Source organism: Liolophura sinensis, chromosome 3 (genome assembly GCF_032854445.1).
Source record: "Liolophura sinensis isolate JHLJ2023 chromosome 3, CUHK_Ljap_v2, whole genome shotgun sequence".
NCBI classification, from domain to species: Eukaryota; Metazoa; Mollusca; class Polyplacophora; order Chitonida; family Chitonidae; genus Liolophura; species Liolophura sinensis.
The window spans coordinates 21027331-21166594 of NC_088297.1; the positions used below are offsets into that span (position 1 = coordinate 21027331).

General features: G+C 38.9%; 6 protein-coding genes across 9 annotated transcripts; 2 read left to right on the top strand and 4 right to left on the bottom strand.

The window, feature by feature from the left end:
- Positions 1 to 1149: 1149 nt before the first annotated feature.
- Positions 1150 to 7825, bottom strand: LOC135464112 (transmembrane protein 18-like). Its single transcript, XM_064741604.1, has 5 exons — positions 7703 to 7825; positions 5630 to 5747; positions 4596 to 4650; positions 3996 to 4089; positions 1150 to 1978 (listed from the first exon to the last, which is right to left on the bottom strand). The coding sequence occupies exons 1-5, from the start codon at positions 7757 to 7759 to the stop codon at positions 1871 to 1873; spliced, it is 432 nt and encodes a 143-aa protein (XP_064597674.1). The 5' UTR covers positions 7760 to 7825; the 3' UTR covers positions 1150 to 1870.
- A 3616-nt stretch (positions 7826 to 11441) lies between these two features.
- LOC135463787 (cAMP-dependent protein kinase inhibitor gamma-like) lies at positions 11442 to 39074 on the bottom strand. The gene is made up of 3 exons (XM_064741220.1): positions 38958 to 39074; positions 13617 to 13791; positions 11442 to 13124 (listed from the first exon to the last, which is right to left on the bottom strand). The coding sequence occupies exons 2-3, from the start codon at positions 13768 to 13770 to the stop codon at positions 13033 to 13035; spliced, it is 246 nt and encodes an 81-aa protein (XP_064597290.1). The 5' UTR covers positions 13771 to 13791; positions 38958 to 39074; the 3' UTR covers positions 11442 to 13032.
- Positions 39075 to 39303: 229 nt separating this feature from the next.
- LOC135463570 (serine incorporator 3-like) lies at positions 39304 to 56672 on the top strand. The gene is made up of 12 exons (XM_064740869.1): positions 39304 to 39448; positions 42351 to 42515; positions 43433 to 43611; positions 43907 to 43989; positions 45080 to 45217; positions 45682 to 45758; positions 46903 to 46999; positions 47902 to 47988; positions 50094 to 50232; positions 51689 to 51762; positions 54822 to 54972; positions 55510 to 56672. The coding sequence occupies exons 1-12, from the start codon at positions 39416 to 39418 to the stop codon at positions 55646 to 55648; spliced, it is 1362 nt and encodes a 453-aa protein (XP_064596939.1). The 5' UTR covers positions 39304 to 39415; the 3' UTR covers positions 55649 to 56672.
- A 4445-nt stretch (positions 56673 to 61117) lies between these two features.
- Positions 61118 to 73577, bottom strand: LOC135463609 (protein cereblon-like). 4 transcript variants are annotated; one of them, XM_064740944.1, is made up of 7 exons: positions 73431 to 73565; positions 70874 to 71074; positions 69234 to 69380; positions 68433 to 68488; positions 65786 to 65865; positions 64485 to 64570; positions 61118 to 62237 (listed from the first exon to the last, which is right to left on the bottom strand). In XM_064740944.1, exons 2-7 carry the CDS (start codon positions 70893 to 70895, stop codon positions 62194 to 62196), a joined length of 435 nt encoding a protein of 144 aa, XP_064597014.1. In that variant the 5' UTR covers positions 70896 to 71074; positions 73431 to 73565; the 3' UTR covers positions 61118 to 62193. The 4 variants fall into 4 exon arrangements, with proteins under 4 accessions (XP_064597014.1, XP_064597012.1, XP_064597013.1 ...); XM_064740942.1 differs by lacking the exon at positions 70874 to 71074 and having other exon boundaries at positions 73409 to 73577; XM_064740943.1 differs by having other exon boundaries at positions 70874 to 73544.
- A 1156-nt stretch (positions 73578 to 74733) lies between these two features.
- On the top strand, positions 74734 to 91106 carry LOC135463709 (zinc finger protein 704-like). The gene is made up of 7 exons (XM_064741111.1): positions 74734 to 74870; positions 77003 to 77157; positions 77605 to 77855; positions 80200 to 80300; positions 82568 to 82745; positions 84373 to 84531; positions 85915 to 91106. Exons 2-7 carry the CDS (start codon positions 77061 to 77063, stop codon positions 86143 to 86145), a joined length of 1017 nt encoding a protein of 338 aa, XP_064597181.1. The 5' UTR covers positions 74734 to 74870; positions 77003 to 77060; the 3' UTR covers positions 86146 to 91106.
- Positions 91107 to 95374: 4268 nt separating this feature from the next.
- LOC135463731 (alpha-amylase-like) lies at positions 95375 to 108257 on the bottom strand. The gene is made up of 5 exons (XM_064741142.1): positions 108114 to 108257; positions 105721 to 105860; positions 98644 to 98795; positions 96373 to 97526; positions 95375 to 95520 (listed from the first exon to the last, which is right to left on the bottom strand). The coding sequence occupies exons 1-5, from the start codon at positions 108151 to 108153 to the stop codon at positions 95507 to 95509; spliced, it is 1500 nt and encodes a 499-aa protein (XP_064597212.1). The 5' UTR covers positions 108154 to 108257; the 3' UTR covers positions 95375 to 95506.
- Between the last annotated feature and the right edge of the window lie 31007 nt (positions 108258 to 139264).

A 139264-nucleotide genomic window follows, 5' to 3' on the forward strand; every position in this document is an offset into this window, starting at 1 on the left:
AAGGTATCCCCTGCAGTAAAAACTTGCCTTTCTATTTATATGTACATGAGCACAACATGCCTCTGGAAGTTGCATGACCTCTGTATCAAGTCCGTTACCGTGACAACCATGAAAATAAGAGAATCCTGGACCCAGGTTCACAAAGGCATCTTACACTTAAGTCAGCTTTAGTCTTATTTTGAAAACAGTTTACTTCATTATTTACGCCTCATTGGAGTGATTTTTGTTCAGTACTCACAGCTCAGGCTTTCATGGTAATATTGAAAATTGGTGTTTGAGGAATATCAAATGAATATCAATGTTTCAAATCTAAGTTCAGGAATAAAATCTGACTTTATTAAGCTGAATAATACAGTATGCTAGGTGTTAACCCAGGGAACCAATCAGGGAACCCCATCTTCACTGTCAACCAATCAGTGTCCATTCTGTATTGCTAGACAGCTTCATGATCATTGGGAGTGGAGCTAAAGGGCCTAAAATACACTACCTGTAGCTGAGTGTGACCTTGTACAAAGCGATACATTGTATATGAGTTAATGTTCACACAACCAGCAGAGGAAAAACAACTGACCAGTCCACCGACATTTTTACCAACAACAACCAAATAGACCAATATACTGATTATCAAACTGTTGCTTCAACATCTTCCTGGAAAGTTAATATCCATTTTGAACACAATAACGAGCCAAGCATGTGTATGGTGTTTGTATGATAATCATTTTGTTTGCCGTCATTTCAAACTCTCGCCAGAAGAGATTTTGACAACTGACAAAGAGACACACCATATTCTTATTTCATTTCTGCAGGGATTTGGACAAAAAAAAACAACTTTTTTCACGTGACCCATTCCTGTAACACGGTGTAACAGACTGAAACAGATTGAGTGATCCTTAGGCAAACAGACCAATCAGGCTTTAACATTGTGGCCTTTCTTAGACCATTAACAGCAACCGAATTGGCTGAGATTCTGAGCACAGAACGGAAAAATTCTTCGTATTAAATTGAACAAATATTGAAAATGGTCGAGCTCATTAAACATTCAGTACTGTACCACTTTCTCGTTCTTAAGAGGTACAAACATTGAAAGTGGTCGAGCTTATTAAACATTCAGTACTGAACTACATAGTTACTCATTCTTAACTGGTACAAACATTGAAAGTGGTCGAGCTTATTAAACATTCAGTACTGTACTACATAGTTACTCATTCTTAACTGGTACAAACATTGAAAGTGGTCGAGCTTATTAAACATTCAGTACTGTACCACATAAAGTTTCTTGTTCTTAAGTGGTACAAACATTGAAAGTGGTCGAGCTTATTAAACATTCAGTACTGTACCACATAAAGTTTCTCGTTCTTAAGTGGTACAAACATTGAAAGTGGTCAAGCTTATTAAACATTCAGTATTGTACCACATAAAGTTACTCGTTTTTAAGTGGTACAGACACTGAAAGTGGTCGAGCTTATTAAACATTCAGTACTGTACCACATAAAGTTTCTCGTTCTTAAGTGGTACAAACATTGAAAGTGGTTGAGCTTATTAAACATTCAGTACTGTAACACATCAAGTTACTTGTTCTTAGGTGGTACAAACACTGAAAGTGGTCGAGCTTATTAAACATTCAGTACTGTACCACATAAAGTTACTTGTTCTTAGGTGGTACAAACATTGAAAATGATTGAGTTCTATAAACATACAGGATTATATACAGTTGTTTATTCTTAAATGGAACAAATATTGAAAGTGGTCAAGCCCATTAAACATACAGTATCATATAAAGTTACTCGACCGTTTGCACAAAAATCCTGCCTTGTCGTGTCTACGCCGATATAATACATGTATACAGTGCTATGACATCGCTCTCGCTGCTTCACTTGTCTTTTTTACTGTTTTCCTCTCTGGCCGCTCTGATATCCCGTCGGATCTGCGACTGTTTGACTTGGACTAACATAATACCAGCATTCCATAACCATAACACCTGGTGAAAAAAAAAACAACAAAATTAAACACAAACCTAATAAACACACCAGGAAATAAAACTCTGTAAGCCATTTATTCATTGTGTTCACTTAGGCTGCCATGTCAGATAAGTGAAGAGTTGCAATTTTTCACTTATACGATGGTGGCCAGCATTATGGTGGGAGGGAAACAAGGCAGAGCCCGGGGGAAACCCACGACAAACCGCATGCTGCTGACAGACCCTCCCACGTATGGCTGGAGAGGAAAGAGCAACTGAGAGAGGTATTGTATTAACTCACCTATGAGCATGATACTCAATATAAATATATATTTCACTCATTCATCTGGAGGTTCTTCATTAATGCAGTCAAGCACCACAATTAGTTTTGGAATGTTTTCGATTTTAATCATCCTCTGTAGCCAGTCAGAAACCGGCAACATTGCTGTAGCTGTCAAACAGCCATTGCACTGTTGTACGCAGTTCACGATTTGTTAGACATTAGAAGGTCACTCAATGGTCCACCGGAGAGACTGAGACACAGGTAATAGGATTATAGCAGGTATCAAAGCGACATTCATTGGAGGTCAGTACATCTTTGACACTCTCCTACTTCGGATTTGGCCTACCGATTTTTAGGTAGGCAAAATGCAAAAAGCCGTCAGAATCAATTAGGATTCAAGCCCAATACAACCCTGGGGTCAGTCACACAAGAAGCAGTTTCATATAATTCTGTCTAACTAGCACACATCAATCTAAAGGAAAAAAATTAAACAGATATGATTTTGGCATCAAATATTTTAGTTAATGCACACAAAGTAGGCTTATATTGTATGTAAAGGAAACATATTACCGTTATGTAGGGAAATGTTTTTTCTAAGAAATGCTTTTAGTGAGCATACATGCAGAAGATGTCTGGGAAAGTTCCCCTACATTTCCAAGAAAATTCAGTGTTCTTTTTTTTCCAATACACCCCGTATTTGTTGCCATTCTTCACTAACAGGTGTTTATTTCTCTGGTATGGAATGAAATGTATCTGCATAATTGCCTTTGCCATGATCTGACTCGAAATGATTAGAAACGTACCATTCGTTTTTCATATACACTCTTAGATTTTGTGAGCATAAATCAAACACTGACATTACTTGTGGAACTGATAATTATTCACTGATAAAATCATCTCAACTTAGGTGTAAAAGGATTAGCCTGCTACTGATGGTTAATCCCTCACTAATCCCCAAGGTAGATGAGTCACGAATATGCGAGTTAAAAATCCAAGAAAATTAGTTCCATGTAAAAATTAAGTACTTCACAGTATGGCCCATTTCTTAATTTAGGTGTGTCACAATCCACATGATTATCAAAGAGCGGTTTCACAATCCACATGATCATGAAAGAGCCGTTTCACAATCCATATGATCATGAAAGAGCAGTTTCACAATCCACATGATCATCAAAGAGCAGTTTCACAATCCACATGATCATGAAAGAGCAGTTTCACAATCCATATGATCATCAAAGAGCGGTTTCACAATCCACATGATCATGAAAGAGCGGTTCCACAATTCACATGATCATGAAAGAGCGGTTTCACAATCCAAATGATCATCAAAGAGCGGTTTCACAATCCACATGATCATCAAAGAGTGGTTTCACAAGCCACATGATCATCAAAGAGCAGTTTCCCAATCCACATGATCATGAAAGAGCGGTTTCACAATCCACATGATCATCAAAGAGCGTTTTCACAATCCACATGATCATCAAAGAGTGGTTTCACAAGCCACATGATCATCAAAGAGCTGTTTCACTATCCCATGATCATCAAAGAGCGGTTTCATGAGCCACTTTTGACAAGCCAGTAGTTGCTCCGTACATGGTTAATGCCACACTTGGATCACAGCGCTGATTAGTTTTACAGGTGGAAAAACCCAGAGTTCCCAGGGAACATTAATCTGGGATAATGGCCCGATAGCTGTTATTATTTGCTTATTAACTAATAAGATTAACAAACTATAAGATTTTAGTAAGAACTTACCACAATAACCAGACAGTTGATGAGGAGTGGGGTAGAAAACAGCAGAGAGATAAACAAACCATTACTATCAAAATACTGCTGATGAGCAAATAACCTGAAAACAGACGAGAGAAAAAAGTCTAGCCATGGACAAGAATTTGATAGTATCATCTTACATTCTGTCTAAAGTGACTAAAATGTCTAAATTCTTTCTTCATCCATCTAATATGGTTTTCTAGCATTAAATGGAAAGCACTGCCCAGTGAACTATTGAATACCAAAATATGACTTGAGTGTCTGATGACAGACAATTCTTTCACCTTTAAAAAAAGATCGCTATTTTTAACTGTAACTGCACTCTCTGTCTGTGGGCTGGTCACTTTTTACATCCTGTTTTTTAAGAAGGTTAATACACTTTATGATACTTAATTGACCCCTGCTTTACCACCCACGGGTTGCTGATAGCCCTTCTCTTTTCTGACTGGAGTTGGTTCATACAAAAGGCAATGCCCATAATGAAAGTCTAACTTAATTGGCTGACAGCCAGAATTGATATGAAAGTCAAATCAAATATGAAATCTGAGGTATAAAAATTACTTATTTTAAACACGTAGCACTCACTTCCAATTTTGTGCAGCCCACTCATTTATATTCTCAGACATGTAAACAAGAAGCACTGAAAAATAAAGAAGAAAAGTGAGCACATCAACTATTTACATAACAAATGTTGAAAATTTTCACTTACAGTGTTTTTTTTTAAGGGTGGTGGAAACCACAGTGCTCTGGGTAAATAACCAAGGCTATCACTAAAAATGTGTTTGTTGGTGGTAATCAAACACCCAAACAAAGGGCCACAGTCTAAAGAGTCTCTTGGGCTGTTAGTGGAATTCTTAAACATTTTTATCCCAAAGCTAATTTCTTTCACATTCCAATCTTTTGCATTAGCCCAAGTAAACAAAATTTTCCTATGTTATTTTTTCTGATACAGTGAAAATACTCTTAACAATGAACTTTTTTCAGGATAGCCTAACAAGTTATCGACAAACTTTCGCACAACTAATGTACAGATATGCACATCAGTGGAGGAACGTCAGACTGCGAGAACGTCCAAACGATCAACGTTGACTACTTGCTGTCACAAAGGCCACACAAGCAATGAGAGTGGGGGGAATCTCTAAATCTCTTAAACTTACTTAAAGCAAAGATTCTACATTAAAGCTCTGTACACTATTACGCCAAGGCAAAACAAAAACCACATTGGTTGGATTGGCCAGTTTCAAAGCTTCACAAAAAGTATCATTTTATCAGTCTACACAGAATAATGCTTTCAGAATACGCATGAATACACATCTTGCAAACATGCGAAGTGGTTGAACAATTACAGTAATTTGATTTTATGGGTTTAATGCAGAAGTCTAGAATTTTTTACACTAATATTGAAGTCAGTTTTGCAAGTGGAGGAATCGTTCGCCTAGAGCAAGTAATTTATGCAATTTCCCACATGTAAAACATCCATGCATATCTACATATACAGGTCGTATCTATGCAAAACCAATGATCCCAACCAACTGGCCTCAAACTTATTTCTGAATATCGAACTGACAACACAGGTCACATTCACCCTTCCCTATCCACCCATCGAGGCTTACACTTACAAAGGACAAGAAAGTAGGCTCCCAATGGAGTGCCACAATTCCGCAACGAGATGGTGAGAAGAGCACACACTAGATGGAACAGCCCCAAACCCAGTAACCATGGTTCCGACCAATCAATCTGAAAGTGAAAGTGAAATGCACACGAACAGTTTACATGTTACGTTTTTAGTCAAATCATGGATGATTGTCCAGTTGACACGAAAATATAGTCACAGTAGCAAAATAACTTGAGCGAAAGCAATGTTCTCCACACAATTCCTCAGTTGACTTGAAAATTAGTGAAATTATATGTTCAATTTTTTTGTTTGTTGTTTAAAGGGATACAGAATCGACGCTGATTGGCTGATAGTGAGATAACTACAGCCTTGGTCACACTTGGAATAAATGTACCATACCTAAAATTCAGCAGCAGTTTTAGAGTGTATTTAAAGGTCCACTTTGTACCACAAAGTGCCTCGTGAAAAGGACCGACTGGGTTTTTCATTTCAATGATTATAAAACTTTGAGGCAGGTAAACATCAGACATTGTAAAAAATAGACCTCAGTATTTAATTTAATTGAACTAGTGTGACTGCAAACTTGAGGTCATGGAGGTGGTGGAGACATATTTGATGAGAAATTTTTGTCATATACACTATGACAAACTGCATCAAGTTTTTAAAAGAAAGTCTCGGATTAAGTTAGAGATTGCTCTGACGTTAGATTTGGCAAAAATTTTGTTCCTCCAAAGATGGCCCTAAACCAACATTTGAGCACACTTTGATTTAAAAACCTAACACAGTTGCCGTGAAAGTTTGTCACTGTGTTTGAGACAAAAATTATCCATCAAATACATCTCCATGGCCTCGCATTCCTTATCTCTTCGTCTATTGATTTATTGTAAGCGGCTATTTCCTATGACGTGTGGGCCCGAGATTCATTAATGATGCAACCTACTGTATTGACAGCCTTAACATATTTGACAAGGGCAGGTAACTACATCAGCTTTTTTATAAGAGTGCACTCTGATCATTGGATTGGGGCCATCCTTGGCCAAACCAAATATTGCCAAACCTGACATCAGAGCAATCTCAGATTATCTCTGATTAGGGTTTCACCAAGCCCTGGATGACAATGCTCGCAGGGCCTTGCATAGTCATGGCTGGGTCCCCTTTAGCCCGCTAGGATGAATTGTAAAATTTTGGAAAACAGTCAATTACTCATGTACCTCACCTTTCCAGTCACTCCTTTACAATGCTTTGGGTCCTAGGGCACCTGACTGTTAAAATCCCGAAATTTGATCATCCCAAACGTAAATATATGCATCTGTATTTGTTTAAGTCCCCCTCTCCTTCGGCTTTTCATGAATGAAATGGCTGCTATCTACACTCATGAGTGGCCAGACAGCTTGTTATGAAAAGGCTGACCCCTACTGGCTTCATTTGTGGAGGTCAGGTACCGTATGTCAAAACAACAGCACGTGCTCTAGTTAGGTTCTAAAGTAAATGGGACTCAAACCAGCCTGCCCATAACAACAAAAGAACTTCATAACCAGCATAACTGAAGGGAGGGATAGTTTCCTATCCAGCTGACTGGAAGCGCATGCCTGGCTGCCTGGCCATTTCGTAAATGAAAAGTCAGCGCACAGGGGGACTTAAATAAACATGGATGGATATTTACGTTTGGGATGATCCACATCTGGGGATTTTAACAGTCAGGTGACTGGATGGTCGAGGTATGTTTTACAATTCATCCTACCGGGTTAAAGGGGACCAAGCTGTGACTTATGCGAGGTCCTATGAGCGTTGTCATCCACGGCTAGGCTTCACTCGCGCTCTGTCTGGTTTCCTTCCACCAAAATGATGACCGCCAGTGTAACATGTAATATTCTTGAGTACGGTGTAAAACACAATAAAATAAATACATACATACTATAACACATACTTCGCTATGTACCGTCCGTCATTTGATGTTAAACGTTGTTGTTGTTATCACCATTATTCGCTTATGAAGGTATGTTCTCATTCATTGGAACTGTCATCTATTACAAGCTAATCTGGCTGATTTTGTGCATTTCCTACATGGACAACTTACTGTGCTAAGGTAAGACCACACCCCGTCGATTTCAGTTGTGCTGATCGGACGATGCATCGTTCTGTTTTTCTTCCACAAATAAAATCTGACTATATCAAGCACCTGTTACATTTTCGCGTGTCTCTGTTTATTGATGATTTACCAGAGAGCTCTGTCAAGGGAGATAAGCAGGGTTGCCTTGAACTGTCACTTGGGGCTCAGCCTAAAAGCCGGTCTGAGCTCCGGTCTGTCGGTCTGAGATCCGGTCAGGACATTGTGGCCAAACGGCAATGTGTATCGACTCGAAAGTGATGTATTATTAATACATGAATACTATTAACATAATCGTCAGATGTCCGTTTGTTTTTGTAAATGGTCATATTTATATAAATAATATAAATATATACACATAAATATATTTAACCGTTGTATGCTATTTCAAGCGAATGTTTCTTCTTTCTTTTTCTGCCTCTGTTTGTAATTTTTGTTTTCACCAGACCAATATTCCATCATAAGGTGGAAAGGATATAATTACTGCCTTGCTGAAAAGAGAAAATACCAAGAAGTTCAAAACTGAATATTATGAACATGGATCCCAATATGTGGCTTTATATGTATATACACCATGAAACAACGGCAGTCAGTTTTCGGTTTATAAACAATTTTACATTACCCGTCGTCCGCCATCATGATACACATCGATGTGTATCATGAAAATAAGAGAACTCGGTGAATACTGTTTCAGTCTTGACATATTGTACATGGCTGAATAGAGAATATCAATAGCGTTCGGTCTATATCCTCTTCAAGTCGGTACTCATTGCTGTTTGGCCGCAATGCCCAGATTGGATTTCACACCGGCAGACCAGAGTTCAGACCGACTTTTAGGCCGACCCGTCGCTTGGCGCTATGTTCACTGACTTCGTGTGTGTACATGTGATGTTTTTTTCTTAACTTTGGGGGGATTTTCAATAACTGCTTTGATATTGACATACATTGTATATCTTCCTCTGTCATCCTCTGTCCTACTATCCCCTTCATGCTGAACGCCAAGCGAGGAAGTAACAACTTCGTCTTGTCAGGTCTTAGGTGTGCCTCGACCCAGGATTGACCCTGGACCTACCGCTCACGAAGCGGGCAGGTTACCAATTGTGCCATTGGTGCCGGTATATAAAGTATGGAAGCTGTGTTTGTCCTGAATACAAACCAATTGTGGAAACATTTAGTTGGACATCAAATGTGGAAGCTGTGTTTGTCCTCAATAGAAACCAACTGTGGAAACATTTAGTTGGACATCAAATATGGAAGCTGTGTTTGTCCTCAATAGAAACCATCTGTGGAAACATTTAGTTTGACATCAAATATGGAAGCTGTGTTTGTCCTGAATACAAACCAATTGTGGAAACATTTAGTTGGACATCAAATATGGAAGCTGTGTTTGTCCTGAATAGAAACCAACTATGGAAACATTTAGTTTGACATCAAATATGGAAGCTGTGTTTGTCCTCAATAGAAACCAACTGTGGAAACATTTAGTTGGACATCAAGTATGGAAGCTGTGTTTGTCCTGAATAAAAACCAATTGTGGAAACATTTAGTTGGACATCAAGTATGGAAGCTGTGTTTGTCCTGAACAGAAACAAGTTGTGGAAACAATTAGTTTGACATCAAATATGGAAGCTGTGTTTGTCCTTAATAAAAACCAACTATGGAAACATTTAGTTTGACATCAAATATGGAAGCTGTGTTTGTCCTGAATAAAAACCAACCCATAGAAACATTTAGTTTGACCTCAAATATGGAAGCTGTGTTTGTCCTGAATAAAAACCAACTATGGAAACATTTAGTTGGACATCAAATATGGAAGCTGTGTTTGTCCTGAATAAAAACCAATTCTGGAAACATTTAGTTGGACATCAAATATGGAAGCTGTGTTTGTCCTCAATAGAAACCAACTGTGGAAACATTTAGTTGGACATCAAATATGGAAGCTGTGTTTGTCCTGAATAAAAACCAATTCTGGAAACATTTAGTTTGACATCAAATATGGAAGCTGTGTTTGTCCTCAATAGAAACCAGCTGTGGAAACATTTAGTTTGACATCAAATATGGAAGCTGTGTTTGTCCTGAATAAAAAACAACTGTGGAAACATTTAGTTGGACATCAAATATGGACGCTGTGTTTGTCCTGAATAGAAACCAACTATGGAAACATTTAGTTTGACATCAAATATGGAAGCTGTGTTTGTCCTCAATAGAAACCAACTGTGGAAACATTTAGTTGGACATCAAATATGGAAGCTGTGTTTGTCCTCAATAGAAACCAACTGTGAAGCCCATTGTCCTTCACTAAGATTCCCCCTCCCCCTTCCTATGCCAACAAGGAGAAGAAATCAGCATACACAACACTAAAATGTTTACTTGTTTTTATTTTTTGCAGCCAGAGTACTGAAAGACAGAAGTTGCAGTATGGAAAAAGAAAAAAAAGCACACAATAAGTACAGTGCATCTATATAAAACTTTTACCCTTGTGAAAAAATTACAAAAAATGATTGAAACATCGATATCTGATATGAGCATGTTAGACCGGATTTCCATTTTGCAACATTGCACTATGGGGATAAAACATGGTGGACAGGCGTAGTCATAAAGACACTAAGGGGAAATTTAAATCACACACAATCAATTCATGTTTATAAAAATTTAGTACAATTTAACATTCAACAATGTGACCTCTTGTTAAAATCAGGTATATTAAAACATGATCACTGTCAAATCTACAGGCTGACCTAAAGAAGAAATCTGTTGAGAGTCAAATTCACCTCCGAAAAATTCAAAGCCTGCCTCAATTTTAGTACCCTGTACACATTTTGTGAATCCAAACAAAGCTGGATGGATTTCAGTGTAATACATTATTATACAAAAAGAAGTCTCAAAATCATGACTTCTGACTGAAGAATCACTTTTGAAGCCTTTTAAAATTCTTTTTGACATTAGTTAAGAAATCATCCTTGAAGCTGTTGATGTGACGTAGTTTCTGTCTCTAATGGGTACAGTCCACAATTAATGATTGCGGGTTGCCTTTTTTTGTTTTTTTTTTCTGCTTGTTAAGTGACAGTTTGTAGCACAGGCTTCAGAAGTAATTTTCCAGTTATAAATTTGTGTGTCCCTCAACAAATGGAGGTGGATGCACACTAAGTAAAAGTAGTGAAAAGTCATGCTTAACGGTCCTATGACTGGGTGGAGTTCAGAATTGAGAATGTACCCATCTGATAAATGTTACAACAGTAAAGTACATAATGTACAGAAGGGGGAGGGGTGGGATGGGCTGGGAGGGGTGGGCTGAGCGGGTGGGGGTAGTGGGGGTGGAATTCATTATTTACCCCCACTACCACCGCCCTCCAAAAAAAAAAAAAAAATCTTTAAAACATTCTAAATTCATGACTTCTTTATGCCAATTTTCATGACTGAGATATCCATATGTATTCATGACTATCCAGGTATTTTTCGTACATGTAGCTCAAGCAAAACTGTGCTTGCAATTCAATGAGATCCAGATATTATTCAAATTTTGCAATTTTTTGTTTAAACCATTCCGGTAAATTGGTGATCAAAACTTCATCATGTCCACAGGAGATAATAAAGCAAATTTTTCCTGACGAGATTCAGTCACTACTTTTCATGAAGTCTATTTTAACACACACACAAAATCAATAATAGTTTCACACTGTTACAAAACACAAATTACATGTAACACACATTGACAATTCTTTTCCCTTTAATTAAAGAAAACAAAATAACAGAAATGTACAAATTTGTACAAACATATATTAGTCATTCTTTAAAATTACTGTATTTCACCAACAATTAGGTATGTTCAAATTTCAGATGAACATAAAGTCCTTAAAATGAACCTTTGGATGACAAGATTAAATTTTTTGCCAAGAGTGAACTTCACAAAAAAAAATTCTTAATTGGATCTATATGGTGGAAAATCACTCAAGAACAGAAGAAAAAGTTAAAATTTAGGTCAAATGCTGTACATTTCATGAGGGTGGGGGATACACAAGTAACCACCTTTTACACCAGAGTGGACTAGCCCAGTGGCCTTTTCCATGGTGTAACAAAACACATCTGAATCAGTCCATTTGAGGAATAGGTTCTGCAGGTTGAAAAATATTACAGCATACAAGCAGGTGTACTGAAAATAAATTTTGTTCAAGTCTTTTTCTGCATATTTAGGAGAATGCTGCTTTTGGCTGCAAAATACACATTTTCCTTGTAAGTACTTTAAGCTGAAAACATTCACTGACATTTTAATGAACAGAAAATGTGAAAAAATGTTGTCATACATGATGGGTTTACACATTAGCATGACAACATGAGGCAAGACATCAAAGCCGAGCAATGTAAAAAAATAAACTACATGCACATTTAATGATTGACTATTCAAATGGGGAAAACCATAAATTACATGTACAACTCATCCGGTGCATAAAACAAGACCATCATGTTCCTTAGGCTGTATCTGTAGAAACAGTATCTGCCGTAAGTTACATACAAATTTACAAAAAAAAGTTTATTTCCACTTCAACTTTTTTCTTCGTAGATTCACCTTGAGATATTTTATAGTAATAAAGACAAACTCAGTTAATAATGGGAGACAATCATGAAAAAGCATGTTTAAAAACAACAGCATGTTGGCACCAATCCAAAGCACTGGATTATCTCCCTTAAGTGATAAAACTTGTGGAGATGGCGGCACTTTTCTCCACACATAACTGATCGACTTGAATAACTGACCTCTGAACACTGACCTTTGATGGTCAACATTCAGACTCAGATAACCAGTCTGTAGTTCCTGTGTTAATATATTCTCCAATCCAAGGCCCAACCTATCAAGGTAGGCTCCTACTTGTTTATCATTGTACTGTGCATTATACTTGGCTCCCACATGTTACACAGTAATCAACTAAAAGCCATGTGCAATGATGTGCCAAACCTGCAGGCTGCTCCTCTATTTCCATGGAAACGCAGTCCTATTAACTAAACAAAAAGGGGCACAATTCCACGAGGGTGCCAGCAATGTTTTTAGTTTCCACATTCTCACTTTTCACCAGTCTCCTGCCCTAGCAAGATAGCTAGAAAACAAATCTCCGCTGCAGAAGATCTCCATAACAGGGCCATTGCAATAGTTCCTCTGCTGAACAACTATATGTGCCAACAAGGGGTGGACTTCAACCTGAATTAAGTCAGAACTTAAGTACTCTAAAACACTTGGATCATCACAGCTGAGTTAGGCACAATAGGAGTTTCTCCTCAGAGACCGACACCAGTGTCTCGTGACATTGCTATGTCCCCTGAGAGTTCCCAGTGTCTGCTCCGCCCTCCGCACCCGCTGAGGGTGATGATGAATTGTTAGACGTTGACTCTGATGGGGCGTCTGAAAGTGATAGTGAAAATGAAACAATGATATATGTAATAACAAAAAGGCAAAACTCTATTTTAACAATGACATTAAAAGCATCAGCCTCTGTTACCGTGTTAATTCACCTGCTTAAGGCTACACCAAGTTTAATTATTGCAGACCTTTGCACATAAGGCCAAAGAGGAAGCCCTGAAAAAAAAAATGCTGTTGTGACCTTTGAATTTATCAATACTGGATGTATATATAAGCACCTTCTTTATAATCTAAAGTAGGCCATCATGATTTCAAGAAATATCTACATGTGCATGTAAACCATTTTTATTGATGAATGCTGATGGAACCATTAGTGATAAGGTTAAGCCTAAACATGACCCCAAGTATTTCACGGATTCCAAAGGTCAAACTTATCTAGTGATGGCAGTGATGTACGGTACTTAAATAAAGCATAGGTGGCACCACATGTGCTGTGAGAAGTATGTCATCAATCAAAACACAGTCTGTGCTTACCTGAGCATTGTAATTTTTCCATATCAAAGGCTAAATTTCCCGTCCCGACTTTGCTAAGCTTATCGTCCAGTATGTCGGGCACAGCATTCCGTCGACCTGTCCGCCCTGTGTTAATGAATTCGTTGAGATTCGCTGCACAGTCCACTTCCGTCATTTCTTCCTTCTTAGAATCTGACTGGAGGAAATAAAATAAGAACGCGGTAATTGAACACATCAATTAGAATGCTACCAGACAGAGTATTCAGGGCACTGATGCATTGTACATGTACCAAAGTTAAAGGAAAAGGCCATGCCATATTCAACAAACATCTTGAGATTTAAAGAACGCACGAAAAGGTATTGGAATCTTCAACCTTTTCAACCACTAAAGCGCTTTCTTCAGTAGAATTTATGGATTCATGTATTATGGAAATAAAACCAAAAATGATTTGCTAATGTTGATAACGATGCAAGGTTTATAAAACTCGGCAGATTATTTCTCTAAATCCCATAGCTCTCTCAAAATGTTTCAAAATATTGGCTGCAGTGGTGGTTAAAAAGGCTGAAGAATTAAAGTACAATAAAAGGAAGAGAATGGTTTTAAATATAATGAAAAAATCATTCTGGGGGAAAGCCAAAAATGACATTTTTCTACCTGATTATACCTGAAAAGTAAAGAAATGTATATGTTGTTCATTAGATGGACTGAAAATTAAAAACAGAGAAACTGTGTATTCCAGTTATAATAACGTGTATTGGCTATAAAAAAAACAAAAGCAGATCAGATGTCCCAAAAATCAGAAGAATTGGGGTACAGCTGTGATGGCACTTGCAATGCTAACAAATATGTGTATCGTTGCATGGAAAAATGTTAACAAAGCCAGTAGGGTTGAAGCTATAATCACTCAGATCACTAATATATTAAAAATGAAGAACACAATGTGTACACACATATATGTGCAAGTATAATGCAACATTTGCCGCAATAAAAAATAGTTGCTGATTGCTTTTTTTTCTTTCTTTCTTTTTTTTTTTTTTTTTTCAATAAGTATTCTGAGAAACATGTAGAAGAATGATCAGCTAAATAGTAATTACAATTTGCTAGAACTGCCCAAACAAAAATTCCGCCCATGACCAAAATCATGCTAAAATGATTTGTTTGTGTCACTAAAGATGCAAGCTTCATAAAACTGTATTATAAAATCAGCTCTCGGCACCCCATTCAGTGGTTGTTCCAAAAGGTTTTGAAATATTGGATGCGGAGGCCGTTGAAAAGGTTGAATAATTAGGGTACTATTTTTAGAAAGATTTCTTCAGGTGTTTTTTAGAGGTACACTGTTACTCCTAGTGGGAAAACCCGGTTTGATGGAGAGGTACACCGTACACTGTTACTCCTAGTGGGAAAACCTGGCTTGTTGGAGAGGTACTCTGTTATTCCTAGTGGGAAAATACAAGGTTCAACACCAAAGCTAAATTTTATGACATTTACCTATAAATAGCCTAAATGACCCTAAATTTCGTCCGTGACAAACTTGCCCATTTTCCCCCCGATTCTCAGAGTTTTAGTGAGTTTAGAAAGATGTTTTGTGGTTTGCTTGGAACATGGGATGATATTCTACTGGAAAATTGTAAGTTTCAGCATGAAACACAATATTTTGTGACATTTGTGGGTGAAATTTTAGGTCATTTAGGGTACGTACCTTTTGGGGGCAAAATATTTGGCCATTCACAGTATTTCAACAGAACTATTAGGTCATTCACAGTATTTCAACAGAACTATTAGGTCATTCACAGTATTTCAACAGAACTATTAGGTCATTCAAAGTATTTCAACTGAACTATTAGGTCATTCACAGTATTTCAACAGAACTATTAGGTCATTCAAAGTATTTCAACAGAACTATTAGGTCATTCAAAGTATTTCAACAGAACTATTAGGTCATTCACAGTATTTCAACAGAACTATTAGGTCATTCACAGTTTTTCAACAGAACTATTAGGTCATTCACAGTATTTCAACAGAACTATTAGGTCATTCACAGTATTTCAACAGAACTATTAGGTCATTCAAAGTATTTCAACAGAACTATTAGGTAATTCACAGTATTTCAACAGAACTATTAGGTAATTCACAGTTTTTCAACAGAACTATTAGGTCATTCACAGTATTTCAACAGAACTATTAGGTCATTCACAGTATTTCAACAGAACAATTATTCAGTCAGTAAACACCTTCTTTTAACGATAGTGAAGCTTTAAGATGCTTTCTCACAGGACGGGAAACACATTTTGAACAGGAAAATGAGGTTTATTTGCACATGACGCAAGCACTGGACATACTTCAGCATGAAGATCACTTCTAAACGCAAACACACCACAGCTGACAAGTACGGCCATCGATCGCCACCCACTGCAATTTCAGGGAAAACATTATTTCTTTCCTGCATAATGTTCAACTACTTCCTGTATAAAATCCAATTAACACACACAAGTAGCTGTGCACATGACTTTCCATTATAGATCTACAAGTAGATAGTATGCCAATCTGTGGGAGTAACGAGTAGACCCATTACCAAATGACAGAACTTCTGCGTCAACAATATCAGGCCGTACATAACAAAAAAATCAGATCCGAAACCAAATGAGTTCTTCGATTAGAACAACAACAACAATAGGGTTGTCTTCCGCAAACATACTGAATGATGACTGTTTTTTATTATTACACCTAATAGAGTGCTTCTTGGTTCCATTTGTCAGTACACTGTCACAGATGTTCCACAAAACATGATGTACAATGACCACGCACTCCAAAGGCAACATCACCTCTACAAAGAAACATTCTACCTTCATGAGACAATACTCAACGATCACTTGCATTTATTCTACAGTAGTTAACTTCATGTGCCTATCAGATGTCTGCTTAATTGTTTGTAAAGCATAAAAACGACCTGACGATGGCCAACTCTATCAGATATTGATTTACTCCAGTAGAATAGAATTCAACGGTTTAAAGTACCAACTGAGCAAGTACACTGTTTTTTCGGTGCGCTACAAACACACAGTGTATGCTGGGGATGGGATATCACGAATTGTCAGCTCTCGACAAGTTATATTCAATGTTATCCCTTTTCTCCGAATAGCCTAAACATTAAACTGACCTTCTGATAAGCTTATACCAGTGACCTTTTCCATGTATGGCTGTTTTTCACCTGAAGTTTTAGTATTTCTATGGTGACACATTTTGCTTGATTCTAATTGATTCACCACTTTACAGGGCCTCCTGAAAGTTTTTGTGAAGTTTGGTTTTTTTATTTATTATTGAAAGGCCTCTGAAAACGGTAAACTTCAGGTGAAATACAACAATACTGGTGCTAGATGTATGCTTTGTCTATAATATCACCATCAAAAAGGAAGTTATTGTAGTCAAGATTTCCAACGGGATGAATCCATAGGCAGAACCAGAAACATGTAGTCTCCAACGTATAAAATATAGATGTTACACATCAAACTGTCCTGTGACTTCTAACATTAAACACCAAGCTGTCCTGTGCCTACAAATGTTATACACAAAGCTGTCCTGTGACTACAAATGTTACACAACAAACTGTCCTGTGACTACAAATGTTACACAACAAACTGTCCTGTGACATCTAACATTACACACCAAGCTGTCATGTGCCTACAAATGTTATACAACAAACTGTCCTGTGACATCTAACATTACACATCAAACTGTCCTGTGACTTCTAACATTACACACCAAGCTGTCCTGTGCATACAAATGTTATACACTAAGCTGTCCTGTGATTACAAATGTTACACAACAAACTGTCCTGAGACTACAAATGTTACACAACAAACTGTCCCATGATTACAAATGTTACAAAACAAACTGTCCTGTGACTACAAATGTTACACACCAAGCTGTCCTGTGTCTACAAATGTTACACAACAAACTGTCCTGTGACTACAAATGTTACACACCAAGCTGTCCTGTGGCTATATATGTTACACACTAAACTGCCCTGTGACTACTAATGTTACACACCAAGCTGTTCTGTGACTACTAATGTTACACACCAAACTGTCCTGTGACTACAAATGTTACACACCAAAATGTCCTGTGACTACAAATGTTACACAACTGTCCTGTGGCTACAAACATTACACACCAAGCCTGTCCTGTGTCGTACAAATGTTACACACCAAAATGTCCTGTGACTACAAATGCTACCCACCAAACTGTCCTGTGACAGGGTGTAAAACTATTCTACATGTAAATAAAAATGTTTGGGGGCATGGGGGGGGGGGGTCCTTGGGGCTATTATGCATATAAAAATGAAAGTTTATACAGTAACAGGGCATGCAAGTCCTCAAGTATCCTATCTGCAATAACTGCAACTGACATATACAGGATTATTAAGGATATTTCATATCTCATGCACATATTCTAAACATCTTCCCTAATGGTATGAGAAAAATCCCCCCCCCCCCCCCCCCCCCGCAATGCAACAGTGAAATGTGAAATTTGAGTGATATTACTCTAAGGCGGGAGTGAGTGCTTGAGGTTTAACATTGTACTTAACAATTAGTGCTCTAAGGAGCCACAGATCTGATACATGTCTGTACATATACATGTATATAGGTTTTTTGTGACTATTAACTGTACCATTTTAAAAAGTGTAAAGTGACAAAACATGTTAACGGTTTAAACACAAGCATGATGTCATATGTGCCACTCTAGTTTTCATTCATCACATATCTCACAGGGGCCTCCATGGTTCAGTTGGTTAGCGCAGCGTAATGACCCAGAAGCCTCTCACCAATGCGGTCGCTGTGAGTTCAAGTCCAGCTCATGCTAGCTTCCTCTCCACCCATAATTGGGAAGGTCTGCCAGCAACCTGCGGATGGTTGTGGGTTTACCCCTGTGACTCTGCCCGGTTTCTTCCCACCATAATGCTGGCCGCCATTGTATACGTGAAATATTCTTCAGTGCTGCGTAGAACACCAATCAAATCATTTACAGAGTACATGTACATGTCAATAACGTGCATTTGGTTTGAAACCTGAATATATCAGCTACAGCCACATAGAAGCAGAGGATGAAGGTGATACCTGTACCTACACAGGTGAGACATATATCTGAGATTAACTCTGGATATACAGCCACTGATGAGCAGATATACTCACATATGTAAAGAGAATTACCTGTGGATCTCCTTCTGCCATGTTTGTCCAAAGCACAAGTGATAAACTGCCTACCGATAAAGGTACGCTACAACTCATTAACCTGTCTCCATGCACCTGAGGATCTTTATGTTAAGTAGCTCTCAGAAAGAGTCCATGTACTCGAGTTCCAAATGGAATCTGAGGAGGTATCGTGTCTGCTAGAAGAGGCTGCATGCCATGTGGACAATGACCATATGGGTATAATGACCCTCGCTGCCCCTATAGACCTATTATTACAGCTGCGTCTCTAAATTACTGTTAGTCTTTCAAAAAAGTGTGATTTGTCTGGCACCAAGGAACACTACCACATGCTGGTGCAACATAGCAGCTATGATCTCATCAGACAAATAACTCCTACCACAGCACCTCTCCAGAGTGGGAGATTTAATGGAAGGTGAAACGTTGCTGCTGGGGACTCAGTTATGTCGATTTTCGAAGGTTTAGCCCATGGGGTTTCACTTGCTCTATTCCCAAAATCTGAAAGGAGCATGGAAGAGTTTATCCAGTCATCAGACAGCAAACAACAACATTGGGAGTCAATCATATGACTGTACTAATGTGGACTGGAGTCAACCATATCACTGTATACATGTGTATGGGGAGTCAATCGTATCAATGTACCCATGTAGATTGGGAGTCAATTGTATCACTCTACCCATGTAGATTGGGAGTCAATCCTATCACTGCACCCATATAGATTGGGAGTCAATCATATCACTCTACCCAAGTAGATTGGGAGCCAATCCTATCACTCTACCCAAGCAGATTGGGAGTCAATCCTATCACTGCACCCATATAGATTGGGAGTCAATCGTATCACTCTACCCAAGTAGATTGGAAGTCAATCATATCACTCTACCCGTGTAGATTGGGAGTCAATCGTATCACTCTACCCGTGTAGATTGGGAGTCAATCGTATCACTCTACCCATGTAGATTGGGAGTCAATCGTATCACTGCACCCATGTAGATTGGGAGTCCAATCGTATGACTCTACCCAAGTAGATTGGGAGTCAATCATATCACTCTACCCATGTAGATTTGGAGTCAATCGTATCACTCTACCCATGTGGATTGGGAGTCAATCATATCACTGTACACATGTGGATTAGGAGTCAATCATATCACTCTACCCATGTAGATTGGGAGTCAATCATATCACTGCACCCAAGTAGATTGGAGTCAATCATATCACTCTACCAAGTAGATTGGAAGTCAATCATATCACTCTACCCGTGTAGATTGGGAGTCAATCGTATCACTCTACCCATGTAGATTGGGAGTCAATCGTATCACTCTACCCATGTAGATTGGGAGTCAATTGTATCACTGCACCCATGTAGATTGGGAGTCAATCGTATCACTCTACCCAAGTAGATTGGGAGTCAATCATATCACTCTACCCATGTAGATTTGGAGTCAATCATATCACTGTACCCATGTGGACTGGGAGTCAATCATATCACTCTACCCATGTGGATTGGGAGTCAATCATATCACTATACCCATGTGGACTGGGAGTCAGTCATATCACTGTACACATGTGGATTGGAGTCAATGATATCACAGCAATACCAATGTACATGTATTCTTAGAGAGCGCGTCGAAAACTGGTGACAAAAGTAATACATGAAGCCCGGATCAAGTGGGCGGGGTTATCCTGTCACTTATACAAGAAGGCCTACTCCGATCCGTACAGCCACTATTATACACAAATGGGAATGGCAACGCTGCACAAACACGCACAGAGTTAATGATGAAATGTGGCTGGACTGCAGTCTTCAGATACTCTGACATGGAACACACTTGACACTGGTATTAAAATCCTGCGATACAGACGATAATTACAGATGACCACGGCGATTACAAATGATTTCACACTACGCCATGTAAATCATAATCCTCATATCATGTCCTTGAGGGGAGCACATAGGGTGCTGTTGAATCCTGTATCAGCTGCGGGCTCAGCAGTAGAATGAGCCATGAATCGCTGTAGTAGTGTGAGAAGGTCTACTTCTATCTATATACATATATATATATAGAAACACATTCTATACTCGCACAGGTCATGCCGTTCAGAAATAAAACAGTCATATGTGTATAATGATTGCACTTTGCCAGCACAAGCCATTGTTTCAGTCTATGAAGAAACTTGGTATAACTATAAATGTATCAGGCATACAAGTGCATGTACCTTCTAATGCTTGAATCCTACATGAACAGTATAAACTCTACACCTGCATACTGAGTGTTTTCATCACGCCTGGCAAGGCCTATTTTCCAAATTATTAAAAGGGAATTTAAAAACTTGTATTACTGGAAACGTCCTATCCAAGAGCATCTGTGCATGTCATCTGGAATATGAGCATTAACCTGTAAGGTTATTTCAATATGGAGATAACATTATCAAGGATACACGTATAACTACATTCACCCTGAAATTTGTGTCAATACAAAATGCACAGGTTATTTGTATTTTTTCTTGGGGGGGGGGGGGATTTTTTTTGCTCAATCTCAGTGGGCATCAATGAAGCAATTAAAACATATATGCAAATGCTGCAACAATGCAGATACAGTATAGCCTCATGGATGCAATAGGCATTTGTACAACTTGAGTGCTTGTATGCATGCTTGGTAGTTTTACGTCATATTTTACAATTTTCAGTCATATCACGATGATCTAAGACCTCAATGTTTCAGCGGAACACCTGTTCAGTTGTTAAAAAACATTAATTCTGTTCCCTGATATTAAGAGGATGAAAAATATGCTTGTTGATACAGGCAAATAGAGATGAGGCGACGTACATATACATGCTTATATACGTATATAAAGATTGTATATGAGATTGCCGAAGTACCGTCAGATTAGCATAACTCAGTGGCTTTGTGGCCAGACATAACATGGGATCTGTCAGAGGCCAGGCCAATATATTCAGTCAAGAGTATCCAAGGCTGTGCAAACAGATGGCAGGCTGGCGCCACGTTATCTGCCAACATCTTCATCACCGTATCATTATGCAATATAGACAAAAAAATTGAAAAAAAAAAGTAAAGCAGAAGAGAGGAAGTCTAAAAGAGAACAAAAAAAAAAATGCCTGTAACGATACTGCCGTTATTGACACTCTCACAGCTGCACTCTGTAAAATTACTCTGCCCTGGGTAATTATTCCATGACCCTGGTGGAATTTTTTCGTAAATGAGGGTATAAGACAGAGGTGGTCGTGCATATGCACATCAGATGCATTCAAACAAGTAGCTCATGAGCCACATGACGTGAGCATAGTACGCTAACAGTTGCTGCAATCATTCCCTGGTCTGGCTCCCAAATTACAGCCGAGAAAATCTTTTACAGGACAGCTCGCTTCTTGCACCTTATTCGTACACTGTAACAATTTCAAATTATACGTTTTTTTTCATAGCTTTTCCAGGCTACTTTAAATAAATTTGCTACCCTTTATATACAAGGTTGAAGCTATACAAAATGACATTAATTAGCTGAATTTTCAGCCTTTCACACACACACACACACACACACACAGCTGTCCATTTAGAAATTTAACATATGCTGAAAATGACTTCAAAAAAAACTTCCCCACCCCAATGAGCAGTACATTAGTTCAGGTTGATTACCCTAAACAACCATAATTTTCGTACGTGATTAACTTGCCCATTTTTCCTAAATTCTGAGATTCTGAGTCTAAAAAAACGGTGTTCTGAGGTTTGCTTGGAACATGGGGTGATATTCTACTGGAATATACTGGATGTTTTCAGCACCAAAAATAATATTTTGTGATGTTTATTTGCCTCTACAAATGGGTTTTTGAGGGTGATATTTTAGGTCATTTAGGGTATTCAATTTAAAGGTTTTTCAGGTTTCCAAGATCTTGCATGAATCTCGAATGATCCACAACATGAGCCTAAATGTTAACTTCCGGTCTGTCACAGGTGAGACGACTTCTACACTTTGATCCTCACATAGCTGACTAATTATGTCCTGGAGAATTACCATAAAGGCTTTGTAGTCGTACCATAAATAAAGTTTTGACAGTAAACCCTGCTTCGGTAGATCTATGCTCGCAGGGTTTTAACAGCTGGGCGTAAGATGATCCAACAAGCCTTTTGTCTTCAAGGAGAATCTCAACACCACAATGCCATGAACATGTTTATGGCTTTGCGACCAGCACATGTACCTGTTAATTAACAGTGCTAAGAAAGCAACCATTTTCACTTAACACTTTGGATGACGTACATCTATGCTGAATCAACACAGCATGTGTGGAGCAATCCCAGGAGAGAGAATAATCTATGGTCAATCAGTCTTCAGGTATTAAAATACATGTAGGTTTACATGTGCTGTACAATATGGGATAGCCAAATCACTACTCCAAAAAGAATGTCCAACGGAATACTTTCTGTATGTATAACAGAGAATATTGTGAAGTTTACAATTCACTGTAGTGTACACAAAACCATTCACAGTTCAGACATACATACTCCACAATATACATCTACATGTATGTATGTACACGTATATGATCTCAGTTTGGGTATACATTTATCTTTCAGTTCAACATAGGCTGTCATAGTTCACAGTTCAGTCAGTATTGGCTCACAAGAACAGTTCCATCTTCTCAATATGGTTCATGGCTCATGTACATCTCCCATGGAATTGTGCACAGTGAAAATTCAACACTAGCTGTCAAGGTTCACAGTTCAGTTCAGTTCTGGCTCAATCATTGGAATGGTTCAACCTTCTCATTATGGTTCATGGTTCATGTACATCTCCCATGGAATTGTGCACAGTGAAAATTCAACACTAGCTGTCAAGGTTCACAGTTCAGTTCAGTTCTGGCTCAATCATTGGAATAGTTCAACCTTCTGATTCAGCACTACCTGTCAAGGTTCACAGTTCAGTGCAGTTCAGTTTTGGCTCTGTCACAAGAGCAGTTCAACAATACCATCACGGTTCACGGTTCAGCACTAATTGCTCACAGTTGTGGACGTTGCCCATACAACAGAATATGATACCCTCCTCCTCAAAGGCTTGTCTCCCTGAGCATCCGCTTATCCAGACACACAACAGTGAATGGCAGAGCATAAGTCTGATGAATCAAGCAAAGCCACAAAACCACGGCCAAATCAAGTCATGTTGGTAAATGTTTACATCCTTTGTGCGGTTCAATACAACAGTGGACGGTTCAATATGCCTCAGGCAGGCTGTGCCAGCCCCAGTTCGGCACTGGCTACCCAGTGCAAGGCAGAGAAGAGGATATAAACCTATATACACGTTGCACAAACAAGTAGCAGTGTAACAAGGCAATGTTAGAGTAGCACAAGACAACATTGTTACAAATTCTATACATCAAATGTTGGCATGGTCGATGGATTCCTCATCCGGGGAACTGGAAAAATCTATCACCTTTGTGTACTTACTGTCGCACAGAGCTTAGAATAAGCTGAAAAGTCAGCCAGACCAGCTCATTCTCACAAACACTGTTACAAATTCAGGCCTGGTTATTCTGATGATTAAGAGTAATTTTTTGATTCAAAAAAGTTATCTGCCATACTTAATATGGATAATTATAAAGCAGAGTTAATCTCAAAAATCACTATACCTAGTTTCCAGTGGGAAAAAGAGCCACACCTAAAGCTAAGTCTCGGACTTTGAATCAACACATACATGCTACAACTCTAGTTATTAAACTGTTTAAATTCGCTTGTCCATACACACATTGGTATTTTCTGTTTAATACCTGTTTAATCACACAAATCTCATATGTTAGAGAATACATGACAGTGAATACAGTTAACGCCTAGCCTTTGACCAAAGATGTTGATCTGGTGTCTGGTGGGGTGTGAATTGCTGGCTCTCACCCTCAGCATATCCAGTTTCTTTTCACTCCATAATCCAGACGACCCTTATACAGTGAGTGTATATACACTTACCCGGTCAGCAGAAAATCCTTGAGACCAGTTCAAAACACCTATGAACTTCATTCATAGTTTTGTAGTGATGTTATAGCTGCTATAAGCCAATCATTAGCAAATTCTTTGGTCACGTGACTATGGTACTAGGGGCGAAAACAAAGCCAATTTAACATAGGTGAGATAAGCAAGGAAGATGACATTAGCATAAAACATGAAAAAACATTGCTTTTAGGTTAAAAAAAGGTAATCAGAAGGTATTTAGCCTTCAGATATGATAGTTTCAATAACCTGTAGTACTTTATCAATCGGCAAAAATCAGATTCAACCATTTACATGTACCTCCACGCTATTTATCACCTCCTGTTCCTTACGAGGAATCTGAGTGCTTGAAACTATGAATACAAATCAAACCACACAGATCTGACCAAAGTTCCCATTCATATTAACTTAGCATCAGGCCACTGAACCATCACCTCACCTGTCCATCTTCCATGTAGCTCAGAATGTATTAGTCTGCTTACACATATATCTCTGCACGCGGTCCACTGAACGCCAAAAACATACTCTGCCTGCGGTCCATTGAGCACCAAGCACACGCTACGGCACATGTGCTTCTGATGGACAACACAGTTCATCGCCAATACTCCCCAAATCCAGCAGATCTAATCAAGGCATTAATTTAGCCCTGTAGCCTTCAGGAAGGAAAGGGAGGGACATGGAGCAGATCGAAGGTCGTTGGTGGGAGAAGCTTCGCCAGCTGTACACAAAGTGTCAGTTAACGAAGGTTGGAACTGAACGTCCATCCACGTCACAAGACATTTTTATAATGGAACCAAAATGTAAGACATTTTTATAATGGAACCAAAATGTAAACAGACCAATAAACACAACTGTCGCCATGTCCATGGTTATAAATTTAATATGGCTGTCAGCAAGTGAAAATCTCATTTCTTGAAAGCTTCCACACTCCAAGATCAATGCTTGTGTACTGTGCCTACACCATGGTGGGTTATCTTACCCAAAAAGCCCCACACACAACTCAATTTTTTTTTTTTTTTTTGCTTCGAGAGAAATCGACAAATTTTCTGTCAAGGCAATGCTGGCCAAAAGGGCGTCATTAAGACAGACCGATATCCAATTACTTCTGGGGGCACGGACAACCTCGCGAGAAGCTCTCCAGGCTGAGGTACTCGTATCATTTCGTGACAGGTCTAGTGTTTAGTTACCTTACCAACACATCTCTGGTGTGGCAGGCTGAAGGCATTGATTGAACGTCGAATATAAACACACAGCATCCATAACAACAGCGTGGCAAGAGTGGTTGATGGCCAATACCACGGGAAAATTGAAAACACCAATGGTCATTCGCCAAGTATTGATAATTGCTAATCTCAGGCTTTGATAGGGTAACTATATCATAGAGAACATCACACTACATGATAAGTTCAAAGTTCACATAAACAACCAGCGACCATCTCGCAGTACATGTTGCAACATCAGCAGGATTTATACAAGTAAAAATAAATGTACATGTTTTAGAATTCATTTATCTATTTATCTTATGGGGGTTGTACTTCATACTAAAGAATATTTCACTTACACAAAAGTGCCCAGCATTATGGTAGGGGGAAACCGGGCAAAGCCCAGGGGAAATTTACAAGCGTATGTGGGATGGTCAGCCAGCAACCCGTGAATGGTTGTGAGCTTCCCCTGGGCTTTGCCTGGTTTCCTCTGCAGAAGAGAAGAATCCAGCAAGAGCTAGATTTGAACTCAGAGCAACCGCATTGGTGAGAAGATCCCTTGTCATTAGTTATCAGAGAAATGAAGATTTGGAGTTGCACAGTTCACAGTCTAAATAAATATTGTGGTTATAATTTAAATGTTGACTTGGGGCTGTATTTCCAGTAATAGTCAGTGATGTGACAGGCATTAAAATAAAAAACAGGGAACCATCTCATACAGGTCATAGTTTTGTAATTTTTATACTCATCTGCGCTAAACTCAGAAGTTTTTCTAAAAAAAATGTGTATAAAAATTAGAATTGCTCAAAAAAAAAAAAAATTAGAGGGAGAGTCTCACAGCAACATTTAAAAAAAAAGCCTCTGCCTATTAATATTCAAATACATTTCATCCACTGAATTCAGTACTGTTTTAGTGAGGCAGCACTAAATATTAAATATGATGTCATTAGGACTGTCACATTAGTAACGGCAAACACAAACAAAGCCTGCTATTTAGAAAATGTACGGCAGAAGCAGCTCGTCAGACCACATATCGACTTGTTTCCACAATAACCAATATATTTTCTCTACCTCTAATTATTTCCCACGATGTCATGTGACACATCTCTTCCGACTTTACTGATGGGAGAACAAAATACAATGTACAATGGCTTATCTGCGCAAATACCCGAGATCCAAACACAGATAAAAACGTATTACTTTCAGTCCCTGATTTCCAATTGTGTGTAGTCTACTACTGTTTTTTTTTCACGCACATAATATATGATATCTATGCACACGTACAAATAGCCCGTATAGAGATGTTAAGAGGTGGGTTAAGAACTGAGCTATTGCATTTTTTTAGTTATTAGAATCATATTAATCATAATCGGTATACAGATACATGCAAATTTGTAGTGATTTTATAATAACCACTGCAAACTTATACACAAAACAAATTGCATCACACGTACACAACAAATTGCATCACATCTACACAACAAATTGTATCACATCTACACAAGTTGTAGCACATGTACACAAGTTGTAGCACATGTACACAAATTGTAGCACATGTACACAACAAATTGCATCACATGTACACAACAAATTGCATCACATCTACACAACAAATTGTATCACATGTACACACCAAATGGTAGCACATGTACACAAATGGTAGCACATGTACACAACAAATTGCAGCACATGTACACAACAAATTGTAGCACATGTACACAACAAATTGCATCACATGTACACAACAAATTATATCACATGATGGTCTCAATTCGTTACTCCTTTGCAAGCACATTTATTTGATTGCCCTTTCATTTACATCAAATTTGATTTCGCTTACAATTCTAAACCTGATTTAGATAGACTGACTTACTGACTGTCTGACTGAGTGTCTGTCTGTCTGTCTGGCTGGCAGAATGGCCAGCTGGCTGGTGGACTGGCCAGCTAAACAGTTGACACTAGTGGCAGCCTATCTGATTAACTTGCTTAAAAACCAACAGATCTATGTATAAACTGGCTGACTGACTGACAAGATGGAATGACTGACTGACAAGATGGAATGACTGACCGACTGACAAGATGGAATGACTGACTGACTGACAAGATGGAATGACTGACTGACTGACTGACAAGATGGAATGACTGACTGACAAGATGGAATGACTGACTGGCCGACTGACTGACAAGATGGAATGACTGACAAGATGGAATGACTGACAAGATGGAATGACTGACTGACTGACAAGATGGAATGACTGACTGACTGACAAGATGGAATGACTGACTGGCCGACTGACTGACAAGATGGAATGACTGACTGGCCGACTGACTGACAAGATGGAATGACTGACAAGATGGAATGACTGACTGACAAGATGGAATGATTGACTGACAAGATGGACTGACTGACTGACTGACAAGATGGAATGACTGACTGACTGACAAGATGGAATGACTGACTGACTGACCGACAAGATCAACTGACTCACTTACTGACAAGATTGACTGACTCACAAGATCGACTGACTGACAAAATCGAATGACTGACTGACTGAAAAATCGACTGACTGATTGACATGAACAACTAACTCACAATATCGACACACTGACTAAATGAACAAGTGACAGACTGACAAACTGACAAGATCGAGTGAGTGAATGAAGGACTGACAGACAAGATCAAATGACTGACTGATTGACCTGACTATTAAAACAAACAGCCTAACTGGCCTAACTAGCTGACTTGATGATACAAGACACATAATTATATTAAATAAACACTCCAAACTTGCATGAACCTTGTTAAGTTAACTCAATACAGGGAAGGCACATTATTTGTCCTGGAAGCCAAATCAATGCCCTACCCCTCGCATCACACTGTTTATGAGAGCATATGCCTGGCTTCATAGATCACTTTATAGGAGGCTGAGTTTACCATAATCAGATTCTACCAGTCAGGATGGGAAGTGTAAAAATAGACCATGCTTCATCTAAATTCAGCCTCACTGTCGCGGCTAAAACTGGCTTATACCGGAATGGCAATGGACCAGGAAATGTACGTGGGACAGAAATAGATTATTGATTCCTGACACCCTCCTAAAAACATAGTTCCTCCAGGCTTCTGTAAGAAACTGTCACAGTGGGTGCATCACGCAAATGTAAGACGTCAGGGAGAAGTGGCCCGCACTGCGTCTATTTCAAGAGTCTTGAGGGTGGGTTATCAGGGAGGACCTGAGGGTTGTAATTAGGTTTTATACCATCAAGAACTGGCTGAGAGGGACTCATTGATCAGTAATGAATGAAGTGATTGGCTCCACTGGCAGCTTCAAGCGTTTAAGCACGAAGGTTACACATTAAGGCGATGGATTAAGTGAAAAAGGTGCCGGGTATGGATGTGTACATGTACATGTAAATGAGTTGGATGAGAAAAACAGATCTCATGTAAAGACAACAGATCAGATGTAAAGACAGTAGATCAGACGTAAAGGCAGAAGATCAGATGTAAAGACAGTAGATCAGCTGCAAGGGCAGTGGATCAGATGTAAAGGCAACAGATCAGAGGTACAGGCAATAGATCAGATGTAAATTCAGAAGATCAGACCTAAAGGCAGTAGATCAGATGTAAAGGCAGTAGATCACATGTAAGGGCAGATCAGATGTAAAGGCAGTTGATTTGATGTAAAGGCAATGGATGAGATGTAATGGTAATAGGTCAGATGTAAAGGCAACAAATCAGATGCAAAGGCAGTAGATCAGATGTAAAGACAGTAGATTAGAAATAAAGGCAGAACATCAGCTGTAAAGGCAGAAAATCAGATGTAAATATATGCGTCAAAAAAGATATTCATACACTAGCTGTGTACAATTCCCAAAAATGATACCTCACAAACCACCCAAAAATTTACGGTAAATTTATAAAGTTCGAAAATAAGACGGAATCATGACAAGTGAAGCAATCAACCGTTACAACCTTTTGGATGGTATGTTGTAGGCGACTGAGTGAAATGAGTATTCACATCGTGTAAGGCAGTAGACCATATGTAAAGGGAGTAGATCAGATGTAAAGACAATAGATCAGATGTAAGTCCAATGGATCAGATGCTAAGGTGCTGGATTAGACAACAGATGTAAAGGTCATACATTAGGTGTTAAGGTCATACATTTGATGTAAAGGCAAAAGACGAGACCTAAAAACGATGGATCAGATGTAAAGGTGCCGGGTTAGATAACAGATGTAAACTGATGTAAAGGTCATAGATTAGATAGCTGATCAGATGTAAAGGTCACAGATTAGATGTAAAGACAGTAGATTAGATGTACAGGCAAGAGATGAGATGCAAAGACAGAAGATCAGATGCAAAGACAGTAGATCAGATGCAAAAATGCAAAGACAGTAGATCAGATGCAAAGATAGTAGATCAGATGCAAAGACAGTAGATCAGATGCAAAGATGCAAAGACAGTAGACCAGATGCAAAGACAAATCAGATGCAAAGATGCAAAGGCAGTAGATCAGATGCAAAGACAGGAGATCAGATGCAAAGACAGTAGATCAGATGCAAAGAGGCAAAGACAGTAGACCAGATACAAACACAGGAGATCAGATGCAAAGATGTAAAGACAGTAGATCAGATGCAAAGACAGGAGATCAGATGCAAAGATGCAAAGACAGTAGATCAGATGCAAAGACAGGAGATCAGATGCAAAGACAGTAGATCAGATGCAAAGACAGGAGATCAGATGCAAAGACAGGAGATCAGATGCAAAGATGCAAAGACAGTATATCAAATGTAAAGACAGGAGATCAGATGCAAAGACAGGAGATCAGATACAAAGATGCAAAGACAGTATATCAAATGTAAAGACAGGAGATCAGATGTAAAGACAGGAGATCAGATGTAAAGACAGGAGATCAGATACAAAGATGCCAAGACAGTAGATCAGATGTAAAAGTGGCAGAAGATCAAACATAAAGGCCATGGATCCATAGTAAAGGCAACAATTCAGGGACAATATCAGGGACAAGATGTCACGGCACTGGATCAAATGTAAAGGTACTGGATCAAATGTCAAATGTAAAGGCACTGGATCAAATGTAAAGGCACTGGATCCAATGTATAAGCACTGAATAAAATGTATAGGCAGTGGATCAAATGTAAATCTGATGTAGAGGTGCTGGGTTAGACAATAAATCAGATATCAAGGCAATAGATCGATTGCAAATGTGCTGGATTAGAAAATAGGTGCTCGATTAACTGTATTAAAGGTTGTAAAAGTCTCTAGAAGAAGGCATGATTTGAAGGCAGAGCTTAGAGTGTAAGGCTTTGTTAAAGTTTATGTTTGCCTAGGATTGTTTTCAAAAGAGGAAGTTTATGACTGTTTTCTAGAAGACAAAGCTAATGTTTAGGGTTATTTTTCCAAGCAAGGTGTCAAAGAATTCTGCACAAACAGTGTGTACAAAAGTCAGATTCACAAATAACCATATAAACTTCATCTTTCACTTTAATATAAACCAACCTTGATTTATTAAAAACATTTAAACCAAACAGGAAATTTCCCAATGCTTTATACCATTTCCATTCATTTAAATTTTAATGGTTGTTTTTCATTTTTTGTTTTCAAACTGTTGTACAGCAGAGACGCAACCGTGTACCCCAAATGATCATAAATTTTGTCCCCGACTAACTTGCCCATTTTTCCAGATCCTGAGAGTTATATTGGCTTTAGAAAAGTGTTTTGAGGTTTACTTGGAAAATGGGATGATATACTAAGGGAAAATTGTAAGATTCAGCATCAAAAAAAATATTTTGTGACATTTATTTGCCTCTAAAAGTGCACTTATGTGGACAAAATTTTAGGGGGGTTGTATTACTGTATATAGATGAATGCAGGTACTGCGCAGTAAAACCACGTCTCTTGCTGTAAACATGCTCTGCTAAAGCTCCAGACAAGCTCAAATCACACCTCAACAAGAATGCAACCACTTGTAAATTATCCTTCTAAACGGGCTGTAACCATGGTAACAACAGTCAGCTTTGCATGTTGAAGATGCCAACTGTTTCATTAAAGGTTTTCTCACCTACCCAGATTACTGTGGGATCAAATCAAAAGTGTGTACTTTCTACAAAAAACGATAAGTGCTTAGTCCAATTCTGACTACATTTCAGATTATGCCATTAACAACTCCATTTGTACTCTTATAAAAAAACGACAGCTGTTAACACCTACATATACTGTGTATATTCCAAAGCCAAGGGCACACCAATTTTAAACCTTAGTTTTGCAGTGCTTACATTGCTTTAATGTTTTTGTATGTCAAATATGTTGTCAACACAGCATTTTGAGTATTTTATTAAACCAGTGACGTCTAATAGATTGCAGGGGCCTCCGTGGCTCAGTTGGTTAGCGCGCTAGCGCAGCGTAATGACCCAGGAGCCTCTCACCAATGGGGTCGCTGTGAGTTCAAGTCCAGCACAGACTGCACAATCATGACACACAGACCCCATAATCAAATTAACACTCAGACCCCATAATCATATAAACACAGACTGCACAATCATAACACACATGCCCCTTATTCATATAAATATGAACACCCGTTTTACTCTCTATGTTGTACGTCTATCACACTGTCATCATTGCTCTGGTTTTACTCTCTATGCTGTACTTCCATCACAATGTCATCATTGCTCTGGTTTTACTCTCTCTGTTGTACGTCTATCACAATGTCATCTCTGCTCTGGTTTTACTCTCTGTGCTGTACTTCTATCACACTGTCATCATTGCTCTGGTTTTACTCTCTCTGTTGTACGTCTATCACAATGTCATCACTGCTCTGGTTTTACTCTGTATGCTGTATGTCTATCACACTGTCATCATTGCTCTGGTTTTACCCTCTCTGTTGTACGTCTATCAGACTGTCATCATTGCTCTGGTTTTACTCTGTATGCTGTATGTCTATCACACTGTCATCATTGCTCGGGTTTTACTCTCTATGCTGTACGTCTATCACACTGTCATCATTGCTCTGGTTTTACTCTCTATGTTGTACGTCTATCAGACTGTCGTCACTGCTCTGGTTTTGTTCTCTATGTTGTACGTCTATCAGACTGTCATCATTGCTCTGCTTTTACTCTCTATGTTGTACGTCTATCAGACTGTCGTCACTGCTCTGGTTTTGTTCTCTATGTTGTACGTCTATCACACTGTCATCATTGCTCTGGTTTTACTCTCTATGCTGTACGTCTATCACACTGTCATCACTGCTCTGGTTTTACTCTGTATGCTGTATGTCTATCACACTGTCATCATTGCTCCGGTTTTACTCTCTATGTTGTACGTCTATCACACTGTCATCATTGCTCTGGTTTTACTCTATGCTGTACGTCTATCACACTGTCATCATTGCTCTGGTTTTACTCTCTATGTTGTATGTCTATCAGACTGTCGTCACTGCTCTGGTTTTGTTCTCTATGCTGTACGTCTATCACACTGTCATCATTGCTCTGGTTTTACTCTGTATGTTGTATGTCTATCAGACTGTCGTCACTGCTCTGGTTTTGTTCTCTATGTTGTACGTCTATCACACTGTCATCATTGCTCTGGTTTTACTCTCTATGCTGTACGTCTATCATACTGTCATCATTGCTCTGGTTTTACTCTCTATGTTGTACGTCTATCAGGCTGTCATCATTGCTCTGGTTTTACTCTATGCTGTACGTCTATCACACTGTCATCATTGCTCTGGTTTTACTCTCTATGCTGTACGTCTATCAGACTGTCGTCACTGCTCTGGTTTTGTTCTCTATGTTGTACATCTATAACACTGTCATCATTGCTCTGGTTTTACTCTGTATGCTGTATGTCTATCACAATGTCATCATTGTTCTGGTTTTACTCTCTATGCTGTACATCTACCACACTGTCATCATTGCTCTGGTTTTACTCTCTATGTTGTACAAGTTTTAGTACATTTTACTCCATAAAGTTTAACTGGAAGTGATTCACTAAGACCCTATAATCATAATGCAAAAACAAAAACAACACATAATCATTCATAACATAACAATTACATAACAATAACACAAAGATCCCAAAATTATAACAGTAAGACCCTATAAGCATATAATGCAGACCCCATAATGACAACAGAAAGTTATATAATTACAACACTAACACAAAGACCCCATAATCATGACACAATGATGACAAGGTAATAACCTCATCCTAGCTGCCCACAGGATTAATATGTTCATTATTCCCTGTTGATTAGAGCGCCCGGCATCCAAGAAATAAACACAGCGAGCTGATAATAAAATAAACATGGTCAACCATGCGTTTCTGCCCGGAGGCTATACAAGCAAAACTGGAGAACTGAAATACCTCGTAAATAACTAATGAGTTGTCATGGCAACCTGCAGCTTGGCGTTGTCTTTCGAGAGCCTTTATTAACGTTTGCACAAATGTCTCAATCTGTCTCCGACTTGATCAAATGACCGCCTTCTGGTTTTAAGTGTTAGCTTATTAGGGCAACAAATATGTGCATTTTACATTTAAGCTTTAAAAAAAAAGAGAAAAGAATATACTGTTGTCAAATTTCTAGAGGCTTCCTGGCATATCAGACTAAAGAAATTACCTTGATTTTCTTTCATAATAACGATACTGGGTTCTTGATACGAATGTATTGAAGACAAATGACTGATATTTCCAGCATTTATTATTAAAGCTACATTCCTGAAATTAACTAAAAAAAGCCTACTGTATTTCAACTTAAGTTTGGTATGTATAAATGCACTTTCAGGAGTGCATAAATGTTTGAAAATAATTTCTTTTGTAAGCAATACTAGAGTTCTTCTTCCCAAAGATTTTGTGATGTACGTACTTCACAAAAAAATACTCTTACGTTGCTCTATGAGGTGGATTAATCAATCCGAATGAAGAAAAATGTGTCACTTTAAACATGCTAAACTTTAGGTCATTTCACAGGCAACATTTTTACTTTTATATACCTACTTCGTTCATCACCTTCAGACAAGACCATGATCATGCCACAGAAGTTACTTGCACGTACACCTAAACACCTAATATCTTATTCAAGCTCAATTCCTAATATTATTTATTTGATTGGTATTTTACATCTCTATACACAGCTATAAAATTACACATGACATATCCTGGTGCACTGTGCACGTGACCTGGGCAAAATGAAGGCACCAAAGGCAAAACAGAGAAACCGGTCTCACGATGAAACAGTTTCATTGATACAGGAGAATGTAAAATAACCTTGCATGTAAACACTCTCTCTAAAGAATACAAAGACAGGGACAAAATAAAATCTTTTTGTCTCATGCATTGGAGAGAAAGATGGAAATTTCACTCCAATTTATCAAAAGTTTGATAAAAAAAACAAAGCCAAACATACAACAACAGGACAATGTTGACCTATCTGATTGTAGTGTGGACGAGACACCTAACTTACCTCAACAGCATGCTGTTAAGTCAACAAATGTTGATCGATGTTGGATAGTCTGGACAGGGCTTAAGTGACAAATGTATTATGGCTTAATAAAATACCAATCAAATAAACACACAAACATTCACCATAGAAGACAATGGGATGTGGCAAATGGCCGAATTCAGCACCCTAGACATTTTATTGTTGTTAATCATTCCTTTCCTGTCACATCATAATGACGCCACCTTAAACCAGAATGAACAATACAGCAGGAAGTGGAACTGATACATTGTTAACATTTTGCAACAATCAATTCTGACATAACAATGACTCAAGGTTCTGCTTCACACTAGCAAACTAGGACTGAAAAAAAACATGAAAAAACAAAACAGACTTGAGCTGGCGGGGACCGCTTTGGTGAGAGGATCCTCGTATAAAGGTTTACCTACTAGACTGGTGTTTTACACCGCACTCAAGAATGTTTCACTTATATGACCGCGGCCAGCATCATGGTGGGAGGAAACCGGGTAGAGCCTGGAGGAAACACACGACCATCCACTGGCATGGTTGCTGGCAGACCTTCCCACGTATGGAAGTCAGCGTGAGCTGGACTTGAACTCACAGTGACCGCATTGGTGAGAGGCTTATGGGTCATTACGCTGTGCTAGCTCGCTAACCAACTGAGTCACAGAGGCCCCTAAAGGTAAAGACAACACCCAACCAAATGTATACCAGGTCTTCCAACTGATTAATATATAATATATATATACATACATAAATATATACCCTGATTACCCAACCCTTTTGCATGGAATCTGTGTGATTTATTCACCTTTTTAATGTGATATCGGAGACAAAACTAGGGCTTTACAAAGACTATAATTACATTAGTCTGTGCAGAATAATGCCTTCAGAATATGCTTGAATACACACCTTGCAAACATGCGAATAGGTTGAAGAATTAGTCTATGTATTATTTGATCATCCATTGTGAGTACTGGGTATACATAAAAACATTATCTGCATTCCACCCTTGGTGAGCATGTCACAGAACTCTCCTTGTGACAGAAGAATAGCATATTAAAACATTAACGATATATATAGACTATCCATTTACCTGACAAGGCTAATATATACGTGTAACTTAGGACACTACACTACAAGACAACCAATACATGTGTACTATGGCCGCCCAGAGCTTCATCAAAAATCAATAAGCTGTTTCTGGAGCTACATCCAGGTCACTTTAACACAAACACATGTTGGATGTACATATGAAGTGTGGATATAGCAAAGTTTTACTGATTATGCCAACAGTTCAATAGTTTAATGATTCCAAGGCTTTGTCTGTCAGGATTGCCCTTAATAAGACTGCCAATTCAATTACAGGAGCCTGTATAAAGTGTTTATCTGTTTACTGCCACACTTTGACAGTTATTTAACAGTGGCCAGTTTTAAGGGTGGAGGAAACCGGATGCCTGCAATAAACCACAAACCTTTGGCAAACTTATGAAACAAGTGACATTCGACATATACTGGTGGAAAGCAAACATGCAGGCAGTCAAAATACCTTCATATAAAACCACACAAGCCATTACTGTTGATCACTTTAATATAGAGGTCACTGTCGATTACTTAAATATTGAAATCACAGTCAATCACATTAATACTGAGATCACTGTCGATCACTTTAATACTTAGATCACTGTTGATCACATTATTATTGGAATCACTGTCCATCGCATTAATACTGAGATCACTGTTGATCACTTTAACATTGAGATCACTGTTGATTATTTTAATGTTGAGATCACTGTCTATCGCATTAATATTGAGATCACTCTTGATCACATCATTATTTGGATCACTGTCCATCACATTAATACTGAGATCACTGTCAATCACTTTAATGTTGAGATCACTGTCCATAACATTAATATTGAAATCACTGTTGATCACATTATTACTACAATCACTGTTGATCACACTAATAATGAGATCACTGTCCATCCCATTAATAGTGAGGTCACTGTCGATCACTTTAATATTTAGATCACTATTTACCAGTTTAATATCGAAATAAGTGTCGATCACATTAATATCGAGATCAGCATTGATCACATTAATATTAAGATCAGTGTCGATCACTTTAATATCGAGATCAATGTTGATCACTTTAATACTGACATCACTGTTGATCATATTAACATTGAGATCAGTGTCCATTAATTTAGTATTCTACAGATCAAGTTTTCATCTGGAATTCTGATGTGTTTGTGAGATCCAGAAGCATTCATCAGTCATGCTCATTCAGGCAAAAACTATATTTTTTTTATTTTATTGGTGTTTTACATACTGTCACTGATTATGCAAACTGTACAGTGTATAAACACCTTACAATTTCTTAAATAGAGGACCATGTACAAGAATTGCTGACATGTAAAAATAGGGTATGGCAGACTATACTGTACATATACAAGTCTGAGTCATCTTGGACAATCCGGTCATAACTCATAGGCCATATTCGCACGTTATCATTTTATTTAGCAGAAATGTTGTGAGATCTCATGGAGCTGGGTGTTTATTTCACTTGCTGACCCATGACTTAACCTAGCGGTGGCATATCTGCTACCATAAATATCATTTTAGTGAAAGTATACCATCAAACCAAAGCATACATACATACATTTCATTGAAACTCTACAGTACACATTGTATTCCCATTCACAGTATTTTGTAGCAAAAAAACGTGGAGAAACTGAAAATACCAAGTACAAGAAGAAAGTTTAAACTACTGTGAAATGTTGCATTTTTAAAAGTCGTAGAAAGCAACTCCAGCCTTAAAACTTCGAAGAACACTCTCTACAACTGATTGTCAATTTGTTAATTTGCTCTGTTCTGGCAAGTGTGGTAAAGCGAAGTGTAAAATGCCACTGGTGTTGCTTATTTCAATATTCAATTCTTTCTTCCCAGTAACTCGAACATTACCACTATCATGTAGACAGATAACGATGTTATGTTAAGGCATACACATTCATTTATTCTCAAACAACTGCAGTAGGTAGTAATCTGGTAATGGGAAATTTTAAAGTTGATGTTGCTGTCACATGGCAGAGTGACGTCAATTCACTGCAGAACCAGTTGTCACAAATGAATATCTGAGGGGCTCATTGACTGACCCAGGGATCAACCTAGTCTTTACAACAGCCCAGTCAAGTAAGAATCTAATTTGTAAAGTGGGCAGAGGATATGACAACAGTTTAATTAGAGACATCTAAGGAGCGGGAGCCCAGCAAACGATGAACAGCAACCTCAAATTTACTACACCCTGTCGTAAGTCTGTCCAAACAAACAGCAAACACTGTTACCACTGACACTGTCTCCAAGTAAAATATCAAATTCCTGCATTGACATTGCGGAGGGCCCATTTATCGGCACACTTACTGATAAAATTCAAGGTTTTACAGCATTTAAGCCACTGTGAAACATAACATGCTGGAAAATATACTCACGACAAGATAAAACTCTGTCGCCGAGCAAAGGCTTCCGAAAGGTGGGAAAATGTCTTCAATGATGACAGGAAATGATTATTTTCATTCGTCTGAAAGTTTGTCGTCACTTCCGTGTCAGTGCGCTGGTAAATAATCTCAAACCCAAACCATCTCTGATGCTACAAAGCAACATTTTATCGTCTACCAACATATTACGTAATAATAAACATTTTTATGCCTGCAATTTTATTATGGAGTGTATTTACGGTGAAGTTACTTAGAACACGCCTTTACCGTTTGGATAAGGGATAAAGCAATGACGTCAGGTGTCATTTTCGGTGACGCCATTTGCTTCCTGCAGTTTAGTCTGTCGCAATAAAATAATCGTGATATTTTGGGTGACTAATTGTCCCCAGACATCGTATGCTACCCACATAAACAGTGTCAAACTCACTTAGAAATCTCAGAAGAAGTCAAAGATGGGATGTATTATCGGATCCTTGGCTGGGACGGTAAGAGAAACGAGGATAAAGCTGATAAATGCAAGAACAATGTGAAATTTGCATAAACTGTTGAACAACAACATCTGATTGTAATGGTTATGTTTTATTTTTAGTAAATAAGTGCTAAAACTTTGTGATAGAGACATGGGTAAGAGGTGTCTAGTTAACTTTATCTATGTCAAGCAGACAGGGGAATCTTTTTTTGTTTTTTAGTTTTTAAGCAACTCACCAGAGCTCTTCAAAGTCTCATGTACTTGCAGTCCAAATTATCTTCCAGTTTCACCTACATCCAAGCTCTTATAGTCTTTTTCTCCATGTCATCAGTTAGTATTTTGCACGATAAGTCCATTACATGCACTGGGACTATTAAAGATTTTAAATGGAGCGACTTCTAAGTAGAACAGGGTTTCCACTAGTTTCGTTTTTGCTCATTCGCCTACCGAAAATTGTGCCTCAGGCATACAAGAAATGAAATAAAGAAAAGTCTTTTCAGTTGCCAGTGGAATATTCTGTAAGACGTTAGAAGCTAGAGACCACGTGAAGCAACAGCGTGGGTGGAGCCTATTTTTGAATTGCTGTCAGCGATCTTGTATCCGTTGGATTTGTATAATTTTCGGCTTTCCAGATAGTCTGAGTATTTCTGCAGAGCTTTCATGATGCTATTTTGTACAACTATGCCTTACTGGTCATTAGCAAAGTGGCAAAAAGTCACCATTTCCCCAATGCTTTAACATGGAGCAGCCATTTTGCTTTTAATAGGAAAAGGTGGTCACTTGACCCCTAACTTCCGTCCCGTCTTACAGAATTGTATCTTTTTACAGATAGGTTGACAGTAATAATTAGTTAAAGCACCAAACAAACCAACATACATACACACTAAACTCTTGTGTATCCGCTACATAACGTGTGTCAATAATTTGGGAAAATGCTTGTAAAAGTGACAAGAAATCAACGTTTGATGTGCCGTAGTAGGTCAGAAAGGTCTATCTCGGGTGCACAACAATTGCTCCACGTGTAAAATGTCAAAGCGAGACATCGTGGAATTGCCTAGCCTGAAAATCGGGTCAAAGGATGTCTTACATTTAGTAATACACGGAGATCACTGTCATCCTTAGTTCAGAAGATCACAAAGTTGTCGACGAATGTAATTCACCTGAGGGCCTCCGTGGCTCAGTCGGTTAGCACGCTAGCGCAGCGTAATGACCCAGGAGCCTTTCACCAATGCGGTCGCTGTGAGTTCAAGTCCAGCTCATGCTGGCTTCCTCTCCGGCCGTACGTGGGAAGGTCTGCCAGCAACCTGCGGATGGTCGTGGGTTTCCCCCGGGCTGTGCCCGGTTTCCACCCACCATAATGCTGGCCGCCGTCGTAAAAGTGAAATATTCTTGAGTACGGCGTAAAACACCAATCAAAAAAAAAAAAAAAAAAAAAAAAATTCACCTGACTTTTGCCCACAACGTGTAAGTTTTGGCAGGTATTTTCTTTGTGCCAACTTGCACGTCGGAAGGCTCTGATACCAGCGCAGGAATTTTACTACAGACATCACACCTTCTCATAAGACGCAAAACTGAAGTGGGAATACCACCCTCTCGCTCTTATCCCACCTCTCCACTACCAACCCTGGTGGAAATCCTGTGGAACTGCAGCTTGTCACCAGGCTTATCACAATATCAGCTGCAAGTAGACGGAAAATTCAGACTAGCCAGTACCTTGCAGATAGTCATAGCCCATAGGTTTGTCCTCCGCCATAATGCTCATCCTATTCATGTAAGTGAAATACACTTGAATATGGCATAAAACACCAATCAAGCAAATAAATAAAGCTGATTTTTGTGTGTAGGTAGAAATACTCGGTTCTTTCAAACTGTACAATTCCATTGGTTAACAATACATTATTTTATTCTCTTCAGCCATGGGTCAAAATTGTTGTGGGAGCTACAGTGAAAACACACATGAACTGGTCACATTTCCACCTGCGTGAAAGTGAAATTGAGTGTTGTTTTAGAAAAGGGGAGAAAAAGTTCAAAAGCCCAAATAAAAGGATTGTTTCAGAAATATACACTAGCATGTGACAGACATCATCAGCAGATGGTGTGTGAACTTTATTTGTTGTAAACTATATGATTGAGACGACGGTGTCACCAAATTCAAAATCACAGAAATTCACTTCTTGTCATCTGTTTATATAGAGAGATCTGTGTGTCAACCCATCGTTCAACAGAATGTTTAAAAATTTAGAAGATTCAGCCTGTAAAGTAGTAGAATGGCCAGAACAAAGTCCTGAATGAGTCAGCTACATATAAGTGGCTATAACAAAAGATGAATGATTCAGGGGCTGTCATGTGTTAGTGACATCAGATCATTGAAGTATCTGAATTGCGTAATAAACACCCGCGCAGCAGGTAGACGACCAACAAAGACGACCACCCAGTTCTTTACAACACCTTTGTAACAGGAAAATTATAATTCTTCTTGCGGTTATAAAGAAGGAAAGCACATTCAAACAAAGTGCATTTCAACCTATCCGGATTTGAAAATACTTCACAGCGTATTTTCAGGTGTGATTGCACTCTGGCTTACACCATCCAAAAACTGATCATTGTGAACAGTGAAAAGTTCCGGAGTTTGACCTGTTAACAATTGATAATTCTTTATGGTAGCTTGCTGTACCGTGTATTTGCATCAGTGATTTGTGCATATATTCTCCTGTTCAGAAAATTGTAGGCTTCACTGGTACAGTTTGCAGCAGTTACTTTGTGGAGAGCACATGACAAAACAACACCTAGAAGTTGACGAGAAATGCATTTTCTTAATGAAGATAAAAGCTTTAAGAGGCAGATCATGTATCAGTGCAGGGTGTGCAACAATCTGATTCACAATGCCGTTGCAAATCTTCATAAATGTTCTGTTGCAGGCTGCTTGCTGCTGTGGAAGTGCAGCATGTGGGTTGTGCTGCGCAGCATGTCCGTCGTGCAAGAACTCCACGGCAGCCAGAATTGGTTACGCTTTCATGTTGCTGATAGGATCAATTGTTGCTATGATTATGCTGGCACCAGGCCTTGTACAGCAGTTGGAAAAGGTAAGTGGTGTACTCCAAGGATTTACTGAAGTTCACAGATACATTGGCAGATTATTTCATAAAAAAAAATCAAAAGTAAGAAGATCAGAGAATCATGTAATTTTAATGGTTGTTTTTGTAAGTGAGAATAATTTACTCTTCAGAATGGCCAAGCTCACACAAACCTATTAACTTCTTGTTTATAAAGAGAGGTTGTTATCCAGGGCGTTTCCAAAAGGGTTTGTAAGTGAGAAGTTTAAAAAATTGGAGAATCATACGATTTTAATGTTTTTAATTTTTTGTTTTGAATTTTTTTTAAATGCAGTTGTAATGCACACCAACAGAATCTAAAGATTGTGTATAGGAAACTGTGAAAATACTTGTAAATGAATCGGGGGGATTTCCATTAAGAATGATTGGGTCAAACCAAAGACTTGAAAAAAGGCATTCGAGAAGGAAAGAGGACTGGTTGGCCCTGTTTCAGTAAAATTTGACTGGGTGGAGTGTCCTGTCTTGCTTCTTGGACGTGATACGTCAATGGCAGCAGCACCTTAGCGGCATGGACTCAAGAAGTATATGTACATGTACACACAAGGAATGGCTCTTCATGGGTCAGACCTACATGTCTTGGGCTGAAAAGTTGTTAAGCATGACATAAAGTACCCAAGTACACATACATATTTCCCTTTAACGATTTAAATTACTTCTGGCAAGATGACCCAGGAGATTCTCAACAAAGCGTTTACTAGGAGTTAAAAGTCCAGCACATGGTGGCATCCTCTTCGGTAATACATTGGGAGGTCTTCCAGCAACCTGGGGATGGTCATGGGTGTTTCAGTTGCCATATTGCTGGCTACCGGCATACAAGTGAAATAGCCCTGAGCATGGTGTAAAACTCCTATCAAATCAATAAATAAATTCAACCACATCTGCTGCAGATACCAGGCCTGTGTAAGGAATTCATAACAGGTGAATCGAATAAGAGATGTGAAGACTTGGTAGGGTACCTGGCAGTGTACCGTGTTTGCTTCGCTATGGCCGCCTTCTTCTTCCTCTTCATGCTGATTATGTTATGTGTTAAGAGTTCGAAGGATCCAAGAGCCAAAATTCAGAATGGGTAAGTTCTTCCAAAGCCATCCTTCTTCCTCTGCATGCTGATAATGTTGCGTGAAGATTTCAAAAGAACCAAGAATACAGAAAGTTTTCACAGAACCTTTCTTCATCCTGTTCTTGCTGATTGCACATATGGAGAATTGTAAGTAAACATGATTCAGAATATAGAAGGGGCAAGTTCTCGCAAACCTATTAATTTCTTGTTCACGTAGGAATGTGACAATTCTCATTAAAAGGATAAAAAACCAAAACCAAAACAAAAAGTCAATGTGTTGAAACTGTTTGTTTTTACCTGGCAGGTTTTGGTTTTTCAAAGTCCTCATCATGGTTGGTATTTGTGTGGGAGCCTTCTTCATCCCAGGCACTGGACAGTTTTCCACTGGTGAGTGTTTTTAATGGTCATGAGATCAGGGTTTAATCCTGAGTCTGGTCAATGGGAATGACTGGTAGGAGAGGTAAGAAACCTCTGTTAGGTCTGCTAGAGCAATGTAGTAAGTGAGAGACAACCTGTAAAATGGGCCTTTGTGCTTTATAGACAGATTGCACAGGGCCTATTCCAGCCCTTCTCAGCCGTTCCTTCGAAGTGCTGATTGCATCCAAAAAAAAAAGCAAAAAAAAAAAACAGCCTGAATTCATTAGACTCAGATTATCTTCTTAGTTGCTAGGCTTCAGATAGCCTTTCGCCACATTAGTTTTGGCAAATAGAATTTCTGTGTGGCGAAAGCAAATTGGCATTCCTTTGCCACAGTGGTAAAAGCAATGGATGCCTTTCAACTTCAGTTGTTTAGGTTTAAATTTCGTAAATTTACTCAAATTTAATGTTTGATCCAGAATCAGGAAGGAATATTTGATGACAACTTCTAAGACTGAATTTTCCAGCTAGGTACATTTTGTGGTGTGCACATGGGATGGAGGTCAACCCTAGGAACCGAGGCCCTTAAAAATGTATGAGAATCGAAATCTTCAACAGTGAGGTGCCCTTCACCGGTGGTTCCGCCCCCTGCCCTTCTGAGGCTAGATTAGGCCCTGGTGCAGCTTCTAGTTTTTCTCAATTCTTAAAATTGGAATTTTATTTGCATATTTTACTAATATCGTAATTCTTCACTTTTTTCATGTGTACAAGTTGTTTAGTCAAGCTGACATGTATTCTGAGGGTGTTATTCTGTGTAGACGGATAAAGTTATAACTTTTGTGAATCCCTGGAGGAGGTTAAACCAACCAGTGTAGTTTTGTTTTCAGAGTCAAGTTAAAAGTTACTCTTTCATGTGCAAAAGGTTTAGGATGTAGGGTCATACAGACTGTTGTGGAAGAATTCAATTTGTTTCTTAGCAGCCTATTTACTTGCATGACTTTTATCCATGTTCAAATTCACGTTTTACTTCCGTGTCTTACCTATTATTTTAGTTCCATGTTTCAAATTTGGTTTGGAAATCTGTCTACATGTACATAGTGAGGATAATGTTTTTTTTCAGCCTGGCTTTACATTGGGCTCGTTGGAGCGTTTCTCTTCATCATCATTCAGCTGATTCTAATCGTGGACTTCGCTCATGGATGGAACGAGAAGTGGGTGGATAGATATGAAGAAACAGAGTCTAAGGCGTACTGTTGTGGTAAGAGGGCTTTGTCTCACCCGTAATACTCACTGGTACTTCAGTTGAAATCTGGATGCCCGTTCATTACCATTTTGGGGGCAATAATAAGTGATAATTGGCTAATTCTATCCCAGACTTGAACAGGGTATTTGTGAATTCCCCCAATTTTCATTATTGGTGGGGGTTGGTGAGAATAAACAATTGACAACGCTCATTTGGACAGTTTTAATTTTGTATTCCTACATTAAAAGCTTTGTTTTGAAGGGAGAAAAACTTGTAGTATGTAGTGCAGTGGTGTTGTCAGAGTACCTAATCCTCAGTTTTATGACACATGAAGCTAACTTCAAAATTCAAACATTTGAAAGCATGTAACTCTTTTAACAAAAAATGAAATTTTTTTATGCTTAGGTTTTGGCTTCAGTTATAGCTTTCCTCCACTGTAAACTGTGTTGAAATATCTTTTTGTGATGTTTTGTCCTTAGGTCTGGTGTTTTTCACGGGCCTCTTCTATGTTCTCACCATCACCGCTGTTGTTCTGTTCTACGTCTACTACGCTTCAGTAAGTATGGTAGTCAGATGAACAGAGGTTACATGATAACTCACATCATTTCCCCGAGGTGTAGAATAAATAGCAGACTTACACCCTGTGACATGTACTGTTTCAAAGCACCTTGGGAACAGAATATAACAGATAAACACGTGTAACAGACTTTAATAGACTTTGTCACTTATACCTTTCTCACCACACCTAAAACAATTAGAGGAAATAGGAAAAATTAATTTTGTGCCATCTTGTGATGTAAGTCTGGTGTAGGTAAATTAATATTCTGCTCAGGTAGCCTAGGTCATTCAGGTTTTCGTAAATTAATGATGTGGTAGGTCAGATGTAAATGTACATAAATCAACGCTGGATTATAATAATAATAATTTTTATTTAACGAAGGATGCTTGACCAATTTGTAAACAAATAGTTCTTCCCTAAGTCCTCCAAGAGGCAAGTTACTAATAAGAACAACAAATTGGATAATACATGGAAACACATGTAGATGTATATGATAATGTAGGTACATGTAGTTAGACAGTAATAGTATCATAAATAAAGAAATAAATTTTAAACAAAAACATATAGAGTTCATGCAACAATGAAACGATATATGTAAGCAAGATGCAGTATTGGGTGACAAGAAGAATACAGACATCAGTCAGAAGTTAATGTTTCTGCATACAGGTAGTGTTCAAAATAACGCGATTGAAAACTGGAAAGTGTGGGAGCTTCTTTATAACTGCAGGTAGTGAATTCCACAACAGAATGCCTGAATAGACTTCACTCTTTCAGAGGTCATATTAGGTCAGATGTACATGAATTAATGCTGCGTTAGGTCATGTGAGCAAATTAATGCTGTTCTTATCCACATAGGGCTGCGAAAGAAAAAGATATTAATTTTTTACTTTATTAATAAAGTAAAATAAAAGAAAATCTACAAGACTCAACATGTTTTGTCCACCTTTTTTAAATGTGACCAAAATTGTGATTTTTTCTGGGTGTTGTAACTTGTGTACAATGTTTCAAAGCAAAACTGCCATACTCTAGGTCGTGGGTTCAAGTCTCACTTGAGCCAGTATTTTCCCTTTGCTCAAGGTACTGCTTTCAGTGTCAGAATTTCAGTGCATATTGATGTACAGTGTTTGATTTCTCGTTTCAGCATGCCGACTGCACAATCCACAAGTTCTTTATCAGTTTCAACCTGATCCTGTGTATTCTGATCTCCATCATTGCTATCCTCCCTCGAGTACAGGAAGGTGAGAACTTGTCATGGTTTCTGCTCACAGAACAACCGAACCCTGAAGCTTAACTCACAGACCTGGGGCCCACAAAGTGTTGGAATTTGACTGATTTGCTGCTCTCAATCAAAATAATCCGACTATCAGCAAATGCCAGTCGAAACACTATATCTGTCAGTTGGAAAACGTGATATTTATTTATGTATTTGCTGTTTTGTGCCATACTCACGAAAATTTCACTTATACCATGGCTAGCATAGGCTGAACCCCAGTACCGTCCACAGGTTGCTGGAAGACCTTCCCACTTACAACCAGAGAGGAAACCAGCAGAAAACTTGATATATTTTGCCCATCAAGTGAAAAGGTTGAAGTGGGAACACATTTGGCTTTTATTGTTATGTTTGTTGATGGTCAGTGTAAGTACTACTGCAACATCAGTACCATTTTTGCTGAATTCGATGCAACAATGTTGCATCACACAGCAAACTAAGTCGTCCATCCTCTGACCATATGATTCCAAATGTATGCTATTTTGAAAGTCGTGGGAATAATTTTGCCTGTTGTCAAAGCTTTATTTGTCTTGTGTAAATGTGGACCATATAAGGAAGGAGGATGTAGCTAAAGTACGAAGCACACAAGTTACGAACTCAAATTCAGATTTTTGCTCATTCTCCAGCTCTCGCTGTTTGGTGGCAACAGGTGGTATACAGTGCACATCTGGCCATTTTCATAGTCTTGTGTTTGTTGAAGACACTTCTCTTTCACCAATGAGGGGTATATTCCGGGCACTGTTTTCCTTGATCCATAAAACAGACCACCTTCATAATACTGGAGAATTTTTGGGTATGGCATTTAATCAGTTAATCAATCAGTCAATCAGTCTTCATGTGAATACTTAAGAAAGCATCTGTATGTTTCAGCCCAGCCCCGTTCAGGTCTGCTTCAGGCTGCTCTAATCAGCCTCTACGTCATGTACCTCACCTGGTCAGCCATGTCCAACAACCCAAGTAAGTTCATAAACACCTTCAGTTAAAGGAAATTCTTCCAAGAAACACCTGTACAGTTTCACAATTGAATGAAGGCCGAGAGCTTACCTGGTCTGAAGTAGCCTTGTGTCCTAATTCATCAGCCTTTCAGTGTGATTTGAAGACAATTTTGAGCAATTTCAGGACTTCACAAAAAGTATAATGTCCACACAGAATAATGCCCTCAGAATATGTTAGGAGAGGAAAATGTAAAAATGATGCCAAAATCAGATGAAAGAGCGTCAAAACTTATTTGCAAATATGATCTTTAATATTTTTTGTTGATTTGTTTTTCAAGAGAAAAGGGTATTTAAAAATATTTTTATTATTTGGGTATTTGGGACCAACTTTTGGTATTTATCTTTGTTGCATAATAATGTTCTAAATAAGGATGTGATGCTTGTCCAATAAATTTATTTGAATGTAAATTTGTTGTTCATATCGAAACATATGCATTTGACGTAAATTATGATAATATATATGAACATATTAAAAATATAAATATGATCCAAAACCTGTGTTACATCCTCAATTATGACATTATTAAACAAAGACTATAAGTACCAAAAGTTGGTCCCAAAGACCCACCATACAGAAATTATTTTCAAGTGTCTTTTTCTCCATAAGGCAAAGTCAGAAAAAATATTGAAGACCGCATTTAGAAATAACTTTTCACACTCTTTCATCTGACCTATGTTGTTTACCTTTAAGCATCTTTCAAATATTCAAAACTGGTTGAAACATCACAGTAATCCTGGCGTAATTTACTTTTCAATAAATATTTTCAAGAAATAATTTTCTTGTTTCAAAAATATAATTCCATCTTTAAACTCAAGTAAAACATATATCAAAGCAGTTATTGCAAGTTCACCAACAACCAATCGGAATCAAGGAAATTGTTGAATTCTGCATGAATTGGGCTGGTTTCAAACGTGATCTTATGTTCCACAGAGTCAATACTTTGATCAGTTATTGACGTTCCTAAACATTTCTCCAATAATAATCAGCATTGTTGCAAGTAGGTAAAGCGATTTTCTCACACATAGGTTACAAATGTTCAATTATTCTGCGATATCATGATGTCATAGTAGCTTTCATCGAGAATGGAATAAAAAAGTAATGTCCCAAGAAGAACTGTTGGACGTAAGATGTGGTGGATCCATGCATTGGCCAGGTTGTTCAGACTTGTATTAAAACTTAAAGCCTTGTATTGATTTTAGTCCATCTGTTTTTTTTATTAAGATTTTATTAAAATCTAAGTCTTTCTAAGATTTTTAGCTTGGCAAAACTTTGAAGTAAAACAAAGCTATAATGTGAGGTAAGTTTCATCATACAGACACTGAAATCCAAGTGTAAAAATACTTTCATTTATGTTTTTAGATTTTTTGAAGAGTGTGGACAGGCATTGAGATATTTGTATTCTGTGGAAGGTGTTTGCAAGGTGTTTATTCAAGCATATTCAGAAGGCATTATTCTATGTTCACTGATAAAATTATACTTTTTGTGAAGCCCTGACACTGGCCAATCCAACCAATGTAGTTTTGACTGCAAAATCAATTTAAAAATGTGCATAAATTGCACGGAAAGTTGCTCTTTCATATGCGAAAAGGTTGAGGAATTAGGGTACAGCCGGTATCTAGAAACGTCACAACACCTTTTTTGACTGACGGAAAGAATTTTTGAGAACATTATTTCAGCAATCTTTTACTCGTGGGTAAAAAAAGTTATTACAACATTCATTGTCGTGATTAGAGATGGAAATACTGACGTCAGAGTTCCTAAACTCTGATAATATGACCAATAAAGCCCACATGAGAATTCAGACAGTTGAACACCTTTAACTCTCCTCACAGAAATTTAAAAAAATAAATGAAAGTATATTTGTGCTAAGTTTTAAGTGGTTTATTTAGTGATGCCTACTTTGCTTTTTAGAGTTTTTTCTGATTAATACACTCTATAACAACTGTCTTCAGAAAACCAAGTATGACTGACCAACTGACCCAAATTAATGTCCTCCACTTTTCACGAAAGTGTGAAATTAAAAAACGAAAAAATCAATGATAACCTTTCCTCACCTTGCCTTTCAGACAGGAACTGCAACCCTACATTCCTGAACAAAACTGGTGACTCTGTGCCCAACAGTCAGGGGGATGGGGTAAAGGCTGGGTTTGACGGGGAGAGCATCATTGCTGCCCTCATCTGGCTCTTTGCTGTCCTCTACTCCAGGTTTGTGTCCTCAGCGAGAAGGAGTAAATGAATGAATGAATGATTATGTCCTAACACCATGTCAGCAATATCTCAGTCATATTTTGGCACGAATGAATAAATGAACAATTGAATGAGTGATTGACTGGGGTTTAACGCCGCATTGGCAGTATTTCAACCATATCAAGGCAAGAATGGGTAAATGAGTGAGTGAATGAATGATTGATTGATTGGGGTTTAACGCCGCATAGGCAGTATTTCAACCATATCAAGGCAAGAATGGGTGAATGAATGGATGAATGAATGATTGATTGATTGGGGTTTAATGCTGCATTGGCGGTATTTCAACCATATCAAGGCGAGAACCTGTTAGAACACAGGTATTAACCTGTATATGGTTGTGAGTTCCCCCCGGGTTCTGCTCGCCCTCCTCCCATCATAATGCTGGTTGTTGTCATGTGATTGAAATATTAGCTGCATACAGAATAAAACACCAATCAAGTACGTGAATATTGTACATAATAGAACCAGGAAACGGGTGTGACTTTCAACATGAAAATAAAATCCTCCAAAATCAGAGCGAAAGGGAAAAATTCAAACACCATATTAAGTGTAGTTTTTAAGTAATATCTTGAAAGAAAATGTGGAAAAATATCTGTAAATATTCAACTACAGCATCAACATCAAAGCCATGAAACCATGGAATTAACTTAGGGATCATGGTCTCCATTTGTGAAACAGTGATATTTAAATGTAAATGTCTTTTATAAATGGCCTTTTCAGTTCAGTGGGATAGTTTCAGGCTTTTCACCTTTTTCAGCTCGTGAGAGCTTACGTCTTGTTCTTTTCATCATGAAGACCCGAGGGAGATTTTATTAGACTCTTACAGTCACTATTTCTCTGAAATTTGCATCCTACGTTTTTTTTACGTTGCATAATTATTGAAATTCATGAAACATGATTTCTGATATTCTAAGCTTGCAAGGTCATGAGATAAGATATTCTAGACATGGGAAATCGTGGAATTTGATTTTTGATATTTCTAAAAGTTTTCTGCATTGAATAGTTTTACTTGCACATAATAGTAAATATATTCTGAGTAGCATTATGTCTGTCATGGAGCAGAATCTTAAAAACTGCAGAATATAGAACTGATTTGATCACTGAAGGAAGGCTGAGGAGAGGAGATCCCTTGGTGGCTACTAGGCTGTGGGAAATCCTCATTGAAGAAATAAAAAAATTCAATTAAATTAAGCAACTAAAGATTTTTACACCCATGCAATTTGCCAGTTAGTTACATCTTTTGAAATGTCATCAGTTTAACCAGGAGTGGTCAGTTGAAGATGTGGAAGAAAAATTTTTTGTTGAAGGTATGTCAGTTTGTATATAATAAAACATGAATCAAATCAGCTGATTACTTTCATATGTTAATTAACAATTATAAACTAGTTAAACCAACTCCTGCTTTTTGTTACAGTATTCGCACTTCTAGTAACAGTCAAGTGGGCAAACTGACACTGTCAGAGAAAACCATTCTCCAGACTGATACAGGTGAGCCCCTCCCCCCCCCCCCCCCCCCGGTCAGGGTTTACCTTTTTTTGAACTTGTGCTTTTATGTTTACGGAGTAGTTCTCCACTACATGATGTTTAACATCCTTTTGGAAACTAGTGTGTGGCTTAGATGGCAGCAAATTTTTTTGTCACAAGTGTTTTCTTTTATAAGTTTTTTCCACCATAAATTCCTAAAACCACAGATAAAGAACAAGGGTCTATTTCTAAATCGCTTTTTCACCGACCAAGAAATTCTGTAAGATTTTCGTAAGTGACACCATTGCTTGAGCATTTCTTGTACTTATGCAGAAAGTGTTAAAATATTGAACAAGTTTTTATTTGCCATTTGTTAAAGAGAAAGATTCATCAACATTTCATGTTTTGGAAAGAGGGAATGATTTTTGTCTGGGTATTTAAATCAGCCATCATTTTTTATGTTCTGCTTAAACGGAATGGTTTATACCTGGATATTAAACCTGCACTTTGGAAGAATAAAATGTTGTCAAGCGGTTAAAATTGCATTTGGTTGGAAGCTTTTTTGGACTTGAGGTATTTGTGTTATATGTGGCCAGGTTACCCTCACTGCTCTTAACTCTCTGTCTATGGCTTTCTCTTTTCATCCGGCCCCATGTGTGTCCTTCATCTGCACAGATGATGGTATGTTATTTGCTTCTTTGTTCATTTATCCACACATATTATTGATACAAAGTAATAGCTTTATATTATCCTTGGGTGCCTACCTTGTGGGTTGATGTATAAGCATTGCTCTTGCCCAACTCTACGGCTGCTACCATGGTCTGATCCAAGTCGGTTTTGAACCCCTGTATAGAGGATTAGGCCATCGCTAGTGTGGGTGCATAAACTAGTGCATAATAACGTGTGCTGAATATGTATGTTTGATGGGTTAGTTTTGTGTGCAATCGTTCTTGAAGACTTCATGAATTTCTTTATGTAACAACATTGTCATCTATTCATGTCTAGCAGGGATAAGAAACTCGTCTACTGTTTAAACCTACTGATAATTAGAACATCTTGTATTGGTGCCCAAACTGTTATCATGGATCAGGCCTTCTCTGTGATAATGCTATGGTTTTTATATGAATGCCAGTGTTGTCCCTCTTCTGGTGTGGGGTGTCTTGTGCTCTGTGTTTTTACTGTCACTCTTCTACCTGTTTAACCCTCTTTAACCATTAAGTTGTGCTTTGTGTTTGGAATTTTTTTCCCACCCTTATGTCTTTTTCTTGATGGGAGTCAGAAAAATTAAGTGCTGAGGAAATTTTCACACACCCCTATACTTATAAAATGGTTCGTTCTGCAAAACAGAAATTTTGAGAAAACTACATGTACCTCTTTAAAGCATCATTGTGCTGATAAATCTATTGATTGCCTGAGGGGTGACAGGTGCTCAGCCATATTTCTGACTTTTTATATGTTTGTGAGTAGCCTGCCACTGTAACCTATATCATATCAACCTTTCTAATTCTCAATCTTTCGTTGTGTAAAATTCTTAAGCCTGATTCAAATGACAATGCTCTACTTTCATCAGAAGGTGGACGAGGGAAGAGCTTGTAAGTCAGCTTAAAAAAGTATACGAACCTGAATAAATCTTACTGTTGCCAGAATCCAAACATAGTCTCGCAGTATCTTCTCACAGGAATCCGTCAGCATCCAGTTCTGGCAACCTGGGAACCATCTGCAGGTTGCTGGAAAACCCCTGTACATTCAATATATTCAATCCATTTTTGGAGTGCAAATAAGTGATAAAATGTAATTTGTGTCAGTAAATACTTAATTTTACTTTACTGTTTTATTTTGTTTTAAATCCTATAACTGTGATTTAAGAGAAAGTTCTGGAAATTGGATTCCTTAATTTGCATCGTAAAATGAGCCCTGACCTCTTTAACACTTTCTCCGGCCGTACATGGGAAGGTCAGCCAGCAACCTGCAGATGGTCGTAGGTTTCTCTTGGGCTCTACCTGGTTTCCTCTCACCATAGTTCTGGCCGCCATCGTATATGTGAAATATTCTTGAGTATGACGTAAAACCCCAATCATAAAAAAATAAATCTTTTAAAAACATTTGTGTCTCCTGTTTCATCTGGAAAAATCAGATGTTAAAGGATTCTTATTCAGAGTTATTTTGAGAAAAAAAAAAAACAGATCTCTTTCTAAGAACGGAACTGGTAGTTTGCACACTGACTTCCCAGAAGTTGACTTGTTGTCTCAGAATCAGGCATGCGCATATCTGCGCTGATTCACTTGAGAATCCCGAGTATCTACTCTCCAAATGATGGTTGAAATTGTGGTTTGGTGTTGTGTTTGAAAAAGCAGTTGTTTTTGCATTATATTCAGTGATCTAATCAATGTATAAAGCCCAGTCAGAAATAGCTGTTCTATAACCCTCTGCTATAACCATATCCCAAATGCGTTTCGCTGTTTGTTTTAATTTTTAGCCCAGCACTTTCTTTATTTTAAAAACAATTTATTGTGAATCTTCAACCTTTTCAACCAAGCACGTTTTTCAGTGGAATTTAAGTGGGCAATTGTTATCAAAATTATGCTAAAATGATTTGTTTGTGAAGATGCCAGCTTCATAAAACTGTGCAAATTGCCTCTCTACACCCCATAGTTCTCTCAAACATTTCAAAGTGTTTGTTGCAGAGGAGGTTGAAAGGGTTGAAGAATTAGGGTTCTCGCATACATGCATGTACTCTCTTTTTCCTTTAATTTTTAGGCCAGCACTTGCCTAATTTTAAAATCAATTTAGGCTCAGATGATGTTAATGGGGTCTGGATTTACTCTCTGGTAAATTGCATGCTGTAGGATAGGAATATTAAACAAATTAGCAAAATTTTGACAAAATTTACGCTAGAAACGTTACTGTTTGCAAAATGAGTAATTTGGCCGTAAACATAATTTTATGTTGAATGGTTTTAATGGGTTTAGGGAAATGACAAAAAATCTGCATGTAAAATATCTCTAATATTATTATATATAATTCATAATGGAATTTTGAGGTAGCTGTGTTAATGGTTATATTTTTTGTTTGTGTGTTGCTAGGAACTGGAAGCAGCAGCTCAGAGGACAAAGAGAAAGGACAAAACGTGTACGACAATGAAGAGGAGGGCGTGGCTTACAGCTATTCATTCTTCCACTTCATGCTCGCGTTGGGCTCCCTGTATATTATGATGACTCTGACCAACTGGTACAAGTAAGTAACCCATGGACATTTCTGACTTGTGTTTGTTTTACACTGGTGAAACTTTGAGACAGGTACAGCTGCAGTGATAATTATCCTTGTTTTATCAACAGAAATATTGATGCTGCATGATTGATATTGATCTGGATCAGCCGAGTAGTCTCTCAGAGCATGACTAGTCGTTGACCAAGGATGGATTAAACCCTCTTTTGCTCATTTGTCTTCAGTAACCTGCGGATGGTCGTGGGGTTACTCCGGGCTCTACCCGGTTTCCTCCCACCATAATGCTGGCCGCCGTTGTTAAATCAAATACTCTTGAGTACGGTGTAAAACACCAATCAAATAAATAAATAAATCCTTTCTATGCCAGGAGATTTGTCAAGCACTTAGCAAGAAACCATACTCAGTTTTGTCATTAGACTAATCGCCATCGTATAGCTAAATATCCTTGAGAATTATATGCAGCGTATATGTGTAAGACACATACTGGTAATATAAATACGTTTGCTACCAGTATAGTCAAATGAATGTGTTGTTGTTGTTGTGCAGGCCAACATCTGACTTCAAGACCCTGAACTCTAACTACCCGTCTATGTGGGTGAAGATTGCTTCAAGCTGGGTGTGCATCCTCCTGTACGTCTGGACCTTAGTTGCCCCGATCATTCTTCGCAATAGAGAGTTTGCCTAAAGGGGTACAACTCTGGCTTCTCAAGGAAATCGATTGAGATAAGATTTGTCTTGGGACTCAAATGTACTGGTGAAATTGTTTTGTTCCTTGTCTTATTTTTGGTCCAGAATGAATTAAATCTGGGTTTCATATTGATTATTCCCACCTGTAATGATTAAAGTAAAAATCTTCCTCATCTGATTTTTTTTTTTTTTGAATGACCTCTGATTAAAAAAAACAAAAAAAGTTGCCAGCAGTGTTGGGTCTGGAAAGCCAACTGGTGGTGTTTTTATTTATTCATTTGTGTTTTTTCATTTTCTGCGAGAAAAAAAGTGATGTTTAAGTATACTGAACAATGTATCAGATTCTTTTGCAAATAACTTTCTTTTCTCTGTATAAAATAACATAAACTGTAAAGCGTAAGTAGGAAGGTCTGCCAGCAACCTGTGGATGGTCGTGGGTTTCCCCCGGGCTCTGTCCGGTTTCCTCCTACCATAATGCTGGCCACTGTCGTATAATTGAAATATTCTTGAGTACAAATCAAATAAATAAATAAATAGATTGTCAAGTGCTTTTTAAAAGCACTTTTAGGTCTTAAGATTTAGCAGGAAAGGACCCAGGCTGCAGCACTTGTTAGAGATTTTATACATAAACTACTCTATAAATACAACAATATGAGATATCCCCTGTAAAATGCCGTGTTTTTAGTGCTTGTGGTTGCCCCAGTGTGATTCCAATGCTTTGTGTACAGCTGGGCAAAATGTGTTGGTCAGCTGATGCAAAGCCTGTGACTTTCAAATTTTAATGAACACTGTTGGCTTACATTTTATGTGACAAACATTGTAAATAATGCTAGATGATGCATGTGTTTCTGTACAATATTGGGAGTTAAGTGGGAGTGGAGTGTATGGTAATGGTTGGTTTTTTAAAAGCAAAGGTAATGTTAGAACCGGAATGAAAGTTAAGAGGTGTAATGTATTTCGTCCAAAGTTTAGCATTTTTCAGGTGATACATTAATTCTGATTGATTCATGCAACTTACAGGGCTGCTTTTGAAGGTTGATTAATTCCTTGTCAGAAAAACTTAGGTGTTGGGTGTCAAAAGTATCTTTTTAAGGGCTTTATGTGCTTCTGAAGTGAATTTTTATGCGCCAAGCTTTGGGTGAAATACTATAAGTGGAGGCTTGTTGCTGCTTTGGTCTCGAGAAGTCAAATGCCAATGGACAAACTCTGTGTTGACATTATAAGTAAGTTCAGCTCGTGTGTTTCCTAGAAAGCCAGTCCGATCATCACAAAAAACTCTGTATTGACACAAAAAGAACTGGTTTGCAGGTCAGATATTCTTCCGTAATGTAACACACATTGGACACATTGGTGCGATGTCACAATCTTGTGAGTTAAACACCGCCTGAAGTTCTACGAAATTATGCGGAAATTGTCATTAATGTCGGGCTCTGAAGCAAATGATCCTGTAACTTGTGATATGACTGGATGGTTTGAGACTCGTGATTTCATTTGTGCAGCCCCATTTATATAGTTTATTACTGGTATAGATCAGTTTTGACTAAGTGTGACCTTGCTGTCCTGTGCAAGTGAAGCTAACAAATGTTCAGAGAAGTTTGTCCATTGGTGGTACACTTGGGTTATCCATTGCTAAGCTATCTTGTTGGATTTGAGGCTTTCAAGCAAACAGTGAATTCAAACTGATTCCCTGAGTTGTCAGAATGGGTGAATGACTTGAGAATTGAATGCTTATACAGAACGTACTAGATTTGAAAGAAAAAAAAATGTTTCCATATCAAACTGGTATATGTACATATATTAAATAAACTGATATATACTCCTCTACATGCATATTATAGTTGTTGTGTTGTCAAATTTATATGTGAAACAAAATGTTCTGCTGTTTGTCCTATATATGCTTGTGTATTTATATTGTAGACATTGGTAAACAAACTTCTGAAATTTTTCAGTTCTTTAATCCGTGTATACCAAAATCAGATTAATAATCCATAATCAGACATAACTTTTTGGCTGTACACTATATGTATATTGTTTTGGTAATATACTAGTATGACTTAGGTGGCTACAATGGAAACTTGATTTTACTGTCAGGTCATTTCATTATATCTACTGTTTAGCAGTGAAGCAGTCTTAACAATTTTTTTTTCTACAATTTCATGTATGGTTTTCTGGTAATAAATTGGTTGAAAGTTTGCATGTGGAAGTTTTGGTCCTTGTTATTAAAGCAGACAGGAATTTGTTTCTGAAAGGTTAATTCATCTTAGAGAGGTGTTTTGACTTTTGAAAGGCAGATTGATGTCCTTGAAAACAAATTCCAACATCATTGGTATTATTTTGTTACCTTCATTTGCCTCCAAAAGCAGACTTTTGGAATCAATTTTCTGTATGAATGCTGTAGACATTATGAAATACTTGAAAGGCATTTAGGGTATATCATTGTGTTGACAAGCCTTGTTTTCACTTGGCTTTACATTTATGTATGTATTATAACAGAAGTGTGCTGGTTAAGGAAATATCTTAGAACATTGAACATGATCCTGTTGGTATAGGAAAGTTTGACGTGTATCTGTAAAAGCTCACACGAAAACGACTACTTTAAATAACAATATATCACGTGTATTGCTTTTAGGTTTGCATTGCTGGGAAAAGTTGCCAGAGCAGCAGTTGATGGAAATGTATAAAAATGGACAATGAAGATTACAAGAGCTAACATGTATATTGTTTTTGGTTTAAATTTCCAAGAATACTGTATAACTTTGAGTGATATGTGTAAAGAAAATAAAAAAAGCCCCCACCCCACACACACTTTCCAACAAAACTCACAGCACATGTCTGTGACATTTTTGTGTACAAGTCATTTTTGGAAAGTTTTGGGATTAAGACTTGTTAGCTCTTGTACAAGTTGGCTGAATGGTAGCTTAAGCAACACGAGTGTCCAGACCCAGATGTACATGTATGGCTTTTCACTATCGTGTATGTACACAATATGTTTTATATTTTTCTGTTTCTTGGAAGAAAATAAATTCATAAAAACTGATTAATGTTGTTTGTAAAGTGTATTGCTTGGGATGCCTTTATACCATAGAATGGCCCTTAGTGGGTGGTTTAAATCCCTTCTGTCCTCACCATTAGCCTGACAAATGAGGGCAAACATTACATGCCCAACTTTAGGTTTGGGTGTTCCCTATTGCCAGGTAACCGAGGTCCATTAGCTTTCTCCACACTCTGCTTGGATTCTTCACTGCTACCATATACATGTGTGTGAAATTTCCCTGACTATGGGGTAAAACACCAATCAAACAGATGGAAAACTGCAAAGCCGCAAATGAAGCAAGCTATATTGGATGAAAGAAATTGAAATATTTGATTGGTGTTTTATGCCATACTCAAGAATATTTCAAGAAAGTGAAGATGGCTAGCATTATTGTGGGAGGTAACCCATGGCCTGGCAGACCTTCCCACGTACAACCAGAAAGGAAGCCAGCATGAGCTGGACTTGAAATCACAGCAATCGCATTGGTGAGAGGCTCCTGGGTCACTTCAAGTATGGTGGCCAAGTTATTGGGTGGATAGGTCTGCCAGCAACCTGCGCATGGGCATGGGTTTCACCTGGGTTCTGCCAGATTTCCTCCCTCCATAATGCTGGCCGTCCTGGTACAAGTGAATTGTTCTTGAGTACAGTGTGAAACACCAGTCAAATAAAAAAAATTAAGTAATGAGTAGATAAAACTGAGCACGGTCTCATGCACCAAGCAGGGGAACAAAGAGGAGTAAGGATCCTTTCCCGTCCCTGTGAAGTCCATTGTTCAATCCTGTCTTTGAGATGGCATTTTACGCCCTAAATGATAACATAGTGCAAACCCATTACAACTATCATCCATCAGGCCACGAGTTGGCACTGCGCAGGAAAAGGCACCCCATGGATGGATCCCACACATCCGATGTCCCACTACCCATTCTCGTGACACTACTTTTCATTCCATTCCCACTGAAAGGAACTGTGACGTCACTACTGCTGCACTAATGATTGGTCAATTGCGTGTGACATCACAACGTCACAGAAAGTATGAACATTTGTAACCAATGTGTGGGACATCAGATTGACCTATCTGCAACACTACTGCTTATGATTGGTCAATTGCGTGTGACATCATGACATCACAGAAAGTATGAACATTTGTAACCAATGTGTGGAACATCAGATTGACCTATCTGCAACACTACTGCTGCACTAATGATTGGTCATTTGCATGTGACATCACAACGTCACAGAAAGTATGAACATTTGTAACCAATGTGTGGTGACATCCTGTTGACCTATTTGCAACAATACCGCATATGATTGGTCAGAGGCATATTCGTGCTTATTAGTGCTCTTTGTTCAGATAATCATGGACTGTATGTTAGCAGCATCTTCAATCTTGTGACAAAGTGAAATACTGGCTTCTTTCAGAGACACATTACAGGGGCTCTGGAGAATGGAGACATGACATATCAATGACAACTCCTTGATTTTTTTTTTTTTGTTTTTTAAGTGTAAACTTTCAGTTCTACACCATTTTTTAACTACAGCAATCAACTATCATATCTGAGTACACTGGTCAATACATCATCCAAAAGAACAAAGAAAGGTGTTTCTCTACTCTAAGATTTTTTCTTTATTCCGGGCATTTTTTTCTTATCATATAATGTCTGTCTTTGTGACATATCATATAATACAATAACAGCTTCAAAGATGGCACCTGGGACCAATCTAGGGTCAGGCCATACCAAATACATTAAAAATGAAACTTGTTGCTGCCTCGTTTGGTGCTCAGCACTGAGAGGTCAGAACAAGGAAACAAGACTGGTTGGCCCAGTGTTAGTGTAATGCAACTAGGTGGGGTGTCATGTTTGGTGTCTTTGGCATGATACTTCAGTGGCTGCAGCAGTTTGGTGGCATAGACACAGTATATACTTACTCTGAATGAATCCTCATCATACAAGTGAAATATTGATGCTTGGACTGGCTCTGGCACAAGAAGACACAGTAAGTATACACGCACCCAGTAAATCATCACTGTCATACCACTGAAAAGTCGCTAAGTATGATGTAAAACCCCAAGCTGATTATGCTGGTAGTTGCCAACATGCCTACTGTATGCCACACATTTGTTATAATAATAATAATAATAATTTATTTTCTGAGGGAGATCAGTTAATTACCAAACCAAAGTTATTTAAGTCCCTCAAGCATATAACACACATTCACACAAAAGGTTATTTACGGTATATAAGCCTATACACTATATACTGTCCTGAGGTGACTGATTATAGCTCTAGACTGGAATAGACCCTTTCACCGAGTTTGTGCTAACCTATTCTATGTCGATTTTGGACCAACAACATAAAAACGAGTGTGATCACATCCAGGTGGTGCAGACAGTTCTGGGAGTCTCGGAGGTAACTGAGGCGCTACCATGGATCAAAAAGACACGGGGATGAGACAGACACTGGGATGAGACAGACACGGGGATGAAACAGACACTGGGATGACAAAGATGAAACTATTTATCGTACTCATAATTTGGACATTTTTAGCATTTCTGAATTGAACTCTGAACCTTTTTCTGATGCATTTTTTGTATAAATAAAGAGGAATTCCTCCAAAGAGAAGACAAATCTCATGCCTGGAGACAGCATCAGCCGACTGAGTTTTACACTCCCAGTATACTTACAGTTAATATGTAATCAAAAAAGTAATCAAAAAAGTGGGCAATCTCCCATAAGACTGAATAATCCCAAGAAAACAGCTGGTGCTTTGTATAAAAGACTGTATTAAAACTGATTTGTAAATTGAATTAAAAATATGATGGTTTACCAATAAAAAAACATTCAGTTTTCATACAAATTTCTTTTATTCGCAGACTTAGAAGCTCTCAGAAAGCATCAATTTGAGCTACATTTTGTAGTATGTCTTTATGCACGACCACAATGTCACCTTCAAAGTTTGGGGACAAAACCTTCAAGTTGTTTTTAGATATGGCCCTGAGTACCAACACTCACAGTGCTGCCTCACTGGAACACCATGCCAAGAACACCATGTATGACACTGGGCTGACCACATAAAAAATTGCATGAAATTATATTCGATATACTGCAATTCATGTCACAAAATGCATTGCAGAATTTGGCTTTCATGTCATCATGGCTCAGGGTTATATACTTCTAAATCTCCTCTTGCCAACGGTAAAACTATATTTCAATATTTTGGTTTTATTTAAACCATTTTCAAGAATCTTGTACATCCTTGCAACTTTTGATGGAGTTGCCACAGTACTCTACTTTAGCTTGTGAAGCTTATGAGAGGAAATGGGAATAAACACATTTGCCAACATGGACTTTTATCTACTGTACCACTCTCCACCATGGACAATGCACAATGAGATTCCTTACCAGCGACATTACAACAATGTTCATGAAATAAGCACTTTGTCAACATGACAGTAAGTTACAAAAAATAAACTTTAACAAATGGTGCATTCTTTCTCCAAACTTCTCATATCAGCTTTTGTAGGACTTGGGGATGATGAGCAATGACTCAGCATCTGGGAAAAAAACAAGAAGGAGAAAACAAGAAACATTTTTAATTTTAAAGCATTTATGCAATCAGGTGTTAAACCGATGCACTGTAATTCTTCAACCTTTTCGCATGTTTGTGAGGTGTTTATTCAAGCACATTCTGAAGGTATTATTCTGTGTAGACTGATAAAATTATACTTTTCTCTTAAGCCCTGAAACTGGCCAATCCAGCCAATGCAGTTTTGTCTCCAAAATCAAATTTAAAAAATGCATAAATTGCACTGAAAGTTGCTCTTTCATATGAGAAAAGGTTGAGGAATTGGGGTAATTAGAATATCCAGCTAAAAGGTGTTCTACAGCCAGTGCACATTAACAGCTCGAACATTTGACATGTTTGACGAAAAAAAATACAAAAAAAGTAATATGAAATATTCCCATTCCAAAGCAATAATTGTATAAAAGCTAGAGCACTTGATGGAAAACAACCAAAGTATTAAATTAAACCACAACTGGGCATGATCTTGCAAGATTTTTTCCATGTCCACTAAGTATGAAGACCGACATCATAAATTAATCAAAAACTCTCCATTAACCAGAGATGAAGTAGAACATCACACTAACCCTAAATATTCAACATTTTCAACTGTCTTTATTTACAACCAGTATTTTGAAACATTCTGAGAGAGCTAAGAGAGTGGAGAAAGAATTTGCACAGTTTCATGAAGGTTACATCTTTAATGATGCGAACAAATCATTTTAGCGTCATTGTCATATTAACTGTATGGAAATATTCGGCTGAAAACAGTGCTTTGGTGGTTTAGAAAGGATGAAGATTTAGTAATACTGTGATTAGTATTACTAACAAATGAAAAATTTGAAATAGGGTTATAGTCTAGTCAGTTAATTGTTACAGATAGCCTGAGTGATGCTAGAAAGTATTCTGTTATTTCAGTAGATTATTCTGTTATTTCTGTAGATTATTCTGTCCCTGTAGCAGATTATTCTGTCACTGCAGAAGATTATTCTGTCCCTGCAACAGATTATTCTGTCACTGCAGAAGATTATTCTGTCCCTGCAGCAGATTATTCTGTTACTGCAGCAGATTATTCTGTTACTGCAGAAGATTATTCTGTCCCTGCAACAGATTATTCTGTCACTGCAGAAGATTATTCTGTCCCTGCAACAGATTATTGTCTCTGCAGCAGATTATTCTGTCCCTGGAGCAGATTATTCTGTCACTGCAGAAGATTATTCTGTCCCTGCAGCAGATTATTCTGTTACTGCAGCAGATTATTCTGTTAAATACAGAACACATATTCTATTAATTCAACATAGAAGAAAACATAGAATTGCATTGGACAAACTGAATATTAAGTTGGATATGACAAAAAAATGTTATATTAATAGAATACCATCTAGCATCACTCAGACAACAGATTTTCTATTAGAACTGATAGATCATTTTTTTTAGTGTATTATAGGTAACACTGAATAGATATCATTTGCCTTTATGACTTTTAGCCTACAGACTGGATTTATCAACTGATCAAGGCATAACATACAGAGTATACCCTAGCATCATAGAATCTCAATCAAAATTGATAGATTTTTTTGTTTTTTGAGTGTACTTTTGCCTAAATGACTTTTTTCCCTACACAATGGATTTATCTATTGATCAAGGCATAAAATGTAGTGTAAGAAGCATGCTGTGAATCAGTGAAGAAGACAAAACCATTAGCCTTTCGATGTTATGATGTTAAACAAGTGAAAAGTATGTATGGATGTACAGTATCCATGGAGTTTTATGTCACATTTGACAATATTTCAGTCACACCTAGTGACGAAGCATCAATAGATGTGCGACCTTATAATGTGTCTTCTTGTGGCAGGGCAAGTCCATGCTACCAAGGTGCTGCTGCCACTGAAATATCATGCTGAAAACACCAGAAATGACACCCCATTCCAGTGATATTATACTGACACCGGGCCAACCAGTCCTGTTTCCTTGCTCTATGCTTTATCAATGCTGAGTGCCAAGCTAAACAGCAACAAGTACCATTTTTATAGTCCTTGTTATGATAGACTGGGGTTTGATCTAAAGTCTCGCGAATCTGATCAAATGAAAACAGGTTGACAGCAAATAATAGCTTTTTCTCCGTTTTAAATCTTCTTTGCTTAATTAGTACAAAGTCTTTGTGTTATCTTTTCATTATTTTACTTTATCAATGCTAAGAGTGACCAAACAGTGAATAAAAACACAGAGAAATACTCACAGTTTTGATGTAGTAACTTGTCCAAGATCAAGCCCACAAAACTTTTCTTATCACTTTGTACATAATTTTCCACTGCTTCAAACACCCTGTCATGAACAGATTTATGCATTTATTTACATAAATTTATCTATTTACTTAATAATAATTTTTCTTGATCTGCAAGAATTAAACATAATATGGGTGAGTAGGTTGGCATTCCCATACAATGCACAACCTAACTGACAAATCTTAAAATACTGTGAGAGTTGGATATAAGCATGCAAATGGTGACTAGACCTCTTTCAAGAAAATGAATTGGGCAGCCCAGTCAGACTGCAATTTATCTAGAAAAACAGCTCAATGCTGCTTCTATTCACTATTCAGAGTTTTATAACCTGAAATCATTTCTTTGAAGGCAGAGTGATGTTATTTATTTACTTGATTGATGTTTTACGCCATTGTGAACAATATTTCACTTATACCACAGCAGCCAGCATTAGGGTGGGAAGAAACCACACCCATAAATAAGGTTGCTGGCAGACATTTCAACGTATGTCCCGAAAGGAAGCTCACAGAGACCGCAACATGCTCTGCGCCGCGGCACGCCAACAGACACAGACACGGACAGCCGTACTATATATTTAGAAGAACAGCTAAATTTCATACATGCTGCTGGTAGGTAATCGCAAACAAGAGCTTAGCAACTTGAAAATATGCCACGGCAGACTGATTATAATAGTCATTATGTCATCAGGCTTTGTGTTGATCCTCAAAACACGCAGGATCATTATTATTATATCAAACTCTTCACTGATGCGCATCTTCAAATACAGTATTGATACAATAAAACCAATATAAAGGGGAATAACTCATACTAGATAGGCTTCTGCTGTGGTGGAATAAGATGAAAGGTGGAAACCTTATAAAGTCTCGCTTCAAATGCAATTTCAGCAGACCGAAATCAATCGCGAACTTGTTGTCAAAATTATAGATGTGAAATTTAACTAAAAACAGTACGAAAGTTTCCATAGTAATCAGGAATCAGTCGTTTGCGATCTTGAAATTTCTCAATTGAAACATCCTGGATATTTGGCAATCCTCTCTAAGTGAAGAGCTTTGAACTTTAGAAAAGTTACAGACGGATGCACAGAGTGATGGTCAAATGACAAAACCATGATACAGACATATACCAAAAAACACGCCCAAAAGCAAGAAACTAAGTATCTATTAATAATATTCTGGTCATCTGATTGGTGCCGTCCACGTGAAGAGCTTAGAAGATTGGATGTGTTCCAAAGCTAAGGTGTACGTAAACAACTTACCAGCCTAAATGAGTTCCACAGCGAGGACACACAGCTATGGTCCATGTAAACCCTGGGAACCAGCTGTCTTCACTGTACGCCTGACATCAACACAAAATACATGTGAGAGTAAAAAATACACATCAGTGTGAATAATACACATCAGTGAGTAAATAATACACATCAGTGAGTAAATAATACACATCAGTGAGTAAATAATACACTTTAGTAAGTAAATGATACACATACATAATACTATATACATACATATAAATATATATATATTATAAGTTTAGTGTTTCAAGTGACACATTTTGCTACATTCCCCTTATGATGTCAGTTATGATTTTTTTTTTGTCACGTTACATTTATTTCTTATCAGAATAACTTAAGTTCTGGAATCAACTGTATCATTCTGAGAGCTTTGCGAGCTTTTGAAAGTGCGTTTTAACAGACCAAACATTCAATGAACTACAGTAATACACATTCAGGCATTTTCAGATTTTAGTTTGATTTTTTGTAAATAACAAAGAACAATTGCAGTTTGTCATACAATGACTTGAAAAGCCCCATTTTAACTAACACCCTACATACATGTAGTGTTTTACAACGTGAAATATCTCACTCTGTCATACAATGATTTGAAAAGCCCCACTTTAACTAATAGCCTACATACATGTAGTGTTTTACAACATGAAACTTCTCACTCTGTCATACACTGACTTGAAAAGCCCCATTTTAACTAATAGCCTACATACATGTAGTGTTTTACAACGTGAAACTTCTCACTCTGTCATACAATGATTTGAAAAGCCCAATTTTAACTAACACCCTACATACATGTAGTGTTTTACAACGTGAAACTTCTCACTCTGTCATACAATGATTTGAAAAGCCCAATTTTAACTAACACCCTACATACATGTAGTGTTTTACAACGTGAAACTTCTCACTCTGTCATACAATGATTTGAAAAGCCCCATTTTAACTAATAGCCTACATACATATAGTGTTTTACAACGTGAAACTTCTCACTCTGTCATACAATGACTTGAAAAGCCCCATTTTAACTAATACCCTACATACATGTAGTGTTTTACAACGTGAAACTTCTCACTCTGTCATACAATGACTTGAAAAGCCCCATTTTAACTAATACCCTACATACATGTAGTGTTTTACAACGTGAAACTTCTCACTCTGTCATACAATGATTTGAAAAGCCCAATTTTAACTAATAGTCTACATACATATAGTGTTTTACAACGTGAAATTTCTCACTCTGTCATACACTGACTTGAAAAGCCCCATTTTAACTAATACCCTACATACATGTAGTGTTTTACAACGTGAAACTTCTCACTCTGTCATACAATGATTTGAAAAGCCCCATTTTAACTAATAGCCTACATACATATAGTGTTTTACAACGTGAAACTTCTCACTCTGTCATACAATGACTTGAAAAGCCCCGTTTTAACTAATACCCTACATACATGTAGTGTTTTACAACGTGAAACTTCTCACTCTGTCATACACTGACTTGAAAAGCCCCATTTTAACTAATACCCTACATACATGTAGTGTTTTACAACGTGAAACTTCTCACTCTGTCATACAATGACTTGAAAAGCCCCATTTTAACTAATACCCTACATACATGTAGTGTTTTACAACGTGAAATTTCTCACTCTGTCATACACTGACTTGAAAAGCCCCGTTTTAACTAATAGCCTACATACATGTAGTGTTTTACAACGTGAAACTTCTCACTCTGTCATACAATGACTTGAAAAGCCCCATTTTAACTAATAGCCTACATACATATAGTGTTTTACAACGTGAAACTTCTCACTCTGTCATACAATGATTTGAAAAGCCCCGTTTTAACTAATACCCTACATACATATAGTGTTTTACAACGTGAAACTTCTCACTCTGTCATACAATGACTTGAAAAGCCCCATTTTAACTAACACCCTACATACATGTAGTGTTTTATAACGTGAAACTTCTCACTGTGTCATACAATGACTTGAAAAGCCCCATTTTAACTAATACCCTACATACATGTAGTGTTTTACAACGTGAAACTTCTCACTCTGTCATACACTGACTTGAAAAGCCCCATTTTAACTAATACCCTACATACATATAGTGTTTTACAACGTGAAATTTCTCACTCTGTCATACAATGACTTGAAAAGCCCCATTTTAACTAATACCCTACATACATGTAGGGTATTACAACGTATTTTACAACGTGAAATTTCTTACTCATATCATACATGTATCAGTCAGATTAACAAGTGGCAGAAATGTTCATGTAATCCAACAGAGCCTTAAAAAAATACTACCTAGTCACAAGGTACAAGTACCTAACAGTTTCAGCATCAGTTCAGCCATATTTCTAACACGACATCACCCTATCTCTACACTCGCTGTACACCACTGCCACAACAACATCCTTCCAACAGACACCAAAGGTTATCGCTGAATGCTTGTTTGTAGGTTCGCACAAGGACATTTGCGGTAAGGCTACAAATAAACCACATGATCACATGTACATGTAGCTAGGGTTCAAAGCTGTCTAATGGTGGCAGTGATGTAAAGTCAGGAGAGAGGCCAACATATGAACTTACTATAATGTAAAAAGCAAGTTACTTACCTTGTCAACCTTTAAAACATCGGCATCTTTTGATGTGATTACTTCAAAATGGCTACCTGCAAGGGACAAAAATTATATTTTGATATTTCCAAAATGTTCACATCACAGCCTCATCCATTCTATATACAAATATATGTATGTATCTGGTGGTTACATTCAGTACTAATGTTTGACGTTCACTGTAGTAATCACTTATCTCCCCCCATCCTCCCAAAATTTATTATAACATTTGGAGTTGTAGCCCGGACATGAAATCCTATACATTTTTATAGTATATATAGGGGAAAATGATTATCTGGTTACCATGACAAGCGCAGAAATGGACAAATGTGAGTCGCGACACATCATCATCTGTCTGTGTATGTATCTACCAAATATTAAATTTCTTCCCAGTTATTTACTTATTTATTTGACTGGTGTTTTACGCCGTACTCAAGAATATTTCACTTATATGACGGCGGCCAACATTATGGTGGGAGGAAACCGGGCAGAGCCCGGGGGAAACCCACAACCATCCGCAAGTTGCTGGTAAACCTTCCCACGGCCGGAGAGGAAGCCAGCATGAGCTGGACTTGAACTCACAGCGACCGCACTGGTGAGAGACTCTTGGGTCATTACGCTGCACTAGCACGCTAACCAACTGAGCCACGGAGGCCCCTTAAATTTCTACCCAGAATACAGTTGGAGTTATAGCTTGGACACAAAATCATATCTTTTTATATATAGAGTATACAGGGAAAATGGCAATCTGGTAACCATAACAATCATGGAAATGAACAACTGATACAAGTTTGTAATCACCTTGTGGATTTCTAAAAAGTTGTATGAGTACTTTATCTTTGCCATGAATACTATCATTTCTCTGACGATAAGACAGAATACTGGGGATGCTGACCACGCTGTCAAATCTCACTACATCATGTCCACACTGTTGACACAGCAGGAAATCTGCAAACCAATTCAAGTACAGAATAAAGTGGCATGTCAAAGTATTAAATCATTATTTCATAAAATCACCAAGCCAGTCATGTCCTCACCCACCCAGTCATGTCATCACCCAGTCAGTCATGTCATCACCCAGCCAGCCATGTCCTTACCCAGCCAGTCATGTTCTCGCCCAGCCAGCCATATCATCACCCAGCTGGTCATGTCCTCACCCAGCCAGTCCTGCCCTCACCCATACGGTCATGTCATCACCCAGCCAGTCATGTTATAACCCAGCTAGTCGTGTCATCACCCAGCTAGACATGTCATCATCCAGCCAGTCATGTCATCACCCAGCCAGTCATGTCATCAGCCAGTCATGTCCTCACCCAGCCAGTTTGTCATGTCATCACCCAGCCTGTCATGTCCTCACCCAGCCAGTCATGTCATCACCCAGCCAGTCATGTCCTCACCCAGCTAGACATGTCATCACCCAGCCAGTCATGTCCTCACCCAGCCAGTCATGTCATCACCCAGCTAGTCATGTCATCACCCAGCCAGTTTGTCATGTCCTCACCCAGCCGGTCATGTCCTCACCCAGCTAGACATGTCATCACCCAGCCAGTCATGTCATCACCCAGCCTGTCATGTCATCACCCAGCCAGTCATGTCCTCACCCAGCCAGTCATGTCCTCACCCAGCCAGTTTGTCATGTCATCACCCAGCCGGAGTCATGTCCTCACCCAGCCAGTCATGTCATCACCCAGCCAGTCATGTTATAACCTAGCCAGTCATGTCATCACCCAGCCAGTCATGTCTTCATCCAGCCAGTTATGTTATCACTGACCCAGTTATGCTATCATTCAGCCAGTCATGCCATCACCCAGCCAGTCATGTCATCACCAAGCTAGACATGTCATCACCCAGCCAGTCATGTTCTAATCTAGCCAGTCATCATCTAGCCAGTCATGCCATCACCCTGTCAGTCATGCTATCATTAAGCTGATCACATCACCCAGTCAGTCATCACCCTGAGTGTCATGTTATCACCTAGTCATTCATGTCATTGCACAGCCAGTCATGTTATCACCTAACCAGTCATGTTATCACCCAACCAATGTGATCCTCTGCCCAGCCTTCTCATCGCCAAGTCATCATCACCCAGCTTGTCATGTCATTATCCAGCCAAGTCATGTTATCAACCAACCAGCCAGCTATGTCATCACCCAATGAGTCCCGTCACCGCTCCACCAATTATGTTGTCACCCATCCAGTTGGGTCATATCACCCACCCAATTTTGTCATATCACCCATCAAGTATTATCCTCCATCCAGTTGTGTCATATCACCCATCCAGTTGTGTCATATCACCCCACCAGTTGTCATATCACCCACCCAGTTGTGTCATATCACCCATCAAGTATTATCCTCCATCCAGTTGTGTCATATCACCCACCCAGTTTTGTCATATCACCCATCAAGTATTATCCTCCATCCAGTTGTGTCATATCACCCACCCAGTTGTGTCATATCAGCCATCAAGCATTATCCTCCATCCAGTTGTGTCGTATCACCCACTCAGTCGTGTCATATCACCCATCAAGCATTATCCTCCATCCAGTTGTGTCATATCACCCATCCAGTTGTGTCATATCACCCATCAAGCATTATCCTCCATCCAGTTGTGTCGTATCACCCACTCAGTCGTGTCGTATCACCTTTTCATCAAATATTATCCTCCACACAGTGTCATCACCATGTACTTGTATCAGCACTCAACTATAAATTCTATCATTGTCTAGACTTGTAGAAATTATAACCAGCAGTTCCTTAGAGTTATTAATAACGATGAGTTTATAACTGGTTCAGTGGTGATCGATTTCAAAAAAGCATTTGACCTAATTGATCACACCTTACTTTCAAAATATTTAAATACCCACAGCTTCACTGACAATATTTTATGATAGATATCTTCTCTAGGCTCTACGTAACAATAAATCAATGTTAATAAAAACTTATCCTGGTATCTGAATTTAATATCTGCGGTTCCCCCAAGATTCAAGTCTTGGTCCTTTCTTGTTTAACATCGTCGTCATATGACTGAAAAATTGTTGAGTACGACGTTAAACCCCAAGCACTCACACACTCACTCACTCACTCACTCTTGTTTAACATTTATCTGAATGACTGATCGTGAAATAAAATCTGATCGTGATCTTGAATTTTATACTGAGGACACTTTACCGCATGTACTGTTTTTTTTTTTCAACACATATCTGAAGCTGAAACAACCTCAAATTCCAATCTTCAACATATTTATACATCGATGGTGTTCAGCAAAAAAAATAAAGATTTAAGGAAATAAAACTAATAATTTCCTGACTGGACAATCTCAAAAACAAAAGACGTGTTGCCAGTATCCTGTCAATATTAAAAGTTAATGGTCTGCAAATTGACAAAGTAAATAATCTACTGAAGTTACGTTGATTTACATGAAAATGAAAGTCTTACCTGGGAAAGAAGAATGTTCATGCTGTATGTGATATTACATGTGTGTCTAAGCTATCATCTGTTCATGGAGAGCTCTATTATAAAGCATACCTTCTTCCCCATTTAAACTACAGTACCCTAAATAACCTAAAATTTCGTTCATGACTAAATTGCTCACTTTTCCAGATTCCGCAAGTTGTATTGATTTTAGAAAGGTGCTTTGAGAGGTGTTTGGAAGGTAGGGTGATATCCTACCAGGAAAATGTAAATTTTGGCACCAGAAGTAATATCTCATTACATTAATTTCCAAAAAGCCTCTTTTATGTTGAAATTTTTAGGTCAATTTGTGTATTGTGTTTCCATACGTTTTATGTGCTCTAAGGCACTTCTGGAAAAATTGTACAATGTTGATATTAAACAAAAGTTAAAAGTACTGAACTTTCAATTCAATTTATGCATCCTTTGATTTGATTTGGGGACAAAATTACACTGGTTGGGTTGGCCAATTTCAGGGCTTCACAAAAAGTATAATTTTATCAGTCTACACAGAATAATGCCTTCAGAATATGCTTGAATAAACAGCTTGTAAACATGCAAAAAAGTTGAAGAATTAAAGTGCCTCTGAAATCCTATAAGCCTTAACAAAAACTACAAATAAAGTCATCCTGAAATCAAAAAGATCTCACAATCTACACGTTTGAATGACTAAAAATCCCTGAACATATGAAATATACGTCATCACTGTTAAATGATTATAGGAAATCTTTCTTAAACTGAAAGTTTAAATTGGAACTATACTCTCACTACTACTCTCCACACTGCCACCTCAGTACAGCATCTCCACCATTTATATGACAAGTGGTTCATCAACATATCAGGATAGCTTAGCTACAGTTCCTCTTAGCTACATACAACTAAGAAACAAATGGTTTTACCCTCATTTCTCCATAGATTCCTCTACGTTTGTATATGGATAACAACTTCTGATTTATTTCTTTGTAACATTTTGATGCCAACATGCAAATACCTAATGCTGCCAGATCTTAACACCACTTTGAAAACCTGCCAACTCCTCCACCAAAGACTCTAGGGATATTCTGCTCTACACTGGCACTTAACTTCACTCTGATCAAATGGTCATGCAGCTATGATTTTGTTCATTTCATAACTTCTGTTCCTATCAAAGAGCTAGGTTTTCAGATCACCTCCGCATGCTACCCTATCAACCCCACTAAGTGCAGACAGCATGGTAGCCAGAAGTGCCAGAAATAAATCAGAAATATGTACTGATACGAAACTCTGTGCAACTTGTAAGTGCCCCTTGTCTTCAAAAATTTAAGTACTTATGTCTTTTGGATGGCATTTTTGTGGACTTTTATTCATTTTTTTTTAGCAATATAAACAAGAGTGTTCGACTTTTCATGGTTATTTTGGTGTAGGCCTATAGAGGGCTGGGGTCATTGAATGGGGTTACTGTAATCAACAATCAAAACAAGCAGTGTGAACAAGCCGCTGTGTGGAGTTTGGATTTCGCCGGGTGTGCATATTCCGCAAACACATACCACAGAGACAATTTTTTTTTACCATCAAATTCATCCGAAACCGCTGTTAAACACAAAGCTATCAGATGCACAGTCAATAACGCTGCCAAAATATCTGCAACATTACACTTTACACCGGAAAATACGCTTTGAAAGAAGAAATTGCGCAAGTCATTTCGGCCGTCCTCCATTTTATGCCACGCACTCTGGGATATGTTTAGGTCACGAGTTGCTTTGCCTGCGAAAAAAAGCTCTTCCGTCTAGCGGTTTCACTCCCCACAAAGATCCAGAAAAAAACACAAAAATTTATATATGTTCCCCAATATCGCTTAATTTGTGTCTCCTTTTTACTTACTTACTAGTATTTCGTGTGAATGTATACATTCGATAAAGATTCACTTCTAAACTTGCATGATTTCAGATATATTTCTGGATGGAGTTACGACGGGGTGCGAAATGAAGTCAGTCCCGATAACAACAACTGAACGTGACCAGGGCATGCGTCGTGTTGATTGACATATGATGACAGTTGGTTGAAATCAACGTTTACCTCAGATTTTCTCCTCTTTGTCCAATTTTAAGAGGTCTATAATTTAGACTAGGGCAGAATGCCGCTATTTCAATTGCATTATAGACAAAAAACGCAAGTATATGCCAGTTACTTCGCTTGAACCAGAATTGACCTTCTTTATCTCATTGACCCGGTTCCAATATAGACCAATCACCGCGAAGAGGCGTGATCACAGTGGTCCAATGAAATGCATGAACTTGCATCATCTGGTTTTGTTGATATTTTGGCCTAAGCTCCGCCCACTTGTACCAAAACAAACCGGCGCATTTTACCGGCAAATTTTTGACAGAAGATTTGAGATACCGGCTTCAACTAAGCAGCGATCTGTTTCAGAAAAGGGTTTCCCAGCATAAGAAAGACATCACTGAGGAGTATATCTGATGGTAAAGTAAGTCAAAATGTTTGGAAATCGGCGACTGGCAAAGCGGTCAATTCTAGGAACGAGAATCTGTGCTCCTTGCCAAGATGGCCGTTTTCATCCCGGGGTCATCCAAGCACAGCGATCGAGTGAAAACCTGCCTGACAATGACCAAGTCTATACAGTGTTGTTTGACAACGGAAATTCGGGACACTTTCGAGGCAGTGAAATAATCGGGCCGGGATTTCAACAAGTGAGCCAATTGATGTTAAAACCAGGCCAAAAAGTCTATCTAACTCTGAATGGCCGGGAGATTTCAGGCGAAGTCGCATCTCATGAAATTGACAGAGACGAAGTTCATGTCAGCCTCAAGTTACCGAACGGAGAAGAGGTAAAAGTACCGAGAAAAATCGACGAAATTCGCCTCATGGAAAGCCGAAAAATCTGCAAGACTGTTTGGATCAAGACACTGACTATTCTAAATTAGCAGATCTCCATTCCGAGCCGAAAAGGAGAGCTGTCTCTCATGTAATAGACGTTCCCTGCAAAGTGAGGTAGGTTTCATTTGCCGGCATTTTTCATTCAGCCCATTCATTCTTTTGTTCTCTTCACGTCCACGTTTACAGTTGTGTTTCTCTTACTTATCAGTGGAGTTGAAAGAAGGCGGTAATTTAGAGGTAATCTACTAGTTAGCGGCGTTATTTAAGAATTCTTTGTGTTCTTTTAATTTGACGTTTTGTCGGCTCAGCTGTTAAGTAAACCCGCTGGAAGAATCGCTGACCCAGTTTCGAGGAAGGTGACCTATTTTTTCAGTATAGCTCTAACACAGATACAGCGTATCTAAATGCACAGTGTCTTTGTATGCCGGGGGAAAACTGCCATTTCACGACTCAGCTTAATGCCGGCATGGAGAAACAGAAAGCTGACTTATTACGCAGGCCATGTACAGACGAGACGAAAATATTAACTAGTGGAAAGAGAAAAAAATATGGATCAATAAAAAAAAACATCTAGGTTAAGCTTAGCTGGGCCACTGTAGCTGTTGGCCCCCTTCCATAGCCCCAGCGTTGTGTAGAAATGTCACCATCGTGGAGCAAGACTTGTTGCAGGGTGCAGTCAGCTCTAATTTTAGAACAGAACAAAGTAAAGGGGTAAAGGCAGTATTAAACAGGCTAGTTAGCCTAGGTACTGTATATGTATTAGGTAATGCGTGATCGTTTTGTTTATCAACAGTGCTGTGTTAAACCACAGGTAAATGGGTCAGATTAATTAGTAAAACAGCTCGACTATTAATTACTTATGTATATAATTACTCACATCTTTTTTTATAATATTAAAGTCTATAGTAATGTAATGAAATTTAGAAAATAATTAAAGAAGTTATGTAGTTGCAAATGTTGTTAATTCTTAATTAGTATGTAAATATTAACAAAAATAGTGAGTCAAATGATCGTACTTTGCTGCTGTATGTATATGTTTGTAACTAATGTCATCATGTGAATCACAGTTTTTCGTAATTGTGAAAAATCTAATGTAATTTAGAAAATAATTAAACAAAAGTTATTATGGTGGGGATGTTGTTAATTATTAATTAGTGTGTACACAATAAAAGAAGCATAATTGTGTCAAATGATTATAAACTGTTAGATGATGTACATGTATGTAGCAAATTTTATCACATTAACCACAGTTTTTCATAATCATAAAGGCCAAAAATCTAATGTAATTTGGAAAATAATTAAATAAAACCTATTTTGGGGGATGTGTTGTTAATTGTTAATCAGTATGTAAATAATAAAAGAAAAATAAGTGTGTCAGTTGGTTATATGTTGCTACAATATGTACATGTATGTAACAAATTTCAGCAAATCATTCATAGTTTTGCAAAATCATGAAGGACAAAAGTCTTATGTAATTTAGAGTATAATTAAGTAAGAAGTTATTCTGGCAAAGATGTTGTCCATGTTGAGAATACATATGTGAGAATACAAAAACACCATGATCCTGATAATCAAGCTTTCTGCATTACAGGCATCAAGAGGCATGTAAACTTGGTACTCTTTGTACATAACATGTATTCTATTTTGGTCACAATAAGTTAATATCAGAGCTAGTTATGCGGGATAAGCTTCACCATGGGATTCGTTCTAATTGTATTTTATGGAAAGTCTTTTTTTCTTCCAGTACATTTCCTGTCATTTGCTATTATAAGCATGAATCTGCATGATTTAGATCTATATACATTTACTGTTAAAATAAAACAGCTGTATTTTGTTAGGCTCAGTTGAGGATTTCTTTATGTTTCAATGTCATTTTCCATCACATCTTTTGAGGTTGTTACTGGTTAATGACAAAGCCAGCAGTGTCAAAAGAGTGTGACAAAATGTTTGTCTTTGTCTTAGTTCTTGTTTTTTTTTCTCCCTCCTCTTCTTCTTTATGTCATTAAGACTGTTGAGCCAAAGACTATATCATTCAAAAAGAATAAAGAAAAGCTGACTTGTTATTGCATTCATCCTGAACAAAAGTGATATGGACCTACTTTGTTCAATTTTAAACCATACACGTATATACATATGTAAATATAAATCAAAAAAACATTATGCACAATGAATCCTATGTTTCCCATGTTAAGCAGATCCCAGAAAACAAGTAATTTTTGTTATGATTTTTTTTGTTTTTTTGTTAGCCGTGCGCGTCACTCAACCAGCAGTAGCACAGGGGAGAGTACTCAGGATGATACAGAGATGATGGATGACCACATGGCGGCCATGGTGCTGACCAGTCTCTCAGTCAGTCCAGTGTCCCCTGTCTTTCCACAGAGTCCATCTGACCATCTCAGAGGTAAGCTTATTGAATGAATTTGACAACATTAGAAATAGCAGCCATTAGTGTCTTGCAAGGGAGGTAACTTACTTTCATTTTCACTTTCTGATCCTTGTGTTGTGATGCTTTGACTCTGATTCAGCCAGATCTTGAGGTTTCCTATTAAATACAGCATTTTTTTCTTTTGTAATAGAAAAGTATGCTTCTAAACCACTAGTAAAGACAATTCCCTGGTGGCAGTATACCCATGTCTGGGAATAGCCCTGTAACTAATTTTTTTTTTTTTTTTTTTTATAAATTATCATTGAATAAATTTTGTGTTTATAATTATGTATTTAACAATTCAGCCATATCAGTATTTTTCATGCGTCCATGTAATTCTTATGGTGTAGATTAATCAGTCATGTTAGAAAACATTTAGTCAACTATTTTGTAGTTGCTAATTTTTCATTCCTGTAATATTAGGCGAGTCTAAGCCCTTCTCACGAGCATATGCAGATAGCCAGTATTCCAGCAGTTTCACAAGCGGCAGTTTCCTCAGCTCAACGTGTCGTTCAGACAGAAGTGACCCTTCCCCTCCCCTCTCAGTGCCCCTCAGTGGGAGCGCACCATCGCCGTCTTACATCGGCAGCTTCCCTTGTGTGGATGAAGGAATTGACCTCGAAGAAAATGTCCGCCAGTACTTTGACAAAGCAACGGACGTTGTACCAGACAAGGTAGGCCATACTATTATGTATTAAAGGGCTATGCATGTATATTTCAGTCATTTCTCAGATCATCATTATGACGTCACAATGAAGCCAGAACAACTTTACAGGAGAAACTAAAATATTGTTACTTTGTAAAGGGTGTGCTGCAATCTTTTTTTGTGTGTATGTAACAATGGCTCCAGATCCTCCATCACACTAGTGCCACCTCACAGGACTAAAAATATACCACTTCCCCATTCATGCTAACATATTTTGGTGTATGTATTAGAATAATGATTTTGATTGGTTTTTAGTATTTGTTATATTTCACGTATCATGGTGACAGCGGTCATGTTTATTGGTAGAGGAAAACGAAGTGCCTTCTGTAAACCTCTACCTTTCCCTGGGAACCTGATAAACCTGTGGACTTAAAGCCCAAGGGCTGATTCCACAAAGGCCTTCCTGACTTATGTCAAAATTTGAAAACTCTTTAAATTTAAATGCTCAGTTTTCGGTACTGGAAATTGAAATTTGGACACCCTTGTCGTAAGATAACATTGATGAGGTTTATAAAATTTTAATTTCCAAAACCAAAGCTTTGAGATCATCTTTTAGATTTTGACTTAAGTCAGAAAGGGCTTTGTGAAATCAGCTTCAGACGATTTGTTGCTGAAAATAGGATTTCCAGATCCTGGTCTCAAATGATTCAGAATCTCTTGTCCATGTTTCAAAGATTTTTTGTGGCCTGGATTAGGAAATTATATTTTCCTATGACAAACAGATGTTGTCCATGTACATTGGGCTTAAAACCACAGCAGAACCAGTGAGAGTTGGATTTATTTATTTATTTACTTACACGCATTTACAAGTACATGTAAATTTTAACAGTGACCAGATGAAAAGTTTACACACATATCGGTATCAAAAGTAGCCATAGATTCAGTAATTATGCTATACAGAGCAATACAAAACGAACACAGTCAGCAAAGGAAAGATTACAATCAAGATATTAACTGTGTATATATTGAAAATGGGTTTTTATAAAAGCATTTACGTTTTGTTTTTCAAGCATGGTCAAATGAAACTTTTTACAGAAGGCTTTTGGAGATTTTGACTCTTTTAAGTCCCTTTCTAATGAGTTCCACAGTTTTGGACCATTGTATGAAAGGCCTTGTTTAACCCACTTTCAGGAGGGGAATGGCGTTTGGAGATCACTTGATTGGTGTTTAATGCCATACTCAAGAATATTTCACTTAAATATTTAAATGGCCAGCTTTATGGTGGGAGGAAACGGAGTCCAGGGGAACCCAAAACCATGCATCGGCAGGTTGACTGGACATTCCCGCAGAGATGGATTTAAGCCTCTAACCACATATGTCAGGGTCAGTTGGCCACAATAAGAACTCTTAAACCCAAAGAAACAATGAGTTTAAATATCTACATAATTATTCGAGTAACAGTGCAGTAAAATTCGAACATATCTATTTTCCACCAGTTATGCAACATTAGCAGCATGTGTTTAAAATGGTAACGGTAAATAAACCAGCTTTTTTTTTTAGTTGTGTTGTCACGTATGACAAGTCTTCCATGCTATGGGTTTTTTTGCCTCGGTAAAGGTTATATTTAGCCTATGACACAATAGTTTCAGGTCTTTACAGCCCAGTGTGTTTAACCAGAGACTAGTGTAACCCAGCCTTGGACCACATAGACAAATGCTTTCATGAACCAAACAGCTGACTGCCAACACACATGACCCCTTTGAGCAGAGGTCAGCTCTCAAGGTCCCGTTTTTGATTGGCTGATGCCTGTATCTTGTTATAGCTGTCCCAGTACAGCTGTGTGACCTAGTTTGCTGCAGTCAGCTGTTATGAAGTGAAGAGAAGCCAACCTGCAGCTGTGAGCGCACATACATGTGCCGTCTAGAACATTCACTGAGGCTGTATGTTTATTACATACTGTATGACGTGGACTTGACAAATATTATGCTTATGTCGGCAAATTGTCATGTCTGGGAGAGAACTTTAGTCTGAACTGGTGTAGCCCACTTACTGTCAACTCTTTCAATATTCCTGCTGCACAAACACAGTATATATAGTCTAGAAGATCAAGTAAATGCAAGGTTTACATTAGTAAACATTAAATATTGCGTACTTAGTGAGGAAGCAAGTTGAAGTGAGTTTAAACCTGGCCACATCTTCTGAACAATAAAATGAGTGAACTACTATCTAAGAAATCTTGCGTTATGATTTTGATATTTTGACCTGTCATAACACCCCAAAACACTCCCATGGTTGTTAGGACTAGTCAACTGATCATGTTAAAAACCATGATCAAAACAAGGAGATAAATAATTTTGTTGTTTAACTTGCAGGGACCAAAGAAGACAATGTTCAAATGCACTTTCCCTAAATGTGGTAAGATATTCAGCACCTGCCCAGCAGTGGAGAAACATGTCAGGGGAAATCATCTTGAGTAAGTGCGAACATTTTGTGACTGTTTTATTCCTCTGGCAAATTTGCTTGATGGCCATATCTTAAGATAATTTGACTCACTGAGTACTGTATTTGCCCTCATTTATTTATTTATTTATTTATTTCATTGGTGTTTTATGCCAAGAATATTTCACTTATACGATGGCGGCCAGCATTATCGTGGGAAGAAATCAGGTAGAGCCCGAGGAAAACCCACAACCATCAGCAGACCTACACACGTACAGCCAGAGGGGAAGCCAACATGAGCTAGACTTGAACTCACAGCAGCTCACGTGCTAACCATCTGGGCAACAGAGACCCTATATGTACCTTTAAAATTCAGTGGAAGAGTACTTTTTCAGAGGGAAATGAAGATCATAACATATGACTTCTGATGCTGAAAACTGCATATTTACATTAGGATAATCCTGCCTGCCAAACAGAACACTAGGCACCTTTTAAAATCAAAAGAAATTTCAGGGTTTAGTATGTAACTTAATGTGCCACTCTGGTTAGTATATACGAATTGCGTAGAAATATTACAATGATATGAAAGAAATCTCACAGAGTAAGCCTAACACCATGTTTCAATAGGATTTTGATGAATGACACTATTTAACTCATATAACTGAAGATTCCTTGAAAAATAAAACGTTCGACTGTGTCCGTAAAATTTTCCTGATGTGACGTGATAATATTCACTGTATGACGTCGAATCAGGCAGATGCGACACTGAGTAAGGCATTTATGCTGGGATGACGTCCATCGCGTTTGAAAGGGCAGCGTCATTTGTGGATATACGTCAGCGATTGATGATGTCATGTGTTCGTGGGACACGCTACACCAGGCAAAGTGGAAGGGACAGAAATATTTTGTTTCCATTTACTCCGACGAAACGTCAATATCAGTTTTAATTCGCTGCAATATTTTCACACTTTAGGAAAGCAATTCAGACTATCCCAGTCTTTATCAATTCACCTTGCTTTAAGACACAGATGTTTTGACACCAAAGTAGCTCTTTAATGGTAGAAGTCATGGATGGATTTCACATAGGCCTACAGTATAAATTGATCAGTTGTTTCAGTTTTCTTCAAAAATTAGGATTGTTAAGTACGAGGTTAAACCTCTAGTACTCACTCATTCTTGAATATTACCATACCACTGTTTGATTTTGTTTCCATTCGCAAATTTTGGCATTTTGTAGTATCTCACCCATGTCAGTTATGAGACCATAATTCCTCAACCTTTTTGCATATGAAAGATCAACTATAGTGCAGTTTATGCAAGTTTTTGATTTGATTTTGGAGACAAAACTACATTGCTTGGAGAGGACAGTTTCAGGGATTCTCAAAAAGTTTAATTTTATCAGTCAGCACAGAATAATGCCCACAGAATACGCTTGAATGAACACAGATATGTGAAAAGGTTGAAGAATTACAGTACATGATGTCAGTAATACTGGCTGAGAATCTTTCTTGGCTTATAGCTTCAAATATGTTATACTAAAATCATTTTGTGCCCAGGGCATATATTTGTCTTGTCTTTTGCGATCTAATTATACAAGTTAATGGGTTAACATATTCAAAAATGACCACTGAATCGTTTCCTGCTTTTTTCGCTGATTGATGAAGGTGTGGTACCGTCAGTGCCACAGGCTAAAGTAAGATACTTACATAGCAGTAGTAGAACAGTTGTCTCCCCTGAATCATTCAAGCCTGACTGAAGCACAGTGTAATTCCTCACTTTAATGAGACCCTGCATGACTAGGTCACATAGAGGTTGGCCTGATGATATCTGGCCTAGTTGGTGGAAAGTGCATTAACTAATACTGGTATTAAATCATATTTAATATTTTAGATTTTAGCCAAACTCAGCAGACAATACAGTTGTCCAAAATCAAAGTATAACAGCAGCCGATTTAGATCATATTTAATATACTGTTACACAGTTATTTTTGGGTTAAGTTCAAAATTGCAGGCTAAGTTAAATTTGGTACTGAGTCTTAAAACAGTTTTGAACAACCAAGCCCGGATGTCTTTGGCTTGTCTTTCCATTGTCACTAAAATATGTATTTGTGCTGCATGGCTAGGTGACGTCACCCCATTATTTTTTTATGTTAGTTTGGTCATGCCATGATGCATCATGATGTCACCTGGACTCAACAAACAGTGAGAATGGAGGAAATATACAAATTCATTATCTAAAGAAGGGTTTGAACTGAAGCTTTGTGTGTCCAAATCTTATTCATGTTTGTGTTTGTCATTGCAGGATGAAAGAGGACAGTCCCGATCTGTCAGACCATGAAGAAGAGTTCTACTACACGGAAATTGAAGTCAATGTGGAAAATGTCACAAAAACTTTCTCAGACATGAGTACATCATCTTCACCTACATCGAGTTTCGAGCCTTTGAAAACACCCATAAGCGATCATGACTATCAGAGAAAGGTGAGTTCAGGAATTCTGTCATCAGTGGTTCAGCATGATTTGTTTTTAACATTTAAGAAAAAGAAATCTGTATCTGACAACATGAGGGTCCTTTGCTATGAAAGTCCCGAGTCATCTAATGCAACATACTCCTGAAAGATGGCTAGCCTTTTTACCTTGGCTGCAGGTTTGGGTAGTTACATCATCATTGTGAGGCACAGAGAGACAAAAAAAGGATTTTTCAGAAATAGAACATTTATTCAGGACCATCCAGAAACAGTGCACAATAAACAATGACCAGGGAGTTCTACAGGGTTGTCTCAACAGTGGTGTCTAGCATGACACCAGACAGCACAATACCAATCACTGTTGTTTGCAGGGACTTTGGACACATTCACCATAAAACAGTATCACATGACTGGTTGACCTCACTTCATGTTACATCATCTCTGGTAATTGGTTTCAATTGCACTTGTAATCAGCGAAAACAATATGTGCAAAGTAAGTGGAACATTTGTACCTAAGGTCAGAAAAGAGTCAACCAAGGGAGGTTACTCTTAACTGACCTGTCACATCTGTTTGCATACGGTAATTTCCTCTGGAGCCTGCCAGACTGCCTCCACCTGCAAAACTGACCCAGTGGCTTATAATGTGTAATGGAGAAGAAAACATGAAAATGATGCCAAAATCAGATGAAAGAGGGTCAAAACTAATTTGCAAATTTCATCTTTAATATTTTTTTAGACTTTGTCAAACAGGAGAAAAGGGTCTTTGAAAATATTTTTGTATGGTGGGTATTTGGGACCACTGTTTGGTATTGATCATCATTGCATAATAATGTTCTAAATAAGGATGTGATGGATGTCTAATAAATTTATTGAATTTAAATTTGTTGTTTATATCCTAAGATGTGAATTATGATAATATTTATGGGTATATTAAAAATATAAATATGATCAAGATCCAGGTTGAACACATTTGTGAACTGAAAAGACTAAATTCTAATGCAAATATATTTATTAAATATGTGCTACATCATCATGTATTAAGATATTACATAAAGACTATATATGTATATAACAAAGGTTGGCCTAAATACCCACCATACAAAAATTATTTTCAAGTGTATATCTTTTTATCGTAGAGAAAAATCAAAAAAAAATATTGAAGACCACATTGACAACTATGTTGTCGCACTCTTTCATCTAAACTTCATGTAATTTTTATGTTTTCTCCAGCACTGGCTTGCTGGCTTACTGCAACAACCAGACCCTTGACCATGCAGTGAGAGAGTTCAAATCTAGCTGTTACTCAGCTGCAGCTTTAAGTTTGGAGCTTTGCTAAGTATCTGTTGAAGGGCAATGGTTTACTCAAGGTGTTACACTAGTTTCCTCCACCCATAAGCTTGACAGCATCCATATAAGTGAAAACTGGCAGCATCCTGCGGATGGTTTTGGGTTTCTACCGGGCTTTGCCCGGTTTCCTCCCGCCATAATAAGTCTTTCTTTTTTTCGATTTGTAACATTATATCTGGTTTTCATTATCAATGAAAAATGTATTAATGATGTTGGAATATTTAATTCTAATTTAAAGATAAATGTTCAGAAAAGTTTTTTAATTTCTCTACTTACATTTTCATTGTTGGCAGTTTCATCAAGGTCAAAGTCAAGGTCAGTTGCAGTCCTCCTCGGTTCCTGGAGAAGGTGCATTCTTCGGCCAAGCGACTTCGAACCCAATTCCAATCAATATGTCAGAGGTCAAAAGGTCATTGTCTTGGCAGAATTCGCCGGGTTTTCCTGGGCAGGCGGTAAGTAGCACTGTGGATGTGATCGTGACTATAATATTAGCAGTCTAGGTACTTCTTCGTTTGGAGTTCAACAGAAGAGGATGGGCTAGTATTGGTGAACTTTAGGACACTCTGACTGGATGGTCAAGGGGTGTCATATCTGGTGTGTCAGACTTAGCATATCAGTGAGGCACCACTATCATTTTGTTACATGATTAGATATACACAATGTTCAAGACTGATTGTGGGCCTTGGTGGCAATGAGTGGTTGACAAGATTCATGTGGTCGTTTGCAAATGTCTAACATTCAGTGAAGACAGAGCTTGTCTTGCACCAACATAGTGTGCATATCTGTACGTCACAAGTGGGAAAGTTTCATTAGTAACTTGCCAAAGGTGGGTGGTTTTATTCTATGCACTGTTACCTCCACAGCTGAAACTGACCTTGTAGGCGAAAATTCTCGAGTGTCACATTCACTCTAAACTAAACCTGGTCAGACATGTAAAGTATGGTGACTTATCTAATTCCACAAAATCACATAATAGCAGAGTTGTTGTGAAAAAGTTACTGGTTGAAATTACTTTTGGGACAACATACTATGACTCATGCCAGCACCGCATCAACACTGCACCAGCACCGCATCAACACTGCACCAGCAGCACACCAACACTGCACCAGAACCGCATCAACACTGCACCAGCAGCACACCAACACAACACCAGCACCGCATCAACACTGCACCAGCACCGCATCAACACTGCACCAGCAGCACACCAACACTGCACCAGCATTGCATCAACACTGCACCAGAAGCACACCAACACTGCACCAGCAGCACACCAACACTGCACCAGCAGCACACCAACACTGCACCAGCATCGCATCAACACTGCACCAGAAGCACACCAACACTGCACCAGCAGCACACCAACACTGCACCAGTGCCACATCAACACTGCACTAACACCACTGGCCAGGTACCTGATAATCTTTATCAAAAACAGCTGCAGGAAAACCATTGAGCACTGGATTTGAACTTTCAACCTCATATGGCTCAGAGACTAGCTATTAGACTTTCAGTTTGATGTTAATTTTCAGTTTAACTCATGACTCATGCCAGCAGCACACCAACACTGTACCAGCACCGCATCAACACTGCACCAGCACCGCATCAACACTGCACCAGCACTGCATCAACACTGCACCAGCAGCACACCAACACTGCACCAGCACCACATCAACACTGCACTAACACCGCTGGCCAGGTACCTGATAATCTTTATCAAAAACAACTGCAGGGAAACCAGTGAGCACTGGATTTGAACTTTCAACCTCATATAGCTCAGAGACTAGCTATTAGACTTTCAGTTTGATGTTCATTTTCACTTTAACTTCTGTCTTCAGTTATCTCCCTTGTCCCGGTTCTCCCGACCCAGCCCACAGGAGCGTCTCCAACAACACCAGGCCCAGTCTCCCAAAACTCACACCATTTCCTCCTCACCCAAGAGTCTGAGCCAGTACAAGAAGCCGCGCAGTGACGTCAGGAAGTGCCGCAAAGTGTATGGGATGGAAAACAGAGACATGTGGTGTACACAGTGCAAGTGGAAGAAGGCGTGTACAAGATTCATGGAATGAGTTGGCAAGTTGCTCGTTTGCCAAATTTTCAGTCAGTCTAAATGTCTCCGAGGCTTGGAGTAGACAAAATCAAGAAAACAAAAGCCCCAGGGCGAATAGTGCGCAGGTAGCTGTGCATTCTCTAGCAATTATGTCCTTCTCAGGTTTAAACAGAGTGCCCTAATGAACTAATGCACTTGTTTGCCTAACTTACACATCGAGGTATGTATATAGGTGCCAGTTGTGAGATCAGCCTTCATCATACCTGAATTATAGACTGTGTTAAAGTGCAACTCTCATTCAGGTAATAAGATTTTGTACCTGACCGTCATCCAGGTATGTACCTGTACATGGTGTAAATCTCTTGCACCTGACTCTAGGCCTACTTGCCATATACTGGGCTTAGTTGTTGAAGGACTGGTATGTTAGGGTTGAGAGTAGAATTAAATCACAACCATGATAGTGTATTAGTACTTACATGCAGCCCTCATCAGAAGGGCCTGTTTTTCATGCCGAGGTTGAGGTCAACCTTCACCTTGAGGTCAACCTTCACTTTACAAGTGAAAGTCCCTCATGCCATCTTGTATCCAACATCATCTTGATGTCTCTTGGAATCCGTCAGCATAAACATCTCAGATGGTAAGAAGAAATTGTTCTTAAAGCAAAAAAAAACCTTCTTTTGTGACATTCAGAAAGTTTTATGTATGTAATCTCAGTAGAACTTACAGTTGCTTTGTACAGTTGAGAACAACATTCTGGAATGGTACTGTATGAAACCTGCCTAGCTGTTATTGTTATTATTCTTAGTGCTGATGTTACCGTCTGTTGGTGAATGGAGTGTACTGTGCCAATGTTGTTATGTCTGTCAGTGCCACTGCATGGGGTGGGTTATAGCATGGAATGTTGTGTGCTTCAGTCGTACTGGCAGTTTTCTGTGAATTGAAGTCACCCTAGGTGGCATTGTTATGAATTGTGGTCAGTGCATAATAGACAATAATAACAGTGCATTTAGGAGCTTCCCTAATTTTGTGTGAGGATAAGTATAAAAGGTGGAGATATTTATAGACAATTTTATTTTTAAAAAGTTGTTACAGGAAGATAAGCATGCATGAGACTTGATAGCCCATGTGGAAATAGTGCTGGTGGATTTTAGTGTCTTGCAATTTTATGGGCAGAAACATGCTCAAATTGTTTAATCGTTACACCAAACTGAAACAGATACTTACATAGAGACAGCCTGAGGTAGCACATTTCATTCATTAAAAGCCTAGATTACCGAGTCTGAGGGATTGTAGGGGAAGTAACTCTTATGTATGATTTGTCTCAAATGAGCTGCCGTCTTGTGACAATTAAGTCTCATGAAAATTTGACATGGTGCCTTCCATGTGATGTTTAGAACTGAACTAAAATGTCAAGGATGTGGACAGATTGGGATTTAATTGTGAAGACTATATTACAAATCTGTTCACTCAGAGGAGACGATCAGTTTCTGAATTGTGAGAATACCATCTGGTCCATATACTAGTATTCTGAAGGAGTTGCGTCCCTTGAGCCCATACTTTTTGTTTTCATTACAGAGAGTAGGGCCTGTGTGAGTGCATTGTAGAGAGATACGATTTGTCAGTCAATGCAGTTAATAATACCTCTGAAAACTTTTTCAAAGACAAGATTGACTGGCAAAGGGTTTACTTACCAGACTTCCCAAGTTCAAATTGTGGAACATATGCTCATGAAAAGATAAGGTGACTTACCATCAACTGATCATCAGAGTTTTTCACACATTGCTGTTCCTCTGTATTCAAGCATTTGGACTGAAATTAGACTCTTGTATGACTTTGTTGTTTTCATCGTCTATTTCTTATGGCCTGTGACTGAAAATCTGTATCAAACTCATGAAACTCATCAAACCTCAGAAATTTGAGGCTGACATCGAATACTTTGGTTTCATGTATGTCTTTTAACAGAAAGGATATTTAAGTGATGCAGAATTGAAAAACAAAAACGTTGATTTTAACTGTGTGACAGCAAAACATTGTTTTGATCCACATTGAATATATGTAAAGCAGTAGTGTACTGTGATCGTGGAAGCGACTTTTGCAATATACGTAATGCAATTATATTGACACAAACTCATGCGGTTTATTTTTAAGAGCTGCAAAAAGGCTCTAAATTTTTTAATATAACATTACAAATTTGGTGAATTATGCAACATGGTTAAGAAAAAAATGTAGCTCAATGTTTTTTCCTCAGTGTTCGGTTTTGTAATTCAGAGATACTTGTACCCCAGTAGCCAGATTAGTATTACCAGGTACCTTTCATCTCAATCAGCCCAAGCACATGTTATACTGACTTCTCTTGTCCCAGTAGTTTTACTTAGTTTATAAATACATAAGAACAAATCCTGTAGCTTCCACATTTGTCATGTAGTGCTAATCCACAGTATTTGATTGTTTATTAATTGTGGTTGTTAATAATTTTGTCAGCTATTAAAAGAATTTGTATTTTCAAAAGACATTTTTGTCATATGAAATATAGACAATCATGTAAAATGTGCTAGTTTTAAATTTGAACTGTTCAGATTATATTATGAATTTTTAAAAATTTCATTATTGTTGTCTTGTACATTCTCAAAACTGTACTTTTATATGTTTAGTCCAATATTTAAAAGAAAAAAGATAGTTGTAATTCTCAACATAATAATGAAAATCCTTAATTTGCATATTTATCAGTGAACAATCTTTGTATTGCAGTGCTGTGAATTGCACTTTTCATAACATATGTCAGAGGGCTAGCTTCTGACATGCAGAATAAATGGCACAACATCTTGTCTCATTGAGATGGTTAGAATCTTTGTATAAGTAGACATGAAATATTCAGCATGTAGTTATGTAAACTGCACCTGTCTTGTATAAGCACTAATCAATGCATACCTATTTTGACCAAGAAAAACAATGCAAATAGAGAATCGTATGTGTGGCGCTATAATGAGAATAAGTAGTTATGAGCACAAGGTGAAATCTTACCACCTGGGGAAGTGTGAGTCTTTGAACCTGTACCTTTGTAAATGATGTCTTTTTTGCTTAGAAACAATGATGTGTTTAGACTCATGAACATCTTACCCAACGTTTTACCTCACAATGAAATCACGAGAATTAAAGGTTTTAGTTCATGTCTGTCTTTGTTCAAACAAAAAACAGCTCACTCGTTCATTGAAGACTGCATTTAATAAATGTGTTTTTTCTGTTTCTATTTTAAGAATACATATTCATAAATGTTGGTGAAAAACCAGTGCAGTTATCAGATAGATTGTAAACAGTCATAGAAACCAGATGTCACAGAAATCCCAATCTTTGATTATATTTGTTATTCCAGCAGAATTTAGCACTGAATCAAATCAAGACAGGAGAGAGGGGGTACGTAGTGTTGGGAGATGTTATTGGAAATGTTTACCATTCCTACAATCTCTTGTATTTTTCAAGAAACAAATGAGGCTGATAATGTGTTGATAATCAGTTGCTACATTACATTGCACCTGACAAGGCTGGTTGCTGTGGCACAGTTAAAATTAGGTCCCATTATGGGCACATTTTGTGAAAGAAACTGAAGTTTGAATTATGTAACCACAGAATATGCCACCATTTGTCTACCAACCCCAGTAGAGATAGTTTCATTCACGTTTTTGTATCAGCTGAGATTCAGGTTGGAAATTTTCAAGTCAACGTCGTGAAGAAATCCAAAATTGTTTTGTGGGATAGAATTTTTTTTTTGTTCTGATTCGTGTGTTACGTCGAACTTAAGAATATTTCACTGATGTGACGGCGGCCAGCATTATGGTGGGAGAAAACCCGGCAGAGCCCGGGGTCTGTGGGATAGACAAAAAAAAACTACTAACATAGCATAAGTCGCATGGCTTCTTCGTATAAGGTCTGCCCCACACTGTTGGATTTGGCGCCGATGTATCAGAAGTGACAGTATCAGAAGAGGGAGGTGGGTGATGTTTCTTTGCCGGTGCCATTTCACAGGCTGTCTGGTCCCTGTATTCTAAATGATAATCATTTTGTATCTCATATCAGGTAACAGTTATTGTGATGTGTATGCTAAAGGTATAATACTGGTGTAAAGTGGTACAAAGACCGACTATGTACCATTCCAATGAAGTTGCTGTTGATGTTTGTTGATATTGTGAGTGATATTATTGTGTGTCTGTTGTCTTGTACATAGAAGTGGTGTCTTTGTTGTTGTTTTAATTATTGATTAATTATTAAGGTTTATTTTAGGTATGTGTAATAATAGTGGAGGTTTGCACGGTTTATGCTATCTCCAAACAGACAGTCCTTGTACAAAACTTTGAAAGTTTTAGACTTTCTGTTTTAAAACTTTGAATGATTTTTGGTGAATCACCCCTCAAGGTTTGATACTTTGTATGACAATGTAGTTTTCCTGGAAAACGAAGCAAAGATCACAGTCATTTTGACAAAATTGTGACGAGATTGTGACATTACATGCCTATATGACCCTAATTCTGACATGTATAACATCCTGAAGTCAGTTGTTTGAGGTTTAATTTCATGGCATCTACTTCATTTGGATCTCCAGTAAATTACGTAAAATGTAATATTGCCTTTGTTAATTGTGAATTTGTTTAAGTTGTGAGATTCACGGGACAGAAGCCGAATAGTTAAAATCAGTTGTAAAGGGCATCTGTGGTATAATACAAGAGAATACTCCATTCAACTCTATGCTTCATGAGTTAGTTAGAAGATGCACTGTACTTGGTAGAATAAAAATGGCGTCGACCCGTAGACAAAACTCAACAAAAACGACTAATCTTGCTTGGAGAGAGTGTAATCCGTGTTTCAGCTTTCTTGTACACATATGTTTATGGTTTTGGATAAAAACTGTGATTCTATTTTATATGCTAATATGTTCAATCTATCTGGCGCTTTTTTTAAATGTGATTTAAAACATCCATTGAATTTTTACATCTACTAAAAATTGAACATTGAACATCTACACTGTATGTTTATATGTACTGGAGCATGTCCATTTCTATTATTTGACGAGATTTATGCCTGTAGGAGTATATCGATGAAAGGACGTGTGTACTTGCTTCCAGCAGGTTTCGTTGAGTACCATTGCATTTGTAAGGGTTCTCTCTAGAGGACAAGGGTATCTTATTTTCAGTTCACAATATAAGACGCAGTGGAATTATCCCTGTATATGTTATTGCCTTTAAATTCTTAGATTTGTTAAAGGTTTACGATCTCTTTTTTACAGATCACAATTTTTTTTTGCTATGGCAAGTATCAGGGATTATCAACTCTGTCTGTGATGCTTCCAGATACGCCCGACAATAATTTTGTGAAGCACGTTATTTAGAAAAATGCTCATGAAAGGACTTAACGGTCCAACATTATTAATAGTTTGGTAAAGATGTTTTGACCTACCTGATGTTTTAAATTGTAAAAAAAGTGTTTGTAAGTTTGAGAAACGATGAATATTCCTTATATGAAAACATTTACAGGCTACTGCTGTTGTTTCTATCCACACCATTTTTAATTTTCCATAATTTTCATTACAGCCAATTGATTGTATATATCGTGGAACAGTGTTCATAATTTTAACGTACGAAAGGCAATGATATACTTCAGTCCGTCTGTATAGTGCTACACAAGAAATGTCGAAGCCGTTTAAATGTATATCGATATATTCTTTCGTCTCTGTATCTCTTCATACCCGTGGCCATGGTATAGACATTGTATGTATGTGTGTGCATCGTGTGATAATTTACTGTCAATATATTGTTATCATCAACTTGTGTCAACTCGCTCTGCCTGTAGCCTTCAGTTTATTTGGTTGAGAATGTGATAGTACGGTCATGTATTTTTATTAGGGAATGTAAGAAGGAAAGGGAATGTTTCCTGTTGCTTCGAACCCAGATGTCATCAGCGGTGTTAGCGACTGTAAAAATCAGATCAGTGAAATCTTTAGACTGATAGGACATCAGAAATTGATTCTGGCCGTCTGGCGATGTAGTTTCACTTTGATTATGTGAATCAACCATTCTCTCATTTCGTATGGTCAGAACAATTCTGTAACTCTTGCTTATTTGTCTTGCAAATTTTTAATTTTGACACTATCGATGTAGGGTCTATCACTGTCCTTGAGGACAGCTTGGTACTTCGACATATGTTATAAATAGGTTCATCGAAATTTCTGTACATCGAGCGTGCCAATGATCATGGAGAAATCTTTATTTTTGACTAGCCGACGGATCGCTCTGCTAAAGCAATCTGCAAGGTCTGATGGGTTGAATATATTGTTGAATTTTTAATGCATCCATTTGAGGGTGTTGTCAACGTTAGATCACCCGACATAAATCTTCTTTGCCGTCTGTAAATCTTAATTACGTTGAACATCTCTAAATGGAATTTTTCAGAGTGAGGTCGGCATATGCTATATCCAGTTAATGCAATGAAATACTTCACCCCCACTAGCTATCGGGCTCTTGATCACTGCGTTCTGACAGCCCAACGCCTTGTGTAGTAATATGTTCCACTAACTCCTTTCGATACAGGCCCTGGGATCACGAAGTGATCTTAGACTTAAGTCAAAATTGCGATCATTAAACTCGGTATGTTCCTTTCCTTAATTTAAGCTGAAATTTGTTCTACAGTAACTTACCCAGCATTTACGTTGTGGAACAATATTTTGACCTAGTTACATAAGAAATGGCCATTTTAAAGTAATGTGAAATTTTGACTCCAGTCTAAGATTGCTTCTTGATGCCGGGTCCTGGTGTTACTATGTTAGTATCCTCTGTATGGCTTTGCCAAACCTTTCTATAGTGATGGAACTGTGTACTTGTGAATTCACGAAGAAGAAACAAATTATTTACTTTAATTATATTTAGGTACCATTCTTAGAAATTTATATACTGCGTGTATGAAGTTTGGTTCTCTCGGAAGATGAAATGTTTTATAAAATTATGAATATTTTTGGAGGAACCCTGTTCCTCAGTGTACGATCTTCTATATATTTGACATTGCGAAATAAATGCCTGGTCATTTTAAGCATTAAAGTATGAGCTTTCATATAAGTACGACTGGACTTGGGTCACAGCTTAATATTTTCTCAAATTTGATTTTTCACCGAGGGTCGTGGTTGGTCAATTCCGTAAACGTGATCACCGATCACCGAAATCGAGTGCTCAGTACTATGTGCTGTCTCGATTGGCGTTGAGCACTGAGAGGTTAGAGCAAGGAAACATGACTGGTTGGCCTGGTGTCAGTATAATGTGACCGGATGGGGTGTCATGTTTGATGTCCTCGGCATGATACATCTGTTTCGGCAGCACTTGGGCGGCACGGACTTACCCTGCCACGAGAAGATACAGTATATACCTAATGACTTTTGGTCATCATATGACGGAAAATTGTTAAGTACGACGTTAAATATCAAGTATACATATACATACCGGTACATTTGCTTTCGGGATGTTGGGATGTAGATTTTGCCAAATGTTTATTTATTTCTCTGATTATTGTTTATGTCGTACTCAAAAAGTTTTCCCTTGTACGGCGGCGGTCATTTGTATAGGTGGAGAAGAACGAACTGTCCGAGGTCAACTACCCACCATTAGCAAATTGCTGCCAAACTTCTTGGATGTTTTGAACCTCAAGTGTCCTAGCGATAGATGAAGAGGCAAGCATACTACAATCACTCAGACACGTCATGCTCCGTGTCACATATGCTTTTGCGAGGCCTGACTCTCGCATTGAGTTCAGCTAGACTTTCATTAATGTTTAGATCTTCTTTCGCTATACGGCGTCCTCCCCCAGCAGAAATATTTATGGTGCTGCTGGAAGTGTGGAAGGGTAAGCGAAGTATCCAAATCGTCAGCTGGTAAAATAATAGCCAAATTCAAATTCATCAAGACAAGTTTCATTAACAAAAGGAGCATTACAATCTCTCTAAATATATACACATGTGGCTTTAACGGGAGATAGTTATCTATGAACAACAGTAGTCTGCAGTTTCTATAACTGTTGACATGACGTGTTTTAGTATACGGATACGGCATTCATCATTAACTGACCCATACTCCCTGATCTAAATTTTGGCAGTTTAATTTCCAAGTTTCTCGCAGAATCACAGCGTGACATTGTAGAGGGCGCTGCCGGTTCAAGTTTAACAAAGTGACTTTGTTACCTATTCACAGAATACGGTCAGTAACAAAGTAGTTTGTTAGTTTTAACAAATAGTTTGCTAAAAGATGGTTAACAAAGTAAACTCTTTTAAAATGTAACAAAGTAGTATTTTCAGTTGACCTTAATCCCAGATAAGCCAAAACTGGGAAGGGGCACAACTTGTACCCATCGAAATACCTACACACTGTTGATATACGAATTGCAGATATATGTTGTTAATGAGAAATTCAAAGTATCTCATGAACAGCAAAAATAATGGAACTGAAAAAGCCATAGTTTGACAACTGACGTTAATGTAGCGGTGCCCGGTTTTATTGAACACCGAAGCAATTTACGATGAAATTCTATCAACTGAGTCTGTGAGGAATAGTTGTACAAAGAACGGGGAAATACCAACTGGGAATGTTCTTATACAATACATGTATTTGACTGTGTTGGTCTTTAGTCAGGCGTTTTAAATAAAGGATTCACGTGCCGTTTACGCCTGAATTTTACTCCTTGTAAACGCAAGGCGTTTGATAGAACACTGATGAGAAACTGGTTATTGAAGTAACAGTATGAGGGACCTACATTAAACAGGCGTGGTATGTACATATACACTCCATATGTTGGACCATCCCTGGCACTCCCACGTGCACCGTCCAAGGACAACTGCCACCAACACTCTAAATATTAATCTGTTAATTTTAAGGGAAAGTCTGTTGTCTGCATGAGTGATGTTGGAATGTATTCTGTTATAATAACATAATATTCTGTCATATGCAACATTATAATATCCCGTTAGTCTAATAGAACCTTTTATGTTAAAATAATAGAATATGTGTGTTATATTTAAAAGAACAGTCTGCTGCAATAACAGAATACATTCTAGCATCACTCGGACATCAGATTTTCTGTAAAAATTAACAGATCAATTTTTGAAGTGCAGGTCCCTCTAAAAATTCCTTCCATGGCCTATAACGACTTGTATACCGTGCAACGTTGCTGTTTCGTATCAAACGTCTCCTCTTTAATGACAATTTCAAACCAGCTTTGCTTACGATCAAGTGAATTTTATTCACATAAAATACGGTTAAGAAATTTGACAAATCATTTTGACTTGAACAACACTAATCACCTGCTATCACCATTGCCTCGTCTCTTCACCAGACACCCAAAGCTATGTGTCCATCTTACAACTTGGCACCTGCAATGTAAATTGTAAATAATACCATATATATATTGGTCACACATTTGCCTCGAGCAAAAGTTCAGAAAAAAAATGTTTTGGAAATTTATGGTAACGCTTGTGTTAAAGTTGTCAATGGGTAATGTAACGGTACAGTGTAGAGCCCGGTATGATGAATGAATTTAAAATAGATAACAAATTAGATAAGATTTCAACATCTGGATACTTTCTCATAGTGTTGACCTCAATGCTTAGTTATAACACAAGGTAAAGCCGATACAACAAAACAGGTCCAGAGGCCGTTGAAGTATTTATTCATTATCTGTTTCAAATCTGCGAGACCAGTTATTCATTATCATTTATAATGATATATCTAAGTAGAGTAAAACACGGTAATTTATACAATAGTGTCGCAAATGCCAGGGTTATAGTATCACGAAAGTCTGAAGGTTTCTAAGGTACCTGACCAGATGCGGTGGTTTGCAGATTGCCTTTCCTGGCATTTAAGCGAAAATATTACTGAACACGGCATAAAACATTCACCAAATAAATCACACAGGTAAATTCCTGAACGGTTTAAGGAAACTATTTCGTTTGATACGAAAATTTTGAGCTTTGACTTTAAGGTCTACTTTCCCTCGTATCTGTGAATGACTGATGCTTGCTCAAAATGCAAACTTAAATAACGAACAGGCCTAAAAAAAAGCTATTTCCGTGTCAATTTAAAATAGCCTTAATTTCACAAGTATTTCGCCTTCCTTGTCGTATAAAACTGACATGGAATTGAAACTTGGGTCTCCAGCTTTCAAAACAAACATTCTACCCAAACGGAGGCAACGTGGTTTTCCAAATTATAGATCGAAAACTTACCAACATGTATGGCCACCATTGGATCTTCAGAGCGATGCGAAACAGAAAAATGTGCCCGATGATCACTGCCTACAGTAATCGTCTTTCCCGTGCACCGGTTGCCTTCTTTGTTTCCGGAAATCACGTCACAGTAGTTGCCCCCTGGAAGTCCTGTGCTCAGACTTGTATTGAGGTCAAATCCTTCCAGATTCATCACGATGAACGCTTTGTTCCCGCGAGAGAAGGCGATCTGTTTTCCGCCATTGTCCCACCAGTTGTTTACACTTGTGCCATAAGCCGATCTTCTGAAGGCCACCATGTTGTAGATCTGCCGCCATCGGTGTTCACAGATCCAGCCGTTTCCGCATGTGTCGTCTGAGTTGACGCTGACGTCTTTGATGCTCATGTCGCCGTTATGTGGGGGTCCTTCGTCCGATCCTCGGAAGTTAAAGGAACTCATAACCTTTGGATAGCCATAAGAGTGCGCCAACATGAAGGCGTTAGCCAGTTTGTACAGACGACTCTCAGAGTGAGTCAAAACAGACCCGCCGCCTCCGTGGCCACGCTGATTATCGTGGTTGTCGATGAACACCACAGCGTCGAATGGGCTGACCATATTACTCCAAGAGGAGCCGAAGGTTTTCAGGTTCTTCAAAGGAAACCTCCCTCTGAAAGCATCAGCCAGGTACTTGCCATATGGGAAACTCGTAACACGCCCTGTGCCAAGATATTCCGCCTGACCCACCGCCTCCCCACCCATGTCGATGACTTCTTGGAAGACAAAAGCCTTACCACCGGCATGAACATTTTTTGTGCGGCTGAGAATGGCACCGATGTCTCCTGGCCACATGTGCTTGGCGGCGTCAATTCTGAATCCTGCAACGCCAAGGTCGATTAGATGGTTCAAATAACCAGCCACCTTCTCTCTAACGTAGTTTTTGCCGCCGTTCAAATCTGCGAGACTAACAAGGCGACAGTTTCGAACTTGATTGGCGTCGTTATAGTTCTCTATGTTCATGCTTCCCGTATGGCATACGTCGTTTCCGTGGAAATCATATCCCGAGAAAGGCACGCCGGGGTAGCTCAAGACATTGCCATCGTAGTGCGTGCCGGCCGTTCCGATACCAGATCCGCCCACGCCTGTCATGTGATTGATGACGGCATCAGCGTAAATTCTGTAATGAAAAATTCACCATTTCGGCTACGAAACTCTCAGCCTGCTTTTCAGTATTAATATACATTAAAGGGGCTAAAGTTTCTTCCACGTCTGAGCTGCCCATTTTGCATGATTCTGAGACTTCCTATGATCTTAGAAAAGTGTTTTGATATCGTGCAGGAGAAAAAGTAATTTTCAGTACTAAAGGTAATATTTCATGACATGTACCGCTAAAATACACGTTTCTTTTTAACAGGATACATTTACCCAAAATGGTATATCCCTCAACCGCGACAAAAAATAAATTTTTACATTTTCACAGACTAAGACAGTGTTGCAGAATAATTTTATTTATACGCGGAGAGAGATTTGAAACATTCCTCCAAGGAAACTACAACGCATTACAAGGCGCAAAGGTTATTGCCTAAACATTTTCTCATGTCGGCTTTCTCTCCGGCAGTATGTGGTAAGGTCTTGCAGCAACCTGCTGATGGTCGTGGGTTTCCGCCAGGCTGTGCCCGGTTTTCTCCCACCATAATGCTGGCAACCGTCGTATAAATGAAATACTCTTAACTACGCCGTAAAACACCAATCAAATAAATGAATAAGAAATTTGCTACAGTTTTCGCATAATCGTCAATCAGTATAGGCTGAGCTGGCCAATATACGGAAGGGGTTCAGAAGTTGAAGGGATAATTTGTTTCGGCCCCCATAGGAGCCTCGTCATGTCAGCCTGGTCCTAATTTTATATGTTTGAGAAAGCCTACTTTGCCTAAAACTACCATACCTATGTACGGTATACCACGTGACGGCTTCTAGTTCTAGTCATTGCTAAAGGTCAAAAGACCGTTTTTTTTTCAAGCCAGATTGCGGACCCTATGTACCTTAATCCAATGACAGAACGCTAACTCCATGTCCTTTGCTAATTTTGCCTGGTTAATTCATTTAGAGGAGTATTTCTGTCAAACATTTTTTTGTAAAACCTGAGTTCTTTTTTTTTTATATATATAATGCGCTCTGAGTAGAACAAGCCAAGCTGTTAAGCGGCATATTAACGTTGTATTTTGGTATTTATAGGCAGAGTACCAGAACTAAACTTGAATGAGGCCGCAGTTATTTGTTTCTTCATGTCTTACTTGACTCCGGCTTTGTTACACCTGGACACCATGTCTCTGAAGTCGTTTTCATTTCCACTCCGGGTGACGAGTTTGTAGCTAACCGGCTGGTAACGTTCCCACCATGGACGGTTCGGGTTCGTGACAACACGATTTTCACTTGGAGGGGAAATCTACATTTGAAAAGATACAACAACAACACATATGATTGATAATAATTGCAATTTGATTAGTTTGCCAAGCTGCGATATAGCGCTGATATAGTTTACCCTTCCGGAAGTAATACCATCGATCAAAAATATAGGACACAATTCTGTTTTTTCCCTATTGCCATTAGTTTTGGCCCTACAGGATAATTTATTTATTTGATTGGGTAACTGTACCAGTTATCGGCAACCTAACTAATACCTCGCATCGCTGTAGCTTTCCCTTGGAAACGTACGCCATCTCGCTGAAATTATATATGTAGTCATCTTTGACATGGTAGTCTATCATCAAATACTTTTTGATAATCGAGTGTCACTTTGTATCAAAGAAGAAAAACATAGCTTAAACCCTACACACAGACGTATGGAACTGAAGACTTAAGACCAAATTAGAGACTTTTTTGATTAGAGACCAAAAATACGCTACCGGTCTGGCAACAACCTGCGGATGGTCGTGGGTTTTCCGCGGGCTCTTCCCGGTTTCCTCCCACCATAATGTTTGCCGCCGTCGTATAAGTGAAATATTCTTGAGAACGGCGTAAAACACAACACAAATAAACAACAAAAAATAAATACGCTACCAAACTAATTCTACAAAAAAAGAAAACAGTTTATTGCGCCTCAGTTGATTTCACATAGCTCGCACATGAACGACTCGTCAGAGGATGTCCCAGAACAACCCTCGTGGGCCCAACACCCACAAATCAAACAATGGATCCAAGACTCCCCATTCTTCGACTGGCTGAAGTACTCCCCGCAATACAGGCATGGGGCATCGTCATTTTCTTCGGTTGCTTTCATATTTGGGTCAACACTCTGAGATGATGTTGGGATGAGGTTGCTTATTTTCTTTGCTCTGTAACGAGGCCATTTTCGATTGTCGTTGCGGGGTGGGTTTCTGTCCAGCATCTTCTTCCCTCTGTTTTCCCTCCTCTTTCGTTCAGCCTCCTGTTGTGATTCAGTTCCTTCCGCCTTCTACTTGTACATCTTTTGCCATTCTGAGGGGAGACGGCATACGGGAGTTGTTTTTTTTTTGATCTAGTGTCATTCCTTTTTGTGTTCTTCGATGGGCAGAACAAGTGCTTTGAGAAAGCAGGTGACACACTGGCCGCTCTCGACATATGTTTATCATATGAGAGGATACGCCCGCTGTATTTGAAGCATTTTCACTGCCACTATTCTGTGACACCAGTGAAAGGAAGCCATCCTCATTTGTTTCCGCTACGATGACATCTGTTGTGAGAGTTGTGGAGGATGCATTATTCGCCAGAATACTGTGAAGAGGTGCCTGCTGCTCTTCCTCCCATCCAATCAACTCCTGTGGTACTGATTTTGTTGCACCATTAATCCCCAAGCAAATCGAGTTGTCAGTATTTTCAGCGGCATGACCTACTGTGTGCATTATTGTTTCGAGTAACAATCTACTCTCAAAGGGACATCACTCTCCATTCGTCGTGATTTGATTGGTTAATGTCGGGTAAACTTACATCCAAATCCTCAATGACGGACACTGGCGAGAGTTGATTCGTGGAGACTGGTCGAACGTCGACAGTAGTTATCTGGGATGTGTTTTCTTCCACGCTATCCACCTCACCACATTTTATTCTTAAAGTATTAAGTAACATGTCAACATCTTTTGTCGTGGCCAACATCTAGCAACTTGTGTATCACGGAAAGTTTGTCGTTTCTGTTACAAGCGCTGATTTGCTGGAAGCAGATGGATAATGTTCTCTGCGGCTTTCAGTTAAACACTTTCTTTAATCCACTGCATCAGGGTTGAAGGGGAATAACCTACATGCCTTGCATCCATTTGCTATAGCTACCGTGGAAACTGAATTCAGAGCATGGTCTAAAAGTGGCGCAATGTCCTTTCTTGACAGAGTTTTCCCTGGGTGTTCAATCTGCCATGCCCTAACGTTTTTTTTTTGTTTATTTGTTTTTTTTTACCATAGACGCTGGAGTGGTCGGAAGACGGAAACGTCGGCTGGCTGGAGGATATGCGTTGCGTTTGGGAAGAGACAATACAAAATCACCCCCTGCTTAGAACAGAGCTCGCTCAGGTGGAAAGTAAGGTGTCCTTTTGGCTGTCCACAATGAAAAGGACACGGAGTTTAACGTGATGTTCTAACAGCCATGGATACAACACATTTGCCACGTGCTCGTAAAAGGTTTCTGATTTCATTCACCCAGAATCTGACAAGCCTATTGCCCAGGTGTCGGGGACTGAACGCACGCGGTCATTCGGTGGTCGTGCGTATGGGTAAACTATCATTCACGTTGAACGTACCCAACACTGTAAGAGTTTCCTTCTCGTTACCCGATGCAGTTTCATAAATATTCTTCCAGCCCTTTGGTCCTAAGACTTTACCTCTCTTAGGACACATCTGATAGTTGGTCGCGTCTGCATTAACAAGGCCAGCCCCATCAACTAAGATATCTCGATGACGTCCCTTTGCCAGACTCTATTCCAAACCTTTAAACCATTTTCGTATGTTCTCCTCACTCACCCCAGCCCTCGCCTTATTTACAGTTTCAGCCGATCTCTGTGTTATATTAGGATATCTTCTCATGAAAGCCTTAAACCATGTTTTTCTCGGCCTGCCATCCCGGAAAGGAGTTTTTCTCTTATCATCTTTCACGATTTTTATAACTGTGTTCAGGACATCCGTTTTCATTCCTGGAAATCCAGCCTTTGACAGCACAGTGATCCAGGTTGCAAGCTCAGTTTCTTCGTCCTCCGTCAAAACATTACTAGGACCCATTTTGCGCTGTTCAGGAACACGGCCTGCCAGTTTATCTTGGAGTGTTCCACGGGGTACTCCATACTGTCAACATGCTGCTCGCTGGCTGGCACCACTCCTTACTGCAACGAGGGCCATCTCCATGCTCTCAGCCGCATAATTCAGCCTTATCGACATTTTCTGTAAATTGAAGAGAGTAATAACAGGAAAAGGTAACATCACCTCAATAGACAAACCCAATCCCCAGAGCATTCAGTTTGTTAAAGCGTATAATCTAGCTTCAATTCCAATTACTAGCGCTTGTTATTTGCAAATTTAAATAATTTTCATGTGGTAATTTTTTTATTTCAATACTGCATAGAAATGTAGCACAGATGAATGCAAGACAAGTAAGTTAAGTACAGTAAATTTGGTGGCAACTGTTTACATCTGGGGTATTTACAAAAGTGTGCGTGGGAGTGCTTGTATCAGATGTAACCATGAGCCACTGCTAGGAGAGTGTGTCTGAAGTCATGGCACTTATCACAGACCTGGTGATGAACCTGTATCAGTTGAATCTGATGAATTTCATCAGTTGAATTAGAGATACGTTGTGCACAGCACTTCATAATATATTTTTACAACGTGACTACATAAATATAGGAGTAATACTTATAAAATTGACATATACAAAAATAAATGGCTTTATAACTACGGCCGATGACTGAGTGACATCAAAAAATACACAATGCCAATTATCGGCCACCCCGGCCACTGAATATTGTCATTATTTCAACAAATCTCGATTAAAATCAGATTAATTTGACACCTAAACATATGTTTATCATGTTTCACAGAAAATATTCCGTGTTTGCCATCTGTTCAGTCATCGGCCCTCCCAACCGAAGACTAGATTTTTCTTCTGAAGTACAGTGTCGGTTATCGGCGATCAAAAAATCGCCGTTTACTCAAACCCACGTGTGCTATTTGTGCTCAAATTGACGTAATTTTAATCCCCCATATGAAAAATGTACTTACATGGAAATGTGGGCGTTTATTTCCGCAGATGTAGATATTCCCCGCTGACTGGCAAGGTATCGCTTAAACGTTAAAGTAGTGGTAAAACGCGAGAATTTGAAGTATCGATTTTTGCGCCCCTGCTCAACTCAAACGGTCGCCTGCTTTCTAGGCACTGGGAAAGCGAGGCACAGGGAGAAGTCCGTAAATTTGTAAGACACCAATAATTTGCACATGCGCATTTTTTTATTCTTATTTTCATTCATTTGTTTCACAATGGCCGATAATTAGGTGGTGGCCGATAACTGATACAGTTACCCTGGAATATTTCACTGATACGACGGCAGCCAGCATTATGGTGGGAGGAAACCAGACAGAGCCCAGGTGAAACCCACGACGATCCGCAGGTTACTGGTAGACCTTCCCGCGTAACGTAAACTTTTAATCAGCATTCAAACGGCCTACACAATGATTATAAGCGTCATGTCTGACATTCATACACCATTAGTAGTCCGTAAAAGGCGTTCCAAGTCGATAATCGCAAGATCCATTTCCAAAACAACGTTTAACACTAGCTCCCAAAGACAAAGGTATGTAAGAAATTATACAAATAAGAAATAAAGCCGGTAACACACAAGAGAGAAGCGGTCATCAGTTTTCAATGATGCCGGGCAGACAGTGGATATTCCAGGCATGAATTCCATGTCAAAGTTCAAATTCGTAGCCCGTGAATGAGTTCCAGGTCATACAACAATTAAACAAGTATCTCAGTCGCACTTTGATTGCAACTGTTCATAAAGGCATCATGCTGATGTAATTAGCATGGCTACCTTTACGGCCCCTAGCCCCAGGTTAAGCGGTATTAGATACAGTTCGAAAATGACGAGCGTTACAGACCATAACCGATCAGATTATGATTCAAAAGTAACGGACGATTACGTCTTTCCCGTTAATATGTAAAGATCTCATGCTACAAGAGGCGCCATCTATGATGTTACACATGACATACACGACAGACGGTTGTAATGGGCAACCATTGTCATCTATGTTCTTAAATACCATGTACGTGATAGATATGTACATAGGGATAGCGCCGTCTATGTGGTTGATCACAGTGCAGATCGCCAGAGATTCTGAACGCTCGGTCCATGCTGACAAGGAGCCTACGGTACTGTATAATTTGTAAATAGTCAAAATCATACAACTGTATTTACGACCATTATGATAGGCCTACTGATAAATTCTTGATTCACAGTATGGCGTTAAACAAGAACGAAGTAAAATAACTAAATATAAGAACTGGGTTTACGGCGGGGTAGGCCTAGAGTGACCCTTAATACAACACAGATAGTGCTGAAGGTTGCATTGGGAATTTGCCTCGTGATAATTGACCTGGAACGTCAATGCTGGTTTACGGCTGGTATACGAATGTCTCTTTTGACGCTTGGAATCTATTTAGGCTACAATTTTTGTTAAATTTTGTTATTTTTTTTTAAATTTAACTAGTGCAATGATGGTTGGAAAGAATTGCGTCAGAAACTGTTGAATATCACTAATAGAATTGTAATGTCATCACTGCCTAAGTTGGATTGACAGTTTTCGACACTGCACATGCCTGACTCTTTTTCAAGTGCACACAAAAAACACTTGTGCTCCATGGACACAAACTTGTGTTCTTTCCATCAAAGTCTTTAGTCACATTTGAATTCTATCTTGCGTTCAATTAAAACAAGGTCTTGCTTGTGTTTTAGTTTTCTAGAACTCAGTAGTGTCCCCCATTCATATTTATTTGACACACGCTTGTGTTTGGGTAACACATGTTGGTGTTGGAGGTAACGTGTTTCTATGTTGAATGAAACAATGTTGTTTAGTTAGATTTCAACACAGAGTTTTAGTATGTGTGTGTGGGAAGTCGATCGTATGAATGGTTGTGGAAAAAATGAAATGACAGACAGAGAAGGTCACGCACACACATACGCTCCAGGCTTCTTCCTTTCGAGCTAGACTTTAATTCCTTTTTTGCATCTGTTTAATTTACTAAACGTCTAGCCATGGAATGATAAGCATAAATATCCTAAAGCCAAGAGAAAAAGTATATAGTTTGTTATCACGCTAGAGTGATGGCCGTAATATCAATTATAGATGGTTTCTATTATACGATAAAAAAAGTCAAGAATTATAAAACAAAAGCATTCTGGTAAAGCTGAAAAGGTCGTGTAACAGCTTGAACCAAGGTCAAATGGCTGTGTCTTAATTAAATAAAATTTAAATTTTTTCTTGTTCCATTCATATTTCGTGAAAACTACCAGCTGTGGGTATTATTCACAAGGGATTCCCTCCCAGCGATAAAGAAAACAGTTCATAAATTAAAAATTATAAAAATGATAAAAAAAAACAATGAAAATAATTTTGACCTTTTATATGTCAGACATTTAAATAGTGAAGCACAGAGAAATAGTTTAAGCAAAATTGACGGAACAGTCATTGTATTGTATTACATATGTATTAAGTCCTTAAGTCACTCTGAACTGATTCGTGTATTCTAGTCTTAATTTCTACCTTTGCAATGATGTTTTGTACGCAAAATGGTGATGTAGTACTCATCTAGCTATTACAAGAGAGTTATCGTTAATCCAGACTGGACCCAAGTCGCCAATGCGCCAAAAGTGCAGTTTCGCAATGTACAACACTAGCGTTACCGTTACTGGTTAAGTTGTATAGGGCGTCGCCCTCGCTGCAGGTGATATACTTACATGTATAACCAGTGAGTTTGTCACTTCGAGGCAAGGTCTGGGCTATCTCGGCTTTGGCGTGCGCTTTAAATTGCCAGTAAACTATCAATAGTCGGTGGTTTTCTCCCTGATCTACTTAGTATCCAATATAAAGCTTTTGTGATAAATGACACTATTGTACTTTAATTCTCTTTACTGTTTCAATCCAACCTTTTGTCACTGAGCTCAAAAACATAATCCGACGTTGGTTTCGACTTAGAAAACGTCGTAACTCAGTCAATTGGTAACTTCTGGTTTAAACGCTGATCTTACTGTTGTGATGTGACAGGGTATCCCTGTACGTGAAAAATGATTTACATGTTTTTTTGGTAAAATGCGCCGTACTTCTCTGTGACGTTTTATGGCTCATGTTTTGTGTTTTACCTGGACACCACAGTAGCCCTTGGGCCCTAAGAAACGCTCACATTCCGCGGCGATGTCTTTCCATTTCCACTCAAACAGATGCACAAAGGCGCCGCGTCCATCCGAGCAGTGTTCATTTGAGTACGGGCTTGCCGACACAGCTGGAAAAAAAAGCAGAGAATAGGTTAATGGAAACACTGTTAGGTCGGTTATGATAAACATTGCTGGGCGATTACTGGCAGAGACTGCTGGATGAGTAGTGGCAACCACTACTGGAGGAGGAGCGGCAACTACTACTAGATGAATAGTGGCAACCACTGCCGGATAAGTAGTGGTATTCCCTACTGTATGACTTGTCGCAACCACTGCTGGGTGAGTGGTTGAAACCACCACTGGATGATTAGTCGCAACCACTGCTGGGTGAGTGGTGGAAACCACCACTGGGTGAGTGGTGGAAACCACCACTGGGTGAGTAAGGGCAACCACTGCTGGATGAGTGGTGGCAACCCCATGCTTCATGAGTAGGGGCAACCACTGCTGGATGAATGATGGCAACCCCATGCTTCATGAGTAGGGGCAACCACTGCTGGGTGAGTGGCGGAAACCCCTGCTTCATGAGTAGGGGCAACCACTGCTGGATGAGTGATGGCAACCCCTGCTTCATGAGTAGGGGCAACCACTGCTGGATGAATGATGGCAACCCCTGCTTCATGAGTAGGGGCAATTACTGCTGGATGAGTGGTGGCAACCCCTGCTTCATGAGTAGGGGCAACCACTGCTGGATGAATGATGGCAACCCACTGCTTCATGAGTAGGGGCAACCACTGCTGGGTGAGTGGCGGAAACCCCTGCTTCATGAGTAGGGGCAACCACTGCTGGATGAGTGATGGCAACCCCTGCTTCATGAGTAGGGGCAACCACTGCTGGATGAATGATGGCAACCCCTGCTTCATGAGTAGGGGCAATTACTGCTGGATGAGTGGTGGCAACCCCTGCTTCATGAGTAGGGGCAACCACTGCTGGATGAATGATGGCAACCCACTGCTTCATGAGTAGGGGCAACCATTGCTGGATGAGTGGTGGCAACCCCTGCTTCATGAGTAGGGGCAACCACTGCTGGATGAGTGATGGCAACCCCTGCTTCATGAGTAGGGGCAACCACTGCTGGATGAGTGATGGCAATCCCCTGATTCATGAGTAGTGGCTGGATGAGTGGTGGAAACCACTGTTTCGTTGTCTGAGTCATTAGAATGCATTCTGTATTTGCGGTAGGTTATTCTGTTGAATGTAGCACAAATATTCAATTCATTCCACAAAAACACTAACGGTATATTATGTTGAATATGACACGGTATTACGTTATAATAACAGAATACATTCAAGTCTAGCATCACTCAGACAGCAGCTGGGAATGTGTCTCAGCAGCCCGCGAATGGGCATAACTTCCCCCCGGTTTTCTCCCACCATAATGCTGCCCGCCATCGTATAAGTGAAATATTTTTAAATACGGCTTAAAACACCTATCAAATAAATAAATAAATAAATAAATAAATAAATAAATCAACTAAATCTAACAACAGATGTTCTGTTAAAATTTACCTCTCACCAATGCGAGCGCTTTGAGTTTAAATCCAGTTCATTCGGGCTTCCTCTCCGGCTGAACGTGGGAAGGTTTGGTAACGGAATGCTGGCGAGAGTCGTATAAGTCAAATATTCTTGAGTACGGCGTACAACACCAATCGTACAATAAATGAATTAAAAGGTAAATAAACTCCGACGTATTTAAAGGTAAGGGGTACAGTACCAAAGAAATAATGTTGAACTCAGCTGAACGAAGGGTTATCACATCCCTAAGGCAGTGGTCAACCATATTTCATTTTCCAGGTTAATACAATTTCTTAAAACAAATTTCTTAATATTAGTTTTATCGACCCTGATCGTCCATTTTGGTTGACGGCGGGTATGGGCCTACGAATGATTTTTTAACAGATGACGGAAAGACACAAGAGATGTTTCTTTCTTTCTTTCATTGGTGTTTTACGCCGTACTCAAGAATATTTCACTTATCCGACGGCCGTCAGCATTATGGTGGGTGGAAACCGGGCAGAGCCCGGGGAAACCCACGATCATCCGAAGGTTGCTGGGAGACCTTCCCACGTACGGCGTGAGAGGAAGCCAGAATGAGCTGGACTTGAACTCACAGCGACTGTATTGGTGAGAGACACCTGGGTCATTGCACCGGGCTGACGTGCTAACACCGTCGGCCACGGAGGTACAGCACAAGAGATGTTCTAGTCATATAACTGTAAAGCTACTTTTTGTTTAATAACCGGCTATTTGTATTTCAAAAGATGGAAATTTGCGGCATTCAGAAGATTCGCTCTCGCTAATATTTGGAAGGTTTCAGGACTTACCTGCCAAGACAAGTACCACGATAAGTGTGATTCCCAGCATTGCGTTGGGGTTGTTTCTGTTCGAAATCAGAGCTATCTTCTGAGATATATCCTCATATAAGTAAATATATACGCTAAATTTGCATATCTATGAAGAGGAGTGGCAGTGCGATAATTTACAGGGAATATATGCGGTCTACTCGTATCTTGCCATGAGCACTTGATTACATCTCAGCAACTTTATTTCAGCCTGGCTGATAGGCGCATTCACACTTTTGTACGGCTACATAACACCACGTGTCACCTGAGAGCATAGCATGATTGATATGAGAAAAGTACAGCTGTGTCAGGCCGTACACAGTATAATCACGTACAAAAAAAAATAAAGACGTACAGCAAAGAGAGTAAAACCAGAGCAACACCAGCTGTGTGATAGCTGGCAAATGGTCACACGTAACCGGTGAAATACGGCCTCTTGTCAGTTTACCTCAGTCATGATTTTATTCTGATTGTTCATGTAAATGCATAAAGTGCAACTTACACTCCCCCTAGCATCACAGCTTAAACAGAATTAGGTCCCCCCCCCCCCAAAAAAAAAAGCAGGGATGTTAATTGCAATTTATTAGACATCACTGGTCTAAAAATACTGTTTGCCACTACTCATCCAGTACCGTTTTTAACCCAGGAAAATTATGATTATGTCGTTATAATTGGTAAATACTGCAGCAAAAAAGACAAATTAAAAATGTTTGTAGCATCATAGTGTAAGATTGTCTGTCTGGTATAATATGTAATAATTAAATATGTTTTACATAATTAAAATTAAAATTAGGACACCATATTTCGTGAGTGGATTCTTATCGTATAATTAATACATTTAGATAAGCTGATTTACATTCTACATTAGTGACGTCTGATAAATTGTAATTAACATCAGTGCATTTGTTCTTACCTAATTCTGATTAAGCCAGGGTGCAAGGGGGCGTGCAATTTGCTGCTATTTTAGCATTTATGAACAATTAGAATAGACTTCTAACTGAGGTAAATTGACAGAAGATCGTATTTCACCGGTTACGTGTGACTACACGCTGTTGTCGTTGCGCTGGTTTTTCTGCCCATGTTGTACGTCTTCATAATTTTAGAGATTAGTAATGTTGTTGTATTGTACATGTATATAAGGACAATTGTTATCGGAGTGTGTCCATGTGAATACCAATTATGTATTATATATTTATATTAATGTAAAGAATTATTGTATGATTTTACGTCCATATGCACATATGAAATAAGTGTGCATGCACATATCGGTATCGGTTAGGTATTACATAAATATATTAGTGTAAAGAATTATTATATCATTCTATGTTCATAGGAACATGTGAATAAATTGTGGTATCAGTTAGATATTACAAGTATATATTAAAGTAAAGAATTATTGTACGTTCATATGCGTATCAAGTGGGTATACACATATGAATTAATTGTGTATTTTTATATATGGTGTTATTTTTAACAGTTAAGATGTAGGAATAAGTGTGTATTATTTTGTCATTCTTAATCCGTCAGATTAGCGCGCTAGTGTAGCGTAATGACCCAGGAGTCTCTCACCAATACGGTCGCTATGAGTTCATGCCAAGCTCATGCTGACTTCCTCTCCGGTCGTACGTAGGAAAGTCTGCCAGCATCCTGCGGGCTCTGTCCGGATTGCCAACCGTTCTCTGTGTCATTATAATACAGCCAGCAATGAACACTTTACTCACAAACTGGTCTGCCCAGTAAAGATTAGAACTTATAGTCAACATGGTGTTTTCCCTTCAGCTAAGTTTGTAGCCCAGCACGAAAATGATAACTATAATTATACCTCTGTGGTATTAGATCTATTGACATAGACTTCTAGGATGCATATATTTATAATTGAACTATATTATATATTTGATTCTGAAAGTATTGTATGAAATATATTCTGATGTATTTGTAAAGACTCACAAACTAGACTGCCCAGTAAAGAGAATAACTAACAGTCAACACGGTGTTTTCCCTTCAGATTATTATATGGAACACAACAATTGGTGGAGAACGCAAGATCCCGACCTCTCATGTCAAAGCGATGAGTAACACCGTTCAACTTTAGTCCAAAAGTGCTCAGGAACGGAACGGTGATCTTGCAGAGACAAAAAGTACTAAACACAGAAGATCGACTATCTGTATTAGCGGAGTGCCCATGCACAACAGTGACGTCACCAGTCAGACAAAGGCCAATCAGCATGCCTGGTGCACTGGGACAATTACATAAATTATATAATAATTAATGACTACTAAGAGTTTGCTTTATGATTGTCTTAATGATTTGTTAATTGACTATACATTGAGGCAGTTGACTTCACCTTAGCATACGTACACATTCATATGTGTACTCAGAGAGATTGTGAGGACAGTTTTGTCAATGAAACAGCTTTTAAATAGGTTGAGATTAAATACTTTTTTCGCGACTTAAGGCTTGGCCCATTACCTGGACAGTTCGCCGAGAATGTCCCAGATGACGAAGGAATTTAATGCAGAGAAAGAGGACAAAAAAAGATATTAATGTGTACAAACTAGAAGTCGATATGCCCTACCACACTGAGTTCAGAAAGGACTCGTTTTGTGACACGTAGTCAAAGCTGCTAAACCTCAGCACATGTACATCCATAACGTTGAGACCAGGTCATTTTTTTTAAGTTTTCGCGTATTTATGAGTGGCCACCCATTTTTTGACCGCCATCATTCGCGCTCTCCGCGGGATCGCAAACCCCGTAAAGTTCGCGAAATTCGCGGAGAGCGCGAATGTGCGACAGTCGCGTATGTGGCGATTTTCATGACCAGCGGAAGACACAGATGACGCGATCTCTGAGAAAAACGCGCGTTTCCGCAAGGACACGAACGTCTCCGACTTGTTAAAACTGCGGCCTCCATCAGGCCGCTGAGGTCGCGATCTATATGGACTCCATCAGGCCGCTGAGGTCGCGATCTATATGGACTCCATCAGGCCGCTGAGGTCGCGATCTATATGGACTCCATCAGGGCGCTGAGGTCGCGATCTATATGGACTCCATCAGGCCGCTGAGGTCGCGATCTATATGGACTCAATCGGCCGCCATATGCATAAGTCAGTGTCAAACAGATCGAGCTTTTCGGTAAGTTTGTATTCCGATAAACAAACCTACTTGTTCAAAGGGTATGAGCGGATAAGCCTTGCATATGACTCATAACTCAGTAGCTTATTTTTATTCGGCAAACGGGAAGAATACGTTTTATAAGTGGATAAAACACCGGCCTTTGGCAAGTTATTGATCAGCTTAATTACACATGTGTGAAGTACCATACAGACTTGTTCACCATTTTGGTGGAAGACAAGGAACACTCCATAATTGTTAGCAAGGGCCCAAGACAAATTATTGAGAGTGAGGAGATCTAAAAGTTACCTGTTTATGGTCGGTCATAGGTCTACACATATGAAGTGCATATATACATATACTGTGCCTTATTGTGGCAGGGCCAGTCCATGTCGCCAAAGTGCTGGCGTCACTGAAGTATCATGCCGAAGACACCAGACATGACACCTCACCCAGTTACAATGGACCAAGACCAGCTTTCAAGAAGATTGTTTTCTACAACCCCTATGCAGATTCCAACAGGAGATAAGAACCGGTCATTTCGTTTTGCATGGCTGCCAATAGCAGGAAATTGGCTTTCGTGAAGGACATATGTCCACACACTTACAAGGATTTGAGGACATCCAATGCTTGCAACCTATGCGCGAACTGTAGGCTATTAAATCTCTCAGGCCATTCAGTCATTTTATAACCTGTCAACTGAACCAGGATTTGACGAAGGTTATTACTGCAACACTGTATAGGCGCCTGTGAGGTAATAAAATCCTGTAATGTAATAATTATTATGACATTTGTTACCCGTAGTGTAACATTATTACACAACGGGTATCACTTACTGCTCATAGTGTAAAAATTATTACATTATGCATAACCTTCGTCGAGTGCATTCTACCCATAATGTAATATGTGTTACACCTGGAATTAAGATAGATCTTGATCCCAGGTTATCCAAGGTTACGCGTAAGTTGATAGATGGAAGGGAAATACTCTCACCATTTGATCGTCTTAGGGTAGACCTGACTCAAGCATGTTTCTGAACCAGGCAGCAAGTTGCCCTTAACATACTCTCCTTTATATATATAGGCAGAGAAAGGTAGCCGTAAATCTACTCGTACAACCACCGTTAGGTTAGTATACGATCTGGTGTGGAGTGACTACAGCTTAACGTAACACCCCTGCATTTAAATGGAATGTATTGGTTTTCATCATAAAGAAAACGTGTTCGATAAAGGCCGCCTTGCATCCTGAACACCTGAATGAAATTTTCTAGGTTAAAAAAAAATATTATACATTCATATAATTTAATCTTTATAATCATATTTATAAATACAATTTTTCATGGTTTTTTCCATGACGTATCTGTTAATTTGTCTTTCATCAACATTTAAAAACCAATTAAAACTGTGATAGCTCCGACCCTATTCGTGTACTACGTAACACAGACAGTCTAAGCAAGGTAAGATACAGGTAAGTGTATCAAGTATCAGGTGTTTTAGTTGTTTATTTCACATCAACCATCATATACTGCAAATAAATCAGCCGAAAGATTACATGAAACGCCTATTTTTTATTACTTAATTCGGAGTACATAATATGGCCTCACATATAGAAGTATAAAAAAGCTTTCCAGCCTTCTTCTTGAAGTAGGACATGCGCGTAGCTGCTCAACATGGCGGCAGTCGCTGAAGAGCGCATACCGTGAAAGCCTTTTTGGCTATAATAAATGTTTTCTAAATCGAGTAGGGACGCATGGTAGCGGCGCTGTGAGAGCGGAAAGCAGGTCTTTTATATGCGCGAGACTTGTTCGATGACAAAGACAAGCGTCCTGGACCTTCGTTGAGTACGAAAATTAGCAGTGTAAGCGTCTAGACTCCAACGACGCTAGGCCAGTTTAAGAAAAGGAGTTTGGGTCTTTCGGGGCTACGGGTTAGCTAACAGTTATTCATCTCGTGATGACACCGTGTACATGTTTAACTGTGTCCTTTGCCGTAGCCGTCAGATAACGAGATATACTGGCAGCTACAGGTACGTAAAGCGCCTCGAGACAGCGAAGTAGCGAAGCGAGATAGTGAGGAAGAAGGCTAACCTGTCTTGCCATATAACTGAGACTAATATATCATATTACATATAGCCCCAGAATACGCATTGTAACTCTATACTACCTTGGATACATGATTTCGCTACATTCTTTCGCGACGTCATTTCGCTGCAGTATTTCGCAACCTTGTTAACTGCTAAATTGATTTCCAGGCAATGAAATATGCATCAGTATAAAGACTATAGCAAACTGACCATCGACTTTACAGCGAGTTTTTCGGGCCCTCTCTCTGGTGTTTCATGTCATTTCTACTCAGATACACATTACAGGAGTACAGTTCATAAAACTTTTATTCTCAACTGAACATTAAGGCGTAGAAAAAGCTGTGGGATCATTCACAACATTCTAAATGTGGTCCGTAAAACCCAAAAGTAGAATCAAAATAATTCACCGCACATAAATCAATGAAAAAGAAATTCTAGAAACGTTGGCTACATGTAGGCCCTATAGGTATTTTCAGAGGCAGTTTTCAAACGTCTTTCTACAGACGCTTTCCTCATTTATTCCGCTTCTTTCCGTTTAAAGTTTGATATCCTGAAAGTCCTGATATCCTGAAAGTCCTGATATCCTGAAAGTCCTGATATCCTAAAAGTCCTGATATCCTAAAAGTCCTGATATCATGAAAGTCCTGATATCATGAAAGCAATGAAATAGAACCTATTTGTTTTAATTTTTTCATTGTTTACTTTTGTAGCTTTTATTGTATTTTCATACTGATATAGAAACACTGTTCAATGATCGACTGGTAAAATGTACCTTAAGGTATTTCTTGTTTCACTGATAGCAAACCTGGTGATGAATTTCAAGGACAGAGGAACATTTCTTCTCCTCCTTTTTGTCGGATTTGCTTGGCTGTCCCAGCAACTTCCGGTCCCATCAAGAGACGCAAACGACACCAACAATCATAACAACCTCACAGTTACCTTGGCAACTGGTCTTTGGAGGCAAACGGGCATCCAGAACGGAAGCATTGTTTTTATGGACACTGACGAAATCCATCGCAAAGATGGGAAAGGCTGTTTGGAAATCAGTCGTAAAGAACGTCGGAAAATCAGTAGGAAATATCTGGAAATTGGGAACAAAGACCTTCGGAAAACTCTTCGGCCCACTCTCTAAACAGAGAAAGTGGCACCAGCAGTTTCTAATGCGAACCAGGAGCATGGGATTTAAAATGTCAGAGAAAGTGAGAAAGGCTTTGGACAGAAACACAGAGATTTTGAACAAACCGTGGAAGACCCGCGAAAAATTTAAGAAACTCGTCAAGAGCGCCTTCGAGTTTGGAAAGATGGCTGTGCCGAGGGAATCGATGGCCGTGACGAGGTCAGAAGTGTCCAACTTCCTCCTTGCTGCATGTGCTCTGTGGACCACCCTTGTTTTTGTGCCTAGGCCCCCTAATTAGCCTCGCCGCTCCATTTCTTATCATAAATAGCCTGTCGCATGTGATATTTGGACAACCATTGATCAAGTGACTTGGCCCCCTAATTAGTCTGCTGTATGTGCAATTTACTTGGAAAACCGTTGTTCGTTTTCCCTTGGATCCCTAAAAAGTTTGCTGCCTGTGCTATCTAAACAACCCTTACTTGTGTACCTTTGGCCTCTAATAAGCCTGCTACATGTGCTATCTGGATAACTGTTGTTCGCGTGACGTGGACCCCTATAATAATTAAACACAGGCACTGTAACCTCCCCAGAAAAAGAGTACTCTATGGTAGTTAGCTATTTTGAAATCAAATATCTGCACAGAGAATTATGCTGATATGAGCTATGGACTGATCTGCTTACTTGGCGTCCAGTGGACTGACTTGTAACTTGCAACTGAAAGTTTAAAATTCGATTGATAAATATGTACACTTGGTGTCAGTGAACTTTGATTGGCTCTTTGTGTTGTGACATGCACTTCGATCCACCTCCTGTTCTGCACATCTGTATAAAGATCAAGTGCGAGGAGGAATTAACCGGCCTGTATTCACTTCTGACGTCATCGTTTCGAACAGACGAATGTAGCTGGTGCATGCTGGTGCGTTCTGGTGCGTAAAGTCAACATGTATTGTATTAAAACATTATCTCCCCTTTGTCTATACACTAAGTTCTGGGTTGTTATTAAAAGCAGTTTAATCAGTTTTTCTTTAATAAGTTTTCAAACGAGAGGTTCGTGTAGATGTAGCATTATTCCTAGTAAGATAAATATTTGACTGGCGTTTCTTACTGATCTATCGCAGTATTCCAGTTAACATTAGTGATGTATTGCTTATAGGAATATATGTTGGACAACATACGTGGTAAGGTTTCAATCCCCGCCTTGGCCACAGAATTTGTGGATTCCCCGCTCACCCAGTATTCATGGAACCTTTGGTACTCGATTTTATGACTGTATGACCGTTTGCCCAGTCTAGCATTCGTCGAAGGCCGCTTGCCTTCCACCAATCTACCCTCATTATTATTATTATTATTATTATTATTTAAATTTTTATTCCTTTTTGCAGTTACAACGGGCACCCTTCACAAATCACGTGACCAATCAACGTGGCGAAATGAGGCCATATACAATTTAGCACCGATCCTTACATTTCCTGGAACTGGATTTAAATTCATCATAGGCAATTTGCCCACTATTTTATCTTGATTTATATATACTGAATTTATGCTTTACATCATTCAACTTACGGAAGAACCTATTTAAATAAATAACTATAACTGCTAACGTTACACAAGTATCAAGTTCTGTTACTACTATAAGCCATATATATATATATATATATACACACACGCGCGCGAGTCCAAAAAGTCGCATTTGTGGAGAGAAATAAATTTCATGAAATATTACTTTCCCAGCATCGGTTATCATCCTACGCGAAACACCTTTCTGAGATCAACATAGAATTCTTAAATTCAGGTAAAATGAATAACTTTGTCGGAGACGAAATTTAAGGTCATTTACGGCATGTTACCTAAAAACATTAAAGTATTTATACAACCCGAAGATAAACGGCCATTAGCCGAGTAACCCCCTGAATGAGTTCAAGTATCTGATTATGAGATTAAGATTAAAAAGATTATGGCTTAAGGCCACGTCTGCAATATTACAGTCATACTGTGGCGATATGTGCTAAGAAATAGCAAGAGAAGGCGTGCAAATTTCTTTCTGCTTCTGACGTTGAATTTTCACGTGTGACATGTCTCGTTTGCATCTCTGCACCACATTTGATGATTCTCGAAAATATCACTGAGCTTGGGACATTTTATTGACATCAAAAGTAATGATTTTGACCCTAATTTTTCCAGAAATGTGCAAAATATTTTTTCTAGGAATACGAAAAGTTTGTATTGTGTCTTACTCTGTGCCGATAGGTGGAGAATTTAATAAAGTTTATACCCAATGTTATTGTCTTACAAGAAAATAGATAGAAGATAGAGCTTCTAAGGATTTGATAATTTTGTAGTCTTGATTCTGTATGCTGTGTATATCACATATAATTTGAGGGTCATTTTAATAGGTTGATTGTTGACCTGTGTACAATAGGCACAAAGATAGAGTGAAATCCAGATATCCTAATCATAACTTTACTTCTAAACCGATCTAAACGGATAGCCTCGAAGACCGTGTCTTTCTCGCAGAGTTCTTATCGACATGTACGGTGACAATTTATTTAGATTGCATAAAGATTTGGAATTTGGTGTCGCCTTACATGCATCATTACAGTACATATCATACGAAAACAAACTACCGAGCAATCGAGATTATTTCTGATGCCAAATCATGTCCTAAGAACTGTCCCTCGAAACTAGACAATAATACGCAAAATAAAGCTCTCGCGGTCGAGTAACAGCGTCATTATGTAGGTTATCGCCCTTCACCTGAGGTATTTGATCTGGGTTTATACGCCTTACCAGGAGTATAACCGCGATCAAACACCTTAAGCTCAGGTTATAATCCTTACTTATATATAAAAAATGCAGTGATTTTAATAGCAATTTATAGGACCTCACTGGTCTAGAAGTGCTCAAAATGTGTTATAGTCACACTTGACTAACAATGATAATATGGAAACAGTGCAATGTAACCTCGAGGATGATTTGGGCTTAAACGTAAACGTCTTAGCTTGTTTTTGTCTTGCAATCTAATTGTAAAGATGATGGCAGTTGATTTTGCTTGGTGAATAAAACATTAAACTGAAATTGATAACCGTATTGTTCAGCTTAAAAGGAATTTCGTATATGTTTTCTGTGTATCGATGGCGTCAGGCAAGGGTATATAGTATCTCCGTTTATTTTTTTCTTTTAATTTCTTTTTAATAAGTGTTTAAGTATATAAGCCTGGAATTATTCCTACTCATTCATGGCACAAACCAATGAGCCAGTGAGCCCTCACTTCTTTTGTACGTAGTACATGCGTTGATGTAGCTCAATAAATTGCAAGTTGACGGAATTTCACATCAACATCAACTGTGGTGGAGTAATGGGAAAAAAAAGCATTCGCTTTGTAAACATTGCAGTAAAAAAATAATAATCTTTTAAATTCAACACAAAGCCGCAATGCTAGAATGTATTATTGCAGCAGATTCTGTTGAATATAACACACATGCTCTATTAATTCAACATAATGGTTCTTTTAGACTAACAGGATATTATGTTGAAAGGTGTGTTATAATAACAGAATACATTCTAGCATCACTCAAACAATAGACTTTTTTTTTCTAAATTAACAGATTAATGTATAGTGTAGGCCTATGACTCAATCCCCCATTGATTCTTCCCTAGGGCTAACATCGTTAATCTTGTTAATATATCGCATGGCGCACAGAATGAACCAAGTTATTTATTTATTTATTTGATTGGTGTTTTACGCCGTACTCAAGAATATTTCACTTATACGACGGCGGCAAACATTATGGTGGGAGGAAACTGGGCAGAGCCCGGGGGAAACCCACTAACAACCGCAGGATTCTATCAGACCTTCCCACGTACGGAGGGAGAGGAAGCCAGCATGAGCTGGACCTCATTCTTACAGCGACGGAATGAACCAAGTACTGTAGTCTATTTCTTTTAGAGAGTCTCCTATATTCGGCTGTCTGTAAAATCAGTCATATTCGCTACTATATATTCTACATATTCTACACATTGACATATTGAACGTCCATATTATTATAAACAAAAAAGCAGTTAAAATATTTTTTGTAATTCATAATGTTAAGCTCCATAAGCTCGATTTCGAAGGCAAGAACCCATTGCCTTGGGTGACTTCATAATTATTCAAAAGCAAGTTGCATGCTGGGCAATGGTCGTTGAGAGTAATTTGTTTTACAATGGCTGCACCAACAAGCTGTTAGAACAAACCCCACGCAGTAACACAGCCTACACCAATGTCTCTGCAAATAGACTACATGGCTTTAAATTCCTAACATCCATCTTCAAATCCACACCACCGTGAATACATATACTGCAAGAGTTCATTCATTTATTAAGGTTATATCATACTAAAGCGTGAAAACAATTTCAAGTATGGCAGTGTCAGAGACAGCGTTTACAGTTAAGTCGATAGCAGGCTAGGTAACTGGTGTCGCCCTCCGTCAAAACACGTTGAACTCAGCCCAGTTTCCAGCATGCCACTGGTTTTTAAAAAAATCATGACGTCAAAGGGTTCATTGCGCGAGGCAATGGGTTCTTGCCGTCGAAAAGGAGCATATGGACTTTAACATTATGAATTTAAAACAGTATCCAAGCTTCATTTTACTTGCAATAATATGAACTTCCAACTTATCCATGTGTAGAGCTTGTGGTGTTACGTGTCACTGACTAAAGTCAATTTGGTTAGCTAAGATGACTGATTTTTATAGAGGGCTGAATATAGGCGACTGACTAAAAGAAATAGATTATAGTCGGCCTTGTGTTACATGTAGTATAGTTTGACTTCGTGGGGCGCTGTGTCAGCTTGGTGTCTTCGGCATTATATTCCGGGCCCGGCCTGATACAAGGAAACGCCGTCGTGGCATGGAACGAAACAATGTTGAAAGCAACGTTACACCCTAAGCAAATAAATCGTAAGTGTACATCTGGTTTATCTCTGTGGCACATGGATGTAGTTTTGATATATACACTGCTCACTGTTATACAAACAGATTAACGGGCGGCTGTCATGTCTGTACCCTACTAATGAGTTTTGTCGTTACTTGGCCACGAAACCACGCCATTTTTGAAATATATGCTCATTTTGGAATAGTTGATAAGGATAGCGTTTTTATTACAAATTGCAGGGCAACATCGTGTGTCTGTCGGCTAAAGGTTTACAATTCCTTTTAGAATGTATGTATGTATGAATGAATGAATGAATGATTATTGTTTAACGCCACATTGCAATATCTCAGTCATATCGTGGCGAGAACAAGGTGAAAACACGAGGCGGTTCAGGTTGATGTATGAATGTATGCATGTATGTATGTATGAATGTATGTATGTATGTATGTATGTATGTATGTATGTATGTATGTATGTATGTATGTATGCATGCATGCATGCATGTATGTATGTATGTATGTATGTATGTATGTATGTATGTATGTATGCATATGAGTATGCTTGGGTTTCGCGTCATACTTAACAACTTTTCAGTCATATGACGACCAGGAGTCATTGGGTGTGTGTACATGCACTGTGTCTTTCGGTGGCAGAGCGTGTCCATGCCGCCAAAGAGCTGCCGCTACTGAAGTATCATGCCGAAAACATCAGACAGGACACTCCACCCACGGGGCTAACCAGTCCTGTTTTCTTGCCCTAACCTCGTAGTGGTGTTACAGTCTTCTTTCTTTTATTGTTAAAGTAAACAAAGTCAGCCACTAAATCTGAATTAATTAATAAATTAGTGTAGCGGTCCAATTATTGTATCTGTCTTATGTGCTTTCGTTTTGGTGTCTTCTTCTCAAGTATACAGGTACCTATGAGTGCGACACCATTCAATCACTTTAATCCTGTTTGATATTAAACGTGCCAAGCGAAGCTAGTTAAATGAATAAACCAATCAGGATTCTCTCCCCTGAACTCGGATACGCCGCTACTATTTGGATCCGATTTCATAACATTTCCTGAACTCGGGTTGTTATTCAGTATAACTTGTACATGAGATTCGAGATTCTGATACGAAATGAAAGTTCTCCAACAACAGATTGTCAGTGAATCAGATGATGAATATTTATTATGACATGGGAGGAACCAGCAGTTGACACAAGTACCAAACAGTTAAGTGTCATATGGAACAGAGTCCCAGTTGAGTGTCATATGAGACAGAGTCCCAGTTGAGTTTCATATGGGACAGAGTCCCAGTTAAGTGTCATACGAGACAGAGCCCCATGAGACTCTTGTCTCAGGTTATGGTACCAAAGTTCAGTTGATATGTTCTGGTATACAGTCTCTGTGGTCCACTTTTGATATCTCAGATAAGTTCGAGACTGGAGCTGGATTCTCCGGTTTCGTGAGACTAGAGTGTCCCAGAATTTTGGGACTGGGAGAATTCCCAGATTTTTGATACTGGGTTCCCGGCTTCCTGGGACTGGTTCCCACCTAGTGTCAACTGTCTCTAAATTCTTGAACTGGATCACAAATCACTATTCCCAATACTGGGATTGTTTCTCAATTCATGGTACAAGAATTTTCCCACTCTTAATAAAATAGCTACTTACTGAGAATGCTTACCAGCAATTTGGTGTCAACCCCTGGCAGATTCTAAGGCCATCTGCAGACGCTGAAAAATCAGTCTATTTATAGATTTCAGCATGGTGTGGGAGGAGCCATGAACCGAATCAGGAGACTCTGATTGGTCAGGAGAGGAGTTTGTGAACACAGATGACACGATGACGTCATCACGATCGCAACCAAGAACTCCAAAATAATGGCTTTGCTTTGAAGCCAAAATGTAAATGCCAATGTCTGAAAAGTGAATATTTTTATCCATATTACTCAAAAAGTATAACCAATTTCCACTCAAGGGTATTAAATGATAAATTTCTTTTCAAACTGTGGTGGGAAAATCCTGGTCCGATTTCTAAAAGCCTGTAAGTGCGGGTTCTGTAGACACCCTAATTACAATAAATGTACAAAAATGGCGGCAACAAAAACGTCTGTTTTCGAGGTTGAACTGAGGACAATAAATGTCATATTTTCTGCGTGAAACAAGAACGAAAATAGAAGGTAAAGATTTTCCAGATAAGACAATGACATAGAATTTGGTAATTTCTACATTATCATCACTACATTGCTGAATAAGTATGCCAAGTATGTAGGAACGCCGATACAACAAGAAGAACATCATTCATCCACGAAACAGATAAACGTAAGTTTAAAACTTCTTACGAGAATAAATAAACGCTTCGTAAATTAACTAGTATGGCCTCAGAAACGATCTTAACAAAACTTCAGTGAAAATTCATTAAAACATGAATATATGAAACTTCCCTATGTTAAATTTATTTCTTAAATCCTACTTCCTTAAATCTCGCCACAGTAGTATTACAGAAATGTTCTAAAATATTTTAAAAATTTTAAAACGCTTATCAACAAAACAAATAGCAAATAATCGTCAGTACCTTGCCACTCATTTGGTGACGCCATCTTGTATTGTTATAACTATTTAGATTGACGTCACAAAACCTAGGGCTCTCCCGTACCATTGGTATTTAACAATGAGACAATGACAAAATACAAACAAAAACGCCTGGCACTCAACCAAAGAGTATCAGCTCTGTCCCGTGTTTAAAGGGTCAGTGTTCTTTCAGTTTGGCGCACGGCCAGGGCGATATTCGTCACAATAAGACCTGTTTGTCTGTGCGATCTTCCGTTGTCGGGTGGACACATGATTGGCTTTTGGGGAAACAAGTATTAAATGTATGCTGGATAAAGAAACGCAAATGCTCTGGTGGGTTTTCACAAATGCCACAGCCTGAGATTTTATTACGTGAGACAGAGATAAGCGGTATAAGAATAGGAGTACCTGTAAATATAATTCTTCCCTTCCTTCCTTCCTTCCTTCTGAGTTTGGAAAGTGTTCCCACTGAGTCTTGGCAAAACACGTCTTGACTGCTCGGTTGTCTTGAAGGGAATCGGGGGAGCTACTACAGCTTTCAAGTATTAATGAGTAAAGAATTTAGAACTTAGTTTTCAAAGACTTAACAGAAATGCCGTATAATCATAACAGGTAAGTTAAACAAATTAAGGTGTTGGACATGAGTATTAACCCAATTATATAATAGGCACGTTACATTTGTGTCCACATGTATACACAGCGACCTGTACATATACATGCAGGTCAAGGTAGGTTGGAGATGAGAGGTCAGTCTGACAGTCAGAGCATAATGCATGTAACGTTTAAGCATGTCATCTAGAAACCAAGTGACATCATGCTAACAATGATTGGAGTATAGTCAATACTAGAGAGGCCAAAGATCACAGGGTTACAGGAATCCTGTTTAAGAGAGGCATCTAAACATAATGTACGTTGCCAGGCTGATAAGGGCCAGGCCCCAACAGTACTCGCCAGGCCCGCATTAGAAATTTAGATGACCCAGTGTATTCACATGATGTGTGCAAATACATTTTTTGATCAAGATTAATTTAATAACAGTGGTAACTTTTTAGAGCTAGTGAACTTTAATGAGTTAATAGCTTCATTGTGGTAGTTTACCCCAAACTAACACAGCTAACCAAATATTTTCACTGTAAACAGGTTGATGGAAGAAGCAGTTATCCCACCTGTTTCTTGGAGTAAATTCCTGAAATCTATTTAGCCAATCATTTTAGAATGTGTGTATCTCTTTGTAGAGATCACACTAACTCCTGGATGGCTAACCGAAGTAATAACTTAAATTACTTAAAAAGATGTGCATAATATATCCTATATGGCACAATCAGTTAAGTGCATATGTAACAACAATTACATATATCAGTTTATTGAAGTGTTCTGAGACCACAAGGGTTAAATTCTTACCTGGGTGAAATGTATGAATGAAGACTGGCTGTGATCTTGGCAAATCATGTCTTGTCTGTTCGGCTGTCTTGAAGGGAATGGGGCTAAAACAAAGGGCCGCATGGCAAGGCTGGGGTGTGGAAGTCATGTGACCTCCCACCCCCTCTCAGGCCATGGGCACTCCCTCACAAGCATAAGGCTTGGTTACTGATGCGACTGGCTTACTGATGAACAGAGTAGATCTGGCCTGGAGATTCGGGTAGATCTGACCTGGGGGTTTACACAAGCGTCGTGTTTTAGCAGTGCTGCTGGCTGTAAGCATTAGGCCTAACTGGTTGTAGCGACATCAGGGAATTTACGGAACATAGCAGGACCTTCCAATTTATAACAGACTCTTTCATTCAGATATTGGGAAGATCTTTTCGTAATAAATCAGAATTTGCGAAGGAAAAATAATGCAAAGTCACAATATTTTTCCTCAAGAAAGACTCTCCCAAAGTGTTTTTCTTGCTAACTCAGGCTGACAAGTTACTGCAGTTTCCTGCCCAACAAGTACGCGTTATGACACCGGCATCCGTTCTCAGTTCCCTTCTCATAAATGTGATTCAAAATACACGAGTTTAAAACATAAAGGAGAAGAAAGCCTAAAAACATGACTCTATAGGCTGAAAAGAGCACATTTTTTTCTATCTGATGGTGCCTGCTGCATACTTTTGCCATTTTTCCTCGCTATACACGTAAAGCCTGAAACGGCAAAGCTGGCATAAATCGCCGAGTCCATCGCGTCCTCCATCTTTAACGCGCTGTAATTTATGCTGGGGTGTGTGTTGCCTCTCAGCCAGTGAGAGTCGTTAAAACTGCGGGCTTGTTCGTGTAAACTCGGAACCTATGTCCAACATTCCGGTTTCCCGATCGCCAAGCGGAAAACGAACTGTTTGTTCGTCACCTTGTGGGAAGAAGAGTTCTACCGAAAATGTACGAACTGCACTTCGGCGGTTTCCGAAGGTAATGCTCCTCCTAACACAGAGGACTTCAGAACTAGTTCTTAGGCAAAATAGAGTTGCTCACAGCGGATTTTTGTCTATGATTTATCAACCTGAGGTATATATTAGAATTTTTTATGGCATGTACCTGCGAGGAAAAGTATACTCTTTTCAATGGCATTTGATTGATATTTAAATTTTTTTCTCCTTTATACTAACCGCAAAATCGAATTTATTGCATCGATATCTGCCTGTCCACTGTAAGAAACTACACTGACAATCCACAGCTAATAGGTTTTTTGACGTGACAGCCTATCATCACGTGACGCTTTCAGCCCTGGTGAATGGCCAAGTTCATAAGGGCTTCAACATGGCTACTCTGAGTGAATTGTCCATCAGTGTCATATCCCTAATATTGAATTTCATCTTCTCGACTTTCAAGACGTCATAGAATTTTTTACATATTTTTCTGTGATAACTGTGTTCTATATCCTTTTTTTCTATGTACATGTGTTGGCAGACTTTATGCTCGCTATAACGTTTACAGGAAAGCTTGCTCACACCTGTCACTCATTCGTCACATGCGTGCATGTGTGAGCATGCTAACAAATCCGAGCATGTGAACAAGTACGAGCATGCTTATCACCACAGTAGTCGCTATGTTTACACAGAACTGTATCAGTTACGATATAGACTTAAATATCCTAAACTTTCTCAAAACAAGTACTTCTTAGAGGCAATTAAATATCACAAAATACTGTTTGTACTGAAGCTTACATATTCCCAGGGGAATATCATCCTATCTTCAAAACAAACCTCAAAAGACATTCTCTCTCGGAAACAAGCAAAGCATTCAGCTTCGTCATGCAGTTAGTATTAGGTCATTTACCGTTTAAAGGTTTGCTTTTCTATTTATAAAAATGATGTGCGTGCTATAATCCATTATCAGAGCTGACAATAAATTGAACAGCCAAAGGTATATATATGAGGATTACTTTACATTTTCACATATGTTAGGCCGGGACCAATATGACCCTCTACTGATTAGTCTAAAGGCCTTGGGCAATGAAGGTGTGTCTATATGACAGGTAATCGCCGTGCTGTTGGTCTTACCACGAATGCAGGTAAAAAGATTCTTCACTTATTCCCCTCTTACTAGGTAATGTGTAGAGATTGTATTTTAGTTTTGCCGCAAAGGAAGATAAAATTTCCGCTTTTTTTATATATCTAAATGATCTCTTTGAATGGCTGAAGATCGCAAACGTCTGAGAAAAAAACCCAAAGGCAAGGTTTACTTTACATCTTTAGGAATTTTCTTTTGTTTTGTTTTTTTTTTTGGTATCAGTACTAATCTTGAATGTTTTGTTTTGGGTTACACGAACAGTTTCTGAATTTTAACTTGTTTGCTTAAAATACAATATGTCAATTTTGGCGTCGTAGAGAAGTGTCAACTGAATAAAATCATCTATCATCGTGATGTAAAATTGACAGCCACCATGATGCGACCCTTTCCAAATCTTAATAACTCACTTCAAACATTTCGTGAAATCATGATCTGTGTATTAGGTGGGGGGATACTTTTTTTAGCTTTTGTTTTCCACAGCTTTCCACGCAATATGGCCGTCAACGCACAAAACCACGGACTATTTCTCCTGTCTAACTCTTTTTGTGGGTATTGGTGAAAATGGTCGGAGCACCTTACAAACGAGTGCAGGGGCCCCGGCGTAAGGGACCACTTGAACAACTGTATCGTCTCCTCTGCTCATCCTCAATGTATTTTGAGCACTTGATTATGAATCCAGCATCTATAGAGTGGCCTTGATTAACAGATGGAAAATATAATCATTGCCGTTAGAAGTGGCCATTAAACACAGAGAGTGAAATCGCACCGGCTGTTTTATAGTTGGGTCCAACTACTCACTTTTTTACTATCTGGATGTATCACCTGAACAGCCACAAGCGATGTCCCTTCAATCTAAATTTCATTTGAAGGCAGTTTTTATATCCCCGACATATCGACATGACACTGGACGAGATAACGACGAGACCTTAGACAAGACATAGACATGGCCTTGAGCGAGATAAAGACATGACCTTGGAAAAAATACCCACTTTTTGCTGGTCGAGAACACTTTGGCGACTTTGGATGAGATATCGACATGACCTTGGATACCGACATGATCGTGGATCAGAGGCCTACGTAACCTTGGACTAGTTACCCACTTGACCTTGGATAAAATCCTCGTATCAGGGTGAGTGTGTGTCATGGAAGTGTGGACGTCACTTCCTTCTTCCTTTCCAGAATGTTCTTCTTCCCGGCTCTGACACTGTTTTTCCTCTTCTGCCCGGCTCATTGGATGTTCGGCATTTGGATTGTATGCTCGAAACTAGAAGTCCAGTGAACCATACGCCGTATTGTCTTTCAAAAATTGTAAATCTGTGAATTTCAGTCCACTTTTCTTATATGAAAATGTGGCAAACAAACAGATCCACTCAAACAACAACAACACCCTGTGTTGATGTATTAGTTATGGCGAGCGTAGGCAGAAATTGGTTAGTGCCGTTGCGAAATTACTGACTGTCGTTCTATTGCTGAGGGGCGACGTCAAGCTTCATCACGGAATTTGAATTCTTGTTACCAAAACACCACCAGTATAAAAGGCAAGCCACATGACTTTGATACGTTTTTTGCTGATAGCGAATTTGACTTCCCTTTCTTCACAGAGTCACGGACTTATCATATCAAATACATAGGCGTGATCGTACCTCGGAAACATCTCGGAAAGTATCAAGGGGCGGTGTTCTGTTAGCTTACAGTGTGTTCGTATGGAACAGTTCGAAACAAACATCGAGATTCTATACGTGGAAGTGTTTCTTGCTGGCAAGTCGTTATATGTGGCTTGTGTATATATACCGCCCGGTGCCACCACTGCAGTCGTCCACCAGCTAGAGAAGTCTGTTAAGTTAATAAGTAAGTCCATTATACAATCATATCATTCTTATTTGTGTTGATTTTAGCCTGCGTGACATTACGTGGGATTCGATGTCTATGCCCAACAAATTTGATCCATTGCACTCGTCTGATCGCCCTCGACTGTGTCAACCTTTCTTGGACTAATTGTCATTGTACGACCTGGATGAATGCAACTCGATAAAAACATGCAATGACAAAGTACTTGATCTCGTGCTACCTCGAGGCTGTAGCACCTTTGTCTGTGACACTGAAAATGCGGTGCTATCAACTCACTTGGATATCCAGCTGAAACATAAGACTGCACGGCGGATCGATCTGACAGTGTTCAATTACAAGAAAGCGGACATTCATCACATTAAAACACTCCTGTTGTGTCTTGATTGGTCTATCGTTCACTCTTTTCACTTAGTTGATTAGTTTATTCCTATGACATTTTATTCTGTATTATATATCTGAATGTATTTCTAAAACGTATTTGCGAAATCGAAAATTTGCGATGTGGTAATACTCTGAATTGATATCGGTGGTAAAAGAAAAGGGACGAATACTTTCGATTTAGTTAAGTGAGAAAATAACTGAAAAAAGCACAAAAAGTGAAATATGAAGAGCATGTGGAATAAGGTGAACAAAATGTAAAGGGGTAACCCTAGGCGCTTTTGAAGTTTCCTAAAAGAAAAAAAAATGTTTTTAATGAAGATGATGATATTGCTGACTTGATGAACAAGTATTTTATATCAGTTTTTAACTACTGTACCTCAAATGATACACTGTGGAACGTCAAATTGTCCTTTGAAGAGGTACATGAAGTGTTATTGAATATTGTACCACGCAAGTCATGCGGCTACAATAGCATTACAGGCACTCTTCTAAAAACTTATACAGATGAACCTGCTAATCCACTGTATCAACTATTTAATTTTAAAACAAGTTGTGTTCCGAAACGTTTTATAATTTCTAAACGTTTCCCTGTATTCAAATCTGGAGACAAGAAAACCTAGATCTTTAATACCTCTCATTGGTAATTTTTTTGAACAGGTAGTTAATGTTCACTTTAAACAATTTTGCAAGCCAGTTTTATGTAGCGAACAACACGGTTTTAGGGAAAACCTATCTACTGTAAAGAATAGGCCTATGACATGTTTTACCCACCATGTGTCATCTGAACTAAATGGTAATTTGCCAGTACTCACAATCTATAAAGATTTTCCAAAAGCGTTTGATTGTGTCAATCATCGCCTACTTGTGTACAAGTTAAGGTGTTTGGGAATTTCTGATAATTTGTTAAAATGGTTTCATTTGTACTTAGATAACTGGAAGCAGCGAATTGTTGTAAACGCTGCAATGTCAGATTGGACTACTACGCATTCAGAAGTCCTGCAGGGCTCCATTTTGGAACCATCTCTTTTTTAACTATATGTAAATGACGTGCGGCTGCAGCTATCTCATTCTATATGTCTACATTTTGCTGATGACGTGAAAATCTTTAAAACTTTTTCTGATCTCACTTATTGTGCTCAGTTGCAATCTGATATGGATAACTTTTTGACAGGTGCCAAGGCTGGAAATTGACACTGAATGCTTCTAAATGTTTTCAATGAACTTCACTGTCAAAAAAAAGGTCCAGCTGTTTCAGTATAGCCTATCTTTATTACATGAATTCAAAGGTCTTGGTCTGTATCTGACTGATAAACTATACTTCTCGAAACATGTTAAAAATTATTGTAAGTAAAGCTTTCAGATTCCCCGGATTTTTAAAAAGCAATTGCAAATCTTTTAAAAGCTTGGCAGCTATCAAATCAGTATATACATGTTTAGTTAGAAGTCATTTAGAATATGGCTGTGTGGTCTGGAATCCTTCTCAAAACTGTTCAGCTGAAAGAACTGAAAATGTACAAAAGAAATTCGTTAAGTATTTGTGGTATAAGTCATCGATTGAATATCACAGAAAAAAGTATACACAAATTATGCACGGTTTAATTGTCCGGTAATCGAGACCAGGCGCAAATATTTTGACTTCTGTTTTTACATACATGTGTAAATATTTCTTTCAATTCTGTATATTTAAGTAGCAAATTATTCTACAGAGCACCTGTGCGGGCATACCGCTCAAAATGTCTGTTTTACTCTCCATCTAGTTGTTTATTGTTGTGGATGAATCGTGTTTTAATAAGATCCCTTGATCTTTTTGACAAACTATCCTCCAGATCGGACATCGACATATTTACCGATTTTGGCGCTCACATGTTTGGTTCTTAATCTGTGCAGATCCATTATCTGTTCTGTTATGCGTCTATATATTCATTTATATATGGCTTGCAAGTGTAGCGGAATGGTTTTTGATTCTCGATTAGTTATCCCTAAAATTTTCGCCATAAGCTTTATTCCGAATTTTAAGATGACTTTTCCGGCTTTTTTTCCAAGTCCGATACTCAACATGACCTTGGGCGAGTGAGGAATCTGGCCTTGGACGAGATGCCCGTATCAGAGTGGGTTTGTTAGGCGAAGCCTTACTTCTTCAGTCTTCGAATCTTCTTGTTCCCGGCGTTGTAACTCGTCACATGTGATGTAAAGTATCAGATGCGATGTGTGTAACATAAAACATTTACATATGGCCTGTTACGGTAGCGGAATAGTTTTTGATTCTCGAATGGTTACTCTCGGAAATTTAGCCGTTAGCTTTAGTCCTAATTTCAAGATGGCTATTCTTCTCCATTCTGATCCCCACACTGACCTTGGATAAGAGATTGAGATAACCTTGGACGAGATGCCCGTTTCAGAGAGAACTTGTTCAACGATTTTATAGGCGAAGCCTTACTTCTTCCTTTCTCGAGTTCCTGGAGTTGTACTTCATCACATGTACTGTGCATGATATCACATTTTATATCACCTTTCCAACGAGCGTCCGCTTCGGGGGCGGTAGATTTAGCGTCAATCCTGGGTCGGTCACACCTAAGATCTTAAAAGAGGAAGTTGTAACTTCCTCGCTTGGCGTTCAGCATGAAGGGGATAGTGCAACCCCAAGCACTCACTCACTCACACATTTTCAACGCAGGTCTGCGTCCACTGTAGTATCTCATAGCTACAGATGCCTTAAACCTTATTCTCTGGCCGGTTTTTATCGGTGGTAAAACTCTTCATGACACAAAAATCATGAACGAGATTCCGACATGACCATAGACGAGATATCTCGATGACTTTGGCCGTGATAACGACGTGAAATTGGACGAGCTACCAACATTCCTAACTGATTCCCAATTTCAAGAAGGTTTTCCGGCTTTAAGCTCAAATGTGATGCAAAACATGACTTTGCACCAGAAAGGGATATGACCTTGAACGAGATGATCACAGTGGACTTAACTGTAGCCACAGGGTACTTCTTCCTTTTGTCCTAGGCATAAATCTTTATAATGCAAAAAGCCATACCTAATTACCGACATGACCATGGACGAGATATCGACGTGACCTTGTACGAGATACCGACGAGACATTTGACGAGACACTGACGCGATCTTGTGACCATGTGACATTGGACGAGATACCATGACTCGTACTAGATACCGACGTGACATTGGACGAGATATCCTGGTGAAATTGGTTGACATACTTCCGTGACAAAATGTAATGTGTGACATATAATGTGTCATTGCATTACATATATTTTTGAACGTACGTCTGCATCCACTGTATCACTGTATCTCATAGCTACAGATGTTTTAAACTTGGTCCTCAGGCCGGCTATTCATCCCTGACAAATTAAGCACATTGCATTGCACAAGATACTCACGTGATCTTGGATGAGATACCCACCTGACCTTGCACGATATTTACCAAGTGATCTTTGAGGAGATATCAACATGACCAGTCGAGATACTGACAAGGCCTGGTATGTGATATCACTTGACCTCGAATGAGATATCCGTATCAGTGTGATTTTGTGTCATGGTGGTGTGAATGTCATCGTTCCTTCTTCCTCCTTCAAATGTTCTTGTTCCCGGCAGTGTGACGTAAAGTATCAGATGTGATGTGTATGACATTATACACCTACATATCGTCTGCAGCTGTAGCGGAATGGTTTTTGATTTACGAATGGTTACTCTTGAAACTTCAGCCACTAGCTTTAGTCCCAATTTCAAGATGGGTTTTTTTCTGTTTTTTTCTCTCATTTCTGATACCCAATATGACCCTGGGCTAGAAAGGGACGTGACCTTGGACGAGATGCCCGTATCAGAGTGGGTTTGTTAAATGACTTCTTCCTTCTTGAACCTGCGGATGGTCGTGGGTTTCTCCCGGGCTCTGCCCGGTTTCCTCCCACCATAATGCTGGCCGCCGTCGTATAAGTGAAATATTCTTGAGTACGGCGTAAAACACGAATCAAATAAATAAATAAATAAATAATTTCAAGATGGCTTTTCTGGCTTTCTCCCCAATTCCAACACTCAACATGACCTTGGACGAGTAAGGGAGGTGACCTTGGACGAGATGCCCGTATCAGTGGGGACTTGTTAAATGACTTCTTCCTTCTTCGAATCTTCTTGTTCCCAGAGTTGTAACGGGTCACGTGATGTAAAGTATCAGATGTGATGTGTGTAACACTATACATTTACATATGGCCTGTAAGAGTGGCGGAATGGTTTTTGAGTTACGAATGGTTACTATTGAAACTTCAACCATTAGCTTTATTCCTAATTTCAAGATGGCTTTGAGTGGACTTGTTAAATGGCTTTGTACGCGCAGCCATACTTCTTCCTTCTTTTGTCGTTGGCATAATTCTTCATGATACAAAAAAATCATGAATGTGATACTGACCTGACCATGGACAAGATATCGACCTGACATTGGACGAGATATCGAGATAATCTTGGACGTGATAACGGAGGGGCATTGGACGAGAAAAACACATGACCTTATGACCGTTGAGGAGATCCCCACGTGATCTTGGACGAGATACAGACATAACCCTGGCATGTGATATCTACCTCATATTGGACGAGATACCCTCGTGGCATAAGTCTTCTTCGAGATACCGAAACGGGATAGCCTAGTGATACTGATCGACATATCCAAGTGATTAGGGCGAGTTACCCGTACGAGGGTTAGATTTTGTAATGGCAATGTAGGCGTCGCCGTTCCTTCTTCCTTTTTCCAATGTTCTTGTTCCCGGCAGTGTGACGTAAAGCATCAGATGTGATGTGTATGACATTATACACCTACACATCGTCTTCAGCTGTAGCGGAATGGTTTTTGATTTACGAATGGTTACTCTTGAAACTTCAGCCACTAGCTTTAGTCCCAATTTCAAGATGGGTTTTTTTCTGTTTTTTTCTCTCAATTCTGATACCCAATATGACCCTGGGCTAGAAAGGGACGTGACCTTGGACGAGATGCCCGTATCAGAGTGGGTTTGTTAAATGACTTCTTCCTTCTTGAACCTGCGGATGGTCGTGGGTTTCTCCCGGGCTCTGCCCGGTTTCCTCCCACCATAATGCTGGCCGCCGTCGTATAAGTGAAATATTCTTGAGTACGGCGTAAAACACGAATCAAATAAATAAATAAATAAATAATTTCAAGATGGCTTTTCTGGCTTTCTCCCCAATTCCAACACTCAACATGACCTTGGACGAGTAAGGGAGGTGACCTTGGACGAGATGCCCGTATCAGTGGGGACTTGTTAAATGACTTCTTCGTTCTTCGAATCTTCTTGTTCCCAGAGTTGTAACGGGTCACGTGATGTAAAGTACCAGATGTGATGTGTGTAACACTATACATTTACATATGGCCTGTAAGAGTGGCGGAATGGTTTTGGAGTTACGAATGGTTACTCTTGAAACTTCAGCCATTAGCTTTATTCCTAATTTCAAGATGGCTTTGAGTGGACTTGATAAATGGCTTTGTACGCGCAGCCATACTTCTTCCTTCTTTTGTCGTTGGCATAATTCTTCATGATACAAAAAAATCATGAATGTGATACTGACCTGACCATGGACAAGATATCGACCTGACATTGGACGAGATATCGAGATAATCTTGGACGTGATACCGGAGGGACATTGGACGAGAAAAACACATGACCTTTTGACCGTTGAGGAGATCCCCACGTGATCTTGGACGAAATACAGACATATCCACCAGACATTGGACGAGATACCCTCGTGGCATAAGTCTTCTTCGTGATGTGTATGACATTATACACCTACATATCGTCTGCAGCTGTAGTGGAATGGTTTTTGATTTACGAATGGTTACTCTTGAAACTTCAGCCATTAGCTTTAGTCCCAGTTTCAAGATGTTTTTTTCTCTCAATTCTGATACCTAATATGACCCTGAGCTAGAAAGGGACGTGACCTTGGACGAGATGCCCGTATCAGAGTGGACTTGTTAAATGACTTCTTCCTTCTTCGAATCTTCTTGTTCCCAGAGTTGTAACGGGTCACGTGATGTAAAGTATCAGATGTGATGTGTGTAACACTATACATTTACATATGGCCTGTAAGAGTGGCGGAATGGTTTCTGAGTTACGAATGGTTACTCTTAAAACTTCAGCCATAAGTTTTATTCCTAATTTCAAGATGGCTTTTCTGGCTTTCTTCCCAATTCCAACACTCAACATGACCTTGGACGAGTAAGGGACGTGACCTTGGACGAGATGCCCGTATCAGAGTGGACTTGTTAAATGACTTCTTCGTTCTTCGAATCTTCTTGTTCCCAGAGTTGTAACGGGTCACGTGATGTAAAGTATCAGATGTGATGTGTGTAACACTATACATTTACATATGGCCTGTAAGAGTGGCGGAATGGTTTTTGAGTTACGAATGGTTACTCTTAAAACTTCAGCCATAAGTTTTATTCCTAATTTCAAGATGGCTTTTCTGGCTTTCTCCCCAATTCCAACACTCAACATGACCTTGGACGAGTAAGGGAGGTGACCTTGGACGAGATGCCCGTATCAGAGTGGACTTGTTAAATGACTTCTTCCTTCTTCGAATCTTCTTGTTCCCAGAGTTGTAACGGGTCACATGTGATGTAAAGTATCAGATGTGATGTGTGTAACACTATACATTTACATATGGCCTGTAAGAGTGGCGGAATGGTTTTGGAGTTACGAATGGTTACTCTTGAAACTTCAGCCATTAGCTTTATTCCTAATTTCAAGATGGCTTTGAGTGGACTTGATAAATGGCTTTGTACGCGCAGCCATACTTCTTCCTTCTTTTGTCGTTGGCATAATTCTTCATGATACAAAAAAAATCATGAATGTGATACTGATCTGACCATGGACAAGATATCGACCTGACATTGGACGAGATATCGAGATAATCTTGGACGTGATACCGGAGGGACATTGGACGAGAAAAACACATGACCTTTTGACCGTTGAGGAGATCCCCACGTGATCTTGGACGACATACAGACATATCCACCAGACATTGGACGAGATACCCTCGTGGCATAAGTCTTCTTCGTGATGTGTATGACATTATACACCTACATATCGTCTGCAGCTGTAGCGAAATGGTTTTTGATTTACGAATGGTTACTCTTGAAACTTCAGCCATTAGCTTTAGTCCCAGTTTCAAGATGTTTTTTTCTCTCAATTCTGATACCTAATATGACCCTGAGCTAGAAAGGGACGTGACCTTGGACGAGATGCCCGTATCAGTGGGGACTTGTTAAATGACTTCTTCCTTCTTCGAATCTTCTTGTTCCCAGAGTTTTAACGGGTCACGTGATGTAAAGTACCAGATGTGATGTGTGTAACACTATACATTTACATATGGCCTGTAAGAGTGGCGGAATGGTTTTTGAGTTACGAATGGTTACTATTGAAACTTCAACCATTAGCTTTATTCCTAATTTCAAGATGGCTTTGAGTGGACTTGTTAAATGGCTTTGTACGCGCAGCCATACTTCTTCCTTCTTTTGTCGTTGGCATAATTCTTCATGATACAAAAAAATCATGAATGTGATACTGACCTGACCATGGACAAGATATCGACCTGACATTGGACGAGATATCGAGATAATCTTGGACGTGATAACGGAGGGGCATTGGACGAGAAAAACACATGACCTTATGACCGTTGAGGAGATCCCCACGTGATCTTGGACGAGATACAGACATAACCCTGGCATGTGATATCTACCTCATATTGGACGAGATACCCTCGTGGCATAAGTCTTCTTCGAGATACCGAAACGGGATAGCCTAGTGATACTGATCGACATATCCAAGTGATTAGGGCGAGTTACCCGTACGAGGGTTAGATTTTGTAATGGCAATGTAGGCGTCGCCGTTCCTTCTTCCTTTTTCCAATGTTCTTGTTCCCGGCAGTGTGACGTAAAGCATCAGATGTGATGTGTATGACATTATACACCTACACATCGTCTTCAGCTGTAGCGGAATGGTTTTTGATTTACGAATGGTTACTCTTGAAACTTCAGCCACTAGCTTTAGTCCCAATTTCAAGATGGGTTTTTTTCTGTTTTTTTCTCTCAATTCTGATACCCAATATGACCCTGGGCTAGAAAGGGACGTGACCTTGGACGAGATGCCCGTATCAGAGTGGGTTTGTTAAATGACTTCTTCCTTCTTGAACCTGCGGATGGTCGTGGGTTTCTCCCGGGCTCTGCCCGGTTTCCTCCCACCATAATGCTGGCCGCCGTCGTATAAGTGAAATATTCTTGAGTACGGCGTAAAACACGAATCAAATAAATAAATAAATAAATAATTTCAAGATGGCTTTTCTGGCTTTCTCCCCAATTCCAACACTCAACATGACCTTGGACGAGTAAGGGAGGTGACCTTGGACGAGATGCCCGTATCAGTGGGGACTTGTTAAATGACTTCTTCGTTCTTCGAATCTTCTTGTTCCCAGAGTTGTAACGGGTCACGTGATGTAAAGTATCAGATGTGATGTGTGTAACACTATACATTTACATATGGCCTGTAAGAGTGGCGGAATGGTTTTGGAGTTACGAATGGTTACTCTTGAAACTTCAGCCATTAGCTTTATTCCTAATTTCAAGATGGCTTTGAGTGGACTTGATAAATGGCTTTGTACGCGCAGCCATACTTCTTCCTTCTTTTGTCGTTGGCATAATTCTTCATGATACAAAAAAAATCATGAATGTGATACTGATCTGACCATGGACAAGATATCGACCTGACATTGGACGAGATATCGAGATAATCTTGGACGTGATACCGGAGGGACATTGGACGAGAAAAACACATGACCTTTTGACCGTTGAGGAGATCCCCACGTGATCTTGGACGACATACAGACATATCCACCAGACATTGGACGAGATACCCTCGTGGCATAAGTCTTCTTCGTGATGTGTATGACATTATACACCTACATATCGTCTGCAGCTGTAGCGAAATGGTTTTTGATTTACGAATGGTTACTCTTGAAACTTCAGCCATTAGCTTTAGTCCCAGTTTCAAGATGTTTTTTTCTCTCAATTCTGATACCTAATATGACCCTGAGCTAGAAAGGGACGTGACCTTGGACGAGATGCCCGTATCAGTGGGGACTTGTTAAATGACTTCTTCCTTCTTCGAATCTTCTTGTTCCCAGAGTTTTAACGGGTCACGTGATGTAAAGTACCAGATGTGATGTGTGTAACACTATACATTTACATATGGCCTGTAAGAGTGGCGGAATGGTTTTTGAGTTACGAATGGTTACTATTGAAACTTCAACCATTAGCTTTATTCCTAATTTCAAGATGGCTTTGAGTGGACTTGTTAAATGGCTTTGTACGCGCAGCCATACTTCTTCCTTCTTTTGTCGTTGGCATAATTCTTCATGATACAAAAAAATCATGAATGTGATACTGACCTGACCATGGACAAGATATCGACCTGACATTGGACGAGATATCGAGATAATCTTGGACGTGATAACGGAGGGGCATTGGACGAGAAAAACACATGACCTTATGACCGTTGAGGAGATCCCCACGTGATCTTGGACGAGATACAGACATAACCCTGGCATGTGATATCTACCTCATATTGGACGAGATACCCTCGTGGCATAAGTCTTCTTCGAGATACCGAAACGGGATAGCCTAGTGATACTGATCGACATATCCAAGTGATTAGGGCGAGTTACCCGTACGAGGGTTAGATTTTGTAATGGCAATGTAGGCGTCGCCGTTCCTTCTTCCTTTTTCCAATGTTCTTGTTCCCGGCAGTGTGACGTAAAGCATCAGATGTGATGTGTATGACATTATACACCTACACATCGTCTTCAGCTGTAGCGGAATGGTTTTTGATTTACGAATGGTTACTCTTGAAACTTCAGCCACTAGCTTTAGTCCCAATTTCAAGATGGGTTTTTTTCTGTTTTTTTCTCTCAATTCTGATACCCAATATGACCCTGGGCTAGAAAGGGACGTGACCTTGGACGAGATGCCCGTATCAGAGTGGGTTTGTTAAATGACTTCTTCCTTCTTGAACCTGCGGATGGTCGTGGGTTTCTCCCGGGCTCTGCCCGGTTTCCTCCCACCATAATGCTGGCCGCCGTCGTATAAGTGAAATATTCTTGAGTACGGCGTAAAACACGAATCAAATAAATAAATAAATAAATAATTTCAAGATGGCTTTTCTGGCTTTCTCCCCAATTCCAACACTCAACATGACCTTGGACGAGTAAGGGAGGTGACCTTGGACGAGATGCCCGTATCAGTGGGGACTTGTTAAATGACTTCTTCGTTCTTCGAATCTTCTTGTTCCCAGAGTTGTAACGGGTCACGTGATGTAAAGTACCAGATGTGATGTGTGTAACACTATACATTTACATATGGCCTGTAAGAGTGGCGGAATGGTTTTGGAGTTACGAATGGTTACTCTTGAAACTTCAGCCATTAGCTTTATTCCTAATTTCAAGATGGCTTTGAGTGGACTTGATAAATGGCTTTGTACGCGCAGCCATACTTCTTCCTTCTTTTGTCGTTGGCATAATTCTTCATGATACAAAAAAATCATGAATGTGATACTGACCTGACCATGGACAAGATATCGACCTGACATTGGACGAGATATCGAGATAATCTTGGACGTGATAACGGAGGGGCATTGGACGAGAAAAACACATGACCTTATGACCGTTGAGGAGATCCCCACGTGATCTTGGACGAGATACAGACATAACCCTGGCATGTGATATCTACCTCATATTGGACGAGATACCCTCGTGGCATAAGTCTTCTTCGAGATACCGAAACGGGATAGCCTAGTGATACTGATCGACATATCCAAGTGATTAGGGCGAGTTACCCGTACGAGGGTTAGATTTTGTAATGGCAATGTAGGCGTCGCCGTTCCTTCTTCCTTTTTCCAATGTTCTTGTTCCCGGCAGTGTGACGTAAAGCATTAGATGTGATGTGTATGACATTATACACCTACATATCGTCTGCCGCTGCAGCGAAATGGTTTTTGATTTACGAATGGTTACTCTTGAAACTTCAGCCACTAGCTTTAGTCCCAATTTCAAGATGGTTTTTTTCTGTTTTTTTCTCTCAATTCTGATACCCAATATGACCCTGGGCTAGAAAGGGACGTGACCTTGGACGAGATGCCCGTATCAGAGTGGGTTTGTTAAATGACTTCTTCCTTCTTGAACCTGCGGATGGTCGTGGGTTTCTCCCGGGCTCTGTCCGGTTTCCTCCCACCATAATGCTGGCACCCGTGGTATAAGTGAAATATTATTGAGTGCGGCGTAAACACGAATCAAATAAATAAATAAATAAATAATTTCAAGATGGCTTTTCTGGCTTTCTCCCCAATTCCAACACTCAACATGACCTTGGACGAGTAAGGGACGTGACCTTGGACGAGATGCCCGTATCAGAGTGGACTTGTTAAATGACTTCTTCGTTCTTCGAATCTTCTTGTTCCCAGAGTTGTAACGGGTCACGTGATGTAAAGTACCAGATGTGATGTGTGTAACACTATACATTTACATATGGCCTGTAAGAGTGGCGGAATGGTTTCTGAGTTACGAAT

What these genes read in the sequence shown, in the direction of transcription:
- LOC135464112 (XM_064741604.1), bottom strand. Translation starts at nt 7,759, where the DNA reads ATGCATCGTCCGATCAGCACAACTGAAATCGACGGGGTGTGGTCTTAC. An exon ending in TGTGGTCTTACCTTAGCACA is followed by an intron (nt 5,748 to 7,702) that starts GTAAGTTGTCCA and finishes TTTCACTTTCAG; the next exon opens with ATTGATTGGTCGGAACCATG. An exon ending in TCAACTGTCTGGTTATTGTG is followed by an intron (nt 1,979 to 3,995) that starts GTAAGTTCTTAC and finishes TTTTTTCACCAG; the next exon opens with GTGTTATGGTTATGGAATGC.
- LOC135463787 (XM_064741220.1), bottom strand. Translation starts at nt 13,770, where the DNA reads ATGACGGAAGTGGACTGTGCAGCGAATCTCAACGAATTCATTAACACA. An exon ending in GGAAAAATTACAATGCTCAG is followed by an intron (nt 13,125 to 13,616) that starts GTAAGCACAGAC and finishes TATCACTTTCAG; the next exon opens with ACGCCCCATCAGAGTCAACG.
- LOC135463570 (XM_064740869.1), top strand. Translation starts at nt 39,416, where the DNA reads ATGGGATGTATTATCGGATCCTTGGCTGGGACG. An exon ending in TTTGCTGTCCTCTACTCCAG is followed by an intron (nt 50,233 to 51,688) that starts GTTTGTGTCCTC and finishes TTTTTGTTACAG; the next exon opens with TATTCGCACTTCTAGTAACA. An exon ending in CATTCTCCAGACTGATACAG is followed by an intron (nt 51,763 to 54,821) that starts GTGAGCCCCTCC and finishes GTGTGTTGCTAG; the next exon opens with GAACTGGAAGCAGCAGCTCA.
- LOC135463609 (XM_064740942.1), bottom strand. Translation starts at nt 73,442, where the DNA reads ATGAATTTGATGGTAAAAAAAAATTGTCTCTGTG. An exon ending in ACTTTTTAGAAATCCACAAG is followed by an intron (nt 68,489 to 69,233) that starts GTGATTACAAAC and finishes TGTCCCTTGCAG; the next exon opens with GTAGCCATTTTGAAGTAATC. An exon ending in ATGTTTTAAAGGTTGACAAG is followed by an intron (nt 65,866 to 68,432) that starts GTAAGTAACTTG and finishes TGTTGATGTCAG; the next exon opens with GCGTACAGTGAAGACAGCTG.
- LOC135463709 (XM_064741111.1), top strand. Translation starts at nt 77,061, where the DNA reads ATGATGGATGACCACATGGCGGCCATGGTGCTGACCAGTCTCTCAGTC. An exon ending in CGGACGTTGTACCAGACAAG is followed by an intron (nt 77,856 to 80,199) that starts GTAGGCCATACT and finishes TTTAACTTGCAG; the next exon opens with GGACCAAAGAAGACAATGTT. An exon ending in GTCAGGGGAAATCATCTTGA is followed by an intron (nt 80,301 to 82,567) that starts GTAAGTGCGAAC and finishes TTGTCATTGCAG; the next exon opens with GATGAAAGAGGACAGTCCCG.
- LOC135463731 (XM_064741142.1), bottom strand. Translation starts at nt 108,153, where the DNA reads ATGCTGGGAATCACACTTATCGTGGTACTTGTCTTGGCAG. An exon ending in CGTGGTACTTGTCTTGGCAG is followed by an intron (nt 105,861 to 108,113) that starts GTAAGTCCTGAA and finishes TTTTTTTTCCAG; the next exon opens with CTGTGTCGGCAAGCCCGTAC. An exon ending in AGGGCTACTGTGGTGTCCAG is followed by an intron (nt 98,796 to 105,720) that starts GTAAAACACAAA and finishes TTTCAAATGTAG; the next exon opens with ATTTCCCCTCCAAGTGAAAA.